The 109,288-nt window shown below is 35.8% G+C and overlaps 4 protein-coding genes across 9 annotated transcripts; 2 read left to right on the top strand and 2 right to left on the bottom strand.

Annotated features, from left to right (window-relative positions):
* Positions 1–8,153: 8,153 nt before the first annotated feature.
* On the bottom strand, positions 8,154–50,681 carry LOC126978549 (anoctamin-8). 3 transcript variants are annotated; one of them, XM_050827485.1, is made up of 24 exons: positions 50,309–50,681; positions 47,352–47,480; positions 46,811–46,940; positions 46,097–46,202; positions 44,987–45,125; positions 44,146–44,262; positions 43,697–43,803; positions 42,625–42,728; positions 39,451–39,532; positions 36,271–36,423; positions 33,364–33,481; positions 30,198–30,253; positions 27,334–27,408; positions 26,015–26,147; positions 25,227–25,384; positions 24,556–24,753; positions 24,291–24,422; positions 23,282–23,413; positions 22,636–22,766; positions 17,944–18,037; positions 17,247–17,375; positions 16,543–16,669; positions 15,510–15,631; positions 8,154–11,442 (listed from the first exon to the last, which is right to left on the bottom strand). In XM_050827485.1, the coding sequence occupies exons 1-24, from the start codon at positions 50,427–50,429 to the stop codon at positions 11,353–11,355; spliced, it is 2,883 nt and encodes a 960-aa protein (XP_050683442.1). In that variant the 5' UTR covers positions 50,430–50,681; the 3' UTR covers positions 8,154–11,352. The 3 variants fall into 3 exon arrangements, with proteins under 3 accessions (XP_050683442.1, XP_050683452.1, XP_050683461.1); XM_050827495.1 differs by lacking the exons at positions 8,154–11,442; positions 15,510–15,631; positions 16,543–16,669; positions 17,247–17,375; positions 17,944–18,037 and adding an exon at positions 20,495–20,599 and having other exon boundaries at positions 50,309–50,676; XM_050827504.1 differs by lacking the exons at positions 8,154–11,442; positions 15,510–15,631; positions 16,543–16,669; ... (6 more) ...; positions 25,227–25,384; positions 30,198–30,253 and having other exon boundaries at positions 50,309–50,679.
* A 3,387-nt stretch (positions 50,682–54,068) lies between these two features.
* Positions 54,069–88,840, top strand: LOC126978807 (uncharacterized). The gene is made up of 13 exons (XM_050827892.1): positions 54,069–54,239; positions 58,046–58,182; positions 58,706–58,849; positions 67,617–67,709; positions 68,112–68,217; positions 69,597–69,710; positions 70,639–70,806; positions 71,985–72,080; positions 73,050–73,181; positions 74,292–74,367; positions 75,220–75,401; positions 75,977–76,109; positions 77,665–88,840. Exons 2-12 carry the CDS (start codon positions 58,046–58,048, stop codon positions 76,106–76,108), a joined length of 1,380 nt encoding a protein of 459 aa, XP_050683849.1. The 5' UTR covers positions 54,069–54,239; the 3' UTR covers position 76,109; positions 77,665–88,840.
* A 4,127-nt stretch (positions 88,841–92,967) lies between these two features.
* Positions 92,968–97,663, bottom strand: LOC126979019 (probable 28S ribosomal protein S16, mitochondrial). The gene is made up of 3 exons (XM_050828169.1): positions 97,284–97,663; positions 93,936–94,095; positions 92,968–93,143 (listed from the first exon to the last, which is right to left on the bottom strand). Exons 1-3 carry the CDS (start codon positions 97,398–97,400, stop codon positions 93,025–93,027), a joined length of 396 nt encoding a protein of 131 aa, XP_050684126.1. The 5' UTR covers positions 97,401–97,663; the 3' UTR covers positions 92,968–93,024.
* A 2,563-nt stretch (positions 97,664–100,226) lies between these two features.
* On the top strand, positions 100,227–106,357 carry LOC126978950 (CDK-activating kinase assembly factor MAT1). 4 transcript variants are annotated; one of them, XM_050828089.1, is made up of 6 exons: positions 100,227–100,321; positions 100,402–100,552; positions 100,718–101,014; positions 101,543–101,775; positions 102,300–102,475; positions 106,177–106,357. In XM_050828089.1, exons 2-6 carry the CDS (start codon positions 100,429–100,431, stop codon positions 106,274–106,276), a joined length of 930 nt encoding a protein of 309 aa, XP_050684046.1. In that variant the 5' UTR covers positions 100,227–100,321; positions 100,402–100,428; the 3' UTR covers positions 106,277–106,357. The 4 variants fall into 4 exon arrangements, with proteins under 4 accessions (XP_050684046.1, XP_050684039.1, XP_050684061.1 ...); XM_050828095.1 differs by having other exon boundaries at positions 100,310–100,327; XM_050828082.1 differs by having other exon boundaries at positions 100,285–100,552.
* The last annotated feature ends 2,931 nt before the right edge of the window (positions 106,358–109,288 follow it).

Below are 109,288 nucleotides of genomic sequence, written 5' to 3' on the forward strand. Positions count from 1 at the left end.
TCGTATGATCGAGGTTCGACGCGAGTTTACACAAGCCCGCGTTCGCCCGCCGGCTTACTGCGATAGCATTAGTTTTAGAGCGAGATAGAACACATAAGATTATTCTCAATTCTTATTGAATGAAACGTTTTACTATTGGTTAAAATGTAAGCTTTAGTATTGGTGTGTATTTTCTGAACTTGTAAATATTTTTTAAATTACTGAGTAACTAGTTTTAAGGATTTTGTACATATATCATGTAACTTTTAAATAAATCATATCTTCCACATATTCCTCACAGTCAAGCAGTTGTTTTATTTAATCTCCAAACGCTCAGTCTCAAAAAATGTATAGCAAGTGCTGCAACCCAGGTTATTTGCAGTCAGCTGCTGTCATAACTGATGCACTGAACCAGGGCTGTGATCACCAGTACATTGTTAGTTTCATTCAGCAACTGCTGAATGAAACGCCGGAGTATGGCCTGAAACCTCATAAGCCATGCCTCATAAACCTAATGGCCTAATATTAACGGTATGCCACCGAAGAGATAATTATACACGTGAGCTCTTAAATTAGTCACAACTTAAACGGAGCAAAGTTCTTTATTGTGACGAGAGTAAGATCATACAGTTTGGTAAAGTCGGAAGATAGTCGAAGTGTCTGGAGCCTCATGCGGTGGTACCCTGTTGTACATTTTACTGGCCAATTGTTCATTTTTATGCAGGTCAATGCCAGGACTCATGGCATACATTGGAAATTAATAACTAAGCGACGTCGGTATAACGATGTGGGCTGGCCAGCAAGAAGCCTGGAAATAAATTGTTTAGAACACCTGAGATGAGTTAAAGAAAAGTGAGCGCGAGAGATGCATGACCCAGCATTAAGAAAAAACGAAATAACATTTAACATCACAAGACTGACTCTTATCAGTAGCATTAACCGTTAAATATTCCGTTAACTTAATTACAATCGGACTGAACTGTCAATGTGTGTTACAAGAATACGAAATTTAACTTTTTGACATAAGGTTTCGAGAATAGGGCTACACGGCCCATTGAAAAAATATACTAAATATACAAAATAAAACTTTTTTCGAACGTTTTTTTTTGTTTTACGTCTTTGTTTCTAACACTTCACAAATTCAATACATGGCAATTCCAATAAGCCATTAATTTGTGTTATTACAGAGTTCCAACGATTGATCGAATTTTCAAATATGAATAAATAGTCTCCAAACGGTTACTTACTTATTTGTAGTTTTCTTCGTTAGTTCGTTTTCACCTAATACGAGGGTTTCACTGAAAATTTCGGGAATCAAGGAAGTGACACAACATGTAGCCATGCACCTATTAGTAAATAAATTATAAAGAAACTTACTTCAGATCATTACGGTCAAAGTGTTATATTTCCACATAACATAATTATTGACTCTCAAGAATCAAATAAATACACTTATCGCCCAATTACAGAAAGCAGGATGAAGTCGTTTCAGAAAAGCATAAATATCACTATTGCCATGCTTGGATGATCCTAACGAAATGTTTTCATCTCTTTCTTCTATCATTAACCAGAATTATTGTGAGATATTTAAATTAAAAACAGGTAAATTTCAACCAAAAACTGGATTTCCTGACTGGGCTACTCCAGGTATACAAGAGTAGAAATAGATTGTATGAATTATATGCTGATAGAGAGCGTATGCTTCACAATCTACAATTTATCAAGTATTTAAAAAAAAAATTGCAAAATCTTTAAAAAGGTGTGCCGGACAGCAATGTCAATATACTTAAATAAGAAGATTGTTAATTCAGACAATAAAATTAAAATGACATGGAATATTATCAATAGTGAAACAGGTAAATCCAAATTTAGAAATAATGAGATAAAATTAAAATTTAATGGTAATATTTTGTCCAATAACAGGGATATTGCAGACATATTTGACAGTTACTTTCCCAAACTTGTAACACAATCATTGACTTCTTCAGCTATAAAGCAACCACATTATTAGAAAAAGCAGTTCCAAAATGTGAGACTAATTTTTGTTTTAGCTATGTTATGTCAGTGAAGACAATATTATTAAAACATTTAAATCACTAAATATAAAAAAAATACTGAAGATATAAATGGAATTTCAACCAAAGTCTTGACTGCCATTATTGCTTGTATTGCTCCTTGTCTGGCTGTTATATTTAACAATTTCATTGACAGAGGAGTTTTTCCTGATCTTATGAAATATAGCAAGATAATCCCTTTATTCAAGTCAGGAAGTAATAATGATCCGGCAAATTATAGGCCTATCCCTATTCTGCCCGCTCTAAGTAAAGTCTTTGAAAAACTAATGTTGACTCTGCTTACATCTCACTTCACTACACACGGGCTTCTTCACAACAATCAATTTGGTTTTGGAAGACGTAGATCAACAACTGATGCCGGTATCGCACTTCTTAAACACATACTACAGGCCTGGGATTGTGCGCAAAACGCAATTGGTGTTTTCTGTGATTTGTCTAAAGCATTCGATTGCGTTAACCATAACACCCTCATAGCTAAGTTAAAACATTATGGAATCCGAAACAAAGCTCTTGATCTTTTACAATCATACTTATCCAATAGAGTCCAGATTGTAGATGTTGGCGGTGAGATGTCTTTGGGTTCATGTATTGAGCTGGGTGTTCCACAGGGTTCTATCTTGGGTCCTCTTTTGTTTCTAGTGTATGTCAATGATATTACGCTACCAATTTATGCGACATAGTCCTTTTTGCTGATGACACTTCCTTAATTTTCAAAGTGGATAGATCGTAAGAAAACTTTGATGATGTAAACGAATCACTATCATGTATATTAAATTGGTTTAATATAAATAATCTTTTGCTAAATGCCGATAAAACAAAATGCATTAAATTTACTATGCCAAATGTGAAACAATTTCCTACTAATATTAAACTCAAGGAGGAGTCACTTAGTCTTGTAGATTCTACAGTATTTCTGGGGCTTCACATTGATTCAAAACTAAAATGGTGCTCCCAAATAAAATCACTTGCAGGTAGACTTGCCTCATCAGCGTATGCGGCTCGAACAATCAGACAGCTTGACAATACCTTAGGTTCTTGTAAACCGATGTAGAGCTATGACTAGTTTTTGTATAATATAGTGCAATAGTATAATTATGGATACAACTTTGAATTTTTGTATATTAGAATAATTTATTTTGTGACGAATCAATGTGATCCTCGAGATTTTATTGAATAAAGATATTCTGATTCTGATTCTGACACAACATTTAATTTTCTTGTTGCAAAATAAAATTATTAAGCTATTGCATAGCTTCTATCGCGGGCCTTAAGCGTGGAGACCGAATCCCGTAACGAAAATAACCTAACACTTACTTACTACATGTATATAGATATTTCAGCACGGTCTGTTCCACGGCAACTGTAATAGTTGCCGTGGAACAGACAGCGGCTATCACGTATGTTTTTTGTGCAGAAGGTCCCAGGTTCGACCCTGGGGTACATCTTGATTTTTTATCACGTTTTAAGCTATTGCATAGCTTTTATCGCGGGCTTTGAGCGCGGCGACCGAATAAAGAAATTCCGTAACGAAAATAAACCCTAACACCCCCAGGGTTTCGTGATCAGCACCATCTATCGGAAACTGTTATGTTGTATTGCACTCGATAGATTCAACGTTTGATTTGTACATATTAAAATAATTTTCAAAAGTAACGCTTTGTGGCTGACAGTAAAATACAATGCAAATTGTTGCCTTTCGAAAACGAAGAAAGTCTATTTTTATTTAAATGAGAAAAAATAGCAATTATGTTAATAGACCTGAGAAATATTGATCAAATTTATTATTTATTACAGACGTAGTAACTATGATTTTCACTTGCAAGACAAAAAAAATTCAAGTCTTCAACGAATGTTAGCCTGTAAAACATAGGTATGGTCTAAGAGCCCGTGGACCAACGTCGTTATAAAACAACCTTATTATATATAAACAGTTCGATTCAGGCAGCCAAACCGAGCACACCTGTGCTCCGTTATCTGTCCTTATTCGAATATTTTATTACCTGCGTCTTGCACTACCTGCTCAGGCCACCTGTGGCCAAGGGCGAGTCATCGTTATCGCACTTCTTCGCGTTCGGGATTCCTATAGTCCTGCACCTGCTCGGTCCCTTCGCGGAACATCGAGCGTTTATTATCAAGTGTTTTGTTTGTAATAGTGATACCGCACGTTAATTGTGTGTTTCTGTGTTGCAGTTCTGGTGATAGTGTCGGCTCTCCGGAGGTCGGTCCTGATTGCACCGAAGCAGCAAAGACAGCCGTCGGCGCAGGATAAGAGCTAAGTCTTAGTAGTAGTCTTATTATTATTACTCTACTTTTGTTTTTTTCAGCAATTTCCAGTAACTCATGTAACGGCCCATCAGGGCACGCCGCCGTCGCGTCTTCTTAATAAATACTTATCCATATATTTAATATAGTTCGTTGTTACTGACTCGCGTATTGTTGTTTTTAATATAATTGTATCTCCCCTCTGCCTCGGGCAGCGGGGATTCAATGTACCAATAAACTAAATAATATGGCTGAACAAGCCGAAAAAGTAAGTAGCCTCGGGAGCTACATATATCTTAATTACCCTGAGGTATATGCCGCATATGAAAAGGGGCAGCTCGACACAACGGGCGGCTCCAAATTGGTACTCCAACCGGAAAGGAGATACGGTATCTTCATGTCCGACCCGGAGTCAGACATGGAAATAGAGGTGCCGCGTGATAGGCCCGGGTCGCCTCCGTAGACCGCGCGTCCACCTCCGCACCAGCGGAATGTGGAGATGATGACGGCTTTTTAGAAGTCGTCAACCGCAAAAAGAAAAAGCGCGGACACGTATCGCCTTCTTCTTCGCCGGCGTCACCGACGCCACCGGCAAAGCGGCCCGCTGCCGCTTCCTCTCCCACTCCCGCAGCCAAGCCAGTGGGCCCAAAACGTCCCCCGCCCATCTTTATAGGGGACAGGGCCCGCTGGATGGCCATTAAAAATAAAATCCCGAAATCGCTCTCCTACGCAGCGAGAGCGTACCAATCATTGATAAAGGTGGAGACTAGGGAGGTAGCGGATCACCGCGCCCTAACCTCTCTCCTCCGAGATATGAGTGTGGGCTTCCACACTTACAATCTCCCGGAGGAGAAGCGACTAAGGGTAGTCCTCCGAAATGTGCCCAAGGAACTGGACACAGCAGACGTCCTTGAAGACCTTAAGGCACAGGGGTTTCCTGTGCAAGAGGTACATCGCATGCGTGGACACGTGTCTAAGAGGCCAATGAACCTGGTGATCGTCATCCTGGACCTCACCAAGGAGGGAAAGGCCATTTTCGGCATTGAGGCCGTATGCTCCTTACAGGGCGTACGTGCCGAGGTGCCATATAAGAATAAAGGGCCCGGTCAGTGCCACCGGTGTCAAATGTACGGGCACTCAGCGCGAAAGTGCGAACACACCCCGCGGTGTGTCAAGTGCCTGGGAAGCCACGACACTGCCGAATGCCCCCGCCCTAGCCAGTGTGCGGAGCCACCAGCCTGCGTTCTGTGTGGGACTGAAGGGCATCCAGCGAGCTATCGCGGATGCCCCAAGGCACCCAAGCCAACGCATCGGGACCAGCCCAGGCGCCGCCCGCCTCAGGGCACTACGTCACGGACATATATTCCCGCTCCGCCACCGCAATTCAATGCGTGGTACAGGTCACCACCAACGCTTGTTACAACCAAGGTAGCCCCGGTCACGCCTACTGCGCTTGTCGCGGCCCCTGCGCCTGTCGCGGCCCCTGCGCCTTACAGGCCACCGTTAGCCTCCTGCCCGGCGACACCGGCCCCGCGGCCTAGGCCTGCGGTGCCCGCGCCACGTCAGAACGGCGCCACTACCGATATAGCGTTTATGTGCAATCTCGTCCGACAAATAAACATCACGGAGCTGCAGGCCCTCACCCGCAAGATCAGGGAAGTTCAGAGCGACGCTCAAGCCGTTCTCGAACTAATGTGTGAGAACATCGACATGTTCACAGCGTTGTCCGATTTTCTGTATCGTAATTAACATTCGTGATGGCTAACAGCGGACGGCTAAAACCTCACACGCTCCGTATAGCGTACTTTAACGCTTACGGACTCAAACCGCAACTAGACTTGGTCAGGGATTTCGTTATCGAACATCAGTTAGACCTTTTCTTGATTCAGGAGACGCTCCTGGAACCGAACGTTCGCGATCCGCGAATCGCAAATTACAATCTAGTTAGGAATGATCGTGCCACGCGGCGCGGTGGTGGCACACTCATATACTTCAGGAGGTCCCTTCACTGTATTCCTATTGACCCTCCAGCGCTCACCAACATTGAGGCGTCCGCCATCCGAGTCAGTATGGCGAATCACCAGCTGATCACTGTGATATCAGCTTACTTACCACCTAGTAAATTAATTCTAGAATCAGATATCAATTCTCTACTCAGCCACGGGGCTGCTGTTATTGTAGGTGGCGATCTTAACGCCAAACACGCCAGCTGGAACAGCAGATTCCCTAACAGAAACGGCAGACTGCTAGACTCACTGACAGACACACTACACTTCTCGGTAATGGCTCCCTCCGAGCCAACTCGATACCCACATAACGTAGAACACAGACCCGACATACTTGATGTTGCTTTATTTAAAAATGTAACACTTAATGTAAATTCAATAGAAGTAGTTCACGATCTAGACTCAGACCACCGGCCGGTCATTGTAAACCTAGGCCCGCCCGTTAACTACCAGCCACCCACTAACACAGTGATCGACTGGCAACGGTTGGAGAAGGAACTCGAGACCATAATGTCCGAGCACCTGAATTCAATACCTGACTTCATTGACTCGGTTGACGTAGCCCAGAGTGCCATCTCCTGTGTGACATCCCACATCCACAACAAGATGGATGCCTGCACCAAGCAGGTGCCTACAATGCAACCGCATCGGCTAATACTGCCACCAGAAGTCAGAGAGCTGCTCACTGAGAAGCGCAGAGCCACTAGAGCATATGATAGTTATCCAACACTTGAGAATAGGCGTCACCTCCGCTATCTACAGCGAGTGGTAAAGGAACGGATTGCGGAACTCCGCGGCGATCGTTGGGACCGCTTGCTCAGCGACCTGAAGCCGACGCACGTGGCGTTCTGGAAGCTGCCTCGCGCGTTCAAACAGGAACCGCCTACAGTAATGCCTCCTTTGGACAGACCGGGACTGCTGCCGGCCCTCGATGACGAGGACAAGGCGGAGTGCCTTGCCGACAGCCTCGAGAGTCAGTGCACCCCGAACGCAGCTACCGACCCAGCCCATGTTAATGAGGTAAACTGTGAAGTTGAACGTCGCATCTCTCTTAGCCCATCAGGCGAGCCAATACAACCCACCTCTAGTATAGAGGTGAAAGGAATTATTAGGGATCTTCACTCCAAAAAGGCCCCGGGGCCCGACTCTATAAAACCCTGTTAGGGTTCTTAAAATCCTGCCTCCCAAACTCATGAATTTATTTGTAACCGTTTTTAATATACTGCTATTACATTGCGCGTTCCCCGAACAATGGAAGGAATCCATTGTTATTGGTATTCCCAAGCCAGGTAAATGTAAAACTTGTCCCAGTAGTTATAGACCCATTAGTTTAATTAACTCTTTAGGTAAACTATACGAACGTCTGATTCTCGCGCGCCTCAAATATTATATCGCGGAGCAGAACATGATACCCGACCATCAGTTTGGTTTCAGGACTGCTCACTCGTGTCCCCAACAAGCCCACCGACTCACTGAGTATATTCTCAAACGAATCCAATACCGTACAGTTACAGCGGCCGTATTTCTCGAGTCACCAAAGAAAACGTTGATGCTGTGCGTAAGCTGATTGAGGAAGATCGATATGTGACATACCGCGAAATTCAGGAAACTAGACATAGGCATGAGTCAAATACAAATAATCTTGCATGAACAATTATTAGGTGTAAAAAAGTTGTTTTCCCGATGGATACCGCATTTGCTCTGTGAAGAGCAAAAAGCGGCTCGCGTTACTTGGTGCGACAGAACTCTCGAAAGATTCCACGCAGGATCCTCAAATGCTCAAATGTCATCAGATCTGGATTTTCTATCTTTTCAAATAAAAGACCCAATATAATTGCAAACATAATTTATTTACTTCACAAAACTGCTACATTCAACAATAGTCCATATAAAAATAATTAGAACAACAACAAAGAAGTCTTCATATAGACTAATTATTATTACCAGCATTATGAGCCTTTTCTATACCACGCATGAAATAAAAACGTTGAGTTTACAATCAGTTCCAATTATACCTAATATTGGAATTTTTATAATTACAACAAAAATAGCTGATTTAACTTAAAATAATGTTTTTACTAGGTATTGTTGAAAGCTGATACTCAAGCCGCAAAACCATATTGGATAAAGCATAGACTTTTTTCAAATTTAATATAAGCCTAGACAGGCCACCGATTTTGTCGTATGTAACTATCGAATATTTAACAAATAGATGATAGAAGTAGTGGTAATCGGTAAAAGTTGTAAATAGGCTACTTCATTACGCACGAATACAAAATCAGCTCACGAATAAACAACACAAGAAACAAAATAGTTCGGGAAATATTAATCAAGCGTGTATTCAGTCATTTTATCATTTTAGCCAGATCAAAGAAACTTCGATCGAGACATCGAGCACAATTATTGGCGAGATACGCTGCTATATCTCAGAGGATTATAATAGGCCAAGCAAAGCAAGTCGAGTCATCAGTCCGTAGTTATCAACCATCGTAGCATCACACAGAAATAGCATCTCTGACTAGGCTTATTCTGACAACAAGTCCTCGAGTGTCCATAACATTACATCCCTCGGTCCGGTCGGCGTGAAACCCAGGTAACGCCGTGGTTGTCCAAAAACATTCAGAACCTCAAAAATAAGCTGATACTCCAATGTCTCCAGCGACTACCTGATGGGTATATGTCACGGAATAAATAATAATAACACGAGCAGTATAAAAGAAAACTGTTACAAAGTATTTGCGTTGTATTTCAATATGTTTGAATCCCATTTCCCATTAGATTTTCGACTAAGAGAGCAATAACATTACCTATATCATAGAGATCAATCAAAGATTTCTTTCACTTACATACAATGTAGATTATATACATAGTTAATAAGATATATTTAACGTAATTTGGAAGGACAGCATTCTAAATACGAAAGATATGATTAACTCCAAGGACACATTCCTTTATTTTCAAAAATAAACACCATTTGTAGACTTTGGAAAACATGTTTGTCAAAACTGGAATCAAAGCTGCTAAAAATGCCTACCTATTTCGTAGCAAAATGAATGGAGTCAATCATGTTATTTCTTACTAGAGCAACTATAATAGCCTGAAGCACTACCCGCACTAAATTAACCACTGAAAGAGACAAACCAAACGTTATCTTTGTTGGCCTGTAGAATATATAAACAGACGCCTTATGATCTGGTCAGTCCGAATTCTAGAACCTAACGAGATTCGCATATTCACTGGACGAAGGATGGATATATCTCTTAGAGTTTTCCCGTGATTATGTAGATTATAATTTACAGGATGGAGAGTAGAGTAGAAGAATCAGTAATATGCATCCATAAGTGTCCGTTAAAAGGCGTTAAATTAAAATGGCGCCAAATTAAAAATCTTTACATATTATATTATATAAGTATAGAGTACTTTTTTTCTAAGTTTTCCTACTCAGCCTACTTCACTCTGTCAACAACGTATTTTTGGAACTGTTACTAATCGCTAATATCTGATCACTTGCAACAGCTCCCAATTGTTCTCCTTACCATTCAGACCATTCTATATGTCTATTGGGAAATGTAACAAATTCAACATGAATAAAACCATCAAAATGTCAAAAAATACTAAAAAAAACTCAACATTCTCTATACAACTACATTACATACATATTGACAACAATCGACTCTCGATACAAATTTGTACTTTCAAATCATAGAAATCTTAATAAGAAGGAAAGAAAAATGTGCAACGCTTCCAATATTGAGGAAATTTTGCAAAACTATACCTCTAAGTATTTAGATTTCAATGTTAAAAATAAACGCATAACAAATAAGAAGAATACACCTGTATCTATTTATTGTATGTACTTATATCATTATAATATGCAACTTATAATATAATATGTACTTGAAATTGTAATACAAACAATGTTGTCAACCATTTTAAAATAATTTACATAACGATAGCGCCGATTTAACTTGACTTTACCGTATCGATGACTAAGTTCGCACGTACAATTAAATGCTCTATTTAATATTACATTAACATACATAAAGCACTTATAAACAACAATAACAATACAAAATATAACTATAACTAATCACTAAAGGTTACAAAATCCATAGAGTAGACTAATATCACAAAGATGCCTGGAGTTTGTCTATACACGTATTCTGTAGCAAAGTTTATAATTTCGGATGTTGGAGGTAAATATAATGAATTATTATTTGCTCGCGATAATGATAAATATGAAAAAATAGAAAAAATATTTCAAACTACTGTTAAACTTCATTTGAAGAGTGATGTAATCTTTGCTTTTCCTTTTTCGAATCAAAACATACCTATGTTTTTGTACACTTTTAATGAGATATGATATGACATGACTTGTGGAATTTGATTGTCCCAATACTTCAAGTAGTTTATTATATTATAATTGTTTATCGTCCTACTCTATGGATCTCTCTGTGCTAATGCTATATTAATATCAACTTCGATGTCTCTATCCTACGCTTTTTTAGTATAAATTGACAACAAAACTCCATAGAGCTATTTAATACTAGAAGGAGTGTTGTTCTATGCGTCTCAAGATCTCGAACTAAGAATTGGACGTTTATAGTTTCATCACTAAGTGTATTTAACCCATATAGGACATGCTTTTGCTTATTAACAAATAAACCAGAACAGGTCAGTTTGTATTTTAAAACGGAAGGCTAGAATACTCTATTTATGTTCTGACAAACATTACTGTACACAGATACCACGACAACAAAAACGGCAAACATAAACGCGGCGAGAAGTGTTGTTAGTCTTAAAACAGGTGCTAAAATATAGCCCCATTTTCACAGTATGGAGTCTATAATTGACAAGCAAACAATCAACTATTTTAAACCAAGTTACGTTCTTTATGCTATACCATTATAAATATGTCGCATAGCACACAACACTCCATCTACACAAGTTTATAGTTTGTGTCGATCAACATATTATTATTAATAATAATTATACAAATAATCGGTCTGTCATAAAATTATATAAACATCTTATGGCCTAGGTTTAACATCCTCGACTTGGATCAACTGCTCGATGGGTATTAGGGATAGCTCACCCCCAAGCATTGGAGCGGGAGGTGCCTGTAAAAAATCATTTAATAAACAATCATTTTATATTAAATGATTTTGTTGCTAATGCCTACATAGGTGCCTTTTTACATGTTGTTTTATAGAAAATCAAATTTATTATTTAAAAAAAAAAAGAATCATTTACGAAGCAAAAATAAATGATGACCACAATTAATTATTTGGATATTATACAGTTTATTTACTATAAATGATAAAAAATATTTATTTCTCTCTTATTAGTCTGTGCTGTCACTGTCACCCGCGCTCGACCCTCTTGATTGTGTTGTTTGTTCTCAACTTCTCAGTAATTCTGTTTATATTTGTACCTACTTTTACTCGGCTTTTTTAACGGACTATGATTGCTTGCAATACCGAAATACTTTGGCTTTGATTTCTGGGGTAGTCACTAATATTATCTACTATTTGTTGATTGTCTTGTTAGTAGTACTTACATAGTAAAACATAACCTTAATACTAATAATAATAATTTTACGCAATAGGGTTACGTATTAATGCATTACCATGCAATATGTTTCACATAATTCAACGACGAGTTTCTGCGCTATCATTCAATTATTGTGCGGCGAGTTTCTGTGTTACCTCGCAATCCGTTTACTGTTTGTACAATAATAATTATAAAATCTTTTATTCGACACACACATGAAACATAACATTGCTACAAAATAAGAATAAAAAAGAAAATAAGAGAATAAATTAATAACTTTCCCAAGATATTATATAGCAGCTGTGTGGCAGTGTGTATCAAAAGGGATGCTACTCAGGTTACCTGTGACAATTGGTCACAGCACTGATTTTCAGTAGCTCCCGTTTGACGCTTGACGTCGCGGTGCTGAGTAATAAGTTATTAGGCAATTATAAATATTTATCCCATCATAATATAAAAGAAAGAAAATGTCCAACCTAGTACCTACTAACGGCCTACAGGTACTAAACAGAGGTAATAAGCCAACCTTCGTTACCTCGAACAGGCAGGAAGTTCTAGATATTACTTTCGCTACCGACAAAATTGCCAGGCGAATATCAAACTGGCGAGTCAGTGATGAAATTTCGCTATCGGATCACCGACACAGCATTTAACATCTTGGCTTGCCTCGAAAAACAAACATATACGTTTAGTGATCCAAAGAAAACAAACTGGACTGTCTACAAAGAGAAACTCAGGAGTAATTTGGAGAACATCCCTAAGCGCATCAGAACCCTGTATGAGCTAGAGTTGGCAGTGAAAGTAACCACGGCCATCACTGACGCCTAAGAGGCTAGCTGCCCTCTCTCCTTACAACACTCAAACAGGAAAGTACCTTGGTGGAATTCATACTTGAACAAACTAAGGAAGAAATCCAGAAGGCTGTTTAACAGGGCTAAAAGGACCCAAGAATGGGAACCCTACAAAGAAGCCCTGACAGAATACAACAGAGAAGTTAGGAAGGCTAAACGAGCATCTTGGAAGAGGTTCTGCGAGGATTTATCTAAAACTCCCCAAGGAGCCCGAGTACACAAACTGCTCGCCAAGGACAAACCTAGCCAAATCGGCCTGCTTAAGAGACCAGATGGATCTTTTAGAGCCGACGAGGTAGAAAACGTAAGAGTACTGATGGCCCACCACTTTCCGGGGGCTACCCATCAACCATCTGTAACAACGCCTACACAACGGCCTCTTGACGAGGACTGGCGTAGAGCGGCAAAGATAATCAGACCCCGGGATATAAGGTGCGCCATCAAAACTCTGAAACCCTATAAGTCAAGCGGTCTATACAACATTTTTCCAGCGTTTCTTCAAAAAGGCTTGGATATCCTAGTACCGCTACTAGTCAAGATATACCGGGTAAGCTTTGCCTGTGGCTATCTTCCAGAACAATGGACTAAGGCTAAAGTACTATTTATACCTAAGGCAGGCAGAAAGGACTACTCCCTGCCAAGCTCCTTCAGACCCATAAGCCTTACCTCCTTTCTCCTGAAGGTTATTGAGAAAGTCTTGGACAGACACATAAGAGAGGATGTTCTAAGCCTAAAGCCCATTCATAGTTCTCAACACGCCTGCTGTAGAGGTAGTCTACAGAAACGGCTTCTACAACTTGTGGATAGAGTCGAGAAGGCGTTACAAGACAAACAAATTGCACTCTGTGCGTTTCTAGACATTGACGGCGCCTTTTACAATACCCCGATAGACACGCTAGTAAAGGGACTAATTAACAAAAACGTAAACTCCACCACTGTCAAATGGGTAAGGTCAATGCTCTCAAATCGCAAAGCTCTAATCTCCCTCCATGGGACATCACTGGAGCTGTACACTACTCGAAGTTGCCCACAAGGTGGCGTTCTTTCGCCACTTCTATGGACACTAGCAGTAGACGAACTACTCAGTAAGCTGGCAGAACTCAGGATTGATGCACTAGGGTACGCAGACGACCTAGTTATTATCGTCAGAGGTTTCTGCCAAAGCCTACTAAGCTCTATATTGCAAAAGGCGCTAAACACCATCTTACAGTGGTGTACAGCCAACAAACTGTCAGTCAACGCAGGGAATGCGCCCAAAGATCCTCCTATGGCTATTCACAGCAATTGTGAGACCAACAATCACATACGCCTCCATTGTGTGGTGGAACAAAGCCAGCCAGAAAACAACTGCAGACAGACTAAATAGCTTGCAGAGACTCGCCTGTATGTTGGTAACCGGGGCCATGACGTCTACTCCTGGTGCGGCCATTGAAGCGATGCTAAATCTACCGCCTCTTCCACTGTTCAAACAGCAAGAGGCGAAGGCAAGCATGGTGAGGGCAATCGCCTAGGGGGGTTCATGTAACTGGATGTCGCAAACGCTTAGGACTTTAGAAGACTCAGTTCTGCGAGAACACATATTAGGCATGTTACCTGATCAGATGATTCCACAATTAATCTTTGTTAAACACTATATCCTGGAACTACCTTCCAGCAACGACTGGATGAACAATAAAGTCTCGTGGAAGGACGGGAGCCTCATGTGGTTCACCGATGGGTTCAAAAATGAAGTTGGCTGTGGGGTCTATGGAGAACGGCCCAGGTTTAAATCCAGTACAAACCTGGGGAGCTTTATTTCCATATTTCAAGCAGAGGTGTACGCCATCTTGGAATGCGCGGAAACCAATATTTAAAAAGGCTACTTCAATCATAACATATACATTCACTCTGATAGTCAGGCAGCATTGTTGACTTTAGACGCTGACTTGACGACGTCTAAGTTAGTTGAATTGTGTTGAATGCCTGAATTCATTAGGCATGAAAAATAGAGTGATTCTCAGATGGGTCCCAGGGTATGCCGGAATCATAGGCAATGAAATGGCTGATGAGCTCACAAGAGCTGGGGCTAAAGCAGTCCAATACGGTCCGGAATTCATTTGTGGACTGCTTAAGAGCGCCAGACACCCTGAGCAACCAATGTAAACAAGAAGCACTTAAACGCTGGAACAACTCTTCAAGTTTAAACCACTCTAAAGCACTGATAAGGGCATTCAACAGCAGCTATGCGAATGAAGCCCTATCTTTGAACAGGAAAAATCTATGCACACTCACTAGGATGCTAACCGGGCACTGTCGCCCAAACAAGCACCTCAGTGTGGTCGGCATCAAAAGCGACAAAACTTGCAGATTCTGCCTTGAGGATGATGAAACGCCTATTCATCTAATCTGCGACTGCGGCCCACTAATGCATAAGCGTAACACAATCTTTGGCGACTACTTCGTGCCACCAGATGGCGTTTGCAACACTCGCGTCAAGGAATTACTGCGGTTCGTAAAGGCGGCAGGGCTTGACGACGAGCTTTAGTATGAGTGGCGAACACAATAGTTCAATTTTGGACGCGGTGGTACTAGGAATCTTTAGGACTAGGAAATAGCCGCCCTCTTCAAATAATAATAGTAGTATCTACTGTTATTGCCTATTATTTTTGAGCAACCAGAGCTGGCCAATCTGAATTTCTGTATAATCTGACAAATGAGTATGTGGGGAGCAGTCAGGGTGCGGTGTGTCTGTGTGTTATCATGTAGTTCGTGTGCGATGTGTTTGTCGTCGTGTCCGTACTCACACAGGGCGCGGGCGGCGAGTGTCTGTCGCAGGCGGCCGCCTCGCGCGCGCGCCGCAGCCCCAGCGAGAACACGGCCACGGACCGCACGCGCTTCACGAGCGCCGCACGGGCGCGGGACCGACCTGCTCGCAGCAACAACAACAACATTTGACATACTATTGAATCAACTTACAGTCTTTATTTACTATACTACTACTTTATAAATATTTTTCATTTATTGATGCGCACTAGTGTAATGATCAATCACTATACAGATGCTAATTGTAGTAGCTCGTGACGTTTACCAAGTCTTGTTGCAAAATGTAATGTTTTAGTCACTCCCTGTGGTAAAAAAAGCAATTGTGCGGTTTTAAGAAACCACGGTGCAAGTACAGCACTGTTTCACAAAATAACATATAACCGTATAAGCATAATAACCGAAAGAAAAAAACGAATGCTCTACATCTTTATAAAAATTTAAATAAAATGTGATAAAAAACCTTGGTCAGGACTGTGGCGTTCGGACTTACTCTCCTTCTCGAGAACTAGAGCTTAAATCTCGCGCCTTAGACCGAGCGGTCAAACTGACTTGAAAGCAGTTGTTGAAACTAATTATGCAACTTCACCCCTACTACACTTGTTTTAATTTTATACCAATGGAAGGCTCCTTGCCTCCGTAAACAGGAAGCCGGTTAGATTATGGGTAGCACAACGGCGCCTACTTCTGCCATAAAACAACAACGTAATTTGTAAACATTACTGTGTTTCGGTCTAAAGGGCGCCGTAGCTAGTGAAATTACTAGGCAAATGAGACTTAACATCTTTGGTCTCAAGGTGACGAACATAATTATAATGCCACTCTGAAATTTTGGGATTTACAAGAATCCTGAGCGGCATTGCATAGTAATGGGTAGAGCGTAACAATTACCATCAGCTGAACGTCCTACTCGTCTCGTTCCTTATTTTCATAAAAAAATTGTAACATGCGATATATGGGCGAAAAAATTTGAGGCGATGTAATAGAAGATAAATATATTTCTATTCTATAACTCACTACTTTTATCCTTCTCCTTGGGCCTGTCGTCTTCGCTGGACGTGGCACTGGTGTCGATTGACATAACTGACGGCACCGCGTTCAGATCGGGCTCCGAACCCCCCGCGCTCACGCTGCCTGATAACTCCTGCCACATGGATATATTATATACAGTTCATAATATTTTAAATTTTGTTTTCATCACACTTTAACGTTCCAAGCTACTATATCGCAATTACGTTTATCTTCAACCATACTTTAAATTCTCTATTAAAGATTCTAAAACACCCATTCCAAAGTGAATGCCTCAGGCCTGAGAAGAATGGGCGCAACAAACTCAGCGGACTTTTTTTTTCATCAAAAATATATTTTACAATTAAAGTAACATTTACAAAGTAACATTGTACAATTAAACTTATTATTTAATAGCCTGAGGGCGGTCGTTCCATTCCCAATCTGTGGTATCATTAAGAAAGTCATTTCATTAAGAAAGTTATGTTGAAGAAACATTATTAATTACGGTAAATCCAATAAATTTCTCGACTAAATTTTTCAAGACAATACGACTAATATCCTCAAAAAAAGCGCGTACACCTTTCTAAATGTCCGGCAACGATCGTATGATCCCTTTAGTGTAGCAAGATAATGTGGGCAGCGGTAATCCCTTACCATCAGGTGGCCTGTACACTTGTTTATCCTTCTCTTACATAAAAAAATACAAATACCTGTAGAGTCGGGTTGATAAGGGGTCGGTGCTGTGTGGGATGAGGGATGCACTGCGCTGATCTGTGCAGGGGTTCGTCCCGCAACCCCCTAACCCCCAGTAGTGACAGGGGTGCGCCAGGGTTAGCCTCCTAAAATAATTTAATTTTAAATGATTTTTAATTAATTGTTGTTCTTGAGAATAGCAATAGCTGTTTAAGCAGGTTTTGGCTGTACAAGGGGAAATTTTAATATAACAATAGTGCTCTGTAATATAATGTAATATAATTTTCAATATAAAATTTACTTCTTTTCTTGCCTTGCCTAGTACCTTCATGAATGCAATTTTGTAATCAGTTATTGTAAATTCCCCAAAAGGTAAAATTTAAGGGCTTATGCTTTCTTTCGGGCGGGATATCCTACATCCATATCCTGTTTCAACTTAGCTTTTGAATCTAGTATGTAAATGTGCACCCAATTTCATCAGTGATCAAAACAGAAAACCGCTGCAGAAAATCGGTAATATTGTTTGTTAGCGGTCAAAAGATTCTTGAGAACATAAATATTAATATAATTTAATATTTTAACAGTTTGCCATTGTAATTGTCGCTAGTGTGGTTAAGACAAAACATGTTTTTCTATTTCCTTATTTAAACGCAAAAAGTGTGTCAAGCTCGAGAAAACACTATATTTTTTAAACGTACTTATATCAAAGATTACCTTGCGTAATATAGGCTTAGTAGGACTGACATCTTGTAGTAACTGCAACGATCCCATACTAACTGCCTGGTCCGTTATAGATGCCGCCTTCGCCCTATAACGTTATAGATTACAAGACGTGCAAAATAATCTTTAGTTGAAATGTATCGTAGGCAATAGGCACAAGGAGAAGCATAGAGGAAAGGATGCAAAACTTTGTTTAGTAGTAATAATAAAGTCTGACAGACTCGCAGTATATCGGAACCCGGAGAAAAGTAGGTCATATTCACCCGCGGAATATCAATAGTGGCAATGTCCTATTTATTTCACGTGGTGCGTATACGCTTTTTTTTCTTTTTTTTTCGATTATTCTTCCCTCGTACCAGGGACTAAAAGACGGCTTTTCATCGAGGTGGGAAAAAAATTGTTTACGTCGTGTGCGTTAAAGTACACCTGAAAGTCTATCGCTCAATATAATCTACTGAAAACCAAAGAAGAGCCCGTAGGCGACGGTAGAATAATGATGCAATGTCTCTTAACTCCCAGGTATAGAAATTTTTTATTTTGATCCCGATTCGATTCTGCACCATGCAAGACTTTACTTACGTAAAACTATGCTAAGTTCAAACTTAGCCTAATCTTTGATTTACATATTACTAGCTTTTACTCGCGACTTCGTGCGCGTGCAATAGTGACTTTGGGCAGCAAATTTTATTTTTAATATACTCACTTTGCAAAAAATACACAACAAACTGCTGTGGTTTATATATTTTTATAAGCTTCCAACTATAGAACTTTTTCATCTCCACACAAGTCCAAATTTTAAACACGCTAGAACAGATATTTATATATTTCATATTATCAAATACAAATTGGTGTTATTTTCGATAGTGACGAACATTATAAATACGGACTTCGACTCAACTCGCTCTAGATAAGTCTAAGTAAAGTATAAAGCCGGTTACAGTTCTCAGCCGACCGCCATTCATCATCATTCAGTTCTCTCCTGACCAACAAACTGACCTAACTGGTACAGTCGTACACGAAATGGACGCGTTTACGAAAAGTTTAATTGCTGCTTATTATCTTCGTAGATGTTTTAGGAACAGAAGACGTAGATATCATGTTCACCCAATCGTCGCCAAAACAGCCTTACAAGGGGAATTTACTATTATATATTCATTATTGCGCGAAGAAGAATGTTTTGATGATTTATAGGCGAAATTACAGAGCAACTTGTAACATCAAAACTTATTTCGAGCTCGCGTATTAGTTATCCTGTAGTGGTTCGCGAAGTTGAACTTTGTTTATTAAGCGTTCGGTGTCGATATATTTGTTTATGTTCAGTACGAAATCACTTTTTAATGACGATTATACAGACATCCGTACGGTCGGTCCACCAAACGGTGCAGCACTGAACGAGTTCATATTATGTTTCCTAGCGCGTCGGCCGACGGCACGCTTGCGCACCGACAGTCCTCGTACGCAGTGCGTAACAATATACGCATGCGTACGAATTTTCATATAAATGACAAGTGCGACTGACGTACGCATCGACGGTCGGTGGAGCACTCAAACCGGCCTATAGATTTCAGCCAATGTATGCCTGTACAGTGCCTAATTGAGAGAACTGCCTAACCTTTCGAACCCAATTTAACTTTAGATTTAGTAATCCGGTATACTGTAATCAAGAGATTACAGAGAGTGCCAAGGTTGAGTGGCCTCAGTAAAAGTGTCGTGGGAGTCATACTTTGTAGTTTTTTTTTCAGTGAACTTTCGGCCACTTTCGGGATATAAACTTAAATACTTGCTACCTTAATACGCGACAGTAACAATATATATACTTTAGTTTGCAGCCTCTATGAAGAACGTGCAGAGATTAGCGAAATGTAATATTAACGTGTATTTAAAGTAGATGGTGCATGAAAAAAGATAAATTATATTTGAATGACTGTGCTGAAGACAGATGTGTATATATAACTAGTCTGGTCATAAGTTATGTTACAAATAAAATGCATTTACTTTTTATGACGCATTGTATGTTTTGAGACTCAGAATAAAATGACCGACTATAATTCCGATTTCTCATACACTCCATTCCATAATTTATCTTGAAAAAAATATAGGAAGCGATCGAAGCTTCTAAATTTTCTAAACACGTTCAACATTTGAATTAAAAAAAGTATAAGTTTTCAAGTAGTAACAATATTTATGGCCAGACTATTTAGATAAAAATACCATGAAATTATTGAAAGTTTATCATTATAGTAACCATATGTTAAGAGCATGGCAAGGCGTTAATAGTTTTATTATTTCATATAAAAACTTACTTCTTACTCGTAGTTATCTTTTTGATTTTAAATTGATTGATGCTCTAATATGTCTATACTTGAATAGAAGCAGGGACATTTAGAGACTTTTTTTCACTACAACCGATAATTATTCATTAAAATTTGTTATAACAAGATACTTTTAAATTTTAATTTTCTCTAAATAAGTATATAAATACTTAAAAAAATTATAATTGTTAATATAAAATATCCATCTCTCGCATATGTAAAAAAATACAATAGAATGGTGAGAAGTATTTATTAGCAAACAAACATTAAATATAATAAAAGCATATTATAAAATACTGACACAAACTGCCACTCAGCCGCGGAATGTCAAAAATTAACTGAAAACAAATGAAATTATTTAACAACAATCACTGCTGTCAACAATGTTATGATCGAGTGTCATTGAACGACCCACACTAATGAATTATGACATAAATGAAAGAACGCACTTACACGCCGACCGTGGAGTTATAAATCATCGGCGCGCTAAGGACTTATGTTATTATGCATGTGGTGTACGCATCTCTCTATTCTATAAGTACTGTTTTTTTCTCAAAATTTATTCCTTTAGAATTGGTTTTGTTGAATCACTATCAAATCTTCGGATATTATGCTAAAGCCTACTAGGTGATACTTTTAGGGCCGGCAACGCTCCTGTAATTCCTCTGGTGTTGCAATAGAATGTTGGCGGCGGTGATAACTTAACACCATGTATATTTGTTAGTCCTCCTTTACCATAAAAAACATTAGTAATTTGGAAAACCAAATACCTGTACAAATATAGTATTTGTCTCTATCGCACCGATGATTTAAAGCACAGCATAGTAAGGTACATAATTTTTTGTTAATTCTGAGCAAGTCCATATTCAATATTTTTGGGTAAAATTGTAGTAATCTTCTCGAATAATTAATGAATAGTGAGCAAATCGATTTTAAAATGTAAATTCAACAGAAAATCGTTTACATTCTTTCATCTTTGTCATTCAATGAGAGAGTACAAAAAACTATAAGCTGAATTAATGTTCATTTGAAAATATCAATAAGACATATATTTTCTTAAGCTTAAAAAAAATCAAACAACATTTTATATAAAAATGTATATGCTATATCCCAAATATTATGTATGTTTAAATGAAACATTAAAATCAAAATCTTAAAATTGAAGGAAAAAAGTACTCCTTTTATAATAAGTTTGTCTAGCGAATATATTTCAACCATTTCAATCTATTTATTAAAAAAATATAAATGTATCTAAAATAAACACAGAAGTAATTTGGCTTATTTTTGGCACATTAACTTCATGAATTGTGGTTGGTGCTGGCTATCCAAATAATTATGTAAAATTGGTTGTAATATATTTAGTAGACGACTCTTTAACGAACTACAGTAAGGGCGAGTTCATATGAGAGTTAAACGTTCGTTAAAACTTATTACTCAATGCATCGTTGCCCTATTTCGAATTTTACGCCAAAATAACCAATTATTTCACTTTTGGGAAAGTTGATTTGGCGCATAATAAAACACAATAGCTGTAGCGACAAGACTAAAGTTCAATTTGGTACCAAACGTGGTTATAAACCACAGCCAAGTCTATAGAGAATCAATTAAAATACAAGTTATTCTCGTTAACACAAAATATATTAGTTGGAGCTAACGTCGCATGGTTTGTTTCATACATACATTTGTACAACGTTACAATCTTAGCAATATTATTGAAAAAAATAGTTTAAAAACGTTAAAACCACGCTTTCGTTGAAAAGATAATGGTTGAAATTGAAAATAAACATATTGATGTGCATTTTCCTGCCTTATCCACGATAGATGAAAAAAATTATATAAATTAACAAAAATCTTATTTTGCAAATTGAAAAATGGAATAATTTTATCAAATTAATGTATTGTCATCGGTCCTCGATAAATCTACGAAATTTGAACGTAGTCTCTTTAAATGAGTGAAAATCGCGCTCAAATGAATCGGTTACAAACAAACATACATCCAGGTGAAGCTAATAAAAAGCGTGTAAAAAAGTAATGTTCTACCAGTCATCTACCTAATATTTTCTTTTTTGATAGTGTCATGCTCTTCACAGTAATAACCCAACCAAAAACTAAGTTTCATCGCTCCGAAACTAGAAATCGCGCGCCCAAGTGAACACCATAAGGGGAGAGCAATGATTAATACCGCGAGACATACACGTCTATATAGCGCTCATTAGATTAACGTGCGCTTTTTGCCTGTTATCTGAACATGCCCTTAGTGTGTACGTTAAAAATATGTACTAATGTAATATGATCATATTATGTAGATCTATGTGTGTAAATGGTACGATATTTCCATGTGTGCTATGTAATATAAATAACAAATACAACTCACCTAAACGGCGGTATCTCTGGTATCTTTCCGATGTTGATTTTCTTACGGTCGGGCGTCACGATGACGTCACAGCGGGGCGTCGGCGGTGTGACGTCACGGGATCGAATGTCCTCGCCGCTTGTGCATTCTGACTGTTGGTGAATATTCATCTGTAGTGCGTCTCAGACGTGAGAGTATTATCTTAGCCTCTCGCAGATTTTCTAGCGTTTACACTTATTATTATTGATGGATAAAAGTAACGGAACTAGAAAAGTGCGTATGGCAACACAAAAGTTGCGCCTTCTGTGTTTTTCGTGGGCTTCAGCCCTGAATATATACTCGTATGTGTATAATTAGAATAACATAATATATCTTTATTTATTTAAATCGGCTTTAATCACGATTTATCGCTGTTGTTACCGACTAGCTCCGGACCATTCGGAGTCATTATATATATATATATATATATATATATATATATATATAATGACAGTGGTGATTGTTTTCATTCGATGCGAAATTTATCCTAGATGGTTTATGGCTACTTATTTTTTTTATTGTATTTGTAATAAGATGAATAAAATTTAATTTATTTCCTTTTAAAATTCGCCTAGCGACGCGGGTGGGAACGGCTAGTAATATATAATATAATAAGTATGAATCGTACCAATATCGGCGCGTGCGCAGCGTTGATAGCTTCCCGCCTCTGAAACTCCACCTTCGCCATCTCGGTGGCCAGCCACGCCGGGATCTCCGGGATAGCCATGCGGAGAGCCACGACACTTATGAGCACCACGTGCTGCAAAACAACCACACATTTACACAACACATACATAACGATTAATATGTTTCTATGAAACCACATCTTGAATCAATTCTTCTCTTCTGAATCTTCCGGCAACAAGTGACAACATCAGAGGAATCAGATAAGCATTGGTTAGCATGGGTGGTATCACAATAAGGTAACCCGCTAGCCTTTTTTTAAATAACATTCATTAAAAAACAACTAAGAAATTGTCGTTACAATGAAACAGTAACTTAGTAGTCATAACTTCTCTTTCTTAGTTCTGTTATTATTTCGCGATTCCGAGAAGACGATAATCTCTTTGAGCCTTGGTTCACATAGTTTGCCAACATAATCCTTTACCGACCCGAGCCATAAATTTTTTAATCCATTTTGGCAATTCAATACCTAATCGATCTATGAAATCTATTCTATTTATTCATTATATTGTGGCTTTTGTGGAAAGATGACCACGACTGAGCCAAAGTCAGGTTGAGGTAGGCTACCAAGAAATGAGTAAAGGTATGGTGTTGAAGAGTATTCTAGGTGTTGTCGATTTCTGTTTTCACATCATCTATGAGTGACGTATTTGTATTTTTAGATTGGTATTTGTATGAATGTGAAAGATAAGGTTTTTTTTAAATTGATTTAGTTTAATCAGATTGATTGACAGATGACATAAAATTTGGAGTATAGTGTCACCATATATAGTAAGAACCAGTATTGTAGAAACATAGGTCCGAATAGCGAATTCTAGTATTACCCTCAGATTTTTTTTTGCACCCGGATGGATAGTGTAATATCGCTTGCAATCTTTAAAATAGAATAATACCTAGATAGTTATGTCACTGAAACTTGTTTTTATATTTAAATCAGAATGTAGTATACACACCTCGAGTGCAGCAATAAAGAGCACAGTTTGTGCCGACGTCGCGTCCGGTAACAGTCTGTGCACGGGGCCGGACAGGCCAATCAGAGCACAGTTGACTAGCACAGAGAGCGCCACCATCGCTTCCATGGCGTGCTGCAAATTATAATATCAAAGTCAACCCGGAACTCGGACAGTCTAATTGCGCTCGTTACCTTGAGACATAAGATGTTTGGCCAGTAATTAGACTAGCTACGGCGCCCTCAGTAATGCTTCACAACAGAAGTACCTGCCACGTGCCGATGGTCGCCACGCGGTGCGCGAAGGGCCGCTGCATGACGTGGCACAGCTTGAAGGCGTCCGCGCGGATCTCGGCCGCGTTGTTGAGCGCGGCGCACGCGGCCGCCAGCGGGAACGACGCCGAGAACAACACCACGTGACCGAGCTGGGTCAGCATCTCCAGGTACTCGCCGAACGTGCCCGAGTACTGACGACAAACAAACAAACAAACGTTGTCTTATTACAACACTAGCATTGACTCGTGGGTTCATCTGCGTAAAACATTTTTTTTGTCATATAAAACCTTTGTGGCTTGAGTATAAGAAAAAACATAAATTTTTTATATGTAATAAGGATCTTTGCTAAGCAAACCATTACTGCATATACGCCATTAGGGTTCGCATGAAAGTTCTAACCTTGCTAAAGGTTATTTTTGTTTCACCAAATATAAAGGTGCGCTAGCGTGTCCTTTTGAGCGAGTTTAGAACTAACCTCTAATTTGAGCAATTCACGCAAACTAACACAGAGTTTCATACAAATCACGAGTGTAAGACGTGTAAGTCACGTTGTCACGCACACTAAACTAATAAACCAGGCCTGTTTTTATCGGTTGTCTAACGGCAAGAGACTCTATCTAGACATATTAATTATCTAAGCACGAATTAGACCGTCCCAACTTACTTTAAACAGCTGCGACTCCAACTCGGCCTGATGTATCACTTTCTGTCCCACCGCCGGCTCCGAATCTCTTCTCTTCTCCTCCCCGTTGATCAACATCTCCGGTGGCTCAGAAGTCTTTTCTTTTTCAAACAGTTCGGCCAATTGCTCTGATGTTTGCACTAAAATTTGTAAAAAAAACTTTTTTATTCAACTCTTCAACCTAATAAACGAAATAAAGATATCAAACTTGCACAGAAAGGATACGTAAAACGGTACCGAACATAAAAGTAGGAGTTTTTTTTAAATACCCACTACTGTAAAAGAAATTGCATGGTAGCCATTTTACGAAACTATCATCATGTTCATGTATTGTGATAGAGGCAATAGTATTACATATAATATCATCATTTAGCGTGTATCAAATAATAAGATGGTTTTTTTTTAATGCAATACGATGCGATGAGGTGAGGAAAAGCCCTGCTGCTACCAGAGAGCATTGGAGACGGTGATCGCTTCCCACTAATCCCCTTGTCCTCTTCATCAGTAAATTGTAAATAAAATGTTATGGGTGACACAATGCAGTAAAGATAAAAAGTGACAAAACCGTTTAAATTAAACCTCTTGCAGAAGGTAAATGTAACTCTTAATTTACGAATAATAGTGTTTTTTTATGAAAATAAAGGACGAGACGATCAAGACGTTCAACTGATGGTAATTGATACGTCCTGCCCATTACAATGCAGTACCGCTCAGAACTCAATCAGTATACTAAATTTATAACAATATAATATTATAGTAGAATAACACACCTTTAGAAGGGCTCAAAGCACCAAACACCTCAGAACATATTTTCGCTAGTCTCAGATTCTCAATGAGATACGGTAACGCTGATTCTTTCAGGTTTCCAATTATCTGTCGTGTTATTAACAGGACGGCCAGTTGCTAGAAATTAAAAAAGTATAAGACAATTTTTTGACTCCAAGTTTTAAACTACTTCACCCTGTCATGTAATTCTGTCGTGACAAAGGTAAGATAAAGACAAACGGCCTTACAAATAAACTTGCTATAAATTTATACTTGAGAATAAACCAAGAATATTAAAATTGTTTATAATATACATTTTACTTATAATTGGTTATTTTTATTTGAAAAGGGTGGCTGATTGAGAATGATTCCTAGTAGTACCGCGTCCAAAATTGAACTATTGTATTCACCACTCATACTTATAGCTCGTAGCCCTGCCGCCTTTACGAGCCGCAGTATCTTCTTGACGTGAGTATTACAAACTGCATGTGGTAGCAAGTTAAGTCACCAAAGATGCTGTTACGAACGTGAACGATTGGTTAATTCTGACGTATAAGGTTTCCCGCGTATATTTGCATTGGCTGCTTGTCATTCAGAAAACATCAGAATTATCATTGTACTAACAGTATTGTCAGCGATATAGTCAATATTTTGCATATTCTTAATAAAATTAATAAATTCTTAGTTAAAGTTTTAAACTTGGACTAACTTTACTTGGCGTTTATAAATAACACAGATAAAGTATAGGTACAATTTATCTTTTTCACTTTGACGTCTTATTATTTTTTCTCACAACTTTTATAATATTGCTGGCTAATTCGATTATGACACTCCGAATAATAGCGTAGTATTAAGAGTCGGGTATGCAACGATTTATATTACCTTTTCCCACGGACCATTTTTTTTATACCAATACGGGGCAAGACGAGCAGGACGTTCAACTGATGGTAATTGATACGCCCTGCCCATTACGATGCAGTGCCTTTCAGGATTCTTGAAAAACCCAAAAACTCTGAGCGGCACTACAATCACGCTCGTCACCCTGAGACATAAGATGTTAAGTATCATTTGTCCTGTAATTACACTAGCTACGGCGCCCTTCAGACCGAAACATAGTAATGCTTACACATCAACGCTTCACGGCAGAAATAGGCGCCGTTGTGGTATCCATAATCTAGCCGGCATCCTGTGTAAAGGAGCCTCCCACTGGTAAAACCATGAGAGTACCAAAAACAAATTTTACATGGACGAACATTGTCTTTGCTTAGTTAGTCTATTACTGCAGGTGAACAAATCATTTAACGAATCACGTAGATGATCATACCTCTTTTAATTTATCCATATCCTGAAGATAAAACGCCATGTAGAACAAACTCATGAAGGAGTTTACGAATTGAAACTGAAAATATATACATACAAATCGTAAGTTTTATTTCATTTAAATAAAAGAAATTTGACTTTTTTGACATTATCACAGATGACAAAGTGGTTATCTATAGATTTAAATACTTTTAAGCTAGTTTTTTTAACTGTTCTTTGTAAATTGGCTTTATGTATTTATTTTATTAGTCATATTTTAAACAGTTTAAGCATTTGAAATAATTGTGTGTTTATGTAAATTGATGAAAAAGATACTTTTTATTCGGTTGAACAATAATTAATAGGCAATTCAATTAATAAAACAACTTTTATGAACTCAAAATTAAAAAAACTTATAATACCACAACAACTTCACAGAAATAATTTTATTAAGCATATCGTATAAGTAACACTTCATTAAAAACAACTATGCGAGTTTATTCGAATGTATTTAAAATTGTGTAAAGGAAGCAAAAATCAACTTAAACATACGTTTTTACATTTACGATATACATCAGGCTGCAAACACTAGGCAATTAAAAAGCTACTTATATGCAAAAGAACGAAGAAAGGTTGATTAAGGTTATAAATGTTAGTGGGACGAGTGTTACTTTTTACATTTCTCATGCTCGTGAAGTCGTCGTTCTGTCAGTACGACGAGAGTCTTTCTCTTGTGCAAATAGTAACGTTTCAATACAGCTCAAATTACACTATAAGCTAAAAATATTCAAAGTTTTGCTGGTTTAATATCCTTGCGATCAAAGCAGAGTGTAGGCACACCACGACCATAAAAGTAGATTGTTTCCGAAAAGGGAAGATATCTAAGGCGAAAGTGTTTTTCTTATATTTGAATTAGGGATTCAAGGTACGTCACTTGTTTAAAATTGTGCTCCCGGGGTGGCCACTCTACTTTTATCAGCTTGTTAATAAACATTAAACTCAATTGCAATAAAAGGGCGGTTATAATAATTTATTCCGTCTTTTTAGAAAAAACAATAGTAAAAGAAGTTTTAATCATTTGAGAATATTACTGGCACATTTATTAAGTATTTTGATGCATAACTTGACTTCAACAAAAAATGCAGTTAATTGCATGTCGTGGCGGGAATCGTTTATAGCTCGTATCTATATGTACTCTAAAACATTTCTTAATAATTATTGTCGGATTGTCCTATTTCATTGATATTTTTAGTCTTAATACCATTATTAAGCGGTCTCTAAAATGGTTGACAGAACGATAAAAGCGGGCAAAATTATATCGCTACTTGATGAAGGGTGTAGTAAATCTTATGTGTCCCAGAGGCTAAATGTGAGTCGTTCGACTGTCCGGAGGACTTGGCAACGATATCAAGAGAGTGGTTTCGTCAGTAGAAGGCCTGGATCTGGGAGAAAACTATGCACAGAAGTTCGAGATGACCGCTTCATGGTGAACCAAGCATTGTGAAATCGCAAATCTTCTTATGTCGACCTCAACAAGAGTCTAGAGCAAGTGAGTGGTGGGCAAAACAGCTTATGGGCTGTCAGGAGCAGTCTTCTCACTGCGAATATATGCAGTTTTCGTCCAGGCCGTGGCCCTTAATTCCCCGCGAGCAGAGTTTCTAGACTTAGCTTCGCTCGATATTATGCGACGTTGACTTAAGAGGACTGGGGTAGAGTATTATTCTCGGATGAAACCATGGAGCCATGAAGCCCATATCACAATATGGTGAGGACCGACGTCAGCGAGTACTGCGAGCAACGTTTCGTAGAAATTGGCTTTGAAGAAATAACCCCTTCTGATGGAGGCTCAGTTATGTTTTGGGCAGCAATTAATGTATTGGACCGTACGGAGTTAGTCTTCATAGAAAACGGCACTTTGAATTCACACTGGTACATATCAGAACTCCTAATTCCTTACGTAAAACCCGCAGTAACAGTTCTTGGAGCCTGGCGATGTGAAAGCGTCGTTTGGATTGGCCAAAACAAAGTCCTGACCTCAATCCCATAGAGCACATTTGGGAGGTTCTAAAATGAAGGATAAGATCCCTGCAGCCCACTCCACAAAACATCAGGGAGCTAAGGAACGTAATTGCTACCCAGTGGGAGCGTATTTCACAAGAAATAATTAAGAATATCATCGATAGCATGCCCGGATGAATACAAGCTGTGATTTTAGCAAGAGGGGGCCACACTCTAATAACTTTTACTTTTTATGTTTTAACATAACAAAAAAAATAAACATAAAACTAAGTTTTTAGCCTGCTCTTTTTATTTAATGAACATACAGACACGCAATTAGCTGTTTAGACTCTGGGATAATTTTTCCTTAATTCCATCTAAATGTAATGACGAAATTGCCAGAAACTAGTTGTTGCTTATTTATTTAAAGTATTATGATGATATAAGCTACTTATAATTTTGAAATAATCTGAAGATGCCAGTGAAACAGGTTATTTAGCTAGGTGCCCGTTTTTTTTTTTGCAAAAGAGTGTAAAATAAAAGGTGCATTTTAGATTTAATATGTATCTACAACAGGAAAGCATGTTGTTACTAATCATGATGTTATGTTGTTACTGTTTACTCCAAAATTGCAATAGATGTCGTTACTATCAAAATTCCAATTCCGAAGGTGTGAGACGTCGCACATTTTGATACTTCGAGTTGCTCACTTCAAGAATAACTTGTTTTCTATTTACATTATGATAGACCCACTTAATAACAATAACATTACTATTATATCATGCGAATGAATTGTGCAATGATGCATTTGTGTATTTTATTTGCATCTACAATTAGAAAAGCGAAGCCCAAGTGCGTTTTAACGTTTTATATTCAGCGTTAAATACAAACCAAGGCTATTTTCACAATCAGATGGTTCTCATACTTTGTTTCGAGCCGATAGTTCTCTGTTTTAAGTTACCAGGTGCCATATCCATTCGGTAAGCGGTAAAGAGAAAACACTACATTATATTAAGACTATTCTTATCTAATACTAGCATAACAGAGTTTAAGCTAGTTATGCTAAAATATGCATTCATAGATAATCTTTATAGTCGATCTAGGTATTGATATTTAAGTAAATATAAGAAAAAATTAAGAAGCGTGCTATGTAGTCATCAAACTGTCAAGACGAATATATTTATTTATTTAATACATCACAAAATTCACAGAACATAAGTTAGGTTTTAATAATACCATTGTAAAACTTACTTCTTATAATGAATTTACAATATTTATAAAAAGACGTGGTATTTGTGCGTGTGTGGTTTTGGTGTATGTATGTGTGAGTGTGTATGTATGTGTGGTTGAAGTGTGTTTTCGTGTGAGTGCGTGTGTGTGTGTTATAGTGTGTTTGTGAATTACTTTTAATTTATATCTTCCTTTAGATTTATATTAAAACTGAATTGTAGCATTGTGTATATGATTCACATTGTTCCTATCGTAACGATTATCGCCGCCCAATCGAAATCCATAGGAGCGATGATTGCTGAGTTGAGTTTGGCTCCCAAGTAAAAGAGCGCTATGTGAGTTCCAGAACGCAAACGATATTGTTTTCAAGTAGCGTAAGCAGGAGGGCTCACAGTTTGTAACCTTCAAGCTGACTTTCAATTCAGGCCACAGAATTGACGGAGTACAACCCGGGACTTGGCGTATCACACACAATCCGGTCTTGTTCGTCTTGTCACTTTTTCTTATAAATTACTCTAAAATTGTTATTAATTTTCGCCACCACTCCCTATTTCTACCGCAGGAACATCACTGCACTTGTATTATTGCCTGGTATGAAGGGTGAAGTGTGAATCCAGCTTAATCTTAGGGTGATCGGCGCAATGCGATGAGACCGGCGCTGTATTGCAGTGCTTCATGTGTTGAGTCAAAACAGGTTATAATATTGCTACTGTTAAAAAACATCCGTTAAGAATAAACCTTTGCTCTTCAAACAGTTAACTGTAAAAATGATTCGTTTAGAATTCTTTTGATATCAGTTAAATCACTACCATCGCATCAAAACACGTAATGCTGGGAGAGAGAAGAAACGACACAACCAGTTTTACCAGTGGGAGGCTCCTTTGCACAGGAAGCCGGCTAGATTATGGGTACCACAACGGCGCCTATTTTTGACGCGAAGCAGTAATGTGTAAACATTACTGTGTTTCGGTCTGAAGGGCGCCGTAGCTAGTTAAATTACTGGGCAAATGAGACTTACATCTTATGTCTCAAGGCGCAATTGTAGTGCCGCTCAGAATTTTTGGGTTTTACAAGAATCCTGAGCAGAACTGCATCGTAATGTGCATCAATTACCATCAGCTAAACGTCCTGCTCGTCTCGTCCCTTATTTTCATAAAAAAAAAGAAACTCATCAGGTATCAATTACGTCCCGCATTTGCATATCAATATCTAAGACAAAATACATAGCACGCTCCTTATCTAGAGTAGATAACCAATAAATTCCAAGACTACATCTAGTTTTTTAAATAACACTAAAATCTCGAGTTCAATATTTCTGACCTGAACTAATATACCTAGTTGAAAGTCTTAAATTTAAATAGTTAAATATAATTCAAAACTCTAAATACAAGTTAGGAACTATCTATAAAAGACCAAGAAAACAAATCGAAATGTACAAGAAGGCTTTTAAGACATTTTGTCATGTATTCCTTTAAGTAACGCAAATTAACACATTACAATAATTAAATAAGCCATTTATTTAAATGTAGGCGCGCCTATTCACATAACACACACACATGCGCGCTTGCACGCACACCAACACAAACACACACACATACATTAATTTTTAATCAATACAGTTAGAATTGATGTAAACAAAGTTAGTTTTTGCTAACCTTTTTATTTAATTCATTTAAGAAGTATGTGTATCAACATTAAAATGGAGGAAGAGCGGTGTTTTTCAATACAAGCATTAATTGCTTACCGGAGGACACTAGCTAAATTAGGGTACTTAATGTCTGTTTTAAATTTTTGGGTTTAAACTTAGTATCTCATTACCAGAAACGAATTCTAGGCGTTTCCCTTTCTTTCCTCCCCATAAAAATGTCCCAACCCTTAAAAATATCATAATTTGAGGTTAGGTTATAATGATTTTATCTCGGGAACGGTGCATTACCTTGTAATAAGAGTGGTATCATTATAATCGCGGACTAAAGCTCTATCAACTACAATTACATTACAATTTTTTAACTCCTAATTCGTGCTACGGGATACTAAGTCCAATCCAATTTTTGATTTTGTTTTAAAAGTGCCAGACTTAACGATATATAAACGGAGAGTTTTTCATGCATCCACAATTTACAATATCAGTTCTAAACGTCTTCCATTAGTTATTACAATATCTATGATCCCATTAAAAAGTATTAACTGTAACAGAATTGAGCGACAGATAGGGTCGCGTGTAGGGAAAAACAAACCAAGGGTACCAAATAACGGGGTACTGTATATTACTCTTAAAATTATCATAATTACTATGTTTTAAACCGCTATTACTTTTCGCCTATAAATTATGATTTTATGATAGTTTTAAGAGCTATATGTATAAGTAGTCAATTGTAATTTGTTTATTTTAGTGTTGCCCGGACACATACCACCTAACGGTATATATGCACTCTATATATACTCGATACGTTTCAATCACCATGAGTACGGGACAACACGTACAAATGAGGCCTATAGTATCAGTACGCGTGTTTTCAGATCTCAATGGCCTCATCAACCAAACAACTTCAGTTGTTCCTTGTTCATTGCGCTTGCAACTGCGTGAAAATGTCGAAAAAGAGAAATTAATTGCGAATTTCATAGCTAATCAGAGCAACTTTATTCAAAGATGAGTTCGAAGACCAAAGTAGCGCTAGCAAAGGCATTATTTAATTACACAACTTGAGTTACTTAATGGAATACTAGCCTTAATTAGAAAATCTTTCAAACAGACACTAGTATTATACACATTACTGATTCAATCTCAAGATCAGGCCACACTAAAATCTTTTCTTGACCGTATTACCTTTATCGTTTAGCCATTTGGCAATCCGTACATAAGCCTCCTCCTCGATGGCAATGATTATTGCTAAAAGGGCTCGGGGTATCCAGTTAAAGTAACCTATTGTATTCTCCCACCAATCCTGAAAAAAATGTAGTACCTAGTCATTAAAGGCATAAAAGGCTTTTTATTTTCAAAATTGATTCCTTCATAATTCATTTTGATGTCATTTCTAAAATACTAGACAGTACTACCGCTTCGCAAACAAATGGCGCTCTGAGAGAGAAGAAGCGGCGCAAGAAACTCTACCAGCATTCTTTTATTTTGAGCTCTTTTTAATCAAATATACAATATTGTACTGCTATTGCTATAGAATAATCATAGTCTAGTACCAAGTTGTCGGATCACTTAGATATTCAGCTGTGGAGTAGTAGGATTTACGATAGAGCCATTTTTTTAAATATAACATTGAAATTTATTTATAGATAATGCCTGAGCAGTGGCTGGGACTTTATTATAAAAATGTATAAATAAATAAAAAATTATTTTCTAATTGATTTATTCACAATAATAATTTTTCACATCATCAAATTATTTCTTCGGAAACAAATGATCTATAGAGAGAAGTAACGGCGCACGACTCTCCCAGTATTTTATTAAATTATTTTGCAACATATGCATGCGATGCGCAAGGTTTTTCGGCATGATCCCAGAAAAACAAATACGAAATCAAAAAAATAAAATAAAAAACGTTTTTGTTTTACTTTACTAGACTTTTTAAACTTTACTAGACTCTGGCCAGCGAGTCGTTACAGTCGACTTTCAATGCATTCTGAATCTGACAACACTATATTTTTTTTATAGTATAAAATTCTAACAACGCAACTGTGTGTTTTTTGTTATTTCTCGTATTTAATATGGCAAAACTTATTAATGTCTTGTGTGCTAACTTCATAATAGCGTACTACACTGTGGTCTCATGCCGTTGCCATATGGCAACGTGAGCAAACTGGAAGTTAAAAGCAATAGTCGTAGCTTGTTATTTACAATGATAAATATAACTACAATCGTGTTAAAAGTAATGCAAATCAAACACAAGAAGAAAATTGTCATATTTTCGATGAAATCATTTCAATTGCAGATACGTAACTCAAAACTATTTGATACTTGGAATATAGTTTCTTTATGTTAATTTATGTGTCACAATATAACGCATTTTGGTTTTAGATAGTATTGGTGACGATCAAGGAAAAAGCAATCAAATTAAAAAATGTGGAAACTCTAAGAATAATTGACAATGATAGTAACTAGAAACTTGACAGGTTTTACTTACTGTTACCTTGTTGACAACATAATATGATTAATAATAATTGATGTACAAAATGTTTGTCAAAATGATAATTATTATTATAAAGTAACCTATGATCATTACATATTTGTATCTAAATACTCTTTATCTAGGGGTCAGTTTAAGAACTTTATTTTTAATAAAAAAAAGTTCATTAAATTAAGACAAGTGGAACACACCAGATATAAAACGTCCACTTAAATCGACACTTTTGACATATGAGCGATACGAAACAAAGTAAATGAATTTTATTGTGTTAAGGAACAAGTTCAGACACTAAAAAGCTTACATACAGATCTACGAGAATCTTTTGAATTTAATGGATGCCGAGAAACACTTCGTCAGTTGTTGCATTAAAATGGATTTATATTTAAAACCAATTAAAATGAGAGAGCTATTCGCTCTATAGAAAAATTGAAATAAGTGCAATAGAGACATACTTATCTCAGAACAAATAACGAGATGGGCTTGGGAGGAAAAGTAATAGTTTATAGTGATGAAACTAATGTTCACCAAATCTATAAACGAAAAAAATCCTGGCAAAGTCCTATAACCAGCTTCGTGATCGGAAAAATCTTTTCAGATAAACGGCACATTATAGTTCTGCTGGATCAGATAAAGGGTTTGTTCTTAATGCAATGTTGGTTGATACCAAAAAATGGCAGATAACCTCGATGACATGAATAGAAGCAAATTCATGAAATGGTTACATCAAAAAATTAAATATCTGTTATACCATTTGATGAATACTTTATTAAGGCTGAACTACTGCATCTTATTAAAGAAAATAAACGAGCACGTTTATGTCAAACAGAGGAACTGTTAAAATAGTATGGTCAAGAAGTGACAAAATTACCGGTTATCACTGTATCCTTAATGCTATTGAATTTCAAAGAAAAATAGCTAGCAGATATTTAGGAGTGGACAAGGCAAAAATATAAAAAAAAATAAAAGACTGTTTTTCAGGTACTCCAGTAGACTGGAAAAATTATACAGGTCACGTAATAAATGTAGAAAATAATTATAAAGAGAGGGATAGGATATCAGATACTGCATTGGAACCGTTAATGAAACCAAATAAATAATTATTCATAAAATTATAGTTATTATATAAGGAAACTCAGAAATAATCAAATTATCAAAACTATTTTCCCACATAATTTTCAATGTTGCGAGCCCAATTTTTCTAATTCCCGCTTATTTTGTCTGCTATGACTCGATGGCCAGATTCTGCATATCACATAAGTGACTTTTTTAAGGATACCACAGATTGGGAATGGAGCGACCGCCCTCAGGCTGTTTAAATAATTAATTTTATTGTACGATATTATTTTGTAACGAAATATTATTTTAAAAAAGCCCGCTGTGTTTTATGAGCCAGTTCTCGTCAGTTCGGACTTCGTAGGCAAACGAGAAGTGATTTTAAATCCTATTTTGAAAAAAAAAATGGTATTTGAATAAGAATCAAACTGGATGGACGCCGTCTATCCAAGTGGATGTCATATTTAATGGCAAGATGATCATGCTTAACACGAGGTGGATCTTCTGCTCGTTCTGTCAATAACTTCCATAAAAGTGATCACCTGTGCGCGCAGTATCGCGAAGGTGGCGCCGGCTGCGACGGCCAGACACAGACTCATGACGGGCAAGGAGACGGTGTGTCTCCACACACGACGGCGCCACGCGGGGTAGTGCGGCTCGGGCCGCCCCGTCACCGGGCTCACACTCATCTCACCCTGTGTCACACAACAATCAACTTATCCCACTGGTAACCAGCGCACGGGATGCCAGCTAGATTATGGGTACTACAACGGCACTTGTTTGTACCGTGAAGCAGTAATGTGTAAGCATTATTGTGTCTAGTATCTCAATGGCGCCGTAGCTAGTGAAATTACTGTGCAAACGAGACTTAACATCTTATGCCTCAAGGAGACGAGTGCAATTACTGTAGTGCCGCTCAAAGTATTTAGATATTTTAAGAATCCTGAGCGGCACTGCTTTGTAATGGGCAGGGCGTATCAATTACGTCAGCTGAATGTCCCGCTCGTCTCGTCCCTTATTGTCATTATACCCGCATCGTTAATAAAATTTTGTTTTCAGTTTTATTTGTGTAACGTTGGTTGTAATATAAGGTATAAGCCCATTTTTTAAAAGCAAGCAAATATTTGATGCACATTCACTTAATTCTTTACACTTTGCTATTCCTTTTTGAAGAGAATCTACACTGGCCTGCAAAAGTAAGTATCACACTTTTCAAATTATTTTTTTTTCTTAACTATTAGAAGGTAGAGGTATTTAAGATTAGAAGGTATTTAAGATTAAAAACGTTTTGTTGCAAATTTTATAGGCTTTAATTCTTAAAAACTAAAATAATACATTAGTAACATTTTTAACTTAAAAAAGATAAAACAATGAAAATAGACATTTTTAGTTTAGCGTAAAAAAATTCAACTAAAATGTATTACATGTTATTTAATTTTTAATAACTGGTATTGCCTCCTCGAGCTCTGATTACAGCTTCGAGCCGGTTTGGCATACTGAACACTAGGTTTCGGAGCCGATGTTGGGGAATATTCTCCCATTCTTCTACCAGGGCCTGCTTTAGTGCCCTGAGGGTAGTAGGTGGTGGTCTGCGATTTCTGACTACCCTCCCAAGCTCATCCTAGGCGTGTTCAATCGGGTTGAGATCAGGACTTCTTGATGGCCAAGCCATCACGCTTATACCGACCTCCTGAATATACTCTTGTACGATATGAGCCGTGTGTGGCCGGGCATTATCATGCATCAGCATCGATCCATCACCCATATTTGCTAAATACGGCCCTGCATACTCATTGAGAATCTCTTGAGCATATCTTTGCCCAGTGAGGGTGCCATTTTCTATGGCTACTAGCTCTGTGCGACCTTCTGAAGATATGCCAGCCCATACATGTACACTGCCTCCACCATATTGGACTCTTTCTGAGATGCAGGCTTGAAGTTATCGCTCACCAGGTCGCCTGTAAACACTTCGCCTTCCATTAGAAGTGTAAAGGGAGAATCGAGACTCAACTGCAAACAAAATTCTTGACCATTCTTCTTCATCCCACTGCATGTGTTCACGGGAGTATCGCAGTCTCGCTACTCGATGCTGTCTCTCGAGGTTTGGGCCACTCGCTGGTCTTCGGGGTTTCAAATTTGCTTCAGCAAGTCTTCTTCTCACTGTACTGTCACTAATGTAGTCCCTCCGGGTCTGAAGTAGCTGTTGCTGGACTTCAACTGCATTTTGGTGGCGATTTCTTAACACAGTGGAAATAATATAACGATCTTCTCGGGCACTGGTACACCTGGGTCTGCCATTACAAGGGCTCCTCAGATGGTGTCCAGTCTCTTCGTACCTTCGCTTTACCTTCTGGACCGTTCGTACCGTCACACCCACCATTCTTGCAGTGCGACACATACTGATGCCTATTTCGAGAAAAGCCATGATCCTAGCACATTCTTCAACTGCCTCTTTCAGTTATGATAAATAAATGTTATGTGCTTTTTAGCATAAATTTTTAAAACAAGACCCATCGATCTTGAAAAAAATTTAAAACAGAAAGAAAAATGTGAATGGTAAAATTGAAATTCGGAAACGTCTACTTTGAAAAAGGAATGGTTTAGTTTTTTAAATTTTTTTTTCTGCCTATTCTTAAAAGAAGTTTACCGACTATAAAGTTTTTATGTACAAAATTAAATTCTCTTTGGAGTCCTTTTTATTTCGAAAGTATATCTTGTGAACTTAAAACGTTATCCCAATTTTAAAAGTGTGATACTTACTTTTGAAGGCCAGTGTATATATATTTCTTTTGATGCTAAGTAAAGTAAAGTATGCATTTATTCATGAAATCACAAAACATTTAAACCAAGTAAAATTAACAAATAAAAAATACGACGTCATGAAAAGGACCACCCACTCAGCATTTTTGGAATTGATTTCCAACACTGATTTTCAGTAGGTACCTACCAAGTCGACCTGTTGACAGCAGCTGTAGACAACATGGTTCCTTTTGTTGTAAGTCTTAAAAGTGACCGTTTAAAATTAGTAGAAAAAGAGAAGAAACTAAAAATATTGAATTCGAATACGAGTTTTAAAAGATTTTTTATTTTTATTTTATTAAATAGGACATATTTTCATTTTTATTATTGCTGTTTATTTTCTGATTTTTAGTTTGTTTTTAAAAGAGAACAAAACTTTTTTGATCTTTAATAGGTGGCAACAAATCATTCCAGCATTTGGAGGCGCTGTATCTAAAGTTACCCATAAATGCTGCGGTATCTTTAAATATTATGTTACTAGCCGTTCCCGCCCCCTTGGCTGTGCGAATTTTAAAAGGAAGGAACGTTGGAATTCGATAAATAAGTAGACATAAACCATACAGCCGAATGGTTAGTGACCCTAACTACTAAGCTAGAGATCCCGGGTTCGAATCCCGGTAGGTGAAATCATTTATATGATGAATATGAATGTTTGTTTCCGAGTCATGGATGTTTATATGTATTTATGTATGTTTAAGTAAGTATATTGTATTAATTATATCGTTGTCCTGACCCATAGTACAGGCTTTGCCTAGTTTGGGGCAACATGATTTGTGTGTGTCAATAAAAAAAATCCATCTAGGATAAATTTCGTATCGAATGGTGGTAGTTTCATGTCGATACGATCAGTGGTTTAGGCGTGATTGAGCCTCAAACAAAGACCATTTTCATTATATTTATATAGAATAAGATAGAACACTCACTTGAAATAGCGGCCTCGGTTCTACAAGCAACTCGTCTCGTTGATCAAGGGTGCCCCATCTGTACGCCAACACATTTGAATATCTGAAAATTTGAAATTTTGTTATTGCATTGTAATTTAAGAAGCTTGTTTTCACAATGATTTTATATCACAAGTCAAAATTAGGTAATAGTTAATTATGGAACTGTTGTGTAAAAAGGTGATAATAGTATCACATGAGTGTTTTTATACCTAATTATCCACAGTTGCATACAAGACTTAATCTACACCCATAATATGAATTCTTTATAAAAGATTCTGAAACAGTAAGCGTACTGCTAAAATTAAAAAAGCCAGTCCTAGTAACCGAACGTGAGTTATAATTTTATACTGAATTTCATTAGAACACTCGTTTGGGTGATCTAATCAATAACCTAGCTGGTTTAGAATCTTTAATAGAGGATATAAAGCATGGGTGTAGATAAATAAACTTTATTTAATTATGCTAAACTAAGCGCTTTGAATCGTCACTACAAATATTTGTTTTAAATTACTGAATTTACCATAATATGTTCGGAAAAACTTGAGCTTTGAGAAGAACATACACAAACTCAACGGCCAATATTTACAATCAAATAGAATATTTTACAATGGCTGTTATATACATAACAAATTAGTTTGTAAGGTGCTGCATCCAATATATGAGTCGTGCCTACTTAATATAAATAATTTCATAAAAAGTAATACATATACTACATAATATAAAACATACTACATAATATAAAACAACGTCCTCCGCCGCGTATGTCTGTCTGTATGTTGATGATAAACTCAAAAAGGTGCAAGTAGGCACCGAATGTCATGCATGCATGTTTTTACCAATGGAAACATGATTCTCGAGGAAGATTTTAGTAGATAATTTGTTTCGTTTTTGTGTATATTTTGTATACATTAACGATATAATATGTTGGAGGAAGTGAAATTACTGGGCAAATGAGACCATTTTACGTCTCCAGGTGATCAGCGCAGTTGTAGTGCCGTTCAGAATTTTTAGAGTTTTTCAAGAATCCTGAGTAGAGTATCAATGACCATGAGCTCAACGTCCTGCTCGTTTCGTCTCTTACTGTCGTAAAAAAGGTGTCGGAAAAAATAAGACGTCCTGGGAGCTTTCAAACACGACGCTGTCTAACCCATTGAAATATAACAAAATAATATATGATGGAATTGTGTATCTTATATTGTATAAAAAAATCCGCGAACGCATTTATCTTATTCTTGTAAAGCGGTAATATAAAAGCTGTTTACACAAATACTATATTAATCCGAATCATTTTACATAAGTTATTTTTTAAAAATTAGGTACTTACGTCATTTTTTTTCTCATGACAGAACAGAGCCTTTCGGCTCAGCTAATATTATTATAAAAATGAAAACCCGCCGATAGGCAATATGAGGTTCAAATAAAAGTAAATAGTAAATCAATGTTGTAGTTGTAAGTACCATATCATTAGAATATACTACCGTATAGACCACCTGACAACCCGATAATACTTGACCAATTTTGTCATTGTGTGCGTTATCTAAGACCACCTGACTACCACTGGACAGGCTGTTCCATATGTTTGACAGCAAATTATTTGTGCCTATTTGAAGCGCCACTCGCGAGCGTCCAGAGAAGTAATTTTGACGTATAATACAAATGGCTGCGAAGGAACGTACAATACTAATTAATTTCATTCGTTTTCCGTGTTATTTATACTTCAAGAATCAACTTAATAAAGTACACATTTTTTTTTTCATAATAGTTTCCCTCCATCTATCGATGTTTGCTGAGGTTGCCATCACTAGTTTTAGTAACGCTTCTCTAACAGCAAACAAGCACAAAAGCAATTTGACAGCCGCCAGTCCAGTGGCAAGTATATAGTAGATGTCAGTGTTTAATTTTAAAAACTTTATGACTTGTCAATCCAAATTGGTTACAGTAACAATAAATTCTCTTTCCGTTTCTAACTTGGTGTATCTTCATTAGAGATGTTGTTCTCTCTCGCACACTCTGTCTATACGCAAGCATATTATAAGTCTATGGTAAATACCTAGTTATTTATACGTCTAGATAGAGCCTCTTACTGCTAGAAAACCAATGGAAACCGGCCAGGTTTATTGCTTTAGGTTGCGTGACAAGCTACGTATTATACTCGCGATTTGTATGACACTTTGTATGAGAGTGCATTGCTCAAAATAGAGGTTAACTCAATTTTTTTTCGACGCTTTCTCAGCTGTCACAGCATATCTAAACGCATAATAATCTGAGGTAAATACTAATGTTTGTTCCATGTTTTTGACACTTATACAGAAATCTATTATTTTTGAACCATTAAAGTTTATAACAACGGTGTTTATTATTTGCACAGTGCCCATATTTACCATTTTTTTTTATATCAGTTTAGTAACACAAATTTTGCGATCCATTATTTTCAAATTCCTTTTAAAATAAAACTAGTGGCCACGTATCAAAATTTCTGTTTCATAAAATAACAGAACGATGACAGATACACGTACTTAGATAAGAATGGAACCTTAAGCCTCCTCTCCACTATCGGCGATGACCGTATGATCGTCTGTCATCGGTGAGTTAATCGTTGATCATCGTGTACATCCACACGATCGTCCGTGATCATTTATTGAGCCGCAGTCCTTCAAGATGGCCATAATTTATTTTATGACTTAATAATATTGGTGAGCAATTATAAATATAGTAACGATAATTATCTGAGTACCTACCTTAGTTTTACGTTTGGGATTCCATATTTCTGGGTAGTTCTGATAAAGTTCTATGAATTTAAATGTTTCTTCATTTGACCACACAGTAGTCAATGTATCATACTTGCGGTATGTAAATAAAAGGAAAACAACAACACCGCGACGAGGTGAAGTACGTACGGCTTCGCTTATTGTCCAGTGTCCTCCAGTGAATGAATGACCGGCGATCGTGTGGGCACGTGCACGCAACTACACACAAAATCCCTTGGATGCGTGCTCGAAAAACCGACAGGTGACCGATCGCCGCGATCACTACGACGATTATAGACGATGATCGGTTGATCACGATTGTGCTCGTGTTATCGCCGATTGTGAAGGGGCGCCATTAAAAATTACAAGCGAGTACAATAGTTTACTATGATTTATAAATATGTACCTCTTCCAGGTCTCCAGATAGACACAAGCCCACAGCACGTTGAATAGCGAGAACAGGACCTGCGCTATGTCCTTCCAGTAATCACTGGCTGTTCCTATCCATATCTGTAATAATGTAAGTTTGGAGAGTTAAGTATAATACAAATGTGTTAAAAAACTCTAATGGAGCATAAAAATATATGACTATGTCGAAGACACATAACTAGAATATATCATATTTAATGTCATATAATTTTTGCACTAAGGCATACCGTTAAGTTATGTTAAACAGCAAAATTAAAAAAATGGGCAGTTGTAGAGATGATAAAACAGATATATTGACTGTCCCCAGGCCTATTATAGATGAAGTAATTACAGGCCCTTGTATGTAATGAACGCCAGGATCAATTTTGGTCAAAACGGCTTACTGTCCAGAATGCGATTCTTATATTCTGATTCTTTACCTAATTTAAAAGTAATTTGCATTCAAAATTTTCGAAATAATTATGTTTCCATATTTTTATACAATTAATCCGTATGCATACCAAGCGATATTGTTTTAAACACAAACTGTGTTTCTTGTAATTGGGTCTGCATCTCTAACTGTAATATGAATGTGAATTCTGGTGAATCTGGCGTAAAATAAAATGTAAACCATATTAATAAATAAATTAAATAAAAATCACATTTAATTTTAACATCAAGTGACCTGTACGCTCGTTTATTTTAATCTTCCATAAAAACAAAATGTAGTTAAACTATATGCCACACGCCCAACTACACAAATAAAAAAAAAAGTATATACGATGGGTACATTAAAAAAAGCTCCTGTGATACCACTGGTGTTTCAAGAGCGTGTGGGCAGCGGTGACCACTTCATATAAGTTGACACATATGCTCATTTGTCCTCTTCTTCTATATAAAAATGGTACAAGTCAAGCTCAACGCATTATGTAAGACTAACTAAAAGTTGAAATACAAGATGAACGCGATAGCGCAATTGAAGCTGGTAGATACCTATAGCTATTGAGATATCCGACATTTACTAATAAAATTAAATCCGGGAGAATTCGAGTTTACTCCTAGGAACTTACCCAGAAAACGACTCCAACAAATGCTGGAACTGTGAGCGACTGTGTATAATGACCGAGCCATGCGAAGTACATTGCTATCTTGACACCGAAATATTCACAGATCTCATCTGAAAAGCGCAATGATTATAATATTAATATTTGCAATTGACCAACCATCTCATCTGGCCTCACCAGATTTTGAATTGAAATGAAAAACCAGTCAAGTCAACAATTTTGGAATTCACCGTGTTGGTTTATATAGTTAGCGGCTGTATTTTAACAGTTAATAATAACAATACAATTAATAATAGAAACCTTAAGATGCCGACTTCCAAAATGGCCGCCAGCCAAAAAAATGCTTTACCAAAACATTTTAAAAATGCATCATATATTGTTATGTGATTCGATTTGCTCATTATACAGAAATTATTTCATAATTGTTACACACAGGGTAGTTTAACAATACTCACCGAGAGGCTGTGGCGAGAAGAACGTCTTGACCCATTTTTTTCTTAGCGAGTCCAAAGCGGCGTGGTCGTGCAAGGGAAACATGCTCGAGATGACACCGCGACTCACGCACGCCGGTACTATATAAATGGTATGTAAGCCATTAGTTTCTTTAAAGCAGTACTATGGATGTAAAGTAATTAAGCTTCTTTGAGCCGCTACTGTAAAATTGTAAATCATTAGCTTGTTCAAGGATGTATTGTGCAACTGTTTTTGATTTCATTACATATGGGATGGTAACAGCAACATTCACAATACGATTATCAGATGTTGCTTTTTTATGAAAATAAGGGACGAGACGAGCCAGACGTTCAGATGATGGTAATTGATACGCCCTGCCCATTACAATGCAATGCCGCTCAGGATTCTTGAAAAATACGAAAATTCTGAGCGGCGCTACAACTGCGCTCGTTACCTTGAGACATAAGATGTTAAGTCTGATTTGCCCAGTAATTTTACTAGCTACGCAACGCAACCCTTTGCTTTTGCTTTGGTGTTATTTTATTGATTATTGGATATTTCTTTAATTAATGCGAATATCACATTCACTTGTCTTATCAGAACACGTCCCCTTGAAAACGTCATTCTATAAATCTTCGGGTGAAAATTATCATAAAGTTTACCAAATAATCACTGCAAACATTCAATTATAATCACGCGTTTTTAATAAAATATTAATTTTCGGCTCAAGTATTTTGGCTAATATACTTAATACTGTTTAAAAAAATTATACGTCAGCAGATTATGAGTAATATAGAAAGAATAAAGGTGATTTTAAGATACAATGAATGTCAGCTAGGTTACCGATGCTCTGTCCGGGCCGCAGGGTCATCGCTGGCTCCAGGGCGTGTTCGTCTCCCGGCTCGGCACGTGCTGCTTCCAGGACGTACTTCACTAGGGCACTTCTCTCTTGACTGTTCAACAGTTCGCCTCCTGACGTACTCTGTTATTCAAATTCAAATATTTTTAATCAAAATAGGATTCAAAATCAATTATTGAATGTCAAAAACTACCACCCATTCAAAATAGGCTGCCTCTGACTTGAGAAAAACGGGTGCAAGTAACCACTGAGTTACTTTTTTTGTTATAAAAATATGGATTACAATGTAATATCATACAATAAACATTTATAATTAAAGAACCTGAGGGTGTTCGCTTAATTCCCCGTCTGTGGTATCATTAAGAAAATCGTTTATGCTGTAGTAACCTTTCCCACACAAACGTTTTTTAACATTTTTTTAAAATTTCGTAACATATTTGTTTTGTAAATTTTAGTTTATATTTATTTAGTTACCAATTCAAATTTAAATATTTTTATTCGAAATACGATTTTAAGTCACTTATTCGACGTAACATAGTAAAACAAAATATTTTGTTAATTTAAAGTGATATCCCTCACTTCTGGGATTATACAAACTAAATTTGCAACCAAAATTTATGAACAATGCGGGTCTCGAATCGGCGACCTCTCGGGTTCCGTCCGAGCACTCTTTCCAACTAAGCGAACCATTCGAGTACACATGGATCCTAAATTGAGGTATATTTTGTTCAACTCTCAGGCTGTGGCTCCATCTAAAGGATCTACTTTACACTTGATAACCGAAGATGCCTCGTATACAGGTAAATTGGTTGAAGAGAGGTCGTTCAGTCAGAAAAATATGTCAGCACCGTCACAAAGGCATTCTTATCTCTTCTTCTATTTATTTCTTAGTTTTAATTAGAATATTATCTGGTTCAAACATACATTGTAGTTCTACATCTATACTTCAGATTCTTTTTCTTCCCCTATTAAATGGAAATGATCATAATATTAATCAATGTTAGACACACTCAAAGACCATTATTAAAATGAGAGAAAAACATTTGAAAAGAGGCTCTAAAATATCTCTTTAAACATAATATTATATAGCATACCTTTTGAAAGCAGTGCATATCTCTCACAGTGAACTCTTTGTATCCTCCGCCAAATTCTGGTTTCAGAAGCTTCGGCAAGTGCATTTCTTCGGCGGTTTGTAAAAGACTGTAACAAAATCACTCAAACTCAAAAGTCATCTATCTTGAGAAGGATCAAAAAATTTACCCAAGCGAAAACAGGATCACCCGCCGCGCGGTAAAGTTGTATCAACATATTTGTATATGTAGTAAAGCTACAATTACCAGAAGCATCTCTTCTGGAATCGTCCGCGAAACAGTGATGGCATGATCTGAGTCACAACGCATCAGAACCGTCCCCGATCACAATACACTACGTTTACTAATTACACCAACACTCACATTGATCAAACCAAAATACAACCGGGTTAATCCGAATCTCAACCAATCTTATATGGGAGAGATAGTAGTGTCGGCTAATATCACGTAATTTTTCCTGCAAGAAATACTTTAAAATTGTGTGTTGTAAAAAAGAGTGCATGGCTCAATGTCTTTAATAAAAGAATTGGGTATTTGACTCATTATTTTACACACCACAGGTTGAGAATGAAAGTTTTGAATAAAAATATTTGAATCCCGGAAATAGTAATCCTGAAATCCCATGTAGTCAATTGTATCAAAGTCATGTCAGACATTTTCGAGATATATTTCACAATAGTCTATGTATTCAGTTTAGTTTTCAATGCATGTACTCACACATCGTCGCTAGCTGTAATATAGAACGCAGAGCAGTGGGACGAGGCGTGATGTCGCACGCACACCTTCAACCTGGGCCGACTACCTCGTAGCTTCTGAAGCAACCACAAAAGCATCCCATCTGGTATACCTGCAAGTGAATAGGATATCTTTTATGTCTGCCATCAACCCACAGTCAACAAGTGCCATTGATCTGATATCAGTGTGTTACAATACAATATAACTACATGTATCTGTGCAGTGGATGAACTTGAAATGTGGGGCTGGGGCTCAATGACTGTGGTGGTTTTCCAGGTGCCACTCTTGCCACTGACCTCACTTACATACCTCATGTGTATGTCTATAACCTTTAGTTGGTTTAGTTATTATTAATGGTATATGGTTATAAAGTAAGGTAAGATCCTTACTTAATAACCTTACATACCTTATGTCTATGGTATTTACCTTTAGTTATTTTAGTTATTATTAATGGCATAAGGTTATTAAGTGATGTAAGAACCTGACTTAATAACCTTACATAACTCATACCTATGGTATTTACCTTTAGGAAATATAAGCACCACATCAGCCTGGTGTGTCGGAGTTGACTGCAGCAGCAAGCGCCGAGGATATATCAGTTGTGCTCCGATTTGGCCTGCTATGGGGAGACGACGTCGTAATTCTCTTCCAGCTAGAAAATTAACATTTCAATTACACATTAACAAATTAATATTTATCTCATATAAAAAAAAGGAGTCACAACATGCAATCATGTCTATCTCTCTTTTAGTGCTACAAATAGAGGTCCTTCTTTCTCTTTCTTATACAAACTATCTATTATTTATCCAGCACCACAATTACAATAAGAACCATATGTATTTTTTTTTACTTTTACTGTCTAATAATAAAATATATATATTTCTATTTATATTTTTTATGAAATTTAACTACCTGTTCATATTTTTTCTCTAGTATTATTCATTTTGTATTTTTTATATGAGGAGAATAATCACATCACAAATTGTCAATAAATAAGCCAATGCCATGATACACAGTTGTCCTTTAAAAAATTTTTTAACAAAAAACAATCCACTTCAAAAACACTATTCCAAAACAATAGATATAATAAGCACTAAAAAGTATAAAAATAATTGCGTATTTTTATACAATCTAATTAATTAGTCACGATAATTATTATTTTTGGAATCGGTGTCCTTCCGCCGCGACCCGCTCTCGCCTCTCGCTTCCTCACGACTCAAGCACATCTCACCTATAACTATGTATGTAGTTACAAACCTATCTTGGATGACACCGACTCCAAAAATTAGAATAATCGTATCTAGAATTAGATAAATTATTTAGATTGTATAAAAATACGCAATAATTTAATACTTTTTAGGGCATATTATTATATCTATTGTTTTGGAATAGAGTTTTTGAAGTCGGTTGTTTATTTGTTAAATTTTTTTTTATTTTTTTGATTTTTAGTGAATTTGAAGTGCACTAACCAAAAATTTTGTCTAAATATGTGTAGATATATAAAAACTTTCAATGCAGCAATGAACGTAAGCGCTTTACAATTTGATTACAGACAGAAATTCAGCCACAGATCACACCCATACTGTATGTCGTTAAGGAGTACCATTGGTCATCATATTCGACTACGACAATTACTTGACCATAACTATGTTATGGTAGATGACTTAAATATCCAGATAGCATGAAAAATATTCGGTAGAGTATCATTAATTTGCTCCTAAGAATTGATGAGTTCCGATTTGTCATGGATTCCATAATCAGAATATTTATGCATAATCTTTGAAGTATATCCTTTCCAATAAAAAAAGATTCATCAAAATCGGTTGGCGCGATATTGAGTTATTCGTAAATTTATCATCCACTTTGCTATATGTGTGTATAGCAATTTTAAGACTTTATGGTTTTCTCATGGATGCCACTGTCAGATCTGTACCAAATTACAATGGGACCACACGGGAAGCACCAGCTTTCAAATAAAAAAAGAATTATTCAAATCGTCTCACCCAGTCGAAAGTTTTGAGGTAACAAACATAAAAAAAAACATACCGACGAATTGATTACCTCCTCCTTTTTGGAGGCGGTTAAAAAGTTAGCCAAACTTTTATATAAACATGCTGGTTTCTAATATATAATACTTACTACCATGTATATATATGGTAGAAAGTATTACAAGGCAGTAAATTAAAAAATAGAGGTCCACACTATTCTAGAGAATTTATTATTCTTACACACTTAGCAAGGTAGGCACTGTAGATGTAACTAGTTGTAGTTGAGCCTGGACATTATTTACCGTAGGTAATTAGGAAAATTTATGAGTGAGGGATTCAATATTAGTTTGGTTAAAATAACAGAACCAAATTAAACTAAATTAACTTTAATATTTAGTTAGGTTAATAATGAGGTAGGCATTGCCTACTTGCCTATATGGTATGCACACCCCTGGGGTCTATAAACACATAAAATATTTTTTAAGTTAGGTGTAAAATAATGTATGTAGTCTTACATGTGAAGAATACTTTTTTTTTAACTTTCTTATGGCAAATGTTTCCTGCTTCTATATCACACTGAAACCACCAATAACAATATTTATCTAATATTAAAACTAAACATTTTATAATATTTGTTTCATATATTGATTATGGTGTGTTATATTGATAGTGTAGGTTTATAATATTACTAGCTCTTACCTGTGACTTTGTCTGCATGGTATAGTTACTTTGGGCAGATTTTTTTTATTTTTTGGGATAGTTTTCAAACAATACACATACATACTGCTCATTCTATGGTACAGCAGATATCCCATGGGAATGTGGACAGTCTCTTTAATAGTATTTTCCTGTGAACTTTAATTTCCTATTTCATCCCCACATAGGTCAAAGTTTAAAATATGCTCAATCAAATACTTTAAATTACTTTTTATCAAATACCTAAATACATAGTTTTATGGTGTCATCTACGATAATTCCATACAAACTTCCATCCTCCATCTCAACCCCTCCATTTATTTATTCACAATAAAAAGTAAGCCCTTTTCCAAGCTATCTTTGTACTAAATTTCATCAAAATTGTTTGAGTGGTTAAGGTGTGAAAGTGTAACAAACAAACATTCACATTTGTAATATTGGTAGGGATGTTTTAAGATAGTAGAGAAATAAATGTGGAATCTAGCACTGTAATAGAATATGAGTCACTGAGAACATATGTATAGAAGCTTAGTTAAGGGTAAATAAAAACTTCTGGTGGAGGACTATTTAAGGACAATAATTTAAAAGCTGAACTAAAATACTAATTTTATTAGCAGGATGTTTTTAAATATGAAGGGTATTAATGTTTCTTTTTTTAGGAATACAATACATAAGTACCTTTAGATGTTTGTATAGTATGTGTATGTGATGGATCTAATTGCATTAAACTCTAACAAGCATCGTAAACAAAGAAACTAAACTAAATTATTGAAAACATTCATATGAATTAGTTTACCACTATCGAGTTTATCCCTCGCAAATTCAGTGAAAGACTTATGCTCTCCTGGTGTTGAATTAGAACTGCTTCCATTTTCTTCTTTGACATTGTTTCCAGAAATTAGAGTATCACTATCCATGTTTCAAAAAATAAAGAATACTTCGGGGTTGGAACACCTTAACCTTCGATGATCTTACATCATCGATTAAAACAGCGTAGTAAACACTGCGGTCCAAAGAAACTTATAGCACCAGTTACCATTTATATTATGACCATTATGAAATATATGTTAACCTTTAATTTCATTTTAAATTATCTTTACTATTTAAAAAAATATATTTATTTCTGTAAGTTCAAATTACTGCGCAAAATTCAGTTTTTTACCAAAATTTTCAAAAATTGATTTTTTGGCCGCCATTCCCAGTGTTGCATACATTAAAATTTAAATCCAAAGAGAATTTAAGCACAACGTCCATTTAAATCTTGCAAATAGCAGTAGTGTATACATCAGATATACTTTATAGAGCAACGTATAGGCATAAAAATATTCCATCGTAATATTTTTTCTAAGGATAGAAAAATTATTTCTCTCGCCTCTGATTAAGATCAATTATTTACGAGGCACCAACACTATTTGCGTTCACGATTTTTGACGAAATACACACAGCACTCAGCAAAGATCATGTCATTTGTTTGTTTCTCCACTAAAGGGAATTCTGACAAAACACTGCAGTCGTAACCCTATTTGTGAGTAACGAAGGACTATTTTATTCGGTTTTATACCCGAATTCAAATCTTAGTGTGCATAGCATTTTACACGAACGCAATCAGAATCAGATGCACAAAAAAAAAGACTAAACATTGCTTGAATTTCTATGGAACTGTTATAACAAAATCGATCTCTAGATCGATTTATAACCATGCATGAACCTGGCTTCACCATTTGAACCTTTTATCTATTTACCATCAACATTAAGAGCTTGAATTTTTAAGAGACTGAGCGTTTGGCGATTAAATAAAACAACTAATTCACTGTGAGGAATATGTGGAAGATATGATTTATTTGAAAGTTACATGATATATATACAAAATCCTTAAAACTAGTTACCCAATTACAATTGTTACTTAAAAAACATTTACAAGTTCAGAAAATACACACCAAAACTAAAGCTTACATTTTAACCAATAGTAAAACGTTTCATTCAATAAGAATTGAGAATAATATTATGTGTTCTATCTCGCTCTAAAACTAATGCTATCGCAGTAAGCCGGCCAGCGATCGCGGTTTGTGTAAACTCACGTCGAACCTCGATCATACGGTGTCAATGAGCATTTAGCACCTACTCTGTCGCTCATTGATTAAAATTGCATGAATAGCGATCGACCCCCGAGTCCCGACGCGTCATTCGAGGACGCTCGGCCTTGCTGTGCGGTTGTGTAACGAGGAGCATATGACTGATCACGTGAGTATATCTGCGGTCGTCGAGAGAACGTACCGATGCTCGTACATCGATGAGTTGACTACTGGTGATCTGTATGATTCTATGAGTTGATGTACAGCATAATGAAATGATTCTTATCAGAGCTAATATTACGTTATATAAAATAAAATGTTCTTTTCAGAACCAATCTTTCGGCATACGCTTATTACAGTTATTATGCACGATTAATATTTCTACGATCTATAATGCTACGAAGGTATTACGTAACAAGTTAGATATTAGACATTTGTATTGATATTATTGGTTGTAGGTACAGCTACAAATTCATTGTTTGTGTAAGGATGCTTAGTGAACATGATGGTCGTGATAACTGTCATAATTAGTAATTGCATTCAACAAATACAATGATCTATAACAGGTCGACCTGGCACCACAATCACGAATTGACGCATGGATCAGCCATCGTTCCCTTTGCACATATTTGAGAGTAGGATATGACCCAAAACAAAATGTCGCCACAAGCAATGCCATTCAGTGAGCATGACGAATCATGTTATAGCGTAACTACGCATGATAACTAAAAAACTAATGCTCACAAAGCATGCCCTCAAATGATTCTACATAAAGCAAGTACAGTGGGTTCTAAATAAACTAAAATAATATAATATTAAATTAATATTTAATGTTACATTCATAAGATTATGCAATCTTAATATGAAGAATTATTACTAGTTAGGTGGAGCATGAGCGTCTATTTACCATAATACCTTATACTCTATATTATATTCTTTAATGGTATAGTAGGCTTTTTGAATAAGGCGATTCTTTTTAACTTTTTTGATTTTTGAAGACACGTAATAATAATTGAAATTTTATTAAAGAACTGCACACTGATACTATCAAATGAATTATGTAGTTTATCAAGTCTTGTTTTTGGAATAGTGATTTTATTTTTATTTTCTTTTCGGTGTAATAATTACCAAACTGTAATAAAGAAAAAAAATCAAAAAATTAGACTTAGAGAGAAATGATAGGTGGCGCTTTTTTTCAACAAGAGCTATATGTTGCTTATTTTGGATTAGATACTTTTTGTAAATAAGTAGGTTAACTTTTGTATATGGTCAGCGCGTTATCTCTGCTAAGAACTTTTTTTCTCTTATCCTCCAAGTAAGAATTTGAAATAAAATGCTTTGAGCTAAGCCGAGAATGCTTTGTGGGCTTTCAATTTTTTCTACATAGAGCGGTCATCCAGACATCTTTCAATTTTTCTTCCGCCGGGAACTTCCACATATAAAAATGAAAAAAAAGTGTGTGTCAGCTCCGACGCACGACTGGAGTTTACTCCTGAAGAACTATTGTCTTTGAACAGGTACTAAGCAAAATCTAGTCCAATGGAGTTTGTTACAGTCGGTGCCTTAAATGAAAATCGATTATTAAGGAGTAAACTCCAAAAATATAATCGATAGAAAAATAAATTGTTTACTTTACATAATATTTTATAAAAAGGGCATGGCAATTTTTTTATAGCTCTCAATATTTTACGAACATATAAATTGGTAGTAGTTATATTGGGTTATATAATGTATTTCATTTGAAACAGTCATATTTAGTATACTACGATGTACATCGTATCGATAACAACATTGTGACTGCACAACACTAGGAAACCAATATGTATTTAGCATATTTTCTAAAAAAATAGCTATAACTAAAATGAGTTCATTTATTTAAATACGGGAAGTATAAACATGAGCGTTTCACAAAGTAAATTCAAAATCCAATATTTTATAACACACAAATCAAAAATTGTCCGTCTTCATCTGATTTCTCACTGCTACGATTCTAACAGCCATAAGCAATGCAAGCCATGTAATTTTTGATTGAATGCGTTTTTGCATACGAACATAATAAAAAATAAACAAAAAAATACATACTTATTTTTCGCTGTAAAAATACTTTAAATCACACACGCAATGGTCACCAGCATGGTGATCAAAATAAAATAAAACGGTTACCAAGTAATTGTTTAGCCTTTCAAGACAGACAGAGTGAGATATTGCTATCTCTTTTCATCGCATTGCGTTTCGCGTAGATTAGAAAAGTCAAGCCAGTGTCTGTACAGTTCAACTTGTTGTTACTTCTCTAGGCTTGATGATTGCTCTGAGTCTTCACTGTTAATGTGTCTAGTAGATGTCATATTGACAGTTTGGGTTTGTAATGCGCTAGAGTAAAAGTGTTCTGTGCTTGTAATTCGTATTTTAGACGAACGTCAAAGTCAAGGCTTGATCTAAAGTTGATATTAATAAAAAATTACCAATCCAATCTGTCCTAATTCTTCGTAGGGTGGTGTTGTGATTACAAGAGCATTTTTAAAATTCAGTAAATTTCAAACCATAATAATTATAATGACCTATTAGTTCAACATATTATATCCACGATAGTGTAATCAATAGTTATTTGAAAGTTATACATTTTCAAAGTGATAATAAGGAATATTGCAGGTGAAGGTAAGAATTATTTATTCATAATATATTGAGATTTGACCTTTCTTTTATGTTTTATTGTAAAAAAAACTACATTTATGCACCGTTCCAAACGAATTAACTTATAAAAATACTCGAATAGAGAATTTAATTGATCTGGATGTATGTAATATTGTTTCTTTGTTCTGAATATTATTGCGCAGTGCTATTACATTGAACGTACCTACTTTCTCGAAAGCAGCTGTTAGAGCGTCATACGTTCGCTAAACAGCTGAGTTTGTCGTCACTAATGTTTTTATTTGTCTGCTTACGTATACATCGCGTTCCTTATCATGTAAATCTCTGAGGAAAAATTCTTACACTTACAAATGAAGGTCAGTTATATTGCAGTTTCTGATTCGATGCGTAATTATTGTATTGATTTTTGGATTTTGTTAATTACCTATTTATTTTTACATTGGAATATCATAAAATTGGTTTAATTCTTATTACACTCATATGTCAATAAAAATATAAAAACTGAATAATTAATATTGATGGTAATTGATCATATTCCTATGTTCATTGTATAATGTAATTTAAGCTACATTACACGAGTGATGTCAGGTTTTTAGGGGGTAAAAGTATTTTTGGAGGTACCTGCTACACATCTTCCTGGAAATAGAAGGTTGAAATTGATTTAAGCATCAACAGTTATTCATTACTTTAACTGTCACTTATGAATGTCCATCATGATGAATAATTCTCGAGCTTCAGATTGAGTGCCTAAAAATGCTAAGTATGTATTTTTTTTTTGTATAGGTGGCTTTAATTTGTCACATGCTTAGAACTGATTAATTAGGTCTACTAAAACACAATATAAAACCATACTTCATGAAGTTAGTTGACACAGTGTGTGTGTAATGTTTCAAGTAGTTTTGGCAGTCCTCTCTTAATGTGAAGAAAGAAGTAAAGAATTCTGAGGAGCGAAGTTGGAAATCTTAAGGTGCAAGATGGGGATGCATAAAACCTTGAAAGTCTGTGGTCTTGCATTGTCATGCTGAAGGACCACAACCTTTCTATTGATAAATTCCAGCCATGTTCTCTGAACTTCTTTCTTTAATCTCAATAAAGATCCAAATCATTTTTTTGGGGTGAAACATAGACATATTGCTACTGCCTAAAGTTCCAAAACATTTCTTTTATATAAGACCAGTATTATTGATAGTATCAAAATTTCATTATATAGTCTACTTTTAGCACAGTTTATAGTACTATTTATGGAGAAATAGCAAATTTTTAATATAATATAATTTTAAGCATGTTTAGTTTAGGTGAGTGTATGTTTCTTAAAAACACACACAAGGAGAAAGCCTTTCCATTGCAGATGTAGGTTTGAGTGTGACTTATTTTTTATGCTCTTCAGCATCTATCCAGGAATGTGCCTGGAAATTTGACTTCTATTTCTATAAACAGAGAATTATTTTTCTTCTCTTTTTTGGAATTGCAGACAACAAATTGGAATTCTCTTTTTACAGCTTATGAGCGAATTTACATAACTTTATTGGTGGGAGGCTTCTTTGTCGGCTAGGAGCACTATTGTGTTTCGGTCGAAGGATGCTGTAGCTATTATTGGTACATATTACTAGGATAATGACTTTTCACATTTTGTCCCAAGTGACAAGCACAATTGTGATGCCACACAGAATTTTGGGTACAATCAATTATTCTGGGTGGCACTGCATTGCAATTGTAAGGATGTATGATAAGTGATACAGGTGAACAACTTCCTTGTCTCGTCCTTTTTCTCATAAAAATATGTATATACACATGTTCTAGGGTTCTGTTCGTCTGAGTGATAAAATCTGAAACCATTATTGTTTCATTGTTTAGATTTTAGAGTGATATCTCAAGTCAAGTTCCTAATAAACAATAATTTGAGTTGAGCAGGTTATCTACTGTCAAGTATATCCTGTAGATGGAGCCACAACCTGAGAGTTCAACAAGACATGCCAAAATTTACGAACTATTCATTCCTCATACGTCATGCGAACGGTTGGCTCAGATGGAAGAGCGCTCGGACAGAACCTGAGAGATCGCGGGTTCGTGCCCCGCATCGTTCATAAGTTTAAGTCCATCGTTCAGAAGTGAGGGATATCACTTTAAAAATAACAAATTGTTTAGATTACTCAAGTATCTACTTGTCTCTCCACTTTTATTAATTTTTGGTTCAAGTTTATTAATTAGGGATTTCGATCATTGAGATGTCCCTTCACACACAATGTGACATTTTTTAAGTAAAAGGAGCTCGATACGCATTTAACGCGGACGCGGGTTAAACTAGTTAATGATTGTATATTGGGCTATTGGCGCAAAGTCTAGTGCCGTTGCCTCTCATCAGGTCGTTTATATAAGCGTCGGTGGCGCAATAGTGGTAGAATCTTGACCCTCACCAAGGTTTTTTATGTATTTTTTGTGACAATAAGGCACGAGATGAATATGACGTTCAGCTGATGGTTATTGATACTAAAATGGGCCGGCCATTACAATGCCGCTCAGGATTCTTGAAAAACTCAAAAATACTGAGTGGCACTACAATTGCGCTCGTCTCCTTGAGACATAACACTAAAGGTCTTATCGGTTTGATGCTTGCCAACACCTTGTGTTGTTGTTGTACCTCCGTACCAAAGTGTTGCAGGTTTTTGAATTCATGTGCACGTTTATTTGACGCTTTATAAGGTTGGCAATGGTTGATTCCTTAAGAGTATCCGCCGTGGTGATCATACCATCAGGTGACCATTTGTACGCTCGTTTGTCCCCGTCTTCTTTAAAAAAAATCCTGACCGCTACGTATCTAGGTATGTTTTTTTTATTATTATCTTACGGTGAAAGAAAACACCATGGGAAAACCTACCCACATTATCTGCAAAGAAATTCAAGAGATTTTGTGTGAAGTACACAACTGGCATTGCGCTCAAACGGGCGTTTTCACTCAAATTAGGCGTACCATAGTCTATGAATGAGATATATAGATCGTACTCAGACTATGCTTAGACTTATTCACGTAAAACTTAGCTGAGTGTGATAAAACGCGAACTTTTGCATTGGGCTGTCTTAGCTTATGCTCAGCATAAATTCAGCTATCAATAATCTTCTATCTATATATATAAAAATGAATTGCTGTTCGTTAGTCTCGCTTAAACTCGAGAACGGCTGGACCGATTTGGCTAATTTTGGTCTTGAATTATTTGTGGAAGTCCAGAGAAGGTTTAAAAGGTGAATAAATAGGAAAATGCTGCTAAATTAAATAAAAACAACGGTTTTTTTTTCCTTTGATATGTCCATACATAATTTCTATGAGAGAATTTATTGACGCACGGTTTGACAGTTCTGCTGTGAAACAATTTCATTACAACATCAGGGTGCATATTTTACGGAGTAATCTTTGATGTTATGATATACTAGCTGACCCGGCAAACGTTGTTTTGACATATAAAGTATAATTCACGCGATAGTGTTATAAATAATCGTAACAATATATCAATACTTTTATAGAGAAAAAAAATTACTTTAAAAAAACCGACTTCAAAAACTGAAAAGTATGAAATAACTCATAATTTTATTACACAAAATTTTAATACACCTCTTAGGCAAACCTTTAATGTTAATAAAATACTGTTATTTATATGTGCTTCCCATTGATAAGTTTTAAATCGGTGACGTTTATAATTACGTCAATCGGATCATAAATCTCAGAATAATCGGTGTACATACATAAAAAAAAATACCGATCGAATTAAGAACCTCCTCCTTTTTGAAGTCGGTTAAAAATGATGTGTCTTTTTTGACAGATGTCTATAGGATGGGGCGAGTTGCCTCATCTTCCACTGAGGTGTGTGCTCGATCACCTCAGCACGAAAGACGCCCTTGCAGCAACCTCCACGTGCAAACATTGGAGGTCTGCTCTTTTCATGTATGAAGGACACAAGTAAGTATTCATTCTTCTTTTCAGAGTTCAGGTTTCAGAAGGGTAACCAACGGAAGCTATGCTACCAATATACTCCTTTGTCCGTTTTTATGCTTGCCATGCTTCCAGTAACTACAAATATAAAATATTGACGCAAGCCTATGTTAGATTTAGAAACAACTCATTATTTTTGTTAAATGTAACTTGTTGATAAGAACTGTGTCTAGGTACTATCGGAACTGCTTGACAAAAGAATTTCATATCCTTAAATGTGTTACCAACAGCACAGTCTTTAGAGAAAGTTGTCATTAGAATGTAAGAGTTCAGCATAGAATAAAAAATTAACATTAGCTCTGTACAATGGCATTTTATGAAAGATTATCAGATTATTCAGACTGTTGACAAGCTTGTGTTATGAGTCTAATATATTATAATTCAATGAATAAACAACTCCAGTTTGTCTTGAAGGCTTAGTGTCAATATGATTTTTCTAAGTTATTTGAGGTAAAGGTATAGTCATTCATTTTCATATATCTGCCACCAGAGAGACTCTAAAACTTCGAGTGGATGATCTGGAGAAGAGCATATTTGTCACCCGCTTGTTCAAAAAGCACACGAAAAGGATCCATGTCTACATCAACACCACTGGCCCGGAGTTTCAATCCTTTAAGAACTATGTCCTGCCACAGTAAGTATAGTAGAGTAATCTTGATTATGTATAACTTGCCATTTTGGTCACACACAGGAGCTAACATTAGCTGTGAAGTCTTAGGTTACAAATTTAATTATATTAATCCCAGAAGTGAGGGTATCGCTTTAAAAACAACAAATTGTGTAGATTTGAATGTTCAAGTCAACTGCTTAATATGCAATTATTGGGGATGGTTATCACCAAAAACGTAGATCCTGTAGATGGAGCCACAACCTGAGAGTTGAACTAGATCTACGAACCATACCTCACTAGAACGGTTGGCTCAGTGGAGCAGCGCTCGAACGCAACCCGAGACGTCTCAGGTTCGAGTCCCGCATCATTCATAAATTTTGGTTACATAGTTAATTGAATTAGCTGAGATCTTTCATTTTTTATCAGTTTTTAGAAATCTTCAACAATATACCGTCGCGCTAACGCTGGCGAGACTATTATAACTACTAAAATTTAAGTAAAAAACTCAAAAATCAGGGTTTCGTTCCCGGATATTAACAAAATTGAATGGAAAGGAATCGTTCTGTGTCGGACTATTTCAGTTTTTTCCACCTATTGTTGTCGGATTTGTATACTAGATATCCGTTTGGGACCTATATACCTATTTAAGGCCTAGGCCGCACTACGGTTAAACCGCATCGGTGTTTAACCGTGCGAGTTTATGAAGCAAGAAAACGAATAATGTATTAAAAGTTAAACTTTAAAATTCTAAAAATGGTAAATCGCTCGGTTTTGGTATAAATATCGAGATTAATAACATATAAACCCAATTTTGTTTGACTATAAAATTGATAATATGCCTTGAAACGTGGGGGGAAGTTCGTTTTACGGGATCTAGGTGTTGCTTTTGATTCGAAACTTACTTTTAAATATGACTATGAAGAAATAGCCAAGATATGTAATCAACTATCTGGCTTCATATTTAGGGCTACTAAAGAATTCAAGTCACCAAATAGTTTACTGTTTCTCTATAAGTCGCTAATCCTAATCCAACCCGAGTACGCCTCCATTGTCTGGTCACCTCAATATCTATACATATAAATATAATTGGAGTATCTGTTTGTAAAATTGATATAACCGTTTTTACTACATGTATATGAATATGTATACGGTACATACACCAAAATAACATTTTTTTTTAATTTTTGTCTGTCTGTCTGTTTGTTCCGGCTAATCTCTGAAATGGATGGACCGATTTTGACGGGACTTTTATTGGCAGTTAGCTGATGTAATAAGAAGTAACTTAGGCTACGTTTATTTTCGAAATAATATTTATAAATAATAATTTTTAGAAAAATAAAGTAATGTTGCAATGTCCAAGAAACGGTTTAACTCTAAAAATAATTTATATGGCAAAACAACGTTTGCCGGGTCAGCTAGTAATATAATAAAATAATGCTGTGTACACACCCTGGTGGAGTTGCAGCCTATCTTGTATTTAGCCGATAGCTTTTTTGTTAATTATGTATTTGTTGTAATTCTGTTGTGTGTAGTACACACTGTGTACCTATTAAATAAATAAATTCAATAAAATAAAAGAAAACATTTAGTAGGTAACCGGCCATGTTAACTGAATCATGAATGACGTCACGGAAGAAAGATAAGGGCTGAAACTGGCTGACACGTTGTTTGTAAATTATAAATAACTATAGTATACAATACAATCCACTTTCACCTTTCCCCTAATGAATGACGCACTTTCGGTGTGGATCCATAAATACTAAGACAATTTCCGAGAAGGTATAATATTAAATAAGCTATAATTTATTTTCTTAAAACCGGATAAAGGATTCGTCTCCGCTCCGCTCCAGCTAGATACCGCACTACCTAAGAACAATATCTTTTTTATTACGGCAACTATTAGATGGCTGTGTGGGTGTGGCATCTTGACACTCAATGGCATCTTTAAAATTTTGTAACATAGGCTTCGTGTTATTTTACATTGAAATTAATAAAATACAAAATACTTATTGATGATATGTGATACCAGTGTATTTCTTATTTCTTGTTGTATTATGTTTACAAAGTTTTACTACGCAATCCGGCACTTTAGTCTCAATTATGTATAAGCAAAGTTTAATTGAACATTTGGCACGTCAACGTCACACATTGCTCGAGTACGCCCACTGGGGCGTTGTATTGGTTGCCGCACTTTGCGACTACAACTGCGGTATTTAGTTTGAGCGCAACGGAGACCAATCCTTAATCTAAGGTTAAAACACATTCCTGTTTAAGTATTACTTTTTTTCATATAAGGAGCTTGGTGGAATCAATTTTGAACGCTTTATATTCTAAGATTCAGCCACTTCAAGGCGTCCGATCTAATTAATCCTTTTTTTCAAATTAATCAGGCGGATTTGTGAACTTTAATCTCCTATTTCATCCCCATGTAGCTATCACGGCAAAGTTTCAAAAATGCCTAAACAAATGTTTATAAATTATTTTTAATTAACTGCCTAAATACAAAGTTTCATGGTTTTATATTCGATACTGACGAATTTCCATACAAACTGCCATCCCTATTGCAATTATGTATACTAATCAAAACAAAATAAGGGCCACTTGATTTTTTTGACCTCGTTAGCGATAATTTATTTTGTATGCATTCTCAAGTAGTTGAGTATTTATCGTTGTGTTACCTTATTTCTTTACACACATTTCTTGAGTATTCAACCTGCATAATTGTTTAAAGTGGGTAGTTTTTGATAATTTATTGGAACCACTTTGAAGTGGTTCCACAACTTGATTCTACCCGATTTTAAGACGGATTTCAACTCAGTCAAATTGACGATTTTGTCAGGAACACTGTAAGTTTTGTTTAACTAGTGGCTGAATTAATATTTTAATGTCCTGTTATTATGTCCTGCCGAGAATTCGACTTCGTATGGACTTGCCAACCGTAACTAGGACCGTAACATTTCTTCAAGAATACCATTTCCAGCGTTCTCGTAGTTGAGCTTGGAGATTGCTTAACGTAGGTCTCTAAGAAAATTTATGAGTGGGGGTTCAAAAGAAGCTTGGTTATAAAATAACGGAACCAAATTAAACTAAATTAACTTTAACACTATATTTATTTGGGTTCGTAACGAGGTAGGTACTGCCTAATTGCCTATATTATGATATGCACGTCCCTGCTTGTATATAAATAACACAGCTAAAGCTTACAATAATAGTATTATGGTTTACGGGGTTCGAGAACCAACAAATGTAATAAATTAATGAGAAGAAACAAATGCGTTTGACGACCTGACTCAACATTTCAACAACTGTTTAGCGCAGTGTGTTTTGATTACCAACAATTCTTTGAATGCGGGAAGTATCGTAAGCACATCGAAACCTTGTTATGCTTAGCGACATTTTTGTGATTATTTAGATAAGATTTATGGTAGGGCGAAGTGTTGGCTTTTGTTCCATGATTGTTTACATACAACTTCCGCTTCTATATAGGAGGTTGTTCATTTAAATTGTTTTTTTTTGTTGTTGTGTATTTGATACTAATATTCTCCGCCAGTTGTTAGCGAAGGCCGGGTATATGGGGGAGTAGGTAGGTAGGTTTAGTGTCCCCATACTGGACGTTCTTCCTAATAGTCTTCGCTTCTGCAATGACTGTTCGTCGCCTGGTGTGCTTACCGCTGCAACGTCAGGCCTTGGTATATTAGCAAAATCCCTTTGGAGTGTGTTTAATCCAGTCCCATTTCAGGATCTGCTATCCAAAGTGGGATCTGGCCTCCGACACGAGAGTCTACCACTTATTTCGGTCCTGTGAGATTTCACGCCAACTTATGACTTTTATCATGCACAGGTCAGCGTCCATCCGGTCTTTCCACCTATACTCCTGACGACCTACTGGGCGTGGGCCTTCTACAACTCTGGAGTATGCTTTTTTCACCCCACGATCCTCTACCATGCGTCCTACGTTACCGAGCCAGCGAAGACGGTGGGCCTTAACTTCTCCAATAATGTTGGGCTCAGCCACGAGGTCTTCTGTCTCGGCATCCACTCTGGAGGACTCTCCAATTTCCTATTTTCAGACAGGATGGGGCCCAGGATCTTACGGAGGATCTTTCCATTGCAGTAGAGGAATCCACGACGATATTCATTCACTTATTAACAATAAAAAGATAAATCTGCATTTATATTAATAGAGTTTGGCTAAGGAAAGTTGACACTCGAATTACTTATTTGAAAAGTTTTTACATGGCAACTGTTACACATCCTCAAGGATAATTTGTCTAACAGGATGGCATTTGTTTTGGTTCCGATGTGGCTTTACGTTATTTGTTCTAATTGTTTTGCGATGATATCTAACTTATTAAATATAAGATGTCTTGTAAGTACCAATATTGCGGCAATGTATAGTTTGGCCCAAGAATTGGTGTAAATAAAAGAATGTGTGTTATTATTATATCGGTATTTAATTGCTTATTATAATATTAGTCGTGGTAAGTTTCAATCTCAACGATTAACTCTATCGTATCTTCTGATAACATTTCTTGAAATCATAACAGAGAATACAATGGAGTCGTTATATAATGTGTTATTTAATATTTATTATAATAACGCTGCGGACGTGTACCTGACTATAGTACGCTTATATTTTATTCAGCGCTACTATGAAAAGCCGCTCACAAAGATTTCTTATAAGACTATTTTTATAGAAATACTTTTATATATTTATGTGTTAATCTTGGAAGATTTAGGATTCGTCATAGTTTATTTGATATTATTTGTATGATTTATGTGACGCGTCCTTATAAAATCTCATTTTTTATTGAAGTGGAGGACGAGTTGAAGTAGGAGTTAGTAATCACCACCACCACATTCTCCTGCAATACGTTCCTACAAAAAGTTCACGCGCTTATTTTGAAGTTATCAAAACCGCACCAACTAAGCTAAGCGAAGTATACTTCACAATTTGGTTGTAAGTGGTAGAAAGTTCTTTAAAAACTCTGTTATTTAGTAGGTAAAACAGTATATAGTAGGTGGCTTTTATGCACAGGATGCCATCTAAGTGGGACCCACAGCGACCTAGGTATCTCTCGTCAATCAGTCATATGCAAGTTCGTGTGTTTCGGGGTTCGCGATTCCGGTTACAATTTTATGTTCAGTCAAGAATCCTGAACAGCGCTGCATTGTAATAGACAGGGCGTATACTTAAAATAGGTAATCGTCTTGCTCGTCTCGCCTCTTCTTATTATAAAAAAAGAAATGTGATGACGCCACTAATGGACGTATATACTCTGGTTTCAGTGAAGAATAATCTCATTATTTCGCAACTCGGCTTTACACCTCTAATAATAATCATTAGGTTACATAACTGCAGTTGTATAACAGCTATTACTACATGCATATTATGAAATGAATACTTTAATAAGATTGTTCGCGTCGATTTGACTTTTATACATAAGTCTTGAAGATAGGCCTCATATTATACTTAGTTAGATAATAATAAATAATAGTTGTTAAAACAAGTAAAAACACGCTCTTTATAGAAAACCTAAAAAATATAAAATTTATTTAGAAACTTAAAATTAACATCATTTCCTACCTGATGATAGATCAAAATAATATAAATAACCAAAAATCTTATTTTGCAAATTGAAAAATTTAATAATTTTATCAATTTAATGTATAATATGTCACCTTTCCTCGATAAATCTACGGAGTTTTAACGAAATCTGGCCGTAAAAAGTGGGTCAAAATCGCGCCCAAATGAGTCGGTTACAAACAACCATACATACAGGTGAAGCTATTAAAAAGCGTGTAAAAAGAACTGAGATGTCGCGTATAGCAAAATAACATTCCGAATCACAAAGCACTGCGCCCGCGCCGTGCCGAATTAGTATGCCTAAATGTTGTACTTAAATCAGGCTATACTTTCAATATAAATTGAAACTGCAAGTGCGTAGCTTGGTGGGCTTGTAAAATAAATACAAATGCGCAGAATCGCCCTGACCAAACTTACGCAAGTGGGTGACATTTCATATTTTTATCAGTTTGTGATGATATGATATGATACAGATAAACAATTTTCTTGAAATGTTTTAGTAGGATAAGAAAATAATGCGCTGTAATTGGCAAAAATAAAATTTCACTGATGATTAGTGCACTTTTTTTTTTTCTATATAAAATTATTTTCATTGTATTTTTGCCCTTGTTATATGATGTTAAATATAATCAACTATAAATATAATATTGATAAAATCAGAACTGATAGCTGATCACATAATTAAAAATAGAATAAAACGATATAGTATTTTTTAAACAGCTAATAGAGGTGTACAAATTTTCGCTGTCTAAGCTTAGGATATGAATCAATAAAGTTGCGTAACTTCAGTCTTCTCTCGTTCAATGTTATTACAAGGACGTAAGTTTTATATTGATGTCTGTCTGCGATCAATACACTACTGACTACAGTCTAAACTTACTTATAGAGGCACGCGATGTTATGACGACACGCGGTCATTTTAGCCGCATGAAATATTTAAATAATGCAGAGACTATCGTATCGAACTTAAAAACCTTCGATTGATTTTCTTGAAACAAAAACTAGTTAATAGTTTCAAGTTATTTGACGGACATATCGATATTCTCCATTCTGCGCACTGGAAGCACATTGGCCGAATGGGTGGCTGTCCAAGGAAATTTCTGTCAGCTTGCCATTCCGCCATTGCACATTAATAATGACTCGCTGACTTATGACATGAAAGAATTATTCTTAAAACTATCGTTCCAAATTATTTTTATAAACACAAAGAAAATACGGACCTTCCATTATTTAAACATTGCAAGTTTATAAATGTCTTTGATAAAGTGAAATTCCGTATATTGTCAGAAATAAATGAATCAAAATTCCTTCGAGAAATTCAAAGACTGCCTCATCTAAGACAATTTACAGGAACAAACATGTCATTTAAATTACCTAAATCTACAAATATATATGGAACCAGAGCAAACTACTACGTCATTCCTCTATACTTAAACGAAACTCCCTTAGAGATTCAAAAATTATATATAAATAAAAATAAATATAAGTCATCCTTAAAAAAGTACTTCTTACAAAATCCTTCATTAATATAATTTTATCTGCGGTAAGCTAAGTAGACAACTAATTTGTAATTAATAACATTTAGTTGATAATAAATTTTTATTTTGCATTTTATTGATTTTTTACTACTTTGTTTAAAATAAGATCTTGTAATAACTGTATTAATTGAAAATAATTGTTTTTTTTTAATGTTATGTAATTTAATTTTAAGCGGCTTCACACACATAAGCTTCCTAAAGTTTAAGTGTGTGTTATTGTAAGCTATAACTACATTGTATTTTAAATAAATATTATATGAAAAAAAAGCTGATCTTCTGAGCTCTCTTCTAGCGTCTCAACTCTTCTCTGCCAAATTGAACTCCATCGCGTCGCTTATTCCACGGTATGACTCATACATGCCAGTGTTAATATTCAGGTATAGCGACGTCCTTACAACCGCTTTTCACCTTGGACATTCATAATTCCTGAATTCGCGCTGGTCCCATCTATTCCGGTTCTATTAGTCACTTGAAATAAAAGGCCAAGTTTTACTCCTACAAGCTTAGCCTACCTACTCAGTCAGACGAAACAGTACTTACTTGATAATGCGCAAACATGCCTCACTTGTAGGACTGTTTACAAGGTTTTTAGAGGCATAGAAATGACCGTCACTCGAAATATCAAAGCAGATTATGCCGATACAAGCTGTGCTAGTTAAGAGTGGACGCGAATCAAGAGGATACAACGAAAATATACTATTTAGCGGTGAACGTACAAAATTGTGTCTTCTTAGGGTCAAACTAGATTAAATTTTGCTTTGCCAGCTTCATTGCGAGACTTTGCATTGCATGGTCTTGTTTTCAGACACAAGTCTGTTCCGGTTCTCATCTACGCTATTCCAAGAGATGTTGGCACGGCCAGTGTAAGCAAAACCTATGTTGTCATCTGCACTCATCCTTTCTGCCGAAATATTGACCATATCTATCTATACTAATAAATGGAGAGCCGTTTCTTCCATCGATTATAAGACGAAAACTACTGAACCGATCGGAATAATACTTATACCATATAATTCTCCGTGTTTCGCACATGGTTTTATATATAATATATGGTGATTACTTATGCAGAACCTATATTTTTTGACCTAGAAACACCTATACATATATTTGCAATACAAATAATTCAGTCAAGCATCTGAGATGAGCAGGTGCCCCGCACTTAATTTATATGGCAAAGCCACGTTTACCGGATCAGCACTTGTATTTTATAAATCATCCATTTTAAAGTTAACACACTGTTTGTCGAAATATACTTATAATTGAAAACCCTTGCCCAACCGAGCATGGTCGGACTGTGAACGTTTTTGTATGTATTAAACTATTACTAATACCATGCGAATATACGAAGACTAAACGTTGGTGCACGAAGTTCTATAAAAATAGATTGACGTACACGGGTATAATACGCGGGTGACACCGTAGAGCACAACTAAATATAATATAGACATAAAGTGAGCATGATTCCATTTTAAACTGAAGCAGTGTCAACATTTACGCGAGAGTTAGCTCTGCCAGTATCGACCACCAGTGGCTACCCCAGGTAGTACTAATTCACGAGTTAATACTTGAGTGGAACATAATATACTACTAGACATCGCTGCCGTGTGTAAATTTAATAAATATGTCATTGTTTCCATATTCATATTATCAATTGTTTTGTTTCTAGGTTATTCGATACACGAACGCTAACCGAGCTTGTCTTCATTGGCCCGAATTATTTGCATGAGAATAGAAATTTCCCCTCTGCAAAACTGGACAGGTGGGTGGTTTTAATTTAATAATACGCCTTAAAGGTGGACTTCTTCCTCCTCCTGAGGCACAACAAGAATGTCTCGAGTAGTTTTATTAAACTAAAACAAAAGTTAAAATTATATCTTAAATATTAAAAAAAAAAATCATATTTTTAAGTGTTCATTTTCTTTAATCTACTATATTGTACTCCTATCTATACATTCATTCTTTAACTTCTAATATTCACATAACCATTTTAATAAGTTTAGTATGCTTTTAATTGTATTATTACGGACAATATGTTCTTATGTATACTGGCACAATACTGTATATTGTGCTTAATATGATGTATGTATATTTAGTAGCAGTATCATTGTCTAAATTTTACGATGATAAGACTTTAAAACATTCTTTGATTTGCTCTTTTCAGAATAATGATGGAGAGTTTAATATTGAAGCACAAACAAAGCCTTCAGATTCTGAACCTGATGGGGTGTAGACTGCGGTCGACTAGGAACTTCAGCGATGATTTCAGCGTAAGTTCATAATATTATTGCACCGGGCAGCGAGGGTTTTCTGTCAGAGAGACTTCTATGGTAAAGATCTCCCTGTTGAAATTATTGTTCAACGCAAGGTAACGCAAGGTAAGAATATAGTAAAAACATCTAAATCACCTATGAGGAATGAACTGAATACAGTTCAGAGCTGAAGAACTAAGAACTGAGATTGTCCTACGCAGAAAAAACACCACTACCCGGTACACTTCATTGCACTGACTTCGAAAACTTTGATATTTCCCTACAAAAGTCCGAACATTATCATTATCTCGACAAATGGACTAACTAAATGACTTCACTACGGATTGCACCTGGAATATCAATGGCCACTAAAACCCATGAAGTTAAACTATTCATGTCTTACCATCATTGACGTACTATAAACAACTAGACTATCGCCTATTAGAAGCATCTATCCACCGCAATTTCAGTATTCTACATATTATGCCTTGTTAAAACAGTTCCATAAATCATAGCTCAGTTCATAATAATATTGACAGTTAGTACCTACTTTGTAGACGTATCAAGACACTTAGGCTGTGTAATAAACTTTCTGACTGGAACACATTTCGATCATATTGAAAAATTAATAAACATGAAAATACCCATTAAAACACCTTAAGATATAGATGAAGCAGCTAAATATATGACACTCTAATAAGGGCATTTGCCAGCTAGATTATTGATACCACAACGACGCCTTTTTGTACAGTGAAGAGGTAATGTGTAAAAATTATTGTGTTTCGGTCCAAAGGGCGCCGTAGCTAGTGAAATTACTGGTCAAATGAGACTTAACATCTTATGTCTCAAGGTGACGAGCGCAATTGTGGTGCCGCTCAGAATTTTTAGGTTTTTCAGGAATCCTGAGCGGCACTGCATTGTAATGGGTCCCTGACGGGACGTATCAATTACCATCAACTGAGTGTCCTACTCGTCTCGTCCCTTATCATAAAAAAAACTCATACAGGAAGCATGTTGGATAAGAACTCCAGAAATCCAAACCAGCAACAGAAGTACAATTTCTATAGTAGGCTATTAATCGTAGAAAGTAAACTATGATAGGCTAATAGTAGCAGGTAATTACATAATTTTATAGTTTATTTAGTCGGAAAATGTGTTTAAAGCTTTACTTTCCAGACATTCACAAAATACAAATGTCAGTATTATAAATTATGATTTAATTATGTTGCTTTACTATGTGGTATCAGTAGGGTGAAGGCCTCCTCCATCTCTTTCCATTATTACGTACCAGTAACAGTAGTCATCCAATTACTTCTGTTGTCTGTCCATCTTCTCTTGTGTCTTCTTTTTCGATTTAATGTTAAATGTATTTAATTTTATTGATAATTTGTTTACAGCACGAACCTGTGGAGTATTGTTCTGACAGAGTGTCGTTCAACAGTGTGCCCTCGCCGGCTGATGCAGTACTGTCCAGTGCCAACGTCAATCTCATGATCACATCCTCGCTGCGGGTAAGTTACTATAAGGCATTAAGCAGAGTAATGGCACTATATAAGAATATAATAACACTTTCAAATTATAAAGAATCATCCGAGAAAACGTTCAAATAAGAATTATGTATGGCTTTCAAGTAACTTTATAACACATAAAACCAAACGTGGAATGAGCTTCCTTGTGTGGTGTTTCCAGGTCGATGTAAGAGTTGGGTACCTTAAGGCCTCGTTCAAATTATCACTCTCTATTAGGTGATCCGCACGGTCATTTCTCCTGATACAATCGTCGAATTGAGTGCCGCAAAATGCGAATTTTGTAAAACCTGTAACAATTACCTGTAGAATGTCAAAAGGGAGTCTTTTTACTAAGACTCTTTTGATGGTCAGCGGGTTGTATTTCATGATGAGCAATACTTAGCAGATATTGTGACAGAATGACCTGTATAAGTCTTGCTGCCCTAACAACTACAAAAAACAAGATGGCGTCTCGCAAAATGGCCGCCATTTAGATAAATGTTTTTGTAAATGATACCTAATATTATTATATCTTTAAGTTCGCCTTGATGATGTTTCTCCTCTGTACTCAGTATAGTCGCTTGATATCCAGGGCGTACACCTTCCTTAAAGGCCGGTAACGCTCCTGTGATTCCTCTGGTGTTGCAAGAGAATGTGGGCGGCGGTGATCACTTAACACCAGGTGAGCCGTACGCTCGTTTGTCCTCCTTTTTGAAAAAAAGTGTTAACCGACCACCATACCCATCCTTGGACACCACAGGAATCACAGGAGTGTTGCCGGCTTGTTAGAAACGTGTACGCGCTTTTTTTTAAAGTACCAATCTCGTATTGTGCTGTATACTCTAAAGGAGTATTACACTAGAGAGTTTGATTGTACATAGTGTAATCCAAAGTCATCAGCGAATTATCAATTTATCTTTTTCTAATTCAGCACGTGGCGTTTGAATATGAAACTATTCGCATGGCCGCACTCCAAACTCTGCTGGAACTGCCGCACCTCGACAGCATAGCTCTGACCATCGGCCCCAAGAACAACAAGGCTCTACAAAGGCTGGACTGGTGCAAGGAACTGAACCACCTAAATGTTTCTGTTAATATTGTAAGTATTCAGTATACGATATCTACGTCGAAAGGTATAACGCATTCGAATACATATGACTCAGACTTGAGATAAACTGGTACTAAAAACTCAGCGGGCCTTATCTTTCACTATAATGTTTGGGTAATAAATAAGACTAAGGAAGATTCGTTATGCTAGTATAGCTCTATATCGTATTATTGACCTCGCCTTGCTAGGGCACACACCGCTTTTTTTACTTGCATTAAAGTTAATAGCCTGGATATGATCACTCCATTACATATCCAGTATGGTATCATTGGAAGATGTCTTTAAGCTTCTGGACTGGAATGGACTGGACATCAATATCATAGGCGAATACATCACTCACCTTCTATTCACAGACGATATCGTAATCATGGCAGAGACCATGGAAGACTTAAGCCATATGCTCGATTGCCTCGATACAGCTTCCCAAAAAGTAGGTCTCAAAATGAACATGGACAAGACGAAGATCATGTCAAATGTCCATATCGCACCTACTCCCATAAAAATTGGGAACTGTAATCTCGAAATTGTCGACGAGTACGTCTACCCCGGACAAACAATCCAGTAAGGCAAGTCCAATTTCGAGAAAGAGGTTACTCGTCGAATCGAATTCGGATGGGCAGCGTTCGGAAAGCTCCGTAAAATCTTTTCGTCCCAAATACCGCAGTGTCTGAAGACGAAAGATTTCAACCAGTGTGTCTTGCCAGTGATGACTTACGATGAGATCCGTAGGAGAACCAAAGTCACCGACATAAATGATTGCGAAAGTGGCAGTGGGCAGGGCACGTAGTTGGTCGGACAGATGGCCGTTGGGGCAGTAAAGTCCTTGAATGGCGACCACGTACCGGAAGACGCAGTGTTGGTAGGCCCTCCACAAGATGGACCGACGATCTGATCAAGATCGCTGGATTACGTTGGATGAGGGCAGCGCAAGACCGATCGTCGTGGAAATCTTTGGCCAGGCCTTTGTCCAGCAGTGGACGTTTTCCGGCTGATGATGATGGTATCATTGAGAAAGTCATTTATGTTCAAGTAAACTTTATCACATAAAGCTTTCTAACAGTTCATTCGAATTTCCTAACATATTTGATTTGTACAAGTTTTTTAAAGAAATAATTATTTGCCTCTTTATACGTGTATATTTTTATCGTATCGTATTAACTGTAAAACAGATTGGGGTTCGCAAAGGGAGATTCGAAGAAATAATAGAAAATGTACTGGTGCAGGGACTGAGGCTGACTTCGCTGAAGGTCATGTTCTGCCAAACTGTAAGTAATTTTAGTTAGACCGTATTTAGAACGACCTTAGCGGTATTAACCCTGACATGAGAACATAAGGTCCCAAAGTCACAAGATGTGAACATTTTCCGAGTTCTGCATGATTTATCTATTTATGCTTAAGTATGTATATTATATAAGCTATGGGTGGTTGTTGCAAAAAAAATTTAACCATTCAACCATAGCCCCATGATCTAAATGTCGGTAAAAGATACTACTGCCAACTCGAATGCCCGTCGCATGGGGTGAGTTAATATTTATTACCTTTTATCTTTAACATTAGCCGTGATATCGCGGACAAAACAATAGGCTCTTGCAGCTTGTTTGGACGGGTGATCACTTGCTTCCACTGCTTACATTATACGCATAGCAAGAAGCAAAGACAGTATGTCAGGATTGTAGAAAATGAAGGACTTCTTCCCACCCTTGCTCCCAGACTAACAATCTAAAGTTCAATTCACATCCGATCATCTTTGCCTCATTTGCGGCCTTGTACAAAGAACGCCGACCATGCAAAATCAACCTAAAGGTTTCTCATTTTCACTCGACTCACTACACATACTGCTTCTGTTTCGTTCCCGGCCTACCACAGCATAAATCACAGGTGAATTTCATCAACGCGTCAAAATGCGAAAATTTACCGCACAACCGCGCGTTGTTGCAATTAATTTCTTTTTTCGCACTTCAGTATTACCGGACCGATATGACTTGTGTCAACAAGTGCCCGCTTGAATTTGATTTCACGAAGCTGGTGGCGTGTCCCTCTTTCAATTTGCGGATATTAGTGCAGTTTTTCATCTGATATAATACCGCTCTCGCTATAATACACGCCGTATACATACTACAGCTCGACACTGAAGAGTAACCAGATATAAAGTGTATGGATGGTGGCGCGTCCCTCTATCAATTTGCGGGATTATGTTGTGCAGTATTTTATCTGATATAATAACTTTGTTACAGTTGTTCGGCCCGCTGGTAGACCACGTGATAAACAGTTACAGCTCGACACTGAAAGAGTTTGTTTGGGCCGACGCGCCTTGCGATACCTTCGAGCCAAAGAACAGAACGGTCAAACCATCACTCGATACTGAGGTAAGACAGCTTTATATCATATTTCAGGGATTCTTAAACCAGGTACAGTGGCTTACTAGAATCTAGGGTTTCAGAAAAGGGCAAGTCAACAATGCAGATCTATGTCGTTTTTTGTCTCAGATCCAAAAAGGCCAAGAGGCGTATAATGTGTGTCTGTGTGTTTATTTGCGTGACTGTGTTATATATATTATTAGGTTTTATTTTATACAGGATGTCAAATGGGCGTGGATCGCCATATCCGTAACTACGAGGAATAGCTTAAAGTACTTAATGGAGTCTCGGGCCCGATTTTGATAAAAATTAAAACTGCATTAATGATTTATTGAAAAATTAATATTCCTAGCCCCCTGGCTATTCGATCGATGTTCGATCCCTATCGAACCCAGTTTTTAAAAAAACCACACTGTATAATTACTGCATTCGTAAGTGCTAATAAGGATCAAATTCTGGGAAGTAAAGACATGCGGCAAAATTAAGTAAAATTTTGGATTTTAATAAATCCTTCTAATTTTAAAGAATTAACACCTGTACGTTGTTCGAAATGATCGCCAATAGTTTAACTAACACACACCCGAAACCTTCACAACATTCAAAATTTACATAACTGGCAACTGAGACTGGAGGCTTATAATTCCAGTTGCCGCTACCAACAATATATATATATGTACATGTCTGCAGTTATTTACTTGGTGCGTTTGGTTGCGCGACCAGCTCAGACTCGTGCACAGAATGTTACTGGTAGCGCCACCACTAATTACTATAGAAGTATGGTGTCTCAATCACTTGGCCGCCAGTCCGGCCGCCGGTGACGCTCCCACCTTATTGCGTGCAACAAGTGTGCAATTTTGTGTTTTTTAAGTGAGACTTTTCACAGAGCTATGGCAATTAGGGAAACTTATCATTAATCAGATATTATATCACCCAGGTAACATAATCGTTTAGGAGATTTTATTTATAAGAACTTGACTAGCCAATAAAGGAAATTCGGTATAGGGTACTCTCACTTAAATAAACACGTACATGAATATCCAATATTTATTGTGGCATTATACTATGAAATAATAATAATAAAAGCAAATAGTCTTAAAATAATTTATATTTTTGTTTCAGTATGGAATGTGTCACGTGAATCCATTGATCCTGATGTGCTGGCAGTGTGGGAATTTGAGGAGGCTCGTGATACACGGTCAGTTATTTTATTAAGTTTTAGAACTTAAATATAAGAGAACATAATATATGTTTCCCATTCCAGAATAAGCCTCCTGCATCCTCTTTTTTCCGAATTTGCCGCTGTTTTTTTCAGCGATTTTTCACGCTACTGCTTAAATATTAATTATTAACTGGCCATAGTTTTTCCGGCCCAATTTTGGCTTCGCTGCAAAAGTTTCGAAAAATGTAAAAAAAAATATTATAAATAAATAAATAATATTATATTATTTCGCCTTGTTTGGTAGATTTTGTTCGTTTTAATTTAATTTCGTTAGACCATAGAAAGGTTGTTTTTATAATTTATACTATTTTATTTTACTTAAACATATTTCCGCATGCGGTATTCACCTTAAAAGATAATGCATTTAGGAATTATACCTTTGTAACTTAGCATAATAATTATATGTGAATATTGTAATTACCACAGGTGAAAGTAAACTAAATAAAGTTGTCTACTGTTTTTAAGCGCATTTGCTGCAGTTAGCCAATTATTAAATATGGTGGCCCCATTGTAATTTGGAATGAAGAGTAATTCCACCTGTTTTCTTACCTCCCCTTGTAACAATACATTTAGGACATTTGGCGCGGCAAATTTGATATATTTAGTTTAATTGCTATTTAGCAATATCAATAATAACAATAGGCGCTAAACAAACGATGTCAGATCAAATATTCAAGTGATTTTTTTTTAATGTCAAATTCATTTTTGTGAAAGATATTTGAATTCGGAAATTATCTTTGATCAGGCGGCGGTGATCACTTAACATCAGTTGACACCTACGCTTATTTGTCTGTCTCGTTTGTAAAAAAAATATTGGTCTCGTTTCAGGCTACTGGGTTTGGCAGTATGATGTTGTTGGATTTGTCCGTCTTCGTACCACATTGATGGAGATGGAAATATCAGCAATCCTCCATCAAGAGAATCAAAACCAGGTCAAGGAAGGCAAGGATTGTGTCTCCAGAGTGTTCGGATCCGATCACGTCAAACCAATACGACCACAATTGGTCAAGGTGAGTGTTCAGGAGTCCAAATGCTTCCGGAGTGCCAAAAGAAATCGGTGCACTAGACACAGTCTTGAACTTAAAGGATCTTAGTTTTTTTATGACAATTAGGTCGAGACTAGTAGGTCGTTCAGCTGATGGTTATTGATACGCCCTGCCTATTACAATGCAGTACCGCTCAGGCTTCTTGAAAAATCCAAAAATTAGGCAGACAGGCACTACAATTGCGCTCGTCACCTTGAGATATAAAATGTTAAGTCTCATTTGACCAGTAATTTCACTAGCTACAGCGCTCTTCAGACCGAAATGCAATAATGCTGGCACATTACTGCTTCTCGGCTCACACTGGTAAATGGTATTTTGTGTATGAGTGACATGTATAAATCGGTTATTTGATATAAGCGGCGATTTTATACCTTCCCGTGTAGATTACGTTGACATGTAATTGAATTTAGAATTTGTTTTTCTTCTCAAGGCGTGGGCTGACCATAGAAGGTCCTCTTCCTCCATCAGGCAATTATTGTGATCAGACCAGAAAATTTTCCCAAATTGGCTTCTGTGTATATATCTGCCGATGTTTGCAGCAAATCAACGAGTTCACCACGTTTGATTGGTCGCCATGCGTGTGGAAGGAACTGCATCCAGCGCTGCGGATGTACGCAACGAGCGAACAACGGGCCGACTACATAGTCACCGAAGTCAACCGAGCTCTCTAAGGTAATAAGACTCAAGTCTCATCACCGCATATTGCGACAAATGAACATTGAGTGAAGCTAAAAATGTCACTGCGCCACGACACGATTAAAATTAACAAGCGTGATAGGAACCACAAAAAGAAAAAATTTAACCCTTCTTCCGTCCGTCTATTTGTCAATACCCTTTATATCGGGTACGCGTCGAGGTATCGAGTTGAACTTTCCAGTCTCTTGAAGCTGTGAAGAAATGGATAAGATAAGTTCAGAATACGGCCGTTTATGCCGCATAAAGCGTATATTTTGACACTCAAAGGTATCAAAATTTATAGGGTATTTTTCGTTGTCCTAGAACTATGAAATCTGACAAATAATACCGTCTAATAGTACAAGTATAGTATAACCCCCTTATTTATAATAGTCTACTAACTTAAAGCATTGCTAATTCTCACTCTGTCTTCTTCTATTGACCTAAGTCAGAATGAGAAAAAACACTCCTTAGCGGCTGTTTAAAGTTAGCGGACCATTATGAATAAGGGGGTATGTATATAAACTCTGAAAACTATACTTTTGTAATTACATCATTTTAAAAATGTTTGTATGCGACACGTATAACTAGGGCAGAAAATGCTCGGCGTCACTCAACGCGACGTTCGCCTGTGGCTCATATCGCAACCCACGTCATCGTGTTTTTTGACCTTCATTATACAACTGTTGCATAAAATACTATAATTACACCGGTTTAGAATTAGATGATCATTTAGTGCTGTTAGATAGTAGCCCCGATGGAACACGATCGACGATATATTGAAAAGAATTGCACGCTAAGTCCTAGCCGAGTAGCTACGGATTACATAATTTGCATGACTCAACATAATCAGAGTCCTGAATTTAGGCCATTGTTTTGCAACAAAAAATATTGGATGACGTACGAAAATATGTTACTCCACTGTAAATACCTCTCAAAAGCCTTCGTATTGTATTTTATTAAAATTGCTCGTAACTATTTTCTACAGATCTTTAGAAGATAAAATCCCTCTTTCTGGATCTATCCCACTTCTGAAATATCAAGAAATACAATACTCACAGTAATAAGAGCATTAATACAACTCTTTACAAAATCAATGTTTGCTTTATAAATCCTTTTAACTTTGTAATGAAGTAAATTAAATAGTTGTTTTAATTTATTGAAAAGTATGTAATGATAATCACCATTATTAGTGTTATTTATTCCTCATATATATATGCTTTACTTGACACCTGAGCTAAATAGAGAATTGAAATATTATCATCGTCAAAAGGGAAGATATGTTTTAAAATGTAATTTAAAACTCAATACTTGGACTCATAAGAGAGTTAAGATTTTAAATAATTAGGGCTTAAAATAAGGGCACCGCGGGTTTTTTTTTTATATTTGTGGAGGTTTTCTACTGTATCATTATTATATGATACGATAATACCACGTCGGATATTGATCTGTTATTTCAAAATACTTTTACGTATTTTTAGCAACCCAGACACTTGAATGCAAGACCAAGAACTATCCCACAACTGCTGCATAATACCTCTTATTGTTTCAGAATTTATTGAAATTTCAAGAATAGCGACTGAAACTTGGCGTCCCTCTATCGACGCAGCACTGGTAAAGTGAACAGCTTGCTTTTATAAACCATCACGAGAAAACCATATTTACACCGTTTGCTATGTACTCACGCATACCAATATGGAATACATCTATGTTTTAATTTGCAGAATCGTACATATATAAACTGAATTTGTAAAGAAATAAAAGAACGAATATATGTAAAAAAATCATATCTCATGAAGCTAATTATAAAGAAGACCATATTGTAAACACAATGAGTTCAAAAATAGAACATCTTGAAACTATTAATTTAGAAAATATTCCATTTAATGATTAATATTCGTATTATTTAGAATATAATATGTAAAAGTATTAATTCGAAATTATTGTCGTATGTTGAGTTCGTCTGAAGTTGATAAAATTGTAGATACCAATTTGCTACGAATTATTTATCGATAGAAACGTAGCGACCTTGTGTTTGATTACAGCTATGTACCACAGAACAATGCTTTAGAATATAAGCGACGCTCGCTATACAGTTTGCGATAGCTAAATGACAGTCGCTATTCCGAAACGATGTTATTTATCAACTATCGGCGAACAGTCTATTTTCAATCACGATTGAACCTCTTTGAATCTCAGTATAGCGAATCATGAACTCGCATAAAAATATAGGCCTTAGAATACTAATAGGCACATGTAACACGGAGTAATGCAGCATCTCGCGAAATTTCGCGGCGGAAATATGCCGAAGCGTCTAGTTTATGCATATGCTTGCCAAAGTAATATGTTATGTAATGATATTATTGTGCTTCACACATTTTTATAAACAAAATATATAGAAAGTATAGAATATAATTTGGTACTTCTAATTTGGTCAAACGTAATTGTGCGAATTTCGCGTCGGTTTCGTAAGATGTTTCGCTGGACACACGCACTAAGATTCTGTGTGTTACCGCGTAATGTTTAGGTGTAATCATTTGACGTAATTTAAAATAATTATAAAGTGTTATCATCAGTATAGTTAATTTTATCTCAATTAATAACTATATCAAATTTAAGTATGTATAGTAAAATATTTCTCATTATTGTTGTAAGTTGAATGTAACCAGTACTAACTGAAAAAGACGCGGACGTATGACGTCTCAAATAGTGATTGCCTAAATTAAAAAAAACCGAATTGAAAGTCTCAGATTGGTCAATATCTTGATACGTTTTTTTTTTGGGTTAAAATAATGTAGGATAAAATATTATCGTTAGTAAGAACGACGTTGGTGTGGGGTTTTTGAATATCGAAGCTCAGCATTTTTTTAAATAATCTCAAATTGTTGGAGTATTAGGTTACCAATATGTTTAAATACCAATACTTTGAGGCCTAAATCTCGAATGAAATATTCGGAGTTAATTTTATAAACATAACATAACATAAACAATTCAAAGTTCCTCATTAACGGATGTCTCGTTTCCGACATGTTTATATATCTATTTAAATTTAAAATGATATTTTAAACGCACGTAGCATTGCTTAATATTTTTACATATTTTTCACGCTACATTTCAAATCGGTCTAAGCAATGTTTAAGTCGTTTTGTGTTTTCAATAAATTTTTAAAGCAACGTTTTGAATATTTTTTTCATAATAGGATTTTAAATCACTTTTTTAACGTCAAAAACTACGAAATTTTGCTCAGATTCGATACATACTCAGATTGTATTGTGGTTCTGATGTATAATGTGAGTCAGTAAGCTCCAATTGTCAGTGCTTAGAAACAAGTTGGTCTTTTGTGCATGAAATGCACAAAATTATTTATTACTACAACTATTTGTTCCAGCCAACTTGTGATTCGCAGAAGCCTCCTTCAGTCCTTATAGGATTCTCGGAGTGAATGGGTGCCGATAGGTATGTTTTCCCGGTATGCATCCTGGCACACATCTTACATCAAAGTGACGAGCGCAATGGTGATGCCGCTCAAAATTTTGGTTTTTTAAGAATCCTAAGCGGCACTGCATCGTGAAGGACAGGGCGTATCACTTACCATCAAGTGAACGTATTGCTCGTCGCATCACTTTTTCACTTTCAAATCAAATGACTTCAATGGTGTTTTGCAGGTCTTATCTCTCTCTTTACGAAATATTTACCTAGTGATGCCTTACTACCAGGACATTCATTCGGTTTCCATAATCAACAAATTGTTCTTCCTAGTTTTCTCCTACTTCAGTTGGAGCCTACTCTTCCTATCTCACGGCAACAAGATGTTATATTGAGTGTATCGGATTCAGGTAGTAAGTACCTCCATATCAGGAAACTTCTTCAAAGTATAAAGTATGGTGGACAAATATGCCATTATATCATAGGAGGTCTTTCTTGGCATCATCAGAAGTAATGTAGAAGACCAAAGGACGAAAGCGTTGCTTAGACCTTTCACGTTGTTAAGCTTTAAAAGTAAACAAATCGCCTTAACAAGCAGTCCCTTTAGATAGAAAAAAAAAATGATTCCACTAATCGATTTTCAAATGTCGACAACTTGAATAACGATTTATAAACAGGGTGACCGTATTGTGAATAATCATTTGTTATCGAGCGTTTCCACTGGAGAAATTGTATTAAATTGGTATTTTTATTCCGTGTTTATAATCATCATAGGTAACAGAAACATTTTTATGTCATTACTGCTGAGACATTATTGTTACTTTATGATGTAAGTACATGGCGATCATATATGATATATATGATAAATAAATATCAGTCAATACTTAGTAAACCCGAAGTTAAGTTATGAATTACGCAATGCGTGGACTAAGCGCGGCTTAGTAGCTATTCGCGTGACGCGGAAGTAAGAAGCGGTCCATACGGACCTGTCGGTGCTTGCGCTTAACTAACGACGAGAGTCACAATCATAGGGATATTTGTTCAAAAATTAGGTAGGTACTTAAATTTATTACATAATTAGAAACGAGTACCGAGTACTCTCCTTAAATAATGTGTGTCAGAGAGTCAGTCGTACATACTGCATAACATTTATTATATATATATATATATATATATATATATATATATATATATACCTTAAAACTATTTATTTTTACCATCTGCCATCATTTTGTGAACAAAATTTTTTAGGTCGCCACATAAACTTTTTATAATCTTTACTAATTTAACTTGATTACGTATATATATAATATAATAGCGCCTTGTATCTCAATCAATAAAAACACATTTTCCTAAAAATTACCTAATTAATATTCATCCAAGAAAATATAATGTTATTATGTTAAAATGACACAGAGTATAAAAAGTAGTAAAATGCGCTAGTGAAACATTCGTTGTGTCTGGAATTATTTTTAATTATCCTCTCCATTTTAATCGCGTACTCTACGTACGTATGTCGTATCATATCATCTCCTAAAATGGACTGTATCAGAGCGTCATAAAATCTTTGGCATTTGTAATAATTTCTGTTACCTGTGGTGTATTGTAACATAATCGCCACTAAGCGAACTTTCGTCCAGTTGAAGCGTTTGTTGCACTTCGATCAAAAGTTCTACTGGATTTGTGTTTTCAAAATATCGGAACGGCGCACATTCCTATTTCTTAAATTTATAATCTGCTTCCGGTCAGTGGACTCGGCGAGAGGACGAAATATTTTTCACATGTGACATCACTTTACAAAGAGATGACACTAATATCAAGCAGTTTGAGATGTCAGGTATTACGGTCTTTTATCAAAACAGTACTGTCATAAACATTTAAAAAAATGTCATCTATTTTCGGCCCCTGGGAGTCCACTTAGTTTAAGTCCAGTAAAATTATTGATCGAAGCATCTATAGCGTGTACATTAATACCGAGAAACGCCGAATGATATGTTTCCTGGCAACATCTCTCGTCACGAATTTATCGCGTAGTCGTTAATATCTTAGAAACGGTTAGGAAATACGCGCGCTGAAACCCAATCGCACAGTTAATATGTTCCGAAATACCAATGCGATTATACCGTCTGTCTTGTCTGTATACAATTCTGTAGATAAAATTGTAAATTATCACAAATAAGAAAACGGCTGCCGATGTAATCATTGAAGCACAGAAATTCTGCGACCGCCATCAAATGCGCTCATCACAGTTTACCTAGAATTTTACGTCTTAATTTACTCGTACAAATTCAAAAGAGGAATATAAGTATGCCACAGGCTGATAAGAGAAGGGTATACAATCAATAACCTAATAATATTTAATTTTAGTTAGTCCATGAAATAGCTATATTAAAAAAATATATATCAAAATTAAAACTATATCGCAATATAGAAATTCACTCACCAATCACACTTCGATAACTGATAAGTTTTTATACTTTATAAATAAAGACTTTTGTTAATTACTTAAAAATTTTAATACACGAGTACTTAGATGATTAAATAATTTGATATACTTTGTCTAACAAAAAGACAAATTGAAATGTTTTAAAATTGCGTTGCTTTATTTAACTTCGAACATTAGGGTTAAGTTCCATACAGATAAAGTCCTTATAAAATTATATTTTAAATAGTAAGTAAATTATGTAAATAATAGTAGAACAACTATGTACCTGAATGAGCAACGGAAGTATTGATTATTATTTACTGACATTGTTACGTGTCTATCATCAAAATGGCTAATGATTTTATTTGATAAGTGCATACAATTACTATTAATTTGTTATGTGAGATAAAGAAGTCTCATAATATGTGATATTTTCTAACAACTTTAAACCATTCGTGAATGGGCAAAACTTATTTATGACAAGACAGATGGTCCTTATATTTGATTGATATCAGCTGTGACGGAAATATTGCGAAGCTGTTATTGGTCGAATATAAAATTTGTAAATATCAAAACTTCGGCGTCGCAGTATTTGACTTAGAACATCTAGTCATATAACAACAAATAGATACATACCGTAGGTCCATTTTGGTAATGTCTAGGTATGCTTTATCAATCAAAAGTACTATCTACCTATAATATGTGATACATACTTATCAAATCAAAAATATAGGCTACGTGCATTTCTATTTCCGATTATGATGTCATTTAAACGAAATGGACCTTCAGTACATATCTATTATGTGAAAGGGGTATGTAAATATAAAGGCGTAGGCCCACCAATCCAGATCGTATATGCACAAACACTAACCAAGTATTACAAATACATATTAATTTATATCAACATGGTAGCTTTAAGATGTAAAACTCGCGGCTGTATAAGATACAGTTTGATTAACGTCGTGCCACATCCCAATCTAGTTGATCCAACTACATTTAGGTTATATGAAACTTGAACAAACGTTTTGGAATATATATTCGAGACAATCGATATTGGAATCGAATGACGCGCCTTGTCAAAACCGTAAAGAGAACTCCGTCCCCAAACTACTTAACATGTCGCTTTGAAGTATCAATTCTATAAGAAATACAGGTGCTTGAATACGAAAATGCATAGAACTATAACGCACAAAATGTGATTGTTTGATACCCGAAATCGCCTTTCAAATATAGTTCAAATGACGGTAGACAGAGGAAATCTTCGATTATACTCTTGTATCGATAAACGATTTATATTTTAGCTTAGAAGATAATGTAAATAATGCTTACATAGTTAGTACTAAGTACCTTTACTTTAGATCTTCACCTATATAGAAACAAATATTAATTTCATTTGAATATTTTTTATGGAATTTATAAACGTTCAATGTGAAGAACATATTATAAGGCAACGAAGAGACTTACCAACAGACATTCCCTGAGACTGAAACTAATAGAGAGGCTAAGATCTAAACAATTATTGTTATCAACTACGACGCAGTTACCTGTTCCAATTCAAACGCTTCGTGTATTATTTGTTATCTGGAGTCTGAAGCCAATCAAAAATTTGAAATTACAATTTGACATATCATCTGTTGAAAATTTGATATATATTTTAATAAAGGCCTAAGACTTAGTTTGGTGTCGTGCAAGACCTTACCAAAGAGGATGTAAAAACTACGTAATAAGAGGCGGGACTTCCCAAGCAAAAATTAAATTTAGTTTAGTATGAAACGTGCAGTGAGATTTGACATAAGTTTGAAATAGTAATTACAAAATGGCGATGAGGTATAATCCGGCTAAGTTTGAAAGTGAAAAGTTGCAACGTAGTGGATTTCGGCTACCTCCTTATTTTACAAGATTATAGCCGGCATCTATCAATCACTGCACGTTTCATACAACCGCTTCTTTCTTAGAGAGTTTATACCTTACATTTCCCTGAGATTTCGTCAAGGGGAGATATATATTTATGTTATCAATTTCTGTACGGCATTTATAGGTTTGTACTATGGACGATTTGTTGTCATTTTGTCTCTAAGATTATTATCACTATGTCTAAAAGCATTTAGATTTTTTGACAATAAGAACATCGTAGCTGCGTCAAATTTAAAATTTTAATTGTATAAAACATCTTAATTATTGTTATAAACAGTCACACTGTCATCTTTCCATTCCTGCCTTTTTCATTCTAAGTCTCTGTTCTGTTATTGATTACAGCTTTAAATGAATATTGAAACCGTAGTTATAAAAAAATCTCCATAAAAATGTGATAATGTCGGGTACCAAAGAGAGCATAAAAAAATAGAACAGAGAAACTTTTACCACCAAGACTTCAATGAGGCTGTGAAACAACGTGAATTCGGTTTGGCTCTAGGGATATTACAATAAATAAGTTAACTTGCACAATATAAAATTTAAAATATCGATGAATTATATTTTTATACCGACGAAAGTTTTTTTTTAAGCAGATTGACTAAAGTGTCAAACGAATGAAATTTCCGCCATATTTGTTACCTGATGACGTAAGAAAGTCGTCGAACTAGTCTATTGCTCAAGAGATAGATAAAGTATGTCATGTGCATTTATTGACACATGTTTTTATCTCACACACAGTTCCATATTTAATAAAGGTTTAATTAAACTTTTGTTCAATAGTAATTTTATTTTATTTTTAAATTTGTAATAGGAAGTAGTGTGTCGTATGATGAGATGAGGTACTTACCAATATTTTTATTTTCGTTTTTATAATAATTTCTATATAAAAATATAAGAATTTCATGTAAAAATCCGGCAGTGTTTGGAAACTGTGTGTGAGATGTGTATGAAGTTCCGCTAAACCGAATACCTTAGATTAAGACCAATTGTGTTGTACTTATCCATCTATATTTATATTAAAAGGGAATGTGGAGAGCTATGAGAATTAAGAGTGTTTAACAACTGTTATCTATGTGTGTCTTTGTCTATGGTCCACTTTATTATCTATGCTTTACAGATTATAATCGTTGCCGAGGGTGGGCCATTGAGAGATGTTTATTGTTGTAAGATCACGATGTGTATTCGAATGTTTTTGAAATTGTTATCGATTTTAATTTTTGATTTTTGTGTTTAACTGCCGTCGCGTTCCTTTTTACGTGTAATTTGGTATTTAGTAGATTTATATTAATATTAATTACTAATTGTTTATGTACCTTGCCTTGGCATCGATTCAATAGCTATTTATTAAATATATCCTATATATTAAATGTTGTTTCCCATTTAATCTTATAATATAACTTATAATTAAATGTAGAAATATTAATGAATAGAGTTTACAGTATATATCGTACAGCATATTACTACTTCGACATTTTACTTTCAGAATAATTTTATTTTAAATTACTCACCATTGAGACAACTTTTGAAGGACCGGGAAAAAGCATCTTTTTAATCTTTACTGATTTATTCGAGAGAAAGTTGAAGAATTATGTCCTTTACAAAAAATTGTAATAAAAGGATACCTAAATTATGTTATTGCTACATACTCTCGGTCTATTGATATGTTTATATGATCTATAAAGACCTACAATATCATATTTTAAAATCATTATTTTTAGAAGTCAAAATGATTTCGTTTATCCGGAAACAGGTTATGTAGGAGCTCTTATTGGCATTATTGGCAAATAAAGTCATATTATTATTGGTCAAATAAAATTTACCATAATATTACATTATATTTGTTTTTATTTTTTTTTTAATTTGTTTGACTTTAGATTAGAACCAAATATGTACCATAGAATCGGAATTCCTCCGGACCTCCGATTAAGTAATTTTGAGGAATATCTCTTTTTTTATTTGATCCGGATAACCGGAATTCAACTGTAAACTCTTTATTTTAATTTTATTTTATAATTCAAGTATAAGGGTATTTATTTGCGTAAATGTATATCTAATAACAACCAATGAATGATAAATTAATCGCACCCGAGTCCTTTTTTCTAATTATTATTTTCTACTTTAAAACCCGATCGATGTAATTCCTTCTAAATATAAGTACATTTACGCAAATAACTGCAAAACAATTTCCAATCATATATTAAGTCATAAATCTGATTTAATTATACTTTCATCTATTTTTAAAATGTATCAAACATTTTTGAAACGTATTTGATTATAGTTGCTAATAATATTTACCATTAGCGTAGATGTGACGTAATTTGGCATTTGACATGACCTTTTTTCGTAATTAGGCTAAGTAAATTTAAATTTGCGGTTTAATCCTTCAACATGTAATTAAACGAAATATCATCCAATAAAATCCATTAAAATTAAATTAGAAAAAAAAACGTCAAATTTGTTATTCATATCAAAAATAGAAAATCTCTTTCTACCATATTCTCCGGAAAAATAATAATGAAGTTAATATAGAATATTTCCCAATCGCCGAAAGTAAAACAAAATACATAGTTACATGTTGATTGAACTGTCTTGAAGTTATTTTATTCGTTTATAAATATTCAGATGTTATAAATTAAGTAATCTCCCAACGCCATGACATTGCTGTCAAGCTGTGAACATTTTCAAATATAGATATTTAGATAATTTATACGTCTAGATAGAGCCTCCCGCTGTTAAGCAACGCTTGAAAACAGGCTAGGTTTATTACTGTAGTGTGCATGCACGAGCTACGTCTTACACTCGCGATATGTATGACAAAGTAAAACAAATGTTTTAGTGTGCGTGAGCTGCTGAAAATAGTGATATCTAGACTTATAAACTATCTAATTGTAGTTTTATATTTTAACAGGTAATCTTGTTGTAGAAATTAATTAAATTTCGTTTATTTGATGTTTAAAACAACATTATTAAATAAATACTTCTTGATCCGATTTTCAGTTTGCCGTATTTAATTTAACACAAACTCAAAAAACTATATTTATATCGGTTTATGTGTCAAAACATCTAGAACGCAACAAATAAGATAATAAAATACTTGAAAATACACTGGCTTGCAATTTTCATGTTGTGTTATAAAAATAAAGTTTTTGTTAACTGTTTCACTTGCTTTTTTCAGTTGTCAAGGCGTTGGTCGCGATGTTGTCAATTAAACTTCCTTTTAAAACTATTTGATCCATAATTATTACAATATCTTGTTTACTCGTCGTAGGTATAAGTCGTATAATGTTTAGGTTTTAACCACAACTAAAATGTGTTTAAGTCTACTGTCAGAAATTTGAGAAATTTATGCTTATGATTATTCAGATTACCTATGACTTAAAAATAGCAGCTGTAACATGTAGAATATTAATAATCAATAATCTCTTTTTAAATATAGAAATGACAAAATTGAGGTTATATAATATATCATTTATCAATATCTAAATCCAACATAACATGGAACTGATATCTAAAGTTTTTCATCGCTGGCAGTAGGATTACCAATTATTAATAGGGGATTGAAATATTTTATATACAAGCTTCACATCGACTTAGTTACCGTTCCGTGCGGCGCGGCATGTCTTCGACAATCGACAAACGCGAGCGTGTATACTTATCGAATATTTTATCAGTTAATGGTGAATATTGTGTACTTACCGTTTAGTCATAAGACACGTGTGTCTTTAGTGCAGTGATGATTTAAAGCACCGCGGGCATCGAGTGTTTGATGCTAGTGACATTAATTGAAATAATAGATTATATTAATAACGCTAAGTTGGCAGAATCTACGCATTATACGACTAACCGAAATATCAGATTATCATGGTATGTGATTTCCACACACTAGTCTTAAACATATTTTGAATATTGGATTAAAATAATGTCTAAATATATATTTATATGGTTTAAATAGTACTCAATACAATTGCACACATGGTAAATGTCAAAATGTTGAACGTTTATAATGGTTGTTTTTGCATAAAAGTGTCGTGATCAATAATTGTAAATTGGTCAAAGATATCAGTTTTTAGGAAACTCACTGAACAAATGTCAAAACAACCACTATATGAAGTGCTTTTAAACTTTTATCATCGCGGAACTTTGACTTTGAACAATGTGTCAAGAGTTTCTCGCCGCCTCCGCAGTTCCGCCATGACCGCGATTCATGCAATTGTCATAATAATAACTATAGATATATGAAGTACGTGTAGTTAAAGCGGGGTTTTCACTATCCCAATTCTGGGTATATTTATACGAGTGGTTGGATAGTGTACACTCAGATTCTGTTCTAAATACCTTACATACACCATAGTCAAGCATTGTCAATGAGTTGTGTAATGTCCCACGTTAGGTTACGGGTGAAACAACTATTCTGCACAACACTTCACAAGTACACACGGGGATGTCCGCTCACAATGTCAACACATACTCAATTCAGACTAGATGCCAATACACTACAAGTTGCATTAGATTGGTTTTTTAACCAAAATACCTACCTGATGTGTTGCTTCAAGATATAGAAACGGTAGCGGACATATATTTTATGTGTTCAAAGTACAAAAACTATTGAGGAAAAGTACTTGAAGAAAATCGTAAAATTTTAATGCACTTTCAAATGTGATTAACGGGTTATTGTTAGTAATTTTAATAGAAATACCTTCTAGAGACATCCTTTTAATAGTTTTTTCCAATTAATCTGAAATGGCGCCATTAGTAACGGCTCGAGTCTACTCGGATAGTGAAAACCCCGCTTAATTATTGTAATGTTACTTCTGCAGTTTCTACTTCTGTTTTTTGACTAGTGTGTGGTAATAATTTTTGAATATCAAGGAGACTTGTACTTATTTTTTTTAATTGTTAACAATATCACGTATATCATTCGATGTCCATCATTTGTATTTCAATAAATTAATTCGTACGTAGATATATTTGTTTTATTTCCTTCTTATATTGTTCCTATACTCAGTTATACTACAATCAAAAGTACAGTGTGCAGTGTTACGATACGCGAGCGGCGGGGCGTCACTTAATCACGTCGCAACGGTTTACTGAGCGCTTATGAGCTATGATCGACGCACCAGAGGCGGCCCTATTGCGAGGCTCCGGGCGGCAGGTTTTGTGCGAGACCCTTTGTCCTTCGAAAGTAGGCCTGGTTGTTTTCTTTAGGTATTTGTCATGTTTGAGGAAAAATGCTAAACTTATACAAATAAATAAAATTTTAGTTTTAAAATTGAAACATTGAAAAATTTCTTAGATTCTGATATCTTTAAAATAAAGGATAGTAAGGGCTGAAAGGCGAATATGTTTTATTAATTTTAAGTTTTGAAAAATTCCGTTCAGTAGACGCAACTGTAACAGTTGTGGCAGCAATAATTCTCAGGACTATTTCGATAGTGGGGTAAACTTGAGATATTTTTTTCTAATATGTACCGAGATAATGTCGTTTCCTTCATAAACACGGATGAATATTTAGTTCTTTGTACAATTCATATCTATCAATATCACATTGATTCTCCTACTGTCATAGATATTTGTCATGTCATAGATGTGTCATGCCCTGTACTTTCCCCGGGGCGTAAAAGGAATAGGGAAGTCCCAAGCCCATGGGTGTCGTAAGAGGCGACTAAGGGCTTTTTAGAAGTGGGAGAGTCACGCTGCGGTCTTATGACGTCAGCACAATCGGGCCAGACTCGTCCGGGTTAATTACCACACTCGCACAGAATACTGGCGTGAAGTAGCGGCCAAGTGCCGCTAAGTTTCGCATAGGTTAGTGTCAAGGACCGGACTCCTATTCCATAAAAAAAAAAATGCAAGTCGCTTCATTGCTTCAAAAGTTCACTATCACCATTTTCCTTTAATCTTTTATATTATATATTACCTAAACCAAATATGCTCTCATGATGCTTAAGAGCCTCAAAACTAGGATGGAAGCTTGCGCGCAAGTTGTGAACGGTGACATAAAAATAGTTTTTTTTTATGCATTCATGGGGTTCTTCATCTTCCCCTTTATAATTTAAATGCCTGTTTTAAGTCGTCTTCGGACTTCTTTGAATTGTCTCTTCTCTGAATCATTTACCTCGGCTATTTCTTTCGCAGTTACTAGGGATGACTGATAACTATTTTCTGGAAATTATTGAGCCAGTTTATAAATGCATCTAGGTGTTGTATAGCCACATCTAAGTGCATGTTTTCACTTTGCCACATTTTACATATAATATTTATCTTTGTTAGAATGTCATACCATATTATAAGAAGTGAAACTACAAATTCGTAGGAAGTTATTTAGTTTTCTATAGAAATGCCATAGGTACTATAGAATGGCATTTACTGACCAACTGACAATCTGTTATAATTTTTCCTCTAAATTCTTTAAAGCATCACATATATTGCTTAATTGGTATTTAACGACCTTCACCGATGCTACCCTGCACTCCGATCTAGTCTTACAAAGCGATTTTAGCGATAATGATTTTACATGGGCATTTAAAATAGCCCACCTCTGAATTGAACTGGCAAAAAGTGTACAACCTTTGTAGCAAACCAAAAAAATATTTTGCTTGGACACAACACGATGCTGCATCTTCTAGTAAGAGATTCCAGCTATGACTCCCACAAGGTTAAAAATAAGCAAGTAGATTAATTTCCAGAATACGTTTTTGAATATTGTTGTATTTGTATTAAAAAATCTTATAATAATTGAAAGTTGCTCAACACGAGAGACGTCGCGAGTACAATCAAGAATAATCTAGTAATTTTTATTGCATGAGCTCATTTTCAATATTTTTTTCGATATAGTGGTCATTAATCGTCTTGTCCCTCACTTGTTTTATGTGAATTCTCAGCACGGGATTAAATCGGGCTATTAACTTTACTAAATCAACAAAGTTGTCGTTTGTCTCACTCGAATCTAAGTCAGATGGTAACTTCTTTCTATGACCCCTGAAGAACAAATTGTGTGATGCTAGAATATTTACAATTGCGAGCAATCGTTCTAAAATCTCTCTCCAACGTTGCCGTTATCCAATTTGTGACTGGGCCAAGGAGTCAATAGTGGAAAAGCTTTTAAATCCATTCTCCAAATTAATTCATTTCAACATACAATCTCTCTGCTGTCGACTAGATTCGTGAGACTAGGTATCACCCGTGTTTCTAATCACACACTCCTTCATTTGATCCAATCGACACGGAAAGAAATAAACGGTGTCCTTTGTTGCGAATCAGTCAGCCAGCGCCTGTCAAACTTTTCACCATGAACAATCTTTTATTTTGTTTCGCAAAAACATTTCAATATTTTTTTAGTATCACACAGTTTTTCTATACAATTTTTCAGCTGTTGACAAACGAAATGAAACACGGAGATTACTTTATTATTTATTATTAGTACCAGGAGCAGAACATTATGTCTCGACTCCCGAATTGACCCGTGTGGTATGCGATTAAAAAACCTAAATTATTATTAATAATAAAATTATCAAGTATTTCGAGGCGTGATATTCAAGACTGTAGGTCTTGAAGTGCATTTTGCAATTATGTTTTGAATGAATCATTATTTAACCAACCTTATTTTAATTTACCGTTATGTACCTTAGTAAGTAATTAAGGATCAAAATCAAGTATAATATAGTTTTTACTTTAAAATGTGTAGTTAAAAAATCAATATGTTTTTAATTTTTCGTGGGTGATTGCGCGAGGCCCCGGGCGATTGCCCCGTTCGCCACCCCTAACCCCTTGGCCACAGTCACCTGCGGCGCGCAAAGCGGCGAGCGGCAAAAACAAATTGAGGAACTTGTATGAAGTATGGCACAGCTATCGGCTCGGCGCATTGCGGTGCGACCTGGGGCGCGGCGGCGGCGGACTGCGCGGCGTGCGAGTGAAACAAATGCACTCGGGAGTATCGAGGCGGCCACAGCTACGAGCGGCGCGCGCGGCGGCAGTGGTGGACGCATTTAGCATCGCGCGACCAAAACAAATAATTTTGTTTTTATCGCGCATTGAGTTCATATAAAATAATGGATACAGAACAATTTATTTTTATTGCGCCGCGCTCGCAACTGGTCGAGCTGTGGCATGCCGCCGCACCCCGCGCCTCTCGCCGCGCCGCGCTCCACACCGCCAGAAACTGTGGCCAAAACCTAAGGCCGCCAATGATCCTCACTGACTAACAATAATTGGTAGTTGTCGCGAGCTGTACGTACTTCATAGAACTGACATTCGAGTCAGGTCCCGAGCTAGGTTGACTGGGTTATCAACGAAGAAATAAATGTGCTGTCAATACTTATTGGACACCCACAGCACATGCAACTATGTCTTAGGCCTATCGCTGATGACACACTTTTTGTGCTGCGGCTGCGGCAAACAAAAAGTCGGCATTGCGCGCAAAATGTCTTTGGCAGATATTACACACACTCAACGCACACTTTCGGTCATTTTGTCGGCAGAACTATACACGCAATGCAAGTACAGAGATTGAGGTGTATTATTTCGTACTTGAGATATAAAAAAGAAGAATAAATAGAGAATTTTGGGTTCACCCTATTCAATCAGAAGGATTATTGAAGGGACTGTTTCATATTAAACATTCAGTTTTAAAACTATATCCAAATAAATTTGGAAATTACATCCCGCAATTTTCTTTTTAAATTTTTGTCATGATACTCTGCCAAAGATGTATCATACAGTGATGGCAAAGAGTATAATAATTGAGTGATGGTCTGATTTCTATTTCTTGAATCAACATCGATGTCTAGCGCCATTATACACGTCAATCACTAGCAAATATAAACTACTATATAGACTAAAGTAAGCGTCGTCTGCGTTAGCGCGTGTTGACGCGAACGTTAATTTTTTGGCACACTTTTTAAACGGCGCGGTCTGTCAGAGCTACGAGGATATTTTGTATGTCAAACTTTTTATGCGCGTCATATGCGTTACGGCATATAAATCTATCGGTTTTATTATCACAGACTAAAAAGTGCGTCACGGATAGTCTGTCGTCTGCGATAGGCCTTATGTTCAGCTGACATCATGACAAGTATTTCAATAAAACGAATATTGTTTTGTTAAACTATATTTACACTAGTTACTATTACTTATGATATATATATGATATTAAGAGGTACTTTGGGCTACTGTCTCAGCTTCTTTAGCTAGCCTTTCCTTCTCAGCTAACCTGTTCCTCCATGCAGTTATATAGCACCTCGGATGGATTGGGAAGAAACCTGCTAAACCTGAAAATAATATTATTCAGTTATTATATATAATATAATCATTATGTAATAATAATAAATACAAAATTAAAACAAACAATAATTCAAGTAAAATATTATTTAAAGAATCAAATATTTTTTATAAACTTTATTACTTTAGAATAATGCCAACATCAATATTTTTATATTCAAAAATATTCTGGAAAATTCAAATAAATAAAGCAACACCATTGGTCAGAGCAAATTTGCAAAAGTGAAGTCAACTTTAAGCCTATCCTCTCCACTTCTTTGTTCACATTCACATTAAAAAGGGAAGGTGTAGTGTCAGTGTGCTGTTAGTAGATATCATTGATACAGGAAATTCCCTAAATCAACCCCTACAGTATAAGAGAGTACCAATACCCTTTTTTGAAATGTACTTTGGACTTTTCATCTGTTCACTAGGCACAAACTGTGGGAAGTTTAACTGGAAGTCAACATTCTGGGATTTATAAGAGGCCTGGCCTGACAGACTCAGATCAGACTGGCCCTGTCCATCTGAATCTTATGATTAGATAATCAGTGATTAAACTTTCAAGTGAAACAGCAGTGATTAAACTTTCAATGAAGACAGTGTAAATCCATATATTTATGGCTGGAAATAAATTAAAAGCCTACATTGAAGCGAATGGTAGTAATTTTGAAAAAAATCCTTTTTGATTTACTTCTAAGACTTCAATAAATAAATATGTCTAAGTTTTATTAAAATTTCGTCTTGAATAACAATTTTTTTTTTGTAGAAAAACTTATGGCCAAACTATGTACAAAACATACCTAATAAGTGAGCAACTGGCGGAGTCACATGTGCACCTTGGCCGAGCCAGTGTTTGATTCGTTCTAGATTCAATGCCACCATTTTCTCATTGTTCATGTTGGGCAAAGGATCATAAGACCCTAGCTGTTCAATAACTTCCTGATTGTTTAGCCTTTTGCGCTGTTAAATTTACAAGTGTATTAAAACAAAGAGTAGCAGAAATATTTATATTCTTATAATATCTGCAATCAGTCAAATAGTAATTAGCAAATGTGTAATGATATGACACTGCAGAGTAGTTTTTCTCTATCAAAAAGCCTTTTTCAGGTCTTTAAATAAAGCAAAAGTTATATAGGTAAGTTCTCCATTCTCCAGAGTATATGGATGCAATCAAAATGCATCCATATACTCTTGTCTTGTTTTATTAACAGTGAAATTAAAACTATTCAGCAAGTGTGGTCAAAATTTCACTTGTGCAATAATTAAGAAAGTCTATTAAAGTGATGTACAGAGTCGGATTCAAGGTGAAAAGAAAAATGGTAAATAATATAGAAGAACTCAGAGGAATCTCAGAACATATTGCTATTCTTAATATAAAATTAAATATGACTGGAGAAAAGGAAGATATAGTAAAAATTGAAAAATTCTATAATGACCTCCAAAATACTATTGAAACCGCACATAAGAATATCATAGTAATGGGAGATTTTAATGGCCAAATCGGAACACCTAATAACGGAGAAGAATATATTATAGGCAGATATCGCTTTAGAAAACAGACTTACCATACTAAATAACTTTTATAACAAGAAACCCTCAAATAAATGGACATGGATATCACCTAATGGGCTCTATAAGAACGAAAACGACTACATTATGTCAAACAATAGAGTTTTTAAAGATATATATAATTACTATAAAAAATTTAAACTTTAACACAGACCATAGGATGATTCGGACAACGTTGTCAGGTACACATATCAAGAAAACTAGACCATTTATCAATAAATATACAGTTTTTCGAATCACAGGAAACACGGAATTACTGCGCAGCAATCTCTAGAAATCACTAGATAAAGAGGAACATGATAACAAAGAATCGACATCTATACAAGAAAAATACAATAAATTAATTAACAATATAAAAACTATCACAAGCAGAACAAAGACAAGTAACAAAAACGAAGCATCACCTAAAGTTAAAAAATTACTACAGGAACGGAAGATACTTTTACAACAAAAGAAAAATAAAGATAACCATCAAAAAATAACAGAAATTAGCAAACAGATTAGTGAACAACTTAGAAAAGAAAGAAAAACTAAACATTTAAATACGATGAAAGTTTATATAGAAAAAACAGGTGGAATTAAAAAGGCACTAAAGGAAATTAACCACAAAAAAGACTGGATACCAAATATTTAAAACAAAGACGGTAAAACTAGTAGCAATAGACACGATATATTAAACAATTTATACAAAAGTGATAAAATTCGAAAAACTACACAAGAATGCATTGCGCTGACGGACGAAGAGCAAATACCTGAAATATTAAAGGATGAAACCATAAAAGCTATTAGGACACAAAAGTTTGATAAGGCACCTGGAGCAGATCTCATTACAAATGAACTACTAAAAACTAAATTACCAGTGATCACTCCAAAACTAACAGATATATTTAACGAGATTCTCAGAACGGAAATTATTCCATAGGTGTGGACCAAATCGACCAATTATAGACCAATCAGCTTAATGTCCAATGTTTACAAAGTGTTTTCCAAAAACATATTATGTAGAATAGCCTTGACGAAAATCAGCCTAAAGAGCAAGATGGATTTTGTAGAAATTTTTCAACTATAGACCACAACCACACCCTTCGACAAGTACTACAAAAAATCAAAGAATTTAAGAAAACCTACTTTATCGGATTTGTTGATTTTAACAAAGCATTTGATACCTTAGAACACGAATTTATCTGGGATGCATTACATTTTCAAGGAATACAAACAAAATACATTCGAATCCTGGAAAACGTTTACAAAAAGAGTACTGCACAGATAAAGTTTGAATCTACAGGTGAAGAGTTTGACATTGAAAGAGGTGTTCGCCAGGGAGATCCTATCTCACCTAAACTATTTTCAGCCGTCCTAAAAATGGTATTCAGGAATCTGAATTGGTCGAAGAAAGAACTAAATATAAATGGCGAAAATCTGAATCATCTACGTTTTGCTGATGACTTACTCATATTTTCTGATAGCCCAGAAACTTTAAATGGAATGGTACAGGATATAGCGGATGAGAGTATTAAGGCAGGCCTTTCAATGAATTTAACAAAAACAAAAATAATGACAAATTCTGCACAAACAGTGCAAATAACAGTTAATCATGAGCAAATAGAATACATTCAGGAATATATATACTTAGGGCAGTTAATATTGAATGAAGAATGTATGCAAAAAGAAATAGAAAGAAGAATAGTAAATACGTGGAAATGATACTGGTCACTTAATTCAGTAATGAAGAATAAAGAAATGCCTATAAAAGACAAAAGGAAAGTATTTAATATGTGCATACTACCATGCTTTATATTGTACGGTTGTCAGACATGGGCATTGACAGAGTAACTAGCCAACAAAATTAAAATTTGTCAGAATGGAATAGAAAGAAGCACAAAAGGTGTTAAAAGAAAGGATCATGTGAAATTAAAAGCCATCAAAAATAAGACAAATTTTAAGAATGCATACAAAACATTCAAACAATTAAAATGGAAATGGACAGGTCATATGATAAGAGAAAAGACAGAGAAATGGGCAAGACTAATAACTGAATGGCAACCACTAGATAGCAAAAGAAATAGAGGTAGACAGCCTATGAGATGGGAAGACGACATCAAGATAATTGCGGGGCAGCTATGGACTCGTACAGCAAAAGATAGGACAGAATGGAAATCTTTGGAGGAGGCCTTTGTCAGAAGACAAGCTGTACCACAGTAAAGACTGTTTGCCGATAGTATTTAGAGGCACTATTTTTACTTTATTTTAGTAACTACTATGTAAAATTTGTACAGCAATAAAGGCTTTTTTATTTTTATTTATTTATTAAAGTGATATCATTTTTTATTGGGCATCTCACACTATGGTCAGTTTCTTAATTTTATACAAAGAAGCTTATGAATTACTTAAACTTAATTTATTACAACTTTTGTAATACTTTTATCCAAATTATAATAATACTATGTAAACGAAGTTAAGAAAGTTTTGTGTTATCTATCAATAAAAGCACAAATTTACTATACTTCTACAAATATATTTCTTCATATTGAGATATAAAGCTGGGGTAAATAATTCATAAACAGTCGAAAAGTACTTACGTGCGTAACTGAAATAAGATAGAAAGGCCTATTAGTACATCCTTGCGGTATCAACCGAATCGATTTAGCTGCTCTCGCATAAAATATTCCAGTTCCACTTGCTGGTGGCAAAGGCATTTTGAAGTTTTTCGTCTATAGAAAAAAACAATTCGCAATTAAGTATTTATTTAAAACTTATTATTGCCTAACCTTGTCCTAATACTAATTTAAATGATTTAGAACTTCATGTTCTGCCTTGGAAGTTGCTTGTAAATTTGTAAAATGTTAAAATATTCAATAGGTAGAGTAGACTGTAGTGTTTACTAAATATATTTATGTATAATTATTGTTGTTCTTGTTAGAGTAAAAATATTCTTTGGTTAGAAATTAGAAGTTAGAACTTAGAACTTTTTTTTTTTGGGATTTTATGGCCTGGTAACTAAGACCTTTAAGTCAAGTCTTTTTTTATTATCTAAATATGTATACTTTTCATTTCACAGTTCACTTATCACTTCACTTTATTTTATATTGTTAGAATTGTATTCTTAATATATTTATATAATGGTTTATAACTTCTTTTGTCTCTTAATAACTGATCAAGTGGAGGCGGGCGGGATGAAGAATCACATAAAATTTTGGAGTCACTGATTTCACTGGCCAGCACAAGTCTGTCAATCAGAAATATTTGGCAGTCGAAAATAAGGTGGTCCATAGTTCCTTCATTAGAAATTCCAATGTGGGCAAATTTTATTCTCAACAATACCCAATCTTGCAATGTGTGACGGTGCAGTAGTTGCAATCCTTCAATTGATTGTACCAGGGTCTGACAGGTATGTTTTCTTGTATGTGGCCATACCATTTTCCTTCATTATCTTGGTCTTTCTTCCACGTCTAACCATAACTTTTGAATTTCTTGGTCAATATATTGGGAGACAATCAGTCATAGGAATCTCTATAACATTTTTAACATCAACTGAATTAATACCTTCATATGCAGTCTTATCAGCCATTTCGTTGACCCATAGGAAGGCCACTTGAATATGCTCAAGGTTGTATTTATATATTATTTCTTTTATAAAAAAGAGGATATAGTTAGATTTAAAATTAACTGTAAGATTAGTTAAACCTTTTATTAAGCTTAAAGAATCTGTTACTATTAAAAAGTTCTTAAAGTTGTGAATTTCGCGTATCTTTATTAATGCCTCATAGACTGCATATGATTCTGCTGTAAAAATTGAGCATGATTTGTGTAGAACAAAATTTTTACAAAATTTGGTTTGTGGATCGTATAGAGCAGAATGTACATATTCACTCCCTTTACTTCCATCAGTATACATAACATAGTATGTTTTATTATTACTTAAAAATTATAGCATATCTAAATTGTTGTTTATTGTGTTTTTCATTTCTGTTAAGGGTTGAAAAATACACTGGTAAGAAAAGGAGTAACATGGCCATTGTGATTGTTTTCTTATTTTACAAAATTTCATATCTATTTCTAGAAGCGTGTTGGGCAGTTCTGGAGAGATACCACTTATGAGATCAATCCCTGTTGTTAATGATCCTAGAGATCTATTTATATAAGATAAAATTTTACTCATTATTTATTTGTTATTAGAGTATATTACTTTGAGACAGTATCTTTCTGCAAGCAAAAGCCACCTCAAAATTAAAGGCATTATTTTTGTTTCAACCTCCATGGCCCTTATGAGAACTTAGAACTTAATACTTAGTAGTCAAAGAGAATTTAAACACTACGTTCAAGAGTCCAAATACAAAATAATGAGAAATGTCGTTTGTATTGTATTGCACTAAATCTTGATACCAATATAACTAATGACGTAATATCAGTGCCAATATAATAAATATATAGGGTTGGAATACATAATTTTTATCGATAATTAACTAATAATATATATATAATGTCTAATTTTAAGGTTCTCTTTTGTTAATTTTAATATGGAGCTACGCAAAGTTTAACTAGTTTAAACTAAGGGATACGTTTTAGTTATCCCAAAGAAAAAACAATTAACATAATTAATAGTTTTGTTTTGCGTTGTAGTTTCGGTTTAGACAGTCTCTGGTATTCGTTTTTCAGATGCTGCAATAAAGTCGTAGGCGAGGGTTCTGAATCTGAAATTATAACAGAATACATATTAGCAGAAAAACTTATTAATCAAAAATATACATACCATAAAAATTAAATAAATAAAAATAAATTTGATAATAATCTAGATGAATTAAATCAATACTTTATCACTTTTAATCACTTTAGGCATTCTTTATTAGCTTATTATTTGTTCATATCGCCTTATATTCACCTTTCTTTATCGAAAAATAATTTAGCCATGAAAATTATCTTACTCCCATCTGACCAGCCAGATTTTAAACCACATATTTTATTACATGATATAGCTTAGAAAGTCTTACGCATTTATTATATAAATAATTAAGCACATTACCCTGAATAATACACGAATAAAGGAAAAGAAAACGAAAATTCGTAACAAAAATTGTTAACAGTCACTTTTATTTTGAATGAATGACATGTCACATGACACTCAAACCAAAACAGACAAAAGAGTCGAATATATTATTATGTAAGAGCGAGACAGCATTTGCTGCCATTATTTTTAGCGCAATACCATACATATTCCAGTTTAGGAGTTGCGACAGGCTGTTAGTAGTGATGGGCCATAGACGATAATAGGAAATGTCAAATGATACCTACGTCATATTATTGCTCAAAATATAAAAAAACAACAAATCATTAGTGCCTATTCTATTCTTCCTACTGTGGCTTCTGTGGAAGATATACCACAGATTTGCCAGAATCACGTTAGATTAGACTACCAAGCTTTGAGTATGTGTCTTCTAATCATTAGTGTCACACTGTGACTGCCCTGAGAAGCGTTCAGCTGTCAGCGTAGGCCGTAGAGTCTAGACTGTCTGACAGCTCTAACTTGTGGTCTGACTATAGAGCAATCACTCAATGTCAATGATGAAAGAGCAATTATCCTCTTTGTGAGCAATCAGCAATGTGGATCCAGGATTGTGGTGTTGGTGTAATTAGAATTCAAATTTCAAATATATTGTTTTCAATTTTATTTGCTGTAAATTCATTTCAATATTTTCGCAGAAATTATTGCAGAATTTTATATGAGCAATGGATGACCAAGCGTGTCCCCGTTGCAAAACCACGAAATACAGGAATCCCTCTTTGAAATTGATGGTAAATGTCTGCGGCCATGCATTATGCGAAAGTTGTGTGGATTTGTTGTTTCTAAAAGGTAATAAGATCTTATTTTGCTCCTAAAATGAATATGGGTCGTCCACCTTTTAAATAAATATTAAACATTGTAGACTTTTTTATACTTTTTACAATACTAAAATTTTGAAACTGCATGGAACTTTAAAAGCTTATTGGCGCCATAATAACGTTATCATCATTTCAGGATCGGGGTCGTGTCCTGACTGTAATGTGCCCTTACGAAGGTGTAATTACCGCGTTCAGCTTTTTGAAGATGCTATGGTTGAAAAAGAAATAGACATTCGAAAGCGTATACTTAAAGATTTTAATAAAAAGGAAGAAGACTTTGCTACATTGAGAGAGTATAATGATTATTTGGAGGACATAGAAAGTATTATTTTCAATTTAGTTAATAATATAGATATAATTAATACCAACAAAAGGATAGAGCAATACAAAAAGGATAACAAAGAAGCAATATTAAAAAATAAAGCAAAAATAGGTTAGATACAAATACTGAAACTGTTCTATAATAATTAGAAAAACTTTCATGTGCAGTGCAACCTCTTTCTATTTGGCATATTAGAATTTAATTTTGGTGTCTAAGATTTAGTCAAGTTGATCGTTAGTTTAGAGACAATAACTTTAACAAAAAAAGTGGTTCCGATGACTTAGGGTGTTTGTCATTTAATCAAGTATAAATTAATAGAGCTTACACTGTATGTAATTACCCCTGTTTTAGTATTATAAATTTAATAGATTTATGTAATGGATTGTGGGTTTTGTCAGCTGCTTTCTGTAAGTATGTTTGATGCAACAAATATTTATCTAAACAATTTTCTATTACTTATACAAAATTGTTCATGTAGGAATATGTCAATATTACAAATACAGCTATTACAATTTTAAAAGGTTTTATGCTCAGTAAAGGGTTCACTTAAGAAACATTTTTTACCATTAAATCTGCACCCATTGTCTTATTCACATATTTATATTGTTTTTATTTTACATTATTTAATGTGGATTACAGGTAGAGAAGAATTAGAGCTTGAAGAAATATTAGAAATAGAGAAATTAAATGAAGAATCACGCCGAGCAGAGATTGTAAGGATAGAGCAGGAAGCAAAAAAACAGAAGATAAGAGAGAAAGAGCTGCTAATTGATGAGCTGATGTTTGCAGATGGTGATGCCAAAGATATATTGACTACATTCACACAAAACATTGCGAATCATAAGGAAGAGGCAGCACCTATATTGCCAAAAGTAATGTTTTTTGTTTATTACAAATTGTTTTATTCTTATTTTTGGGGGAGGGAGAAAATAACATCAATGACAAGCCTTTTAGTTGATTGGTATAAATGTCTACCTATGAGCAAAATGATGCAGATTTAATCCCATTTTGGAGTTCTTGAGTTATTTTCTGTAATTTAATATAAAACTGTCCCCATGGCATTGAACCACTATTCACAAATGTAAGGGCTGTACATACACAACATTGTGGAGCTCTTTGGGGGAGGCCTTTGTCCAGCAGTCTTTGATCTTCCGGCTGATATGATGTTGATGACACTCATTATACAGGTGGAAATGATAATCATTTGTAATCTGTATAATTATGATTTTTATGAGACACAACGATAGACTTATCTCATATACTTTAGTGTATATTAAGTGTGGTCCAAACAGAGTGATACATGTTGGATTATAATGACTATCTTGCTCTGTGATCCCCCGAAGCATGTCCACAAGAGCAGCTTTGATTGCTTCACATGATAATTATTTTGGTTCAGGTTACACAGTTCTCTACTGGCGTAAAGTTCACTAGAGGGTCAGGACAACAACCATTGCCCATAATAGAAGAAGGACCACTCTATAAGTATGAACCGCCTGCGCTGCCTGACAGATGTGGACCAGATCCACCACCTATATCTGATATAATTGATAAGGGATACTTGCAACATGTAAGGTATGTATTTCCCAAAGAGTTTCTTTCAAATTGGATAAGCCACCAATAGCAATTAGTGACTGTTACAGGTTTTAATGCAGTGAATTAATTTTTGAGTAATACTTACAAATTTTATTTTAATATACATTTATTTAGGGGATATAATTACATGCATCAGTTTCAAATTTGCTTTTGTCATTTATCTCTTGTTTTTAGTAGTATTAGTAGGACAAACATTGTCAAATATAATTTTAAAACAGTTATGTACATTTCATTTGTTATTGTAGTCCAAACAACCATCACTTTAATTATACAATAAAATTAAGAACAATATAACTTACTACTATTCAAATTAACTTTCATTATCGTAGGTAAGTAACTAAGTGGCTGTCCTCATACTGATTCGCCCTATACTTTTGTACTAGTAAATACTGTATCACAAAAGGATAGTATTCCTCACCCTTAGATCAGTGATACTTCAGTTGCATGTAGATGAAACTAACAAATATATACAAAAATTGTAGGTACTAGATTGTACAAATTAAATTTGTAACCAGAATTTATGAATGATGTGGGACTCTCAACTAGTAGTAGTAATCTTGGTATATCTTGTTCAACTCTTCAAGTTGTGGCTCCATGGTTACAAATTTAGTTTGTATAATGAATTCTTTTTGCTGTCTTCCGGTTTTACATCTGTCAAGTTAACAATGTAATTTTGTGCTCTCCAACATTTACCGTGAAAAAGTACATTAAATCCGCGCAAACGTTAGAAAAAACATTACGCAAACACTAGCTCCGTAATAGTGAACTGTGAAAGTGATAAATTATCGTAAAACCATCACCATCTTACAAGAAAATATCAAAAAACCTGCAAATTTACCAATACGTATATATAGCCATAGCTATATAGCTAAGTACGGCCAGTTTGACGTTTTAATTTAATCCGACAGAACCAGACAATCATACATTCGCTCACTCTTACCATAGACAACAACGTGCCTTTAGAAATAAATTTCAACCAAGTTAGCCAAATTTGAGAAACGGTGGAACTCATGGAAAAGTTGGTACAGAAAATGGAGGAGTAGTTTCAAAAACAAACATTGACTGTCACTGAAAACATAACTAAAAGTCTAGTGGGCACGATAGAAGAAAAACTAAAACCTCTTGTGGAAGAAAACCAAAAATTGAACAAGAAGTAGAAGTATTAAAAAACAAGATTAATATTCTGTAAAGGAGTATAAGAAAGAATAATTTTAACCTACATGGATTAAAAGAAGATGAAAAATGCTATCCGGAACTCGTAAATTTGGTTTTAGAGAGCTTAAACAAAACCATCGAAGACAGCCAGAATAACTGGGATAAGTGGGAAATTAGCTATGCCAGAAGAAAAGGGTACAATAGAAACCTAGGCCTGTCTTGATAACAGTTACACTGGAATGATGGAGGATGGAACTGTTCAGAAACAAAAAAGCACTCCCCAAAAACATGTATATAACGGAAGACTTTCCAAAAGAGGTATTAACCAAAAGAAAGGAGCTAAAAACAACAAGAAGAAATTAATAGAGGAAAACTAGCATTCATTCGCTATGATAAGCTAATAATAAAAGACAATACAGCAGAGAAACGCAAGCGCTCCCCATCAAGCTCACCTAAAGATATCCTTTGCTAAACGGATATAAAATAACAGCCCCGGCTAAAATGATATAAACCACCGACCGCGAAGACATACGTCAATATATGAATAAAATTAACGAATTAGAGGACTTGCGTCGTGCTCGGTCGAACTCTCTCTCCAATGCGAATACCAAACAATAGCAACAAATACAGGTCACCCGGAAGTCAGAAACCAAAAACAAAATCCAAACAGAAAAATACAGTCCATCTCCAAGCCGGCCGGTCACCTAGGAGAAGTATGACCAACACCCTCTAAAACTATAAAACGAAAGTAAGTGTAAAAGAAAGACTAAGAGAGTACTACTACATATGTACACTCAATACTTTAAAATTGATGTCAGAAGAAAGCCTTAAAGAACTAGAATTGTCAATAACTGATATAAACTTGGATATTATATTAAGCATAAGTGAGATGAGAAGAAAAGGAGAAGGAATAGAAGAGCCTGACTACGGGGTTGGTTTCTTGTGAAAAAAGGAACATAAAGCAAAAATCAAGGAATTTGAAGGCATATCACAGAGAATAGCTTTCCTCCATATAGGCATCCCCAACTATAAAAAAGTGTGGAGAATTATTCAGGTGTATGCGCTCACAGATAAGGCCGACAAGTGTGACATAGAAAGTTTTTATAACACACTTTCTGGTTCGGTAGAAAAATATTCTAACAATCACCTAACTATTCTAACATCATAGTCATGGGAGATCTGAATGCTCTATGAAGTTTATCTATATTGCATTAATTGACTATTCCAAAGCCTTTGACAGCGTGATCCACTACTTCATCTGGTTAAGCCTGGAAGAACAAGGTATTAACAAAACATACGTAAATCTCATAAAAAATATTTACAGCATCAGCAGAAGTAGTGATAGGTTAGAATCGACGGGCGACCCGTTCCCGATCATTATCACTAAAACTGTTCTCAGCAGTGTTGGAAAATATATTTCGGAAGATAAACTGGGACGAGTTGGGTATCAATATAAATGGCCGAAACTTAAATACCTTAGATTCGCAGACGATCTAATCCTTCTAGAAAATGACCCCAAAAAACTTAAAAAATGATCCAACAGATAGCGGAGAGCAGTGAGGAGGTGGGACTAAGAATGAATCTGGAGAAAACGAAAAATATGACCAACTCGTCTCAGGTGGAGATTAATCTAGGTGGGACACAGTTTGAATATGTTTACCTTGGACAAATAATATCCCCAAACCAGATGGCCAGAAATCGAAAAAAGAATAGCAAACGGAAGGAAGAAGTACTACTGGTCTCTCAAGGAGGTCATGAAAAGCAAGGACCTAAACATAAACATTAAAAAGGAAAGCTTATACCACCTGTGTCATGCCCTGTATAACTTATGGCTGTGAAACTTGGGCCCTCACTGAACAACATAGGAACAAACTAGCAGTGTGTGAGAGAAGTATGTTGGGGATAAAAATTAAAGATAGAATCTCTAGCTCAGAGATCACAGAAAAAACCAAAATCCCTGACATACTTACTGGAATTGATCAACAAAAATGGAGATGGACAGGCCCCATGCTACGCTGTAATATCGAAAAATGGTCCAAGCAAGTTACCCTTTGTTACCCACGGGATGGTAAGCGTAACCGAGTACGACCCACAAGACGCTGTGGAGACGAGCTCCGCTATACCCTTGATACATACTGGACTAGGGTGGCTCTTGATCGAGTACATTGGAGAGAATTAGAGGAGGCCTTTGCCAATAGGCACTCCGAAATTAGAGATATAATTTAGATTGCATTTTTGTAAATTTTAGAATATAAGTAATATCACTTTAAAATAATAAATTTTACTAGATTATGTTCAAATTTAATCAAGTGTGTTTTTTTATGTTATGACTAATACCTAACATATTGTGTATGGGTATGGTGAGAGTGTAAGGATGAATGGGTGTGTATATGTGAAAGGTGCTCTGTTTTTATGGACTGTATACTAATGATTGTTTTTGTAGTAGTTTTTAATAAATTATTGCATGCTGTGTGTACAGTCCTCCATTTTAATTGATTATTGATCATCAATATGTTTCATTTCAGACCGGAGAGCGAAACAGAGAAGGCAGGTGGGTACTCATCAGTGTTGCCCTGTCTACGAGCTCTACAGGACGCTTTGTCTGGCCTCTATCATGCCAGTTGACCCGATACTGCCAGTGTTACTCGTATTTTGTTGGACTGATCTGTGATTTATGCTGTGTCAATGAAAATTGTTGTGTTCTTATATTTTGTTTTATTTTACCAAACAATTAGCTATTTACAATATATGCCTGATTTGCACAGGATCTAGACCAGTGCTGAAGCCTTTGAACATGATAAAAAGTGAAAAAAATAAAAAATAGTTGGATGAAACCCATTGGAAAAGGAAGAGAATATATCAAAAATGAAAAGAAAAATAACTTACGGACGATCTCAGGTCGGGAAGTGTCAAAATGAACTGTAAAAATAAATATTTCAAATCAAACAAATTACAGTGTATCTGGGATATAAAAAGTTACCTTTACACTAAATTTCGTGGAAATAGATTGATTTATTTGTAAAAGATAAAACAATAAAAACAAAAACTTGGTTATTTTTCACATAAATTTTGAGGTTATGTGAAATGAGTGCAAAAGCAATATTAAAGTTGTAGATCTTTTTATTACAGGCTACAACTTTGCTATTTAACTCTTTTCTATAGGGCTTGTAGTTTCGCCGAAAATCGATATAAACCGTTTATTACCCTTTATGGCTTCCCGACCTCGGATTGCCCGTAATTTATAGGTATTCTCTTCCTTTTCCAATGGGTTTCATCCTACTATTATTTTTTTTGGCTTCGAAAATTATCAACTTTGGTCTAATGGCATCCAAGTTAATTAAATAAATAAATGACTTTATAAATTGTTCTACACCAGGCTAATTTTGTCTTAAAAAAGATAGTGGCCCACTGAGCTTCTTGCGCCCGTTCTTCCCAGGCATAAGTTTTTGATGGTAAAGATGGCGGGCGAGTCGGACTTGCCCGCCGAGGATTCCGTACATATTAGGTACCTACCTTTATACTTATAAGAAAGGGAAAACATATTGTTTTCATTCTTTGCCATAAATGAAAAACTCGATACTCGCATCATATTAATCTGTTAAAGCTTGTGCCCTTAGATAATTTATACGTCTAGATAGTCTCTTGCTGTTAGACAACCGATAAAAATATCCCAGGTATATTAGTTTAGTGTGTGTGACAAGCTACGTCTTACACTCGTGATTTGTTATCGTTTGTTAATTACCACACTCGCACAAAATACCGGCGTGAAGTAGCGGCCTAGTGTCGCTATGTTTCGCATAGGTTAGTGTCGAGGATCGGAGGCCATCCCTTAACCCCCCCCCCCACCCAACAAAATATGAGAGCTGTCTTGAAAAAGAAATTACCCCAGGAGGGTACCGGCTCTACCAGAGCCGGAGAATTCCTCCCCGAGCACTCGCTCGGGCTGCCCTTCGTATTCTGGGGAGGGCACAGAACCGCGCATGACCGAGGGCAAACGAGTCAGTAACACCACGGCACCCCCCACTTTTACAATATCAGGGGAATTTACTCCAATTTAAACGCCGTCCACCACCACCTTTAGACGGCGTAGCCGGCCTTGTGTTTCCTTACGGAGACGCAGATATCTCGTCCTGGCGATAAGTCATATTTAACGTACCCCGGGTACAAAATTGAGCACAATTTTTTGCCTCATGCCGGGGTATGTGTGTACGTTAGGGAGAATATCTGTTGTCGCCGTCTCGGCAATTTTGAGGGTAGGGACCTGTCTACTCTCTGGCTCCGCGTAGATTTTCCCTCCGCTAAAATCGTAGTCTTGGGTGATTTCAACGGGCACAATGCCGAATGGCTTGGATCACGCAACACAGACTACGCAGGGCGATCTGTGCATAATTTTGCATTGGCGTATGGTCTGTCCCAATTGGTTGAGTCGCCAACGCGGCTCCCGGATGTGGATAGCCACATGCCGTCCTTATTAGATCTTCTGCTGACTACACATCCCGATGGTTATCAAGTCTTTGTCGACGCCCCTCTCGGAACGTCCGACCATTGCCTGGTCAGTAGTGTAGTCCCTATCCGACGCCATCGTCGCAGACCACCAGCGACCCGACGCGTTTGGCACTATAAGTCAGCAGATTGGGATAGGATGCGTTCCTTTTTTGCATCCTACCCTTGGGGCAAGGTTTGTTTTCCTTCTGACGATCCTAGTGCCTGCGCCGTTGCAGTAGCCGATGTGATACGACAGGGCATGGATATTTTTATACCAAGCTCTGTAGTACCGATCGGTGACAGATCACAGCCCTGGTTCGATGCGTCAGTTAAAGCAGCATCTGACTGTAAAAAACAGACGTATCGAACTTGGGTTGCGGCGCTGGGCACAAAGGATCCGAACTGCAAAGTTCTGAAGAGGAAATATAACCGTGCCTCCAGATTTTTTAAGCGGCAAATCGCTCGTGCGAAGTCTAAGCACGTCGTCAAAATCAGCGAGCAGCTTTCCAGTTACCCGACCGGAACACGCAAGTTCTGGTCGTTGTCGAAAGCTGCTCTTGGTAACTTCAACCAGCCGTCCATGCCGCCGTTGCACATGAGGAATGACACCCTGGCCCATACGGCAAAAGAGAAAGCCGAGCTCCTGTGCGCTCTTTTCGCCTCCAACTCAACATCGCCGACCATCCCGCGGTGTCAGAGCTCTATGCCTGAAGTACAGTTCAGACAGAAAACTGTCAGGCGAGCTCTGTTTTCGTTGAATGTCAGGAAGTCGAGCGGGCCGGATGGCATTTCTCCAATCGTGCTTAGAACGTGTGCCCCTGAGTTGACGCCGGTGCTAACGCGTTTATTCCGGCACTCTTATTCCAAAGACGTAGTCCCTGACTCATGAAAGTCAGCCCTTGTCCATCCGATCCAAAAAAAGGAGACAGTTCGGATCCGGAAAACTACAGGCCTATTGCTATTATCTCTCTGCTCTCCAAACTCATGAAGAGCATAATCAGCCGCCAGCTCTTGGTATATCTAGAAGGTCACCAGTTGATCAACGACCGACGGTACGGCTTTCGCCATGGTCGGTCGGCAGGAGATTTTCTGGTATACCTAACACATAGATGGGCGGTGGCTATTGAAAGCAAGGGGGAAGGCCTAGCAGTT

The sequence above is a fragment of the Leptidea sinapis genome, chromosome 3, assembly GCF_905404315.1.
Source record: "Leptidea sinapis chromosome 3, ilLepSina1.1, whole genome shotgun sequence".
NCBI lineage: Eukaryota > Metazoa > Arthropoda > Insecta > Lepidoptera > Pieridae > Leptidea > Leptidea sinapis.

What these genes read in the sequence shown, in the direction of transcription:
- LOC126978549 (XM_050827485.1), bottom strand. Translation starts at nt 50,429, where the DNA reads ATGGATAGTGATACTCTAATTTCTGGAAACAATGTCAAAGAAGAAAAT. An exon ending in TATCTGGAGACCTGGAAGAG is followed by an intron (nt 39,533 to 42,624) that starts GTACATATTTAT and finishes TCAAATTTTCAG; the next exon opens with ATATTCAAATGTGTTGGCGT. An exon ending in CAAATGGCTAAACGATAAAG is followed by an intron (nt 30,254 to 33,363) that starts GTAATACGGTCA and finishes AACTTAAAACAG; the next exon opens with AGAACTATCGGCTCGAAACA.
- LOC126978807 (XM_050827892.1), top strand. Translation starts at nt 58,046, where the DNA reads ATGTCTATAGGATGGGGCGAGTTGCCTCATCTTCCACTGAGGTGTGTG. An exon ending in AGGTCATGTTCTGCCAAACT is followed by an intron (nt 72,081 to 73,049) that starts GTAAGTAATTTT and finishes ACTTTGTTACAG; the next exon opens with TTGTTCGGCCCGCTGGTAGA. An exon ending in TACGACCACAATTGGTCAAG is followed by an intron (nt 75,402 to 75,976) that starts GTGAGTGTTCAG and finishes CGATGTTTGCAG; the next exon opens with CAAATCAACGAGTTCACCAC.
- LOC126978950 (XM_050828089.1), top strand. Translation starts at nt 100,429, where the DNA reads ATGGATGACCAAGCGTGTCCCCGTTGCAAAACCACGAAATACAGGAAT. An exon ending in AAAAAATAAAGCAAAAATAG is followed by an intron (nt 101,015 to 101,542) that starts GTTAGATACAAA and finishes TGTGGATTACAG; the next exon opens with GTAGAGAAGAATTAGAGCTT. An exon ending in CAGCACCTATATTGCCAAAA is followed by an intron (nt 101,776 to 102,299) that starts GTAATGTTTTTT and finishes ATTTTGGTTCAG; the next exon opens with GTTACACAGTTCTCTACTGG.
- LOC126979019 (XM_050828169.1), bottom strand. Translation starts at nt 97,400, where the DNA reads ATGCCTTTGCCACCAGCAAGTGGAACTGGAATATTTTATGCGAGAGCA. An exon ending in ATCTTATTTCAGTTACGCAC is followed by an intron (nt 94,096 to 97,283) that starts GTAAGTACTTTT and finishes TAAATTTAACAG; the next exon opens with CGCAAAAGGCTAAACAATCA. An exon ending in GCCAGTTGCTCACTTATTAG is followed by an intron (nt 93,144 to 93,935) that starts GTATGTTTTGTA and finishes TATTATTTTCAG; the next exon opens with GTTTAGCAGGTTTCTTCCCA.